General features: G+C 43.9%; 1 protein-coding gene across 3 annotated transcripts; it reads left to right on the plus strand.

Annotated features, from left to right (window-relative positions):
• The first annotated feature begins 8,401 nt into the window (after positions 1-8,401).
• Positions 8,402-99,925, plus strand: SPRED2 (sprouty related EVH1 domain containing 2). 3 transcript variants are annotated; one of them, XM_030557886.1, is made up of 6 exons: positions 8,402-8,551; positions 63,270-63,447; positions 64,423-64,591; positions 67,485-67,549; positions 95,814-95,963; positions 96,624-99,925. In XM_030557886.1, exons 1-6 carry the CDS (start codon positions 8,505-8,507, stop codon positions 97,275-97,277), a joined length of 1,263 nt encoding a protein of 420 aa, XP_030413746.1. In that variant the 5' UTR covers positions 8,402-8,504; the 3' UTR covers positions 97,278-99,925. The 3 variants fall into 3 exon arrangements, with proteins under 3 accessions (XP_030413746.1, XP_030413747.1, XP_030413748.1); XM_030557887.1 differs by having other exon boundaries at positions 96,627-99,925; XM_030557888.1 differs by lacking the exon at positions 8,402-8,551 and adding an exon at positions 49,631-49,812.
• The last annotated feature ends 44,254 nt before the right edge of the window (positions 99,926-144,179 follow it).

The raw sequence follows: 144,179 nt of genomic DNA on the forward strand, positions 1-144,179 counted from the left end.
ACCAGATATCATATCTGAGATCTAGGAGAAATTACTTTTATAATGAGTTTTGGTACAAAATCCATTTCTTAAGTCTAAGAGGAGTCTATATCTGACCATTATGTATTTATTGCAAACAAAAGAAGTACATTAAAAGAACATTAAAGTTGCAAAGTCAAGCATGGAAAAGTTAGGAAATGCCAGAATTAAGGCTGGCCCCACAATCTTAATTCAGACTCCTTGTGCATATGCATCATGAATTAGGCTACGCTTTAGTCATGGGTATTTTTAGTAAAAGTCATGGACAGATCACGGGTAATAAACAAAAAGTCATGGCCCAGTGACCTGTCCATGACTTTTACTAAAAATACCTGTGACTAACCTTACCCGCTGGGAGGGGGCGCTCCTGAAGACTGCTGCTGGGGGAGGAGCAGTGCAGGGTGACGCTTCTGCTGGGGGAGGGCAACCCGGGGCCCTACTGCCACTGAGGGCAACCCAGGGCCTCCTGCTGCTGGAGGGGAATTGGATGGGGCCCCCTGCCGCTTCTGGGGTGGGGTGTGGCCCATGGCCCTCTCCCTGCTGCCGCCAGTCCGGGTGAAGGGTAGCCCGTAGCTCTGCTGCCACTCTGAGTGAGGGGTGGACAGAGCCCTGCCACCACGGCCTCTGGTCTGGGCAGGGATGGCCCAGGGCCTCGCCACCGCTGGTCCTGGACCACTGCTCCAGGGCAGTGCCAGGGACCAGCCACCTGGGGCTGCCAGAGCAGCGGTCAGTGCAGCTGACCGCGGGGCTTCCCCAGCTGCTGGGATGGTCTTCGGGTCAGCACACCAGCGCTGCAAAATTCACGGAGGTCACGGAAAGTCATGGAAGCCGTAACCTCCGTGAATGATTCGCAGCCTTAATTATGATCAGGCTTAGCAGAATTCAATTTTTATATTTTGATAACTTCAGCAGATATCAAACTTTATTTTTAAGCATGTTTTTGTTTTTATCTATTTAAATTTTCACAGTTGCAGGAAATTATTGGGGTTCAAAGATTTACTTAATGCCATTAACATTCAAAAAGTTAAAGCTTTATGACCATTAATACATATCTTGTCAACACCACATGGCAATATATATTACATAAATAACTTTGTCAAACTCCAACAAATTCTCAAGTAGCATTTTTCTTACTTTGCCTACCTTTACATATCTATTATCAACAGAAATATTTGTCTTTGGTTTTTGTGTGTACAGTAAAATTGATATTTATTGACATTTACAGATATGTACAAGTCTAAGACTTCCATACCTAATTATGATATAGTCTTTAATTACGTGATCTCATACTATTTTCTCCACATAACCCCTGCCATGTCTTAGTTCCATCTTCTATACTCATTCTGGTCCTGCAGCAGTTACCAACAAATACTATTTTCAGTACTCTGCTGACATCATCATTTTGCTGTACAAAGACATTTTGGCATGAAAAGGTGTAATAGAATTTAATGGCCTTTGTAAACCCAGCAACATTTGAAACACGGGGAGGAAGTGCTTTACATATAGGACAAGGACCAAATCGTTAAGGAAAGTAAATTTGTTTTCCAGGATATTTACAAATGACAGAGAGTAAAAACAAAAGTCAGCACTACGGAAAAAAATAGTGACAAAGTAATTTTAACTTCAGTGTGGTGAACTGACAGAACAAAGTGAATGATTCTTACAGTATCTCTAAAGGACTGTTTGTTTCTTTTAAGGTATTAGACGCTATCATCTGATTCTTAGCTCACTTACACCACTGTAAACCAACTGAAATAAGTTGACTTAAACCAGCACAAAACTGGCGTAATCACGACTTGAAACAGACCTTGTAAATTTAATCAACTTCAGCCCGTGGAGTGCCTAACGAGCCAGGTTTTCAAAAAACGGCTTCCAATTGTGCATAGTTGTTGGCACAAATGACACCATTTAGATTTGCAAGCACAATCAGGTAGTTAGACATGTACGTGCCACGATTACCACTTACAATTACCTAAGACTGATCTGACGTACCTTTAAAATTAAGCTCAAGGTATCTGCTAAATAGGGGTATTTCCCATTTAGAATAAGAAGTAGACTCTGCAGATGAGGAGTTTCCACAGGACAGTAGCCAAAGAGACCGTCTTGGAAATAAAGCTTAGACAGGACAGAAATATTTTTTTCCCCAGTACTAATCAATTATGGTGGAATTTTGGTTTTTCATTATCACCTTTTGTAAGGGTCATTCAACTATACCAATTAAATCTTATTTTCCAAAAATCAGTTTCTACTGCAGCTCATGTGTTTGTCCCTCATGTATACTTATACTTACTGGGTTTTTGTTTGTTAGGGGCAAACACGAAAAGACTTTTTTTCTGTTTTTTTTTCAGAGCTAGGAAAGGATTTCACAATGTATTTGCAGATATTCAGTTGCACACAAAGAATGATACCATTTTTGTCAGTGCCTACAGAGACAAGAACAACATAGCAGACCTGCATAGATACTGTTAGGCTGGAGGGTGCTGGCTACCAGAAGATACATAGCCCAGACCTCACAGACCCTTTAATCCAGGACAAATGTACGGTAGAAAGCAAACAGGCTTCTTTGTGGAGTAAGAAAGCTGAATCAATAGCCATCATCCAAGAGACCAGACCACATGAAAAGCCAACCAGAAGCAGAGTTATGTGAGCAAGGAGTTCCCCGGGGGCTGATTGAAAACCCAGTGTCTGTGAGAAGCAGAAAGCTAGGAGAAAGCAAGTTGACAGTGAGAGAAGCATTGGTATCATGACCCTGAGACAGAGCTTCTTGGGGCACAGGACTGGCTGGAAAGCAGGCGTGAATTTCTGTGAAAGGAAACTGCCTCCTGTTGTTTGTTCCTACTGCAGTCAGTGAAACAGGGCTTTGTGTAGATTCAGCGTAAATAAACAGGATTTTAGAATAAAAAGGAATACCTAACCTGGCAAGGAACTGAATATTGGCTAATTGCTTGGGCCAAGAGGCAACAGTATTAAAATGCCTCATGGAAATGGCTCTCTGTTTCTAAGATGGGCAAATTGCTTCTTTGGCCATGACTTGAGAAGGATTTTATGGGAACACAGGACCCATTCTTTTGTCTCTCACCTCTACCGATAGCATGCAGCTCTCAACAACTCCTCTTCCACAGGAAAGGAAGGAAGAAGGTTGCCAGGTGAGAGTAGCTGGCGATTAGTCTGAGGATGGCGACTCATGGGAGGGACACAAAGAGTGGCACCAGCTAAAAGGGGGGGCACGTGACCTCCCCAAGTGACTCCTCCCTGCCCCGCCCCCAACCCTGGGCCTCCATGCTCTCTCCATCCCCTCCCCGACCCACGTTACCTGAGGGATAGCCTCTATCCTCTTGCTGCACCACGTACTGATTTCAGCGGATACAGATTTCTGAATTGCAGGGCTCCCCCAGGAACCACAGCAGCTAAAGGAGTAGAATGTGGGGCCACTCCTCTGGCGTGGCTGTACCACCCCCAACCCTGTCCTCCACTGGGGCTGTACAGTCCCCAGACAGGATACGCAGCTGCATGGAAGGGCTGGGGGCGGGGCTGGGGGGGCAGCGGCCCCACGTTCTGTTCTTTTCGACACTGTGGTTCCCTGCTGAATGTGCCCCCAGGTGTCTGGGGAGGGGCATGTAACCCTCCTTGCCCCTCCCACATGTCACCCACCTGTCAGTGAGTCAGGCCCACACTCCTCTCTCCCGTCCTTTTGGGTCTGGAAAAGCAGCTCCCCTTTACTTACAGCTTCTCTCTCTCAGACATGCATGACCTTGCAGGCCCCCAGGGCATTCAGCTGCAGCTCCTAGCAACAACAGGCATCACGCTTTCAATCTTCATAAAGCTGGTTCCTCAGGGATAGTGGAGTTGAGGCCTTGCCACATGCTAACAGCTGAAAATCTGCAAGTCAGCTTCCCAGTGCTCTGACAAGTCCTATTGCAGACATTCATCAGCCCCTTTCCTGTTAAGAAATCAGAGTATTGGTGTAAAACACAGCTAATAACTGGTTATTTCTTTAATTTAAAACCCCCCTGATGGGATGGTTAAACCTAGTCAATAATTTAAGGCTTGACTGGGAGGTTACCCCAGGTAAGGGGCAGCATGTATTTATGTTGCTCCAGGAGCAGACCAAGGACCAGACTATGATGAGAGAGTTACATATGAGCCCCTAGTTCCTCCCTTGCTGCAGGTAATTTGCCACCAACCATATCTATTCCTGTGGCTTCCCTCTTCGCTGGCTAGCTATGCTGGCTGGTGTGTTGAGGGGATGGGAGAGCAATACGGACCCTGCCCACTTATGTGGGAGGGGAAGTAGCAGCTCAGCAGTGGCTAGTCTACACAACAGTATAGCCTGTGATGCAGGCAGCCAGTGCAGGGGAGGAAGGAGGTGACTTAATCCCTTTAATCCCCTGCATGCAGGTACACAAGGTTAGCCAGTGTCTTGGTATTTAGTTCAAGCTCACTGAGACCCACACTATAATGGAACTTTTTAGTGCCTTGCATGCCTTGCAAGAACTTGTAGTGCAGATTGGAACAATAATATAACCCAGGGTGTCAGTGAACTGGGGAATAATACGTCCTTACTATGGGGCTGATCTTGCAGACACTTGCCAGGTATAATGCCTACTACCATGAGTAGACCCATTGAAACCAATAGGACTATTCATGGTAGTAAGCACCATGCATGGTAGCAAGTGTCTGCAGGAGTGGCCTCAGGTATTACACAATAATAAGCATTCATACTGTGCACTTTAAAGTACACAGTAGTCATGACTTACCGTATTTCCCTGTGTAAGAATCGTTTTAGAATACACTTTTGGGAAAGGTGCTTTATAATTATTATAAGTGTACAATAAAGTGAGTTACAAAAACATGTAACAGCAAAAGAAGAGAGAGACTGAACAGAAAGTGAAATTTTTCTTTGTTGCAGTCTGATTAGATGCGTGAACAAGTTTCTTGAATTAAAAGGTAAGCAAAACATGTTGCAATGCTCCTGGAGGAGCCATTATAGTATACTATGTCTGTGTATACCCCAGTTTTTACAGTACAGGCTTTTGTTTTAATCTATATGCCATGGGGTAAGTACTTTATTCTATAAAGTGCTTTGAGACCCTTGGAAATACAAAAACAATGAGGAGTCTGGAGGCACCTTAAAGACTAACAGCTTTATTTGGGCATAAATTTTCATGGATAAAAACCTCACTTCTTCAGATGCATGAAGGTGCCACCGGACTCCTCGTTGTTTTTGTAGATACAGACTAACACGGCTCTCTCTCTGATACTTGGAAATACAGTAGAACTTCAAGTTTACAACCAACAATCTTACAAACAACCAGTGATATGAACTATTTTTCCAAACAGGAAGAAACAAAATATAGAACAAACATGATGTTGATGAAGAACAAGTTAACATCCCTCACATTCTGATGTCTTCAAATGCATTGGAAATCGATTTGCAGTGGTTTATAAAACAGCAAGAAAGTGATGCACTTGAACTTATGCACCATGCCTACTGTAATTGTGAGATATTCAGTTTTATGAACTCCTCAATCCCCAATTGTTTGTAAAATAGAGGATCTGCTGTAATAAGGTGCTATATTTATATAGTGCTGAAAATATGGAATATAAATATATAACATTATTATTCATTATTTTACAATGCCCGTATCATCCAATGCAGCTTACAGACTTGTGTGAGAAGATAAGTGCCAAGCATTACTATTATTATAAAGCATGACGCTGCTTGGGGGAGAGCATGTTGAACTCTACCAAACCACCTGGCACCACAGTAAAGAGCTCTGCGTGAAGTGAAATGAAGGCAAACAGAAAACAAGACAAAAATCAATGAAAAATGCAAAAACAAATCAAATACATGAAACTAACATGAAGGGATTTGATTTACAACCCTAGAATCAAAGAAAGTGAAAAAAAAATCCCTTATCTCCCACACTACCATTTCCCAGTGTGTCCCAGCATGCGCACAGCCGCCTAGAGCTGTAGCACATGCTGCAGTCCCTGAGCACAAGGGGGTGAGCTGAGGACAGAATTGCTGCTCCAGCTCTGTTTGCATGAATGGCCTTTGCATTTGGTGGGCAGGAGCAAGGGCCTTCTCCATTCATATCTGGCAGCTACAAGTAGAGGCATTTTGGAAAGGAAAATAAAAGGTGCGCCTTTTAACTGCTTTGAAACTCATGGGTGTGGAAGAAATTCCTGCAAAGACCCTAAGGGTGTGTGTGTTTGTGTGTGGGGGCAGTTACAGATATTATCCCTTAAAATAAGAGTAAGGTCTGAGGCTCCAGAGAATGGGGTTGTAAGAGAGATGTGTCCTTAGGAGCTTGAATTATATGGGGTATCAGATGCATTATTGAAGGGTATGGGGTTATATGAAGGCAGATGCATTTTTGAAACAGACCTGTGGTTATATAGGGGCAGATGTATTCCTGGGGTCTTGGGTTTCACGAGGGATCAGATGCGTTATTGAGGGGGCCAGGGTTATATTGTGGGGTTGAGTTACATAGGGATCAGATGCATTATTGAGAAGGTTGGGCAGTTGTATTGTAGGGGTAGTTGCATTACTGAGGGGCCAGGGTTATATTGTGAGGTTGAGTTATATGGGGTATCAGATGCATCAAAAGGCTGGATTTATACAGAAGCAGATGCATTTTTGAGACAGATAGGATTGTATGGGAGGCAGAACCACTACTGAGTGGCTGGGGTAATAAGGGAGGATCCAATATATTACTGAGGGGCTGGGCTTATCTGGGGATCTGATGCAGTACTGAGGAGATGGGGCCATATGGGGGATCCAATGTATTACCAAGGTGATGGGGTTATTTGGGGATCTGATACATTACTAAGGGACTAGGGTTATGTAAAGGATCTCATGCTTTACTGAGGTGCCGGAATTCTATGGGGGACCCAGTGCAGAACAGGGGGCTGGGCTTATATGGGGGATCCCTTGCAGAGTGGGGAGGGTTCATCTGGGGAATCCCATACAGTCCTTAGAGCTGGAGTTGTCTGGAGGATCTCATGCAGCACAGAGCGGCCAGGCTGGGATAATCAGGGGGAGAGGGAGAGGGAGGTCCCATGCTACGTAGGGGGCTGGGGCTACAGGGGGATCCCATGGAGCACAGAGTGGCCCAGCTGGAGTTCATGAGCATCTCATGCAGCATGGAAGGGCCCAGCAGGGTTAATGAGAAATCCCATGCAGAAGAGAGGAACCCACCTGAGGTTACACACGGGATCCCATGCAGCACAGAGGGAGACCTGGGTGAGGTTACATGGGGGGAATCCCCTGCAGCATGGAGGGACCTAGGTGAGGTTACATGGGGAGATCCTGTGCAGTACAGAGGGGCCAGGCTGGGATGGGTCCCACGCTGTACAGGGGGCTGGAGATGCAGGGGGATTGCATGCAGCACAGAAGGGCCCAGCTAAGGTTATACAGGGGATCCCATGCAGCATTGAGGGACTCAGCTAAGGTTACACAGGGGATCCCGTGCAGCACAGAAGGACCCAGCTGAGGTTACATGGGGGGATCCACGCAGCCCAGAGGGCCCCTCTCCCCACCTGTTACACAGGGGGATCCCATGCAGCATGGAGGGACTCCGCTGCAGTTATCTGGGGGACCCCAGACAGTAGTGAGGGCTGGGGTTACACAGGGAATCCTATGCAGCAGGAGGTGACTGGCTGGCATGGGTGTGGGAGAAACCCACGCAGTGGCAGGGGCCCAGCCGGAGTTACACGGGTGGGGGAGGAGCCCACACAGCAGGAGGGGCCCAGTCCACATTACGCGGATGGGGGAGAAACCCACACAGTGGCAGGGGCCTGCTTAGCATTACACTAGTGGGGGAGGGACCCGGCCGGGGTTACACGGGTGGGGGGGGAAGCCCACGCAGCGGGAGGGGCAAGGCCGGGGTTACACGGGTGGGGGGGAGCCCACGCAGAAGGAGGGGCCAGGCCGGGGTTACACGGGTGGGGGGAGCCCACGCAGGAGGGGCCGGGCCCGGCCCGGGTTACGAGGGGGCAAAGGCAGCGTTCGGGGGTCTGGCGCAGCGCCGCCCCCTGCACGCCGAGCGCGGCTGGGCCCGGCCGGCCGGAGAAGGAGGAGGTAGGGGGAGGTCCTACTTCGCAGACGCGTCTCCTCCCCTCCTCGGCTCGCTCGGGCTCCGCCGTCCCCGCGCTCCAGCGGGACTGGAGGCTGCCGCGCGGCGGCGGCGGCTTTGGCAGCGGCGGGGCTGTCCGATCACGTCATCGCTTCCGCCCAGTTTCCTCCTGCCGTCGGCGGCGGCGCGCCTCGGACATGGAGTGACTGAGGCGGGGATGGGGCTCGCGCGGGGCCGCCGGCTGCACCCGGGCGCCGCTGCTGCTGCTGCTCCTCGTGCCGCCGCCCGCTGACCGGGCCAGCTCCCCCGCCCCGAGCCAGGCCCCCGCCCGCAGCCAGGCGGCCTCCCCCGCAATGTGAAGTCCAGGAAGATGCGGAGGCGCAGCCCGGCTGCCCGCGGCGGGGGATGAGCCTAGACGGGGAGAAAATGACCGAGGAAACCCACCCAGACGAGTAAGTGACGGGGGAGAAACACCTGGGGGAGGGCAAAGTTGTGGCACTTGTGCATGGAAGGGCTGCGGAGGGGGGGTACTCCGGGTCGGGCCAGCGGGGGCGGTGCATGCCTGCTGCTCCCTGCAGCCATGCCCAGCCCGCTCCCTTTGCTGGTTGCAGGGCCCCTGCTGTGTGCATTGGGTGCACGGTGCATGTCTTTGCAGCCTTTGTTGCTGGGGGGAGGGGACCGGAGAGGCCCAGTGTGTTGTCTGTGCCTCGGCTATACAAACGGTCCTACTAACCCTGCTCCCCTCGGGCTCTGCCCGACTGCTCCCCGCTCGCCCAGCCTGGCTCTCGGAAGCCCCCCGCCAGTGCCTCCAGCCTGGGCAGTCCCCTCCCCTCCCCCGGGGTGTGCGCGCTGTAGCTCTCATATCCGCCATTTCTTTTTTCTTGAATCGCCCTCATTTGCATACCACATTTTCATTCATAAAAAAAAAATACCCTGTCCGGGCAGGCGAGGGCCCGGCGCGGCGTACGGGGCTGGCCGCTGGTGGAACAGACCGGCGGGGCTGCCGCCGGGACCCAGCAGCAGCGTCGGCCTGGGGGAAGGTCCGCTGCAAACGGGGTGGCGGGGAGGTCCGGGGCGCCCGGCGGAGCGTGCCTGGCCTGCGGGCGGGGGCTGGGACTCTCGCGCGGAACCTGCTCTGGCGTGAAGGCGGCTGGGACTCGGCTCTGCCTCCCCCGCCGGGCAGGGGCAGAGCTCGCCTCTCCCTGCCCCGTGGGCCAGCTCAGCCAGTGGCGCGGCGGCGGCGGCTGTTTGTGAATAAGACGGTTCCCGTTATTGTCACATGATCCTGGCATTCATAAATCCGGTAACCTTCAGCCTGTCCCATTCACTCGCTCTGGCTGCGTGGTGCGCGGCTGCTGCCCGCAGGGTCTGGCGGGGAGAGACTCTGCCTGGCTGGGAAACTCTCCCTTTTGGGGGGAAAAAAAACCCACTCGTGGGCCCTAGACCACCTCCTGTTCCATGCGCTGCGCTGAAGGGGAAGGGGAAGTGACTCAGTTTTGCAGCACAGGCAAGGGGCGGTCGATGTCGAAGGTGTAATCTGGCAGACGTGGGGAAGATATTGTTACTGTTGCCCCTAATTTGGATGATCGTCAACGCACTCAGAAGAGCAGTTCCTGCCTTTTGGTTTGAGTGAAGATTTATGCAGGAACGCAGTATCCACACTTGACTAAGAGATCCCACTGCCTATATACCTATTGCAACTAATGAACCTTGCACATCCTATTCAAGGAATGGTAGTAAACATGAATAAAAGGTTAAATGTCAAACCATAAAATAACACTGGACCCTACTTAAAAGTAATTGGTGTGGGGAAATGCCTATTTAAAAGTGCATTATCCTCTGCTGGTTACAGTCTTTGTATGCATATTTAGTAATGAGTTCTTCAGACGCATGCCCTCACATTTTGTCCAGAAATCTTGATTTGACATGTTTGAAGAAAAAAGTAATTGTGGTATAACTTATTCAACTGTTCCATTGTGGCAATTATAATAATCATTCCGATTCTGTAGTCACTTACATGTATGTTTAAATAAACATAAAAGAACATTTTTTTTAGTGTTTGCAGGATCATGTCTTAGGTATGTAACCCTCCTCCAGTGAAATATGGTAGTAGTCATCAATACAATGCACAAGATATTTAATATACAACTCAGACTGTTAGCATGACTTTTCTATTTCAATAGCAATAGAATAGAAAGAGCTGAAATCCTCCAATACCGTAATGCTTTTTTCTTGTAAGTGATCTCCAGTTAAACCTGTCGGTGTTAACAGTATTTGCAAATAAATAGATTAATACTTCTACAAGATCATTTTGTGGCTAAAAGCTAGGGATACCATGTTTGCATTTTTTTCATAATTATTGAGAGGACTGGTCTCAAAAATAAATTAACAAAGATGTTATCACAATATTATGGAAACCTATTTAAGAGATGTACTCACCAAAACATTGGTCCAGGCTATCTTTTTCTGGGTTTGACAGACAGAAAAATGAGTCTCAACCTATAAAACAGGTATATTCTTCAGTATTTGGCATTAGACCCATACTTACAATGACTACTGCAGGTATTTTAAAACATTGTAAAAAATATACAGCTTTATTCCTATTTACAATAGAAATGGTGGTTCAGTGGTGTGTCCTGTGTTATCACTATAGCTAAAAACCAAACCCACACTAAATCAGGTTGTTGCAGAGTGATGAAGGAAATGGCTTTTAACTTCAACCCAGGTGTTAAGAGAGATTATATTTTTGGCATTTCTCAATGGAGAAGCCGTAAAATATCTGCATAGTTTATGAAATTGTGATAAATTATGTTGAAGTCTAGCAGACTATGACAATTCTTCCAAATAATAGTCCAGTTTATCATATGGATTTTCTCCACTAATAAAGCTAGGTTTAAAACAAACAAACTGTAGAGTGGTGGGGTTTTTTTTTTAGTAGTATTACAAAAAATGGTTGCCACACTTTCCAGTCTACTAGGCCATGTCTAAGCATAGTTAGTCTGTAGTGAAGAAATTAACTTTCTGGTTTAAAGTGGATTAAGGTGGTTAGTGATTATGTATTTATTTATGCTCTTTTATCTAGTTAAACAATATTTTACTTTTTATGGTATTAGATGACAGAATATTCTAAGTGCATTTGGAAGTTGGAGCCAGAATGGATGTTGATTTAAAACAGCGTATTAGAAAATTGAGAGCATTCTGTTCAGAAATCTGATGCTTTGATTTTCAGTGGTTCATTTTGATTTGTTTTAGAATCATTTTCCCCTTTAACTGTTCCACTGCTTATATTTTCATTTCTGTGATGCTTTTAAAAAGGAAACTAACTCATGACTTATTTTATTTTATTTTATTTTTCGGGGGGATGGGAAGGATGCCACACCAGTTTGCCCTGGGATCTTCACAGTTTAACCATGCAGAGCTGTCCCTGGCCATTACTTAAATGTGTGATTTACAAGAAAATCTCATGGGCGAGAGGAAGTGGTGCTAGTGACTCAGTGGGCAGCGCTCTTTAGTCTGGGTAACTATTGAACCAATTTCCCAGTATAGTGCTAATTGTCAGTGGCTGTTGGAGGTCCTGTCTTTCAGGTCAAATGTAAAACAGAGGTCCTGACCACTTACATCATTAAACATCCTGAGCAAGTATTTGTAAGAGTAATCATGTTTTTCTAGTGAAGCACGGATTGCTGCAGTACAATTCAGGCAGTTTACATTATGACTTGCTTCAATATTCTCTGTAATTTCCTTTATAAGTAATTCTTCACCTCCTATCCTGAATTGATGGATAGTGTTGCTGAAGTAGTGACTTGTATGTTGTTTTTCACTTCAGTAAAAAGAAGTAAGGACCAGTACGCTGATCCATTTCCTCAAGCTCTCCGAACAGTGGTAATAAGCTCTTCTATTTGGCCTTGATATCTGGCCCTGATTTGCTTATTATAGTTTCACTGAGTACCCGACAAGCATATCACCACAGTACTTCTAATCCATGTTGGTGTTAATGGGCTTGCGAATATTTAATAAAACTTAAACCTAATTAAGATGTCATGTTGAATGAGTTGAAGCTAAGAGACATTAAAAAAATATCAAATTCCATGTTCCTGTGGACCATTCCATTATAATTGTCTATGCTTAATCCAGCCATTGATCTTTATGAGGGACTCCCACTAAAGTCAGTTTTGTGCAAAAGCTGATGGCAGCTTTTAAATATCAGCAAGTACTATAATTGTCTATACAATTGAAGAATATAGGTTAGTTGATTCTATGTTCCATACAGATGTTAATGTATTATTACATGTTGCTGGTGATGTGTTTATGGGTTTCACTGGGAAGAATATAAGATTCCATCAGAATTTGCATGTACAAAAATCAGTTATATTTAATGCTACTTTCACTGAGCATGATGCATACCCCCAGTGCCAGAAGTCGTCACAGGAAGTAATTAAATGGAAAAGGTCAGAAAATGAGGATGTGTTTGTGTGTAGCATTGTTTGTTGTTCTGTGTCAAGATAATTAATTTAGCTTCAGGGCTTGTCTGTATGGGGACACTCAGGAAAGTTAAGGCAAATTAACTGAAAGTGTGAAGATATAGCACATTAAAGCCTTGTGTGGCTGATCTCATTCAGAAATAAACTGGCCTTAGCTCCTCCACCAGCCACCTGTAGCTTATTCATGGCATTAAGTTAGCTGGGAAGCAAATAGTTTGTGACTCTGATTAGAAGTGTCAAAGTTGCTTTATGAAAGTCTGTAGCAATTATGCTATGGGGTGCTGACCTTGCAGAAACTTGGTCCTAGAAACAGTAGAGCAGGGGTCAGCAACCTTTCAGAAGTGGTGTGCTGAGTCTTCATTTATTCACTCTTGTTTAATGTTTCGTGTGCCAGTAATACATTTTAACATTTTTAGAAGGTCTCTTTCTATAAGTCTATAATATATAACTAAACTGTGGTTGTATGTAAAGTACATAAAGTTTTTAAAATGTTTAAGAAGATTCATTTTAAATTAAATTAAAATGCAGAGCCCCCCGGACCCGTGGCCAGCACCTGGGCTCTGTGATTGCCACTGAAAATCAGCTGGCATGCATGCCATAGGTTGCCTACCCCTGCAATAGAGACACATCCCAAACTTTGCAAATATGACTAGCAATCCTCTTGAAATGTTTCAAATAACAGTTTAAAGTGGAATATTAACTTTGCATTGGCATGTTTTGCAGCTGGTTTTATTGTGTCGGATACACTGATCCCACCCACCACTGAAAATAAGAGCAATACATCATCACTGTGCTTACTGTGAATACTGAAAATATTCAAGCTTTAAGGTTGCCCTTTAGAATTAGACTTGTCTCACTTTCGGAGTAACTTTGTCTATTGCACGTTAATGACTGCTGTCTCCTAGATGTAATAAACAACTGATTGCCTTTTTTGTCGTGAGTATGAGCTGTACAGGAGGACACTGGCCATACTGTGTGTCATGACGTCATTGCTTGCGCTTGGGACAGGACATGCAGGCTTGCCAAAATTTAACCATTCACTTTTTGGCCTAAAAATGTAATATGATGATTTCTGAGATTTATACATTACTTTAAAAAATACTACAGATAACTAGCTAATGTATTCAATTACATTGAGAGCTAACTCTTTTCAAGGGAAGTTCTTAATGAGATGTGATAATTGAATCTAGCACCTTCTACTTCCTTATCCCAGGCCAGGGCTTTAAAGGGATTCATAGGTTTGTTTGTTTATGTATTTATACTACATCCTGAATGGTTTATGGGAATGGTATGTGGCACATGGTCAAGTGAGAAAAGCAAGACAAAGAGAAGTCAAGACAACAGGGAAGGAACAGAACTGGTAGAGGTGTACCATATTTCTCACCAGAGGTAGCACTTTACTCTTAATTACAGACAAGAACAGCAAGTTCAGGTATTGGGAAGCTAAAGTGATAAGGGGAATCAAATAATTTGCCGTCAGTTAGACAAAAAAGTCCATAGTCCATACATCCTTTTAAACGCTTTTTTGTTTTTTTCTGTGGGAAAGTGTGGTTCTCAAATTGGCAGCCCTGCAACTAGAGGTTGTTTGCTACTTATAAAACAGATGCAGCCCAGGCAGGGGCAATGGACTGCCCTGCAATGTGCCTCATTTCTGATCTGGCAAAACTGCCACTAAGGGCTGAAAGGTTTATTTCCTCTGCAGGTTTATTAAATCTTGACACTCCAAACAAGAGTATCCAATGTAGTGGGATGTTTTTAATGTAGCTCTCTGAGAGTTGGATTTAAATTATAAATTTGTTTGTTAGGCCAGCAAGCCACCATTGATAGCACTCACTTTTAGTCTCTCAGACTGAGCCATATTAGGACCAGTGACATTGAGGAAAAAAAGGAAACTGAAAGCCACCATAAATCCCTTGAGCCTTCCAATTCCTCTGCTTCCCAACACACACTGTCAAGTTTATAAATGAACTCTACTCATCATCTCGCACTGTGCTAGAGGAAAGGAAATGATCCTCCAGTTGGGTAAAACCTGGGAGAGGAGTCATCAGGCAGTGGAATACCTTTTATATCTTTAGAGGGACAAATCCAAAGCAAATGATATAAAACGGGCTCCAGCCTGTCATATTCTGGGTGCACTCAACTTCCACTGAAGTCAAGGAATTAAGAATACTTGCAGCCTTGCAAGGCTGTACCCTATATATCCTTGTATCTTGGGACTAAGTCTGCTCAAGAAGATATGTGCAGCTCCTGTTGACTTTGTGGATTGTGAATGTTTGTTAAAAGGCAGAATAATGCCTTCATATGAGAAACTGAGATTTACACGACTTCAAGTTTACATTGTGGGCACACAAATAGTTACAGAACTGATAAACAAAAGTATATAATCAGAAACTACAGGTGCAGGCAGAGTCTCTGATACGTAACCTGTTTGCTGAACAGACTAGTCAGTTTGTGTATTTAAACTGCCATGGTAGTGTAGACAGCAAGAAATGATGGTATGTAGGCTCTGATGTGAGAGTATAATTTCATAATTCTACTAAATGAAACATATAAGTGAATTACTAGCCTACCTGATTTTGCATCTTGTGCACAGAGAGCCAGAAATGCAATACTTAGGCCAGTTATCCATTTTGTTGAGGTGAATGGGTGGCTAATTCTCTTGGTTTTTTCTTTCCTCATTGCACTGCTGTCACATATTTAGCATTGAAATCTAGCAAATAGGAGTATAAGGAGAATCCCTGCACTTTATTTCCTTTGCCAAATAGACTGAAATGGACTGAAAATTTAATCACCAACAAATATACACTATGCACAGCAGGAACTGAAGAGGGGATATGGCAGCCTTTCCCCAGTCATAAAGCCTAGAGAGAAGAGGAGGAGCTCCCAGGAGCAGAACCAGCCGCTAGAAGTGAAGGCCCTCCTCAACCCTAGTAGGAGCTAGGGGTAGTGGGGCATCTTCCAAACTCTTAGTCTGTGATGTCAGCTTCACTGGTCCTGCTTTGAGCAGGGGGCTGGACTAGATGACCTCCTGAGGTCTCTTCCAGCCCTGATATTCTATGATTCTTACAACTTGATTTTGGGACACTTTTTTTTGCCAATGGTTTTGCCTCAGACTCCTCCTGCTTTTCTCCCTTAATACCTCTGCTTTCTTCCTTGTCCCTGCTTTCCATAAACTCTTCCTCCTTTCCTCTCTCCTCTTCTTCCTCTTCCTTATGCCTTTGCATTTGTTTGGCCTTACTAATTCTCACCCCCAACCCCATTTAAAAAGAAACACAGGGCTTGTGTACGTGGGGAAATTGACCAGCATAGCTATAGTGCAATAATTATAAGTTTTCTGCTGTCTATATACTGGTTTAACTCCCTGTGTGGATGCTGTATTCTCAAATGAAAGTGACTTTATTCCAGAATAATTCTTCCACTATAGCTACGCTGGAGTATTTCCCTATGCAGACAAGCCCTAAGGTTTGTGCCAGATATCACTTCAATAATTTAATTTCTGCATCCATTTACTCCCTATTCTTCATGTGTGTTATGTCTGTTAGAATGTAAGCTTTTTGGGGAAGGGGCTCTCTTTTCCTGAGAGTTTGAACAATGCCTAGTTCATTGGGACCCTGATCCTGACTGGAGTTTTGGGCACTACCACAATATAAATGATAATCAGTGATAGTCTGTCTTTCCAGCATGGGACTGTTATAATACAAAACAAATGACTGGCTAAAACTTACTAAGTATTGTTATTTTTCATAAGTTTCTATGTAATGTAACATAAATGCTTTTAGGATATGAAACTTAACCTTATTGAAAGTCTTAATTCTGTGCTGTATTTCCAAAAAACATCATTGTGCTTTTATTTCTAGAAATTTTCCTTAGATGAACATTTGAGCTCATGTATACTACCTGGGTAGCCCAAAGTCATCTACTCCGGTACCAGATGTTGTTGTTCACTGCTCTGAAAGAATTGCACGGTATTAAATGAAGTATCAGAGTACCGACTGTATTGCCCCTGCACCTATATACCCTTGCTACATTAAATTTTTAGTTTAGAGACAATATGTTTATTGGGAGAAAATTTTCTCCCAGTGAAGTTAAACAAAATGTGCGTCAGGCAGCAGTTTGAACATGTCATACACTCTCTGCAGAGAGATGATAAACTGCTCACTCTTCTCTTTAGGTGGAATTTTCAATCTCCTTTTCTGCTCACATTCTTCCTGTTTCATTTTTTGTTCTGAAGAATAATTTTTTTTAGCTCCCTTTTTTAGCCCCCTTCCCTTGCACTGTTTGTCTCTCACACTTGTCCTTTTCTCTCCTGTTTCTGTTCCACCACTTGCTGCTTTATCTCTCCTCCTCCCAAGGGAAAACCTGCCATCACTGCATTTCAGTTTTCTTGCCTCAGAATCTTCTGTTTCCAAAATCCTTTTCCCCTCCCGCCTTTTTTTAAAGGGATGTTGCCCAAAATTAATCTGCTTGCTCTTTTGACTAGCTGTAGAGGAAAAGAGTATCTCTTAATGAGCCTATTACATATGCCAGTCAAATACCTTTTTTGAATGCCAGATATTCAGTGCAGTAGAACTGGATGCTTACCTTAAAAGTAAATTACATCACAGAATAATATTATAAACTCACCTTCAGGGTTGTAAATACATGTCATTTTTTAACCAGGGTACCACCTATTGCTTGAGATTTAACCTTCTCTCAAACTGCCAAATTAGAATCCATGTTAGTCGTTGGCCTGTTTCATCTGTGTTCATATAACTTCCTTGTTGGACAAAACCAAAAACCTCATCCTTTCTCCAAGTGTAACTTTAAGGGGAATATATGCCAAAGATCCCCCATACTACACTCTGGGTAAACTCTGTCAAGGAGTCGACAGCCAGGGGAAGATGCTTTGTGGCCCAGTTACAAAGCCCTCTGTGACTAATTGATTGTTAGCCAGGAAAGAACTTTCCTCATCTTTGGCAAGCTGGGGATTCACAACTCGGTACCAAAACTACTGGGCTTCTTTATCTCCGACACTCATGTAAGCCAAGTAGCCATAGGGCAGTTTTGTCGTCAAACTAACTTATGAAGAAAGTGGGCTTAGGTCACCATTGATGGGCTATGCTTTTGACCTTAGAAGGTAAAAGCTACCTCAGTAAGAAGCAGCCTTCATTGTGCAGTAGCTGTGGCATAGCGGCTATGGAGGCAAATTTAAGCTGTGCAATGCCCTTAGTAAAGTATTAACTAAATCTAACCTATTTTATTTTAAGACTTTACATATATGTTAAAAGGACTTTCAAAACTATTTTTTAGAACTACCTCTTCCTGTATCTGTTTCTCTCTGGGAACAGTGTTCCTCTCTCAACAAGAGCAGACGTCTTTTTTGCAATATTTGGGCAAGGCAGGTAGAGTCCGCTGATACCAGATCCAGCCATTGATCTTTATGAGGGACTCCCACTAAAGTCAGTCTTGTGCAAAAGCTGATGGCAGCTTTTAAATATCAGTAAGTACTATGTGAAAGTAAAGGTTCCCATCCTGCAAGCTGCTTTGTACAGACAGACCCCTGCACTTGTGTGGAGCCCCATTGCTGGACCAGGGCCTAAATTTTTAAGAGCTGATTTCTGCTTAGCGCTTGAATGCATGTGAAGACTTAGAAACATTTAGATTTTAAAAGTCATATTATTCAGAATAAAAAAATATGCTGAAAGTTTCAAATTAGTCTAAGTTCTATTAGAAAACACTCAGGACTCTATTTTTTCTCATACATTTAAATGTATAGCATCACTTTAATAAAGTAGCTGAGCGAGATTAGTTTCCTGTTCAGTAATTTTATAATATTGAATAATTTAACTGCCAATGTACTACTTTAAACAGGTATGTCTAATAGTTACTATCATGGGGAAAATATTGGTTTCATTTTTATTAAAATTTCATTAAATTTTATTCATGAAAGTCTGATGATGGAGCTGAAGAGTCTCAAAAGCTAGAGGAAATCTCTTTTTGTGCTTCCCCAAACAGCTGACTACGTGTCCTCGGTCTTGGCCTACACCACCAGTCTGGTTCCTCCCTTGCCTTCAGTATTTGCAATTGTATTAAAATGTGGCTTTATTATCTGGATTAATGCACATTGAGGATTAGATTGATACCACTAAAATCACTTCACATGTGACCTAAAGGTTATTTTGAACTAGTGTCTCCAGACGAGACTATAGTTCACTGACTCCTATGGTATCTTTTTGCTTTTGTCCTTATGCAGTGGAAAAAGCAGTTCTGAAAAGATCTCCCAAACTCAAAAAGGCCACACGTTCACCCTTCTGCTAGACATTCCTCTTGTATGCATTTTTTTTTTCTTTTAAACACCACTCTGAAACAAACAGGCAGAGTGGTCTCCCTTGTGGAAAAATCAGTATTGACTTGTTTCTTGCAGGTGAAGTGCTGCCAAAGAGCATCTATAGAGTGATCCCTACTGGGTGACACCAAATGTTCTCTATGAGCGGTGTTTAATGCCCTATCACAGTGCTACCGTAGCTGACTATATTACATGCTATGTTCAGTGAAAGCCAGGATGCTAATTCACATATGTTTTCAGTATATTTTTTTCCATTAACATGTCTTAACAATTTGGTTCTCCCGCATTTTAACACGTGGAAAGTAATCTAGCTGTTGATGAGTAGAAAGGTATGCCCCAAAGCTGCTGTAAGGTTACTAATACTTCTAGTTACAACATATAAAGAGGAGTGTGTGTTGCCTCAACTTGAGACAAAAGTGAGTTAAGGTTGTGACTCCATCAGCTAATGCTCTGATATTCGGTTGCAGCAGGGGCAGGCCCTCAGTGTATTTCCTCTTGCACATCCTCTCCTTTGGCAACAGGACTGCTACCTACTGACTTTAGAGTGGGAATTGACAACCCGCAACACTGGAACTAAAGCTGGTAACTCTCATGATCTTTAAAATTGCTTTTTAAAGCACCAACTATACATTTTCCCCATGTTGTTAGCCAAGTAGTGCAGTGGAAGGATGCCAGGAGGCATCCAGAGAGTTAATGAGAGCATAAATTCAGACATTCCTGTGTGGCTTCTACATGGGCTGTTGCAAGCTATTTACAAATAGACTGACTTTTAAATGCTTGTATGAGGGTAAATAGACCATCTAATCCTTTGAGCCCTAGAAGTTTATGAAATCATTTATTTAATTTTAAGGACTCTGTTAAATATATAGAACTTTAAATGTTCAAAGTTTGGTGCCATCTTTCTAAGATAATTAACTTCACTGCCACAGCAGGCTTTCTGTTGTATTACCAACTCTGTCTCTTAGGTAGGGAAGCTAAGGTAGAGAGGCTAAGTGACTCGCCCAGGGCCGCACAGTGAGTCCATGGTAGTCCGATTCAGACCGTAGTAGTTTGACACCTAACATTTTAGTGGTGCATGCTGGTGCTTTTATACTTAAAAATTTGTAGTGGAAACTTCATCTCTTAGGATTTATAACTCTGCCATCATAACTCACTCCTGACTAAAACTTGGCGCAAAAGGTAGCAGGCTGATCGTACTCTCCCGCCCATCCTCCCCTTCTTTACATGCCATTAAAATGAGACTTATTTATTTGTTTTATCGGTGGCTGGAGGGAGGAGAGAGTAAAAGTAGTAAATTATGTTGGCAAGTGTCCTTTTTGTAAGGAGTCCTTTTGATACTCTTTTATATTCATATGTCTTTAATCAACTTTGTTTTTAAATGGAAGTTGTCAAATAATTAGTCCAAATAAAATCAATTAAACTTAGAAATAAGCAATACTGTCAGTCAAATTAGTTCAAACTTTAGGTTTTGTAAAAAGTAAGCTTTTACAAAAGTGGAGATTAGTAAAGCTTCCAGGGACATAAATCCTGTAGAAACAGTTATTTTAAAGAAATACACTTTTCCCCATCATGTTTCCAAACCAGAGATTGTGGCATTGTGTATGACAACCGGAAAGTTAAATTGATTAGAAACTGACTTCACAAAAGTGATGAAGACAAGTCTATTTTTATTGTGCCAGCTGATTGAAATGCAGAAAGTAAGCTAGTAGCATCAATGACAAAAAGTAATGTAGACTTTTAAATACTTTCCATTTTAATAATGGAAAGTGGTGGTGGTTGTAAAGACATTTTGTAAATCATGATTCTTATTTTCCTTGAAGACATACATGTAAATAAAGAAAGACAGCTCCTACTAATGCTTAATGCATATGAGTGACTTTCCTTAAACAAGTAGTTCCATATATCAGTAGAACTACTTAGTTATCTGCAGGATAGGACTCTGTATTACTGAGACCTGCAATATTGTATGTATGTTGCATCTTTTTAGGCGGAGTCTAACATACACACTGAGGACTGAATGCTGCAGGAGGTTATAGGAATATTCTCATTGTAAGCACTATGTCCACTAGTGAGGGTTTTGCAAGACTGGTTTCTTTTTAATATTTTTCCATGTACTTATATAAACTTTAATGGCTGTAAAGATCTTATCACAGAGGTGATGTGCCTTTTAAAAATACTTCCTAAAAACAAATTACACAGTAGGCCTCAACAGCTATTTTGGAGCCATTAGTCAAGTCAGTTCATGTTTTTACAAGTTCTTTGTGTAGTTATATAGTTTGCATCTTGCAGTTTAAATTTAATAAGTCATAAGGTTTCCGGAGATCATCACTCTCGTTCTTGTAGGTGGATTGCTTTTTCAAAAAGAGGGTTTAAAAATATAAAGGTAAGTAAGTGAGAGAGAAATCAACAAAAGCAAAAAATAGAAGGGTGAGACTCTGCCCTTGTGTCTGTTTTACAAACATTTTCACACAAGAAGCTGTCTTTTGTACCCCTCTTGCAGAGTGTTGGAGACCAGGCACCAGGCCCAGCCCAAATGTCTACACTGCTATTTTTGGCCCTGCAAGTCCAAGTCAGCTGACCCGGGCTCTGAAACTTGATGCCACATGTTTTTTATTGCAGTGTAGACATGCCCATAGTGTATGTGCGCCATGGGACCAAAATAAAGTTGCCTGGGCAACTTTAATTCTGACACTTCCAGACTTTTGAGTGGTTGGTTACTAATAACCTTAACCTTTTAAAATAGCTTTTTGGTATTCAATAATGTATACAGTTAATGAGGGGAAGGGAGAAGTGTCTCCATTAATGGGCCTGGTTCCAGTGGGGCACTTGATAGTTGTGGCGTCACTTGGAGCTGGAGCTAGTAGAACATAACTTTGGAGCACCTGTAAAAGAAATCAGTATGCCTGGGTTTTTCAAAGGTGTCTAAGGGAGTTAAGGTTAGGCAAGGGCCTGACTCCCTTAGGTGCCCCTGAAAATTCCGACCTGTATGCCTCGACCTTATTTGGAACAACCAGACTTAAACTTTGTTGCAGACCACCCTTAGGAACTGCCTAAAAACAAAATTCCAATGCCCCCCCCCGCCCCCCAATTGCCTGATAAAAGTACATATCAGAAAATAAGTACACCTTTTATATATCAAACTGAAATGTTCATAAACTAGCAGACCTGTCAAATACATTGTAACTATTTACTTTAAAAAAGTTAATGCAAAACATTATTTATTTAACCAGTTTCTAATTCATTTTTCAAAATAATAGTAGCATTAACCCAAGAAACTTTCCCAAGTTTATAACTGTAGTGAATTTAAAGATATGTTGTGTATTGATAACTTAAGATCCATAAAGTATTTTGTATTTGATACCTTGGCTAAGGCTTTTATCTCATGTGCTCTTCCCTTGCGCATGCGCACACTATATATGAGATGCTAAACTAATAATAATTTCAATAGCTCTGTAACAGTTTGCGATTATTCTCAGACTCCAGAATAAAGCTAGCCAAATATACCAAATTTCAGCACTTTAAAAGGGTAGTACAATTTCATACTGTCTTGTGTCCTAGTCAGAATAGTATCCAGATATTTAATAATAGCTTAGTGAAAAATAATTCTTGCGAGCTTGTCATTTTGGGAGTGTGTGCATGAGCACTCATATCACTAAGGAGGTACAGGCTACCTTTATCAAGTTATCAGAGGAACAGCTCATCCCAACATGCTGTGAGGTCAGAAAAGAACACGTGCCAATAAATATTTCATTGCTATATTTTTTTATGTACACTATCTTCAAAGAGAGAACTTCGGACATTTGATCTGGGCAAACAAAACGATGTCACAAATAGCAGTGAGCATGAGGAGTAACCTATTTCTTAGATGTTACTGCTACAAAATAATATCCGTGGTGTGCCTATGTCCTCTAATGATGTTGGTGATATAATTATTAACTAACTTTATTTTCCTGATTACACTGGTGCCTTTGAAGTATATTTAATATGGATATTAAAGTGTGGACAAAGAATAGTGTTACACCTGTAACCAATAGCTTCTTGATATCTGAATAAAATGCTTGAAGTAGAAACTGCGTGGATGTCCAGAGTAGCTGATAGAAAAATAGTCTGTGTGTTTCTCAAAGAGGAATAATTATCCTTAAATAATACTTTAATGGTTAGTTCTGGTCTCCACTAAAGAGTTAGGTCTACCCACCTACATTGCTCAGGGGTGTGAAAAATCCACCCCCCTGAGCACCTGTAGTTAAGCCGACCCAACCCTCAGGTAGACAGTGCTAGGATGATGGAAGAATTCTTTCATCTACCTAGCTACTGCTTCTCAGGGAGGTGGATTACCTATTCTGGTTTCATGCCTGCCAGCTCACCCTCCCACTTCATCAGTAGCCCACTGGGGACTCTGGGCGTCCAGTGTCTGCATCTTCAGGATAGTTTGCTGGGCAGACTGCCCTTGGACCAAATTTCAAATAGCAGAGTCTTTTGAAAGAAAGAGGTTACTTTTTTTCACGTATGTCTAGCCACAAGCCTTAAAATACAAATTTCACAAACATATCTTATGAGAGTAAAACCTTGCCGGAGGATTTAAGACAATCAAATGTCTTGCTTATCCGTTTGTCTTGCTTATCCGTTTGTCTGTTTGGCAAGCATGTTTCTTCATGAAAGGCTACAGCTGTAGGCAAGTGTACCCAGAATCCAACATAAATCCAGGGCACATAATAAACCAGCAGCCTGCTCATATTGCAAGTGAATTTGCTGGGAAACTAGTTTAGTGAAAATACGAAGAATAGCATTCTACCTTACACCTTAGTGCAATGACTGAAGATGAGGAGGGGAAGAAGCCCCTCAAGCCCTACTGATGCCCTCTTCAACCTGAGTGAAGGACCCCATACGTTTTCATTATTCATTTCAACAGAAAATGGACTTAGTCCTAGGCTCCTTTGAGTAATTTTCCTCTAACTTGCTGTGGTGTTAATGATTGTGATGAAGCAGAGAAACAGCCAGCCAGCACAGCAGGGGTTAAAGAAAGCCTTTGGGCCCAGCTAGCCCCACCCCACCATACCTGCAGCCAATGACAGGCCTAGAGGGGGAATAAAAGAAGGAAGCTCAGTTCAGGGCTGACTGGCAAAGAGGCAGGAGCTGGCTGTGTCCCTGCCTGAAGGGATAGCGCACAGGTGCCTGCCAGTCAAGGCAGCCCCCTGGAAGTAAGCACTAGTTTCCCAGCCAAAGGAGACTGCAGACAAATCCCCAGTGTGGGGAAACTGAGTGAGCAAACCACAGAGACATTGTGAGGCTTGCCCTCACCAGCTTGCAGCTGTCCTGCCCAAAGTAGCCTAGGACCGCAGCAAGGCACCATCCAGCCCCAGAGGGAATCCTGTGGGAAGCAAGCCAGCTGGTAGATTGGACTAGAGGGGCTACCCCCCAAACTGAACAGATTGGTAGGAAGTAGCCCAGGGTAGCAGATTCTGACTCCCTGCCAGGAGGGATACCAACCTCCCTCTTCAGGGGTTGACATACACAGGGCCCTGGGCTATGACCTGGTGGAGAGGGATGGCCTGGGTCCTGCTACCCTCACCCCAGCCTTAAAGGCTGAGGCCACTCAGCCAGCAGGAGGCTGAGAGCCAGGTGATCTAACCACTAGGCTGCCTGGCTATCCAAGCCCTGTTACAGTGATCAATATTGCATCTTTTATTGTCTGTTTCTTTGTAATGTGAACTAAAGCAGCATACTGCATGCTAGTTAAGAATGCCACTTTCAGTGACTGATTTATAATAACAATCAATATACAAGTTATTTCCAAGAACAATTTTGATAAGGGGTAAAAATTTAAAAAGTATATAAGTCCCATTTGCAAAAGTTTAATTGAAAGTCGTTAAGTTCCTTATGAGCTCAAATCTTGGTTCTCTTGTAGGATTCCAAATTTCCGAAGAATGAGTGAGCTTGTTGTTTAAAAAATTCACATGATGTATGAGAGAGCTAGATACTGGGTGTTTGATTTATTTGGAACAGTCCATGTGATCTTTCAGATTTTAGTTATCTTTGCCCATGTTTATGTGGTGTTTGCTTCAGGTAGAGAATTCCTTCATACTCCAAAATTTTCATTGGGATATTTTCATCTGATGCTACTTTGACTTTCTTGGAGGTCAAGAAGTCTCTCTCTTTGATCTGTGTAAAACAGTAACTCTTAGCTTCTGTAACCTGGCTGTGTGCAAGAGAGCCTTCTGCTGCTAACCAGAGTCATGCAGACTAGGGTAGAGTAGAGTAGCCAGATGTTTACTCCTGTCTTCAGTAAAGAGGATTCTCACTTAAAAGATATTGGATATTAGTTTGTTCCTTATTTAAAAAAAAAAATGGCTCAAACTCCTATACAGAAACCAAGCACTTGGCAGGCTTTGCTGTAGCTCAAACTGCCATTTAAATAAGTTTCAATATGTCCTTGTTCATACTCAACCAAGTCTCTTCCTTATTCCATGCCAGTAGTCTGGGTTGTTTTTTTCTTTGCAGTGATTGTGGCAGCTTGGTGTTGTGAAGCAGTTGCTCGAAACTGTGCTTATTATGCTCATGTACTCACCTGCAGAGATATTCAGGAACACCTGAAGGTGCACCCCTTGGATGTGGAGAAGACAGTTGTTTGGGGGATGACCGTATGACAGTGGCTGAGAGCTTGTCTCCAAAGAGGAGGCCTCCTTTATATGTTGTAAATGAAGGTTAAATGGAACAAAGTGTTAAGATTACTTTGAAAATGGCATTAAAACTCACCTTGAACATAGAAGAATGCTGGACCTTCTTCTCATGTAAAATATTATACATAAAATATTATAAGGCAAGCAGCATGGTTGCCACCAATCAAAACACAAGCCATACCCCCCCCCAAATCCTTATTGTGTAGAGAGCACTTTACTTCCAGATTTAGAATGAAGAATTCAGTTAGTTCAGTGCTTTGTACTGAACTGAAATGCCTGCAGTTATTGTTTGAATGAAAACTTTCCCCAGAACTGATGAACGTTCTATAGATACTAGTTTAATCATTGGCTTAGTCACTTTCTTTAAAGAATGACCTGGAATGTGCAGTGCATTTGAGTGACTGTTTCTTGCTTCATGTAGCATTACAGCCCCTGCAGCCAAGGTCCAACTAATTTTCATCATCTGAAAAGGGCAACATCTCTAAGAGTCAACTTTTTATGATGTGTGCATGTAACCACCAAAGGGGTTAAACTCGATCCTTGGCAATCCATTGCCTCAGCCTTATTTTGCTATTAATTAAAGTTCTAGGGATGCTGTAAAGCTTGGCGCACCCTTTGCACGGTATCCCTTACTGTGGCTCTAATCCAGGCCTGCGCAACATGCGGCCCGTGTGGGCTCGCTGTGCGGCCCACAGGGCATGAGTAGGTGGGCTCGCTGTGCGGCCCACAGGGGGGCTGAGTAGGCGAGTGGGCGAGCAGTGACGGGGGAACAAGTGAGCCGGTGGTGGTGGAGGGGGGCTGAGGAGGCGAGCTGCGAGTCGGTGACTGACCTGTTCTACTGATCTGGTCTGGCTCCCGTCCCCTCTCCGAGGGTTGCAGCTGCCTTCCATGCCTTCCTCCTTCACACCTCATTCATTCAACAGGGAAATCGATTACAATGTTGGGGGAAGATCTTATTCTACTTCTAGCAAAAAGACATTTTTCTTTTATCTTAATTATACTACCTTAGAGGCCCGCTATAATATATTACCAAGGTTCAATACCGCTGTTTTGGCGGGGCAATGCTGGGGAAGGAGGGTTTGTTTCCACTGAGTGGGCAGTGCTGGAGCGTGGGGAAGTATTTCAGTGGGGCTTGGTGGCGCTGGGGGCAGGGGTGTATTTCAGGGGGCCTTGGCGGCGCTGGAGGGGGCGGGGGGGTTCGGCCCTCAGATTTTTTTTGGAGTAATATGGCCCTTGCCGCTTTACGAGTTGTGCAGGCCTGCTGTAATCTGTACTTCTCTGTATGCAAATATGCAGATTCACAAGAATCCTGCTATCTCAGGGCTAGTCTACACTGGAGACAGTACAGTGGCACAGCTGCAGTGCTGTAGCACTTCAGTGTAGCCACTCATTACGGTGACGGGAAGGATTCTCCCATCAATGTAGTTAATCCATCTCACCAGCAGACGGTAGGTAGGTTGACAAGAATTCCTCCATGGACCTAGCACCGTCTACACTGGGGATTAGGTCGGCTTAACTATGTCACTCAGGGTGTGGAATTTTCATACCCTGAATGACACAGCTGGGTCAACTTAACTTTTGAGTGTTGACCTGGCCTCTGTATTGTGGCAAAATCTTGGAGCTCAGTTCTCCCACCCTTGCTTACAAGATGTGGTATCTTTCTGTGCGTATAGCATTATTGAAGTTAATAGCACCACTTGCCTAGCATGATGTGCTATGCAGTGTGAGTAAGCGGGGTAGAAGCTTGGTCTGACTTCAGGAGAAGTGTTCCAACGTATGCACAGTGGAATATTAGAAATCTGGACTCTTAATCTTAATGATCATAAAGGTTCATTATGTAATGCATACCAGTCATAATACGGGCTGACATCTGCCAAATGTGTCATTCAAGCTTGTTGTGGATTCATTGAAAGTATCTCTTTAAAACAGGAGGAGTTGTAATAATCACAATGGGAACCTTGCCGGTTTCAAATAATTAGTTGCCTCAGGCCAGATACAATAGCAACTGGAAATATTTACACACATCCATTCAGAGGAGTTGGTACAAGAGAGTGGCATGGTATTTTATGTCACGATACTGGATTCAAGTCCTGCCACTAGTGTTCTTCTCTCTGCCATTTGTGTACATAGCTGTATTGGTTGGATGCATTTGGTAGGCTTTTCTCTAGAGAGTTGAAGGCCTGGAATGGCAGAGATTGTAATCACATTATTTACAATAGTTCTTTTTCATCTTCCAACTGCTTTACAAACAGTCAAGCCTTCAATAACCCTGTAAGCTAGGGGATTCCCCTCTTTTACAAATGCAGAAAACTGAGGAAGAGGGACTGTTACCTTGTCCCAGCTTCGAAGGGAGTTGATATGAGAGCTATGATGAGAATTTAGAGGTTCCTAGCTCCTAGTCCTGTGCTCACTCGCCTACCTTAAGTTGTTGCTAATTATTCCCTCATTTTTAAGAGCACTACATTATCCCACAGATATTTAAAATAGTTCATCTGTGTCGTGGTTGTGTTACACACAGGTGAAAGTGGAGAAGGAAGGTTGTTCTGTTTAAAATGCCACTTCGTCCTTAAGTTTAGAGTTGCAAAAGCAATGAATAAGTCAGAGCAGGAATGACTGGAGATGTCAGTCTTTCTGTGAATTTCTTTCCTTTAGTTAAGCAGAGTAACTATCATCACAACTGGTATCTTTGAAAGTTAGCTTCTATTTAATAATTTAGTGAATGTTATAGCCACAAACCATAGACCTTGAATTTTGGTTTGGGGTTTGTTTGGTTTTTTTTTTGAGGAGGGAAGATGAGGGGAAATCTCAAAGGAGTAAACCCACTGTGACAGACCCAGACCAGTGGGGTACAGGAGTCTGATAGAGGGCAAATATACTGGTCACTGGATGAGTATTTTTCTGTTCCCTGAGTGACCAGAGCAGGGGCTGCACTAGAGTAATCAGGAACCTGCTAGAACCAATTAAAACAGGCAGGATAATTAAGACACCTGGAGCCAATTAAGAAACTGCTAGAATCAATTAGGACAGGCTAGCTAATCAGGGCACCTGAGTTTAAAAAGGCCCTCACTTCAGTTTGTAGTGTGCATGCGACAAGCTGGGAGCAAGAGGCACGAGGAGCTGAGAGTGAGGAGATATATTGCTGGAAGACTGAGGAGTACAAGCATTATTGGGCACCAGGAGAAAGGTCCTGTGGTGAGGATAAAGAAAGGTCCTGTCGTGAGGATAAAGGAGGCCATGGGGAAGTAGCCCAGGGAGTTGTAGCTGTCGTGCAACTATACTAGGAGGCACTCTAGACAGCTGTAGTCCACAGGGCCCTGGGCTGGAACCCGGAGTAGAGGGCTGGCCCAGATTCCCCACAAACCTCCCAACTTCTGACCAGATACAGAAGGAATTGACCTGTACTGTGGCTTCTACCAGAGGAGAAAGTCCCTGGGCTGTTTCCTGACCCACATGGTGAATCTGTGAGGCGAGCAAATCTGCCAATAAGTGCAGGATCCACCAAGGTAGAGGAGAAACTTTGTCACACCACACATATGTGCAAGACATTTTTGGATAAAATCAGTTCACACAGATACTTTGTAGGAATGTGGGTTTGTGATCCATTCAAGGATATCATCAAAATACTAGCCTTTACTAAACTCCTCATATGCATAATCAAGAAAAACCTTTGTTTTTTTGTGTGTAGTAACATCCCATTTTAGATTTGCTTTCACTTTGTTAAAGCCATTTGCCTGAAAGTTCCAAAAATGGTAAGTTCTGAATGACTCTCTTTTTCCTCCAGTCACAAAGCAAACAAACAAAAACCTGTGACTAGCTGTGTGTTTCTGTATGACCACAGTTTGGATGAAATCATTCAGTGGAGAGGTACTCTCTTGAGTCCCTTTTTGGTCCTGATCTCGAAGCCATTTTCTGTGTTCTTAACTTGAAGCCAACAATTTTGTTATGCAAAGGCATATTCCCAGTATTTTTGTCTGGCTGGGGAATGGCAGATCCAAATTTTCCTGTATAATAATAGGCTTCAGTTCCCAGCAAGCCCTTTGGCTACATTCAAGTTTTGGTACCTCAAAGAACCCATTCAGGTTTACAAACACAGAATGAGTTCCCATGACATGTCACTGCTTGATATTGTAAAGATATTGTTCTAATTTAGACTAGTAATGACTGATACGCATTTATCTAGATTCCAAATGTGTGCTTTGCAAGCAAAAGCTATAGGTATTTTGGTTGACTTTTTCTTTATTTCAGCTCTCTGTCATGTTGACCAAATGTTCCAAGCTGATATTTGAATCTAAGGTACAGTTTCCCTTGAAAAAGCCTAACACAGATGGGGTTGCCACAGTTGTACAATTAGTAATTTAGAGACATTCAGACACTCCAGGAATTATGTGAACTTTACATGAGGTTCATGTATGCAGCATTTTGCATAAACCTGTAAATGTATCACTTTTGTCATCTATCCACAGCATGCCACAGAAGATGCTAAAATGTGAATTGGGCATGTCACAACTTCAGATCATGCTGCAGATCCCTCTAAACATGAATTTGGACAGAATAATTTTGTTTGAACTCAGAGGTGTGCTGAATATGTTCCTTTTTTTCTAAAATTAAACACTAATCCTACCCGCCCCAAATTACTCCCACTCTTGGAGTTTCGTCCTCCTGAGAGACGTTCAGAACATATGTTGAGTTGGTGCCGTATTTCAGTTAACTATTAAGTTCTTCAGTGTGGTTTATTTTCTGATTTAAGCTTGAAAAGTCTACTTGCCTCAGATGAATAACTTGCCCTAACAAGCAGTGGGACTTGAACCAAAAAATTAAGCTGGCATTTGACATAAGATAAAATTTAACTTTACAGATGTGAACAATATGAACCAATGCAGTGTCTTCTTCAACCAGTGCTATTTGCATTGCTTGGCCAAACACCAGCAGAATGAAATAAGACTCTGAACCTTAGGGCAAGTTTAACTGCTACTGTTTTCCACAACCATGTGAGCAACGTGAAACTAAGAACCATGTCCATTTCATGCTGCTGTTTGGAAAAACTTAGAGCTGCATCAGAGCAAGGCACTGGAGGGATCATCCAAATAATAAAGGCTGGAGGAATTGTAAAATGGTGGAGATCCTGTCCGCTCCCCCACCCCCCTCAGCAGCTGCCAGGAGTAGCCCCAGGACTCTGGAAGGCAGGAGAAAGACAACAATCCCTTTCAATAGCTATAGAGGGTGGGTGGAACATGAAATTCTATGAGATACCTATGTGTCACATATGGGTAAGAAATAAGAAGCCCCCGGCAGAACACAGGCAACATTTTTGGTACCTTCCTTCTTAGCAGCATTTGCTGGTCAGGATGGAGATGGGTTTCTCATCAGTGAGCTTTTTTGTGGCCCCCAGCAACAAAGCCAACCTTTGTCTTTGGCGTCTCCCTAGTTGTAGATTTAGTCTTTGAGCTAGTAGGTGTCCAGCAAACTTTTCATGTCTTCTGCTTAGAACAGTGATCCTCAGACTGAGGCTCTTGAGCTGCAAGTGGCTCTTTAATGTGTCTCCTGCAGCTCTTTGCAGCACATGATATTGAAACACTCTGTGGTTTAATTATTCACCAATATAAGTTCTTCACCAATAAGGATGCTTTTATTATGATACTAACCAATTGTAGCTGATAAAATAATAATGGTTCTCAGTCATTTTGCCGTGAGAATAATGTATATAAATAGTAAATGAAAACAATGAATTCACACTGTGACTCTTTTGGGTAAAGTTAATTGCCAATTTGGCTCCTGAACCACTGAGGTTTCAGGCTATGTCTACACTATGAACCTTACAGATGCTCTTCTGCCAGCATAATTAAACCACCTCCAATGAGCAGCTAAGCAGGAGACCTCTCCACACCGGCACTTTTGTTGGTGAAACTTACATCAGTCCAAGGTGTGGATTTTTTCACACCCCTGACCGACAAAAATGTTACTGACAAAAGGGCTTGTGTAGACATGCCAACTTAAGTCAATGATACTGGGCTATGAATCTGAGTAGTTTCCCTGTAAGTATGTGCTGGTGTCAAATACTGATTGACTTAATTGTTTGGTTTTTCTTTGCCTCTTAGACTTAGGGGTTCTCAACCTTTTTCTTTCTGAGCCCCCTACCCCCCCCCCCCCCCCGCAACATGCTATAAAAACTCCATGGCCCACCTGTGCCACAGTAACTGTTTTTCTTCATATAAAAGCCAGGGCTGACATTAGGTGGTAGCAAGCAGGACAGTTGCCTGGGGCCCCATGCCACAGGGGGCCCCACGAAACTACATTGCTCAGGCTTCAGCTTCAGCCCCATGTGATGGAGCTTCAGCTCTCTATCCTGGGCCCCAGCAAGTCTAATGCTGCCCCTGCTTATTGGCCCCCCTGAAACCTAGTCGTGGACCCCTTAGGGCCCCAGACCTAAGTGGTTCTCAACCAGGGGCTTTTTAAAGGCAGGGAGAAAGGTGCACAATGAACTTTGAAGGCAATTGATTCCTTAGAAATCATTATCTAAAATGTTTACATAGAACGGATGAAGGAAAGAATGGTTTATCATGGCTTCATCGACATAGGGCAACCATACCTGTACAAAATCTAGAAGCCATGGGAATCTCCAGAGAAGCTGGTCTCTGATAAGCAAACTGGCAAGGTCTTTGACTAGCCTTTGCTCAGAACTCTCTTTGAGAACCATGATGAATGCAGCGTAAAAATGGATTTCCAGGACTTTCTGAATGTAGTTTTGGGATAGCACGCACAATTGAAAAATGACTGTGGTGCGGAAGGGTTGCCTCTGACAGTCTTTCCATAGCTATTCAGCAAGTTGCTAATAGCTTTTAATCTTTTAAATATAATAATAATTGGTGATATATCTATCTCCTAGAACTGGAAGGGACCTTGAAAGGTCATAAAAGTCCAGCCCCTTGCCTTCACTATCAGGACCAAGTACTGATTTTTGCCCCAGATCCCTAAGTGGCCCCCTCAAAGATTGAACTCACAACCCTGGGTTTAGCAGGCCAATGCTCAAACCACTGAGCTATCCCTCCCCAGGATTTGAGGGGCTAGTGTTGACTGTAGCCTGAAGTACCTGATGTACTAATTATTGGCAGGTGGGGGGAAGAAAATGGAGACTTGGCCCCCCAGTGCAGTGCACGCTAACTGGCATGCAATACGCTAACAAGACACAAGGTGGGAGCCCAACTAATTTAATACTAGTAACTTGTTTTGAAGAAGTACTGCACAGTTTCTTCCTTTGAAGCAGATTGGTAACCTGAATATTTTCCTTACCATCTCCTATAACAAATAAAGATGAGACCAGAAATATGTGGACTTCAGCTCTAAAGTTTTTTGCATGGAACAGGAAAAGGTTTACAATGAACTGTTAGTAAGCAGTTAAGTATTGTTCCCTCCTGCAAATCTCACATTTTAAAATTCTGCTGCCCATAGTAAACCACTCACTGAGGATTGTTTAATTTTAATAGTTTAAGTTTAGGTTGGATTTATTGCCTAGTCCCATCTACTTCATGGCATGAAACAAGCTCTCTTAGGGAAGATGGACGTTGAGAAGACTTTGACTTGTGTGAGAGCAGTACCAAGGAACTGACTTTTGGAGATCCTAGGCTAAGATTCTTTGCTTGTGGGACCAGCACAATACCCATGTTAATTCTCTTCTCCAACTGCAGGCTTGAGGGAGAAGGGAGTCTTAACTGTGGGGTGTACAGAGGGACCTTGGCAGTCCAATGAGTCTGACTGTAAGGGGGCTTCTGAATATTGAGTCGGAGGGACTGCAGCGAGTTGAGTAGTCAACAAAGCTTCAGGAACTTGGTTGCTGCTTATGAAGAACCACCTACAGAGCTGTGATAATGCTTTCCTCTTGAGCTGCTCCTGGCAGCAGGCTGTGAGTAGCCACTTCTCTGCAGTACTGGCGGATCTCCAGCAACAAGCCCACTCACTTGTTCCTTTCCCTGGTGGTTGCATTTGCTCGCTCGCTCTCTGCAAATGCTTCTGGAGGGAGGAGAATTGATAGTAGAGAAGCTAGTGAAAGCCGAAGAAGCTGCCGTGTATTGGTATAACACTCCCATTCTCATCCTGTTGGGAAGGGAAACGTTACAATGTATGTGTTGGCAATACACAAATTCCCCCGGAAAGGACTGTGAGTAGAGCATAGCATATCCAATATAATCCAGTAAAGCAGATTGATGCTGAATTAAAATTCTGAAAAACATGGTTTTAAAAAGTATATATTGGCTATTTAAAATATTTGCAAAACGTGTTTTTTGACATAGCATTAGCATTTAAACTGAGAACAAAATGAGAGGTTTTGTGCTCTAAAATACTGCTTGTTGGGAGAAGACACTGATACGATTTTAACATACACGGATTCTCTTCTATTGGGTTAACAGTGGTTAGGCTGGTACATATTCAAGTCAATAGTGGCTTATTTTTGTCCTTTGCAAGTGTATTAATTTCAGTGGTGCTCCCTGTACCACTGCAGTGTATCAAAGCTCTGAGGCCAGGCTACTGTTTCTATACTTGGAAAATATTAAATGCTGTTAGACCAGGGGTCGGTAGCACACGTACCAATGGTGGCACGTGAACTGATTTTTTTAATGGCACGTCAAGGTTCTGGCCGCTGGCCTTGCTCAGTCCACTGCCAGCCTGGGTGAAGGGAACCCCAGGCCAGTAGTGGGTTGAGCGGAGCCAGCGGCTGAGAGTCCAGCTGGCAGGAGCCGGCAGCCGGAACCCCAGACTGGCAGTGAGCTGAGCGGGATCCCGGCCCTGCTCAGCCCGTTGCCAGCCCAGGGTCCCAGCCGCCAGTCCCACTCAGCCTGCTGCTGGCCTGGATGGACGGAACCCCGGGCCAGCAGCGGGCTGAGCAGGGCTTGCGGCTGCTCAGCCTGCCGCTGCTCTGGGTTTCTGGCTGCTGGACCCTTGCCAGCCGGGGTCCTGGCCGCAAGGACCCTGGCTGGCAACGGGCCTGCAGCCGGAACCTAGAAGTGAAAGTAAGGCAGAGCGTGCACACTCGGAGCCGGCTGATGCTGGGGTACTCTACTGCGGCTGGAGGCACAGCTCATGGTGCGCTCCCAGCGGGGGTCCTGCTGGCTTCCGGAACTGTCCGGCAGGCTGGCACTGGCGGCCCCGTGCACTGGACTAAGCAGCAGGCAGTCAGGCAAGTGAAAGGGGCCAGCAGGAGGCGCGGTGGAGGTGTCCATGTCCCAGCATGTCCTGCTGCCCCTCTCTCGCTATTGTGGCTGGTCACCGGGGCACTCCAAGCATGTGCCGTGCCTGCGGCTTGAACAGCTGCGGTCCATGGTGGGGAAGGGGAAGGGAGCGGCAGGCCAGGGACCCATCCAGGTAACCCGGCTGCAAGCGGGACTGTCCCAGGCTAGCTCCAAGCCCCTGCTGCCCCAGAACGTCCCCCCTACACAGACACCCCAACTCCTTGCCCTGAGCCCCTAATGCCACTCAACCCTGACTCCTGCACCCCCCATGCTCCCAGCCCTGACTCCTGCATCATCCACATCCCCACTCTCTGCCCTGAGCCCCATGCACCCCAGCCCCCTGCCCTGAGTGCTCTCCACCACACCCACACATCCCCAGCCCCTGAGCTCCTCCCCCCGAGGAGGATTGCAATATGACAGTACTTGTAAGAAATTTAAGTTACTTTCACCCCTGCTGGAACCCCAGACCAGCAGCGGACTGAGTGGAGCCAGCGGTGGGCTGAGCAGCTCATCCCGCTGCAGGTCTGGGGTTCTGGCCCCGCTCAGCCTGCTGGCAGCCTGGGGTACTGGCAGCCAGCCCAGGGCTCTGCTCCTGGCCTCGACCCAGTGCTCTTCAGTCACCCCCTGCTGTAGCCCGCATTGGAAAACTCAGCAAGGAAAAGCGAGGGCGAGGATTACACTAAACTGATAAGATCTGCATTTTAATTTTATTTTAAATGAAGCTTCTTAAATATTTTAAAAACCTTATTTACTTTAAATACAATAGTTTAATGTTTTTAGAAGGTCTCTCTCTATAAATATGTATTATTATAAATAAATGTATTACCGGCATGCAAAACTTTTAAATTACAGTGAACTTGGCACACCGCTTCTGAAAGACTGCCTACCCCTGTGTTAGAGGATGCTCAGACTAGAATTAATGAAACCGTGTGAAAAGGGAAGGATTGCAGGGTACATCAGTGTAGGGAACATCAGTGTTTTGGTTTTTTTTTAATCTCTCCTATGTTTTGATTCATGACCAGCCTTTTCCTGAGCAAAAAGTAGTGCAGTTTCTCTGTTTGCCTATAAAATTCACTTCAATATTGACTACTAAGGGAAAATGAAGTTTGTAATGCCTAAGATTAGTGAAATATTTTTTTCTCTATTGTTTTCAGTTGGCTTACTTTGTGCATCAGACAGCACTTTGTGGGCAGTCACTTTCCACTGTTCCTCCCCCTGGCCAATTTATTCCTTGCTGAAAAGATCCTTATAAATATTTAAAAAAAAAAAGGGTGGGGGGGGGGCAGAAAAACCTTTACACATTTTAAAGGGATTTTAAGGCTATATTTAATGTTATTTATTTTAATGCCAGAAAAGGGAATTTCTTAACACTTTGATTATAACATAATCAACAAAATAAGGTCACACCTGTCCTTATAGGGTAGGTGTTTTCTGCTTTTTCTACATCTAATTTAAAACTAAAACAAAACTGTTTGTGCAGCTACGGAATGCTCTCCCAAGTCTAATTTCTCTGTTCTTCCTGCTGCTAGGAAAGAAAGCTCCCACTGGCTTATGACAGGGATAGGCTTCCTCTCCCCATCCATAACCACATGATCAGATGTGGCAGCATGTTGGGACTGAGGAGGGAAAGAGAAGCCAAAGAGATCCAGAGAGCTATACAGTATTTCACAGAGGGCAGCACTCCTGTGTTTTCCTCACAAGTGAGAGCTGGAGAGGAAATAAGTTGAGCAAATTACCTCAGGTCTCAGTTCAAGACACAGGGTGCAGTTTTCCTTGTCCTCAGGTACCTGGATTCTCAAGAGGAGAAGATGGAGGGCCTGGGGAGTAGAGGTCTGCTGGAGCCTGATTTTTAAGGCCTACCAGACCCAATCCCTCCCGTCCCCCTGAACCAGAGTCAGTGCTGCTGCCTCCTGCTTGTGGGGTCAATGCGACTGCAGCTATATGTGTTAACTGAAGTAAATGCGAGCGCACTGGGCAGGTCTGCTTCACTGCTTGTCAGTTTCTTGATCCCCTCAGTGACACTCACACTCTCTTCTCCTGGGGCTGTCTTGGGATATGAGTGGAGGATAAGGGGCAGAAATGAGGGATGGTGTCATCTCAGTCTGGCAAATGTCTGAGGGACAAGAGGGTTCCTCTTTCTCCACTGATGCATATCTTCATTTTCTGCTTCCTCCTTTTGTCAGCAGGTGCACGAGGTGGTTTTTTGCAGAGGCATGACAAAGATTGTGTTTGTACCTCCTTAATCTCAATTTTAAGGGTTGCCCCTTTTTTTTTAAACCTAAACTTAGCTAACAATGATGTTGGTGTGTAAGGCAGAACAGAGCACAGCTCGTAACTCTGTATTGGCTGGGCAAGTTCTAACCATAGTAAATATTTGACTGTCAGGAAAGCAAGCAATATTAAATATAAAATAAGTCATTTTTTATTTTAGCATATTAACCTGGTTAAGGTGCTTTTACATACTTTAAAAAGGAAGTTTTGGGAGAACAGCTATGTAAAATGAGTATTTTTAGAGTCATTTTTCAACTATAACCATAGCTGAAAACTTGCCCGGGATCTTCCCATACTCCAGAGAAAGTCAGGGTTGGTGAAAATTAACTGCATATTTGCAAAATCTCTTATCTGGTGACAAAGCAAGAAGGAGAACAAAGTTTCACTTTACACATGCATCAGGTCATAAAGCAAGTTGGCATAAGCAGAATTTTGTAAAATAATTTTGACCTGTAAACTGAAAACACTTGACAGTGAATAAATAGGGGGCACTTCATGTGCAGTAGGTATGGGATGGGATGGGATGGGATGTAGTTTCTTGACTATAGCTATACTCTGAAAGGGGCACACTTTGAAGTTTTACACTATGTTAAGCTAGTTAGCTGAATATTTATATTGGGTGAAACATTTGAAGTTATTTACTTTTCATACCTTTTAAGGTATATTACAGCCATATTTTTATTTCTGTGTTCAGTTTGGCTATTGTTAATCTATCTTAAATTGTGGCAATAACTTGTACAAATTGAGGTATGTAAATATAACTACTGTGGTGTGGTGCTTTATAGTTTGGGTACCAAACAGTTATTTAAGCTGTGTACACTAAACACTTGTTAATTTATATTCATAGTTTGGTTAGAGTGCAACTCCAACTGGAATACTGCAGGAAACGAATAGTTAATTTGGAGATATAGACTGTATTAAAGATGAAACCACAAAGCAGACACATTTGAATTATTTTCCAAAGTAAGAGAAGAATGCCCCAATTCAGACTGTTGAATGCTTTCAGTACAAACAAGTTGCAGCTGACCCTACAGTATTTAGGAACTTCCCCGGCTTTGAAATTCTCTGTCACTTCCTGCTTTGGTGAAGATGTTCTGGAATTCATTATTCTCTAACATCAGACACCAGGAGCCTCGCTATAACCCATGAAACTTGGGGTGCATTTTATCCACAAAATAAATCATTTTGCCATTCATTAATGACACTATCTTCATGAAACAGGGAGGTGGCATTGGGTATCAGAGAAGAGAACATTTTCTTTGAAAGTAAGATCAATTTTTTCTGTGCTTACTGTCCTGCATTGTCAGGGTTTTACTCATGGGCTTCACTCCTCTTTATTTTAGTTTTCACCTTAAGTTTATTCTTAAATTGAATGACTCAGATTTCTTGTGGCTCCCAGATTATACGAAGGTTCATTTGATACTTCAAAATGGCTACTGGAATAGAACAAATGGATGTGGGTTTAAGTTGTTTGGGGGGTTGTGATTGAAAACAACAGAAAAGTATACTGCACCAGAGGTCATCCAGAACTGCACTATTCCTCAGATGTACTATATAAGGACAATTTAATGGTTTCAAAATATTAGTAGAATAATTTATTTTGTATATAGTTTACTGTGTCTCTATTGGATTCTTGTAGAAGACAGTAAATATATGCTTCAGAAAAGGAAGAAAATGTTAGTGTTTGCAATCAAATATAATCTGTAAAAGCAGCAAAGAATCCTGTGGCACATTACAGACTAACAGACGTTTTGGAGCATGAGCTTTCGTGGGTGAATACCCACTTCATCAGATGCATGTCAGTTAGTCTGTAAGGTGCCACAGGATTCGTTGCTGCTTTTACAGATTCAGACTAACACGGCTACCCATCTGATAAATATAATCAGATTAGCCTTGTGTAAAGGAGACCAACCAGTTTTTGGCTTGCTTTATTTTTAATTGATTTTTATTCCTTTCTTTTAATACTATAAATCTTTCCATTGCAGAACTCTTCTGGGGATATGCCATCCAGAAAATGGCCTTTTGCCCTGATTTCAGATGGTGCCTAAGGAAGCACTATCCCAGTTATGCCAGTTTAAATCCATCTCTCTGGCAGCACTCTGCCACATTGTGAGACATTTTCTAAACCAAAATGGCTACTGGCTGAACCAGTAAGGCAATACCAAATAAGTTAATCTTCCAAATAAAGAATGTGTGTGAAATTAAATGTTTCTGTGTGTAGAATGAGTTAATCTTGAAGTCTTTATTTGTTCAGATGCAATAATTGTCTTAAATGGAAACCTTTACCTTAATTGCCAGTCATCACAAGCTGTGCAAAATCTGTGGCTGTAGTACCAAACTTGTGCTCTGACACTGCATCTTTAATACAGTATTTACCTGAGGAAAGCTGTCATCAGATTAGTAATGCAGCATATTATTTTAGAAAAAGCCAATGGAAAAGGAACCCTATTTTGTTGTATATCATCTATGCATCTTTAGCTACAGTGCCAACATTATGACTTGTAAAGGTTTCTAAACAAAGTGAATAGCAATATCTGTGGCTAGTGAAGTAAATAGCTTGAAGATCTGGAACGTGGCCTTTCTGGGCAAGTAATAGAGATCTTAGGTGGGCTTGTGTAAAGATGCTTTTGTTGCAGCTGTCCTCGTATAGAGTAATAGGACCTGGAGCTGGGAGGCTTTTGCCAATATCTTAAGCGTCACAAAAACAAATATTCTCTCAAAATAACATTTTAAAAAATAAACATCTACTTCCTATTTTCATAGTTGATTATTTCCTCAGTGTCATAGTTTTGTCTCCAGTATTGTAGATTAATAATCTTCAGAGAACCGGGACCTTCCTAGAAGTATTTCTTGTACGTGTTTATCTGTCTTTATCAAGTTAGTTTTTATTAGTTCTTTTTAAATTTTGCTCTGAATGATAGGAAATTGTCCATAGTAATGAAGCTTTTTGCTAGAAAAATCTCAGTGAAGCATTGTTGGGGGGTTAAAGTGCCTTTTGTAGGTTTTACTCATAGACTCTAGGACTGGAAGGGACCTCGAGAGGTCATCGAGTCCAGTCCCCTGCCCTCATAGCCAATGGCATCCTTTAGGGCATCTGCATGTAGCCTCAAATTCTAGAGGTCACTATCTTTGTGTTAGTTTTGGCTCGGCATTACTTTAGCTAAATTTAATATTCCGTAGTAAGTGCAGCTAGAATCCTTTTGTCTACGCACTGTCTGGTTCTGCAGAAGGGATACTGCTCAATCTAATGTGAGCTCAAAGACTGCAGTCGTTGGATGGAAGGGCCTACATAAGTGAGGTATTAACTTTTAATCAACAGTTTGTACTATTGTACTAAACCCAGACCCCTTGTTTTCTTGAACATCTTCAGTGGGGTGGGAGCAGTCATTCTCTTAACTATGCTATTAACTTGTTTCCTATCCAGCTAAACTAAGCTCAACTTTTGAATAGATGTCCTTTAGTCGCCCTAACATATATTTATGTAGGGGATGGGGATCAATTCCAGAATCCACTACAGACCCATTATGAAACTTTTGATTGAGTCTTAATGATCCAAACTGTGAATGTGGTTTCTGTGTTCTAACCCAGAATTGATGGGTATGAAAATCTTGATTGACTGGCTCCCTCTGCCTTGACTGATGGGTTTAAGGACAAGACATAATTTTGGATTAGTGTAACTAGACCACAGAAACAAATTATTATTTAAAACTTAACTTCTTTGGGAAGAGGAGCAGGCTTCAGACTGCTCCTCTCAGGAAAATCAGTTCTCAGCTCCACTGTTGAACAGCTAGATCACTGTGTAATCAAGGACTATAAAAATGTTCCCCATTTTATAGAGGAGGAAAACATGCTAACTAATGGGATGTAGTTCTGTTGAAAGGGCCTGTATGTGCTACAGAAAACACGGTGGTAGAAAACTTGGTTTTAAAATTGTTTCAGTTAGCATGTTGTTTACCTCCATTGTAGATCGGACATAATATGGTGTTTTTATAAGTGTTCTCCAGTCTTTCACAACACCTTATACTTCAGTGGCTACTGGACAGTGGAAGATGCTGTCAAACCAGGCGCACAGCCCAGCAGATTAAAGAAATTGGAATGGGTGTTCATGATTTAAAACTTAGTGTGATGGGCTAATTAACTTGAAGTATAGTGACTTCTCAGTCTTCGCTGGAGATCAGTATGTCACTCTTCATCTCTTTGAGATAAGTGAACAAGTTCCCAGAACGTTTCCTGCTGGACTTTCTGTGGATTGGCATCAGCTGTAGCCTTGCATGAAGCTCATCTATCCCATCTTTCTGAACAGTGTAAATGCCCTAGTGATTGAGCAAATGAAAAGCAGGAGTTAGTGACCAGTCTGAGAGAGTAGAAAGAGCTGCTGCCTCTGAATAAACAGATGGGCTAAAGCCCAACTTCGAATGCCTGGACTTAAGAACCCCCATAGAAATGGGAGAGGATTCCTGACGTGTTCATGTGGTTATGCAAATTCTATTTGGGGATGAGTAGCTGGCTTTCTGCCTAGACTTTCTGTTTGGAATTGAACTCTTGCATTAAGAACCAACTTCTTAAAATCGCTAAATCCATTAAAGCTGAGTTGATCTGTTAGGCCTCCAGTAACTTACACTTTTCTTGGCAACATGTTAAGTTTCTGTGGCATGTGCTGAATTACACCACTATCCTCAGTATCCCAATTGTAAAGACTTATCTCCTCCTCCACGCTGCATTTGCAGTGGAGAAAATGTGGGTTTGAAAGTTTGCATTGCCGTGATGCTGGCATTGATAAATGGGCAACTTAATCCAGATAAAAAAGGGAGCCTGTCTGGCTTCCTTTTTCTGCAGTCCTTTATAGAGCCTAATTTTTAATACTGCCACGCACCTCCAGATTTTCTAATTACATGGAAATCTGATGTGGACTTCAGACATAAGGAATAGATTTTTATTAGTTGCCTATGGTAGCTGAAGGTAAAAAGGCATAATCTTTGTGGTTTTCTTCTGCTCCTGTACAAAACAAAATTATTCTATTTTAGACATGTGACCTCTGAAGCAGCCCCTTAAATTTAATACTGGAAGCACCACTTGGTTAGATTCAAGGAGATGTAGATTTGGTGCTGGATGTTAACAGTATTGGCAAGTGAATTATGATGTCCAGTCCCTCTGTTAATTATTCTGAGAAGTATGTATTAATTATTTTAAGACAGCATATGTGTAATACCGTATAATTAGCAACAATATGTACATGTTCTCTCTGAAAATTCATTTCTAGTGGACACAGGGTGTTGGATAATCCCCTTGGCAGTTTGTGCTTGCTTAATCGTCTTGTTTCTGAGCCAAAACATCCTGTTCGAATACGGGCATGGACCTTCTATCTGTGTACGTGACCTCACCATGGCACCTGGGGAACACGTTGCCATTAGATCAGCCTTTTTAAAAGATTTTTTTTTTTATTTTCTGCATTTTAACAATGCTGATCTGTTCCTTTGATGCATGTTCATTATGCACAGTGAAGCACTGACCATTTTTATTCAACTTGGTGTGTAAATTCTGGTGTGATTTATTTTTGTGCTGTATCTCTATCCATTTTCCTGTTGGGAAATTGATCCGAAAGTGTGTCCATTTCAAAGTAGAAGCATCTACCTTTCAAGTGTAGGATTTTCTCTCTTGTCATTCCTCCAGCTCCAGAGACAATATAGACATAATGTAACTGGCTGAAGCCCCCATTTTTAGCTCATGTACAGGAGTCTCTTTTGCTCTTTCTGTAAAACATTAGGGAATTTTATGTCACCGTTATCTGAATTAAATCTCAGCTAAATCTGGATTTTGGCAAAATTTGGCAATATGGGGTCCAAATAGGCATCTGTTGTTCCACTAGCATCCACTAAATACATGTGGTTTGGATATACTCGCAATTAGGGCAAGTGAAATTCAGGTAGGAAAAATGAGCAAAATGAAAAAGTTCAACATTTTGTGAAATCGGTCAGCAAAATTCACACACACACTCTAGTCACCATCCTAGCAACTATTCTTTCTGGGTGAATGGGGTGACAAGTCAGAAGGTATCCCCACCCTGCTGCCATCCTTTGAGTTAGGTATATTTTAAAAATTTAAGAAGGGAGGGGGGAAATCTTGCTTTTAACAAGCAAATATTCATAAGGAAACTTATAAGTTGCCCTTGCTGGTGCTGTTCTCACAGGAAAATGGAAACCACAATGTTGACAAAGGGTGGACACAGAAAATGTCATTGTCTGTGTATATTTTGAAAAATGTTAAAGATTGGTGTCTTTAGAAGAAAAGCGTATGCTGTAAACTGATGCTTTCTTGGTACTAAGGGTCTTCAGGTTGGTGTGTATTATCGATTTAAAATATCCAGTTCAGAAACTGCTAATAAATACATGGAATCTGGCAAGACTCTAGCTTTTCTTTTTCAAAGAAAACAAGCAGAAAAATAAATCCATCTGATTTCTTGTTGAAATCTTACAGGATGCTTTAAAATATCCATCGCTGCAATAATTATTATGTACAAAATTGAAGAGAATGTAAATTCTATCTCTTTATCTAAAGGGTCCTAAATCTCATATGCAAACAAGTAACTGTAGCTGTCACAAATTGCTCAGAGCCATTGGCCTCAATAGTATTGAGCTGGATACTTTTAAACAAATACATTTTGTTGTCATGGTTGTCAAGCAAGTGGATTTTTCAGTTTGAAGCTGCAAGGAATATTACCTCTGCAACTTGTCATGTAGTCTGGACCCGTTTATTTTATAACGGGGTGTCCATCTACACTAGATCATGGAATTGTCAAGTGTACACAATACCCAAGTGTTTGAAGGAATGCCTGCGATCGTTACCAAATTCGTAGACTAGAAGTGGACAGGAAATGCTGGTACAAGCCCACAGTATATGACACTGTTTGCCTTTCAGTTCACACATTCTCCAGCATCTGTTGATGTATAGGGGGGTCACCTTTATACTGGTTGTTACCATTTAATAGTGATTGTATACTGGCATATGTAGCAGCCCAAATATATTTTCACATGAAATGAAACAATTTGTCAAGAGTCAAACTGGAGTTGAGCATACTGCTTTGATTTCCAAACAGTCGCGATTGCCCTTTTTTAAGGGGAGGCTTCTTGTGAGAACCATGTACAGTCTCCTATAAAGCTTCTAGGGATCATCTAAAGAGAGATGGTTACATTTGAAAGGCCAGAGCTTCTCTTGTTTAAAAACAGAATCTCTTCAAGGGTAGAAAAGAGAAACATTAAACTCTGAAAATAATAAAACACAGGGAAATCCAGAAGTTCTCAGACAGTTTCTCTTTTACTTCCTTAAAGGAGAGAAACTCGTTTCCTAAGAATTAGTAGTACTCTAGCTCTGAGTTAAGTGTTTTACTTCACCAGTAACATCATTGGCCTCAGTTTGTATCATTGTGCTGGTTTGAACTGAAGAGCCCATTTGATTTCTAATGTGAAATCCTTCAGAGCCTCAGGCAGGGAGGCACTCCAAAGACGGTTTTCAGAAGTACAATGACCTTTAGCTTCTTTCAGAATCCTGAGAAGTAGGAGACAAGACATGAAATCTTAACACCGTTGAAGTCCATGGGAATTTTTACCATGGGCTTCATTAAGGTCAGGATTTCACCCTACGATCCTCAAGGGCCGTTGTCCAAACTCTCTCAAGTTTATCAAATACCCAGTTTACCTTGACTTTGCTCATCTGGTTGTCTCATCCTAGTATTGCTGGTCTTTCACTGTGGCTATGTTTACACCTTTAGAGTTACAGGGTTCAGGAGCTCCCAGTCTTGGGGGAAAAAGAGGAGGAAAAGGGGAGACTGATTTCTACTGTCTCAGAAATTTTTCCCCAAAACACATGTACCTTTCAAATCTGTTAAACAGATGTAACCTGTGTTTTCTCACCACTGACAAGTGGCAGGAGGGGGTGGTGTGGTCTTCTAACATCCCCCAGTTTTGCTAGCAGGAAATCGCAACTAATTTTCAGTTTGGAAGAGCAACCAGTTTGGTTTGTTGGCATTCTAAAACACCTGAATTCCAGAATATACAGGAATTATAACATTGTGAGCATTCTGTAAGTGTCTGGAGATGAAAAACTATAGCCCTTTATAGATTTAGGAAAAAAAGGAAACACTTCCATTGTTAGGATGCCACACTACCACCTCTGTTTCCAATGATGACTAGATTGCTGTGCTGCTGCTGTCTGGAATTCCTCTTACGTTGAGCGGCAAGGTGGTGAGAGGAACATAAAGTGCTCTGACTGTGAGTGGGGGGTTAGTGATAGGGTAGTTTCGGCCCTGCTGTTATTGTCCAGGGACTTTATTATAAAAATATTAAAAAATTAAGTTTGTCAGGGAGTGGAGAACGGGAAGGAACAGGAAAAGGCCACTGCTGCTTGAGGTATCCTTGCAGGAAGGAGAGGGAAGGAATCCTTGATACCTTTTTCTTGGTCCAATGGTGAGTACAAAAAATAAATCTTTAACTTCCCTATAACAGCTTCTAGTTACAACTTAGATAATGTTTTCACCCCTCTGAGCCACGAGAGGCATTAAGACCCATCTGCGCTATGAAATGCTTACGCAATGATGTTTAACTTAGTGGGGGAACTGACTGTGTGTTATAAACATTGTCTGGCCCTGACTCTGTGGATAGAATCAAAACTGTGTTTAAAAAAAAAATTTTCACGCCTGATGTTTATAGACCACTTGTCTCTTATGAAATGCTTTGTCTACACTATGAAGCCTAGTTGCCTAATATATTTAGGGATATTACTTTGGAATAGCATGGTTGTAAAAGAAGAACCCTGAGAGAATTACCTCGTTATATTAGATCTACACATTTTTATAGACTTGCTTTTTTTCACCAGCAAATTAAATGTGCAGTATAGTGGGATCCTGCTATTGGTTGGGGTGTTTTCAACACTACCTGACTACAAATAAGTAGACTTTCAACTATTTTTGAGACAAGCACACTGTAAAATTTGACATGATTCTTAAGGGTGTAAGGCTGGAGCAGGAGTTGGCAACCTTTCAGAAGTGATGTGCCGAGTCTTCATTTATTCAGTCTAATTTAAGGTTTTGTGTGCCAATAATACATTTAAATGTTTTTAGAAGATCTTTGTCTAAGTCTATAATATATAACTAAACTATTGTTGTATGCAAAGTAAATAAGGTTTTAAAAATGTTTAAGAAGCTTCATTTACAATTAAATTAAAATGCAGAGCCTCACGGACCGGTGGCCAGGACCTGGGCAGTGTGAGTGCCACTGAAAATCAGCTTGCATACCGCCTTCGGCATATGTCCCATAGGTTGCCTACCCCTGGGCTAGAGCATTCTCTTCCCATCACTTCTCTGATCACATCTTTTGAGTGACTTGGACAAATGTGACTTGGACAAAGGCTAGATTGGAAATCTTTGTGGGCAAGGAAGGGCATATAGAAGTAATAGGCACCCATTAAATTCTGGATAGAAAATGTTCCAAGTGAAGACTTTAAAGGTTGTTTTACTACTCTTCTTTTAATGTGCACCTTTTAAAAAAAATAAATCTTAGACATACAGATAAAACACAGCACCACTGGACAAGTGGCCCATTGTTAATGTTTTGCTGTTAAATTTTAGTCCCGTTAATTTTTTTTTAAGTGGTTGACTTTCTTCTTCTTAATTGTAATTACTCCAATAGCCACAGGGAAAATAGTCTTCTCTTGCCCAGACCACTGCCTCAGCTCTTTGAACTGTGCTTGTTGTGGGCATATAGGCAGTGGAACACAGATGTAGTGCCTTGTTGGCTGTGCAATTCCAGTGTTTACCTTAGTCTTCTAGTAGCAAAACTATGCAGCAGGAATGTGTTCCACTCCGCATTAGAAAAAATGTCCTTATATCAGAACAGTCGCACTGCAGTCCAAGTCAGGAAGCATACTAAAATGTTAGAGGACAGTCAGTGTAGCACAAAACATGCATTTAGTCTCAAACAAACATTGGTGGGGGTTTTTTAAGGATTGTAGCACTGTTGCCAAACTGGGAATTGAAGTTTGGCTAGTATATCTTCAAACCTGGAGGGTGTTTGAAAGAGTGACAATCTAGGCTGATATTCCATTACAGGCTACATAATATTCTGTATTTTATCTCTGCTTTAGAAGAAGCTTTGAAAACCAGATGGTGCAGCAAAATTAGTTACCAAGTTTTGTTTCACTCTTTTGGCTTTCACACTTAGGTTTATCTGATCCTCAGATTAATAGATCTGATATTAGAGTTCAGTTTCTTTGAAACCATTCTTGAACGGAAAGTAAGTTTAGCCAATATTATAGTGTGTCTTTCAGGAGCAGCCCTGTAAGGAGACTGAATGATAGTCTTCCAGATCTCCCCTTATTCCAAGGAGGGACATACCCTGTCATAGCTCTATATTTGATTCAGGGTACATCCCTCTGGTGCAGCTGAACTGCCGAGTGCACTGGTGGGTCAGAGCCACCTTTTCAGGAATGGAGATAGTGGTTCTGCAGAGCCTACTTCTTCCCCAACCCCGACTGACTTGGGAAGCCGGAACAGGGAAGTAAAGCAGCAACTTACACCCCTGTACATATATGCAGAGCAGGCCACCATCTGGTTTTATATAAGGAAGTTGTAAATATTTGCATATCGAGATATACCATGTCACTGTTGATCTTTTATGAAGTCATACCTTAATTGTCCCCCTTTTTAGTGAAAACAATTACCCATCAAATTTAAGGGCCTTTCTATACTACAAACAGAAGAATTTGGGGTAGGGTACAACACAGTTATCAGTTGACCTAGTTACAACAAAGTTAAAATGTGTTGTTCATATTTTGTGCTATCCAAGGGTATGGCTACACTTGAAATTTCAAAGCACTGCCGCGGCAGCGCTTTGAAGTGTGAGTGTGGTCGGAGCGCCATCGCTGGGGGAGAGCTCCCCCAGCGCTGCACGTAAACCACATCCTCTACGGGTGTAGCTTGCAGCGCTGGGAGCTGTGCTTCCAGCGCTGCAGCATTGATTACACTGAGGCTTTACAGCGCTATATCTTGCAGCGCTCAGGGGGGTGTTTTTTCACACCCCTGAGCACAAAAGTTGCAGCGCTGTAAAGTGCCAGTGTAGCCAAGCCCCAAGTCTCTAGCAAGGCTTGGGAATATAAATAGTCTTGTGTATGCTACAAAATAAAGCAATGTTATAAATGGGTCATCCTGACATTTTCACTTGTCCTGCATACAGACTCCTATAGTTTAAAGTAAAATGTATTTTTCTATTCTAAACCCCTTTCATTTTCTCATAACTTTGTCACCTTTTGGACTAAACTCTTCCAGGCCTATTAAAGCTGGAAGCTTGTGCAATATCACTTCAGCCATTTTTGAGTTATGCGAACATCAAGGGGAAAATAACTTTGCTTTTGTTCTGATTACACACTTTGAGCTTGGATTACTCAAAAATGGCTAAAGCTGGAATCTTCAGACTTATCTGTCCGCAAGGAAAATAATTCATTCATAAATCAGGTCACTACTTTAAAGTTTATAAATATTTTTAGAGTTGGAATTTTCACAAGTGTTAAACATGGCAGGAAAAAAATGCTAAGGCTATGCTACGGCAGTTCTGCAGAAGCATTTTTGTTTTCAGAAACAAAATGGGGAAATTTAAATTCAAAGAAATGTGTGTAACTTTAAGGGTGAGTAAGCGCGAAAGCCCCAATTCACCAAAACCCTCAAACATGTTTTTAATTTTGAGCATGTACTTAAGTCTCATTGATTTCATGCTTAAAATTAAACGTGGTTAAGGGCTTTCTTGTAGTGTGACTTTAAAAGTTACATGTACTGTTTATTATATAATAGAGACTAACCTGAGTAATAGTACATTCCATTTTACATTTAATAAGAAAAACAGGAATAAGAAATGCTACATGTGATATGTGGCCAACATTGTGGTAGAAACTTTTTTGGGAATTTCCTGACTTCAGAACTTCGGTGTTAACTTTATGCTAATTCCAGTTTCTTTTATCATTTAACCATATGTGGTACTTGGAAATACATTGACCTTGTTTACACTGCAATTTGTAATCACGTTAGTGAACACTATTACAAATTGTATCATAGACAAGCCCACTGATAGGCACAGACTGCTGCTTACAGAAGTGTCAAGTAGTTTGAACTTTTAGGATTAACCTGATACAATATGAACATTATTCAGCATAAACAGCTAGCACAAAGTGCAATCTGGAGGCTGTAAAGAGATTATACCTGCTTTCAACTTTGAACCTGTTTGTAATTTGGGACAATTCACTGATACGATTCTGCGGATTCTGTGTAATTTCTGACTGATTTTAGCAGTGTGTTCGTGAGCTATTATGAAATTGCTGAATTACTAATTAATGGTAGCTACAGAATTTTCTTTAAAAAAAACAAACAAAAAAACCTAACGCTGAACTGGGGTGGCAAGGGGGCAGAGATCTTCAGTCAGTTCAATGTGCCTCACTTCTGAGAAGCAGGATGTTGAATATGAGTAATGATACAACAGGCCAATAATATGCAGAATAACCCTCTGATGACTCATCTAGTACAATGCAGTATATTTGTCAAGGAGACTGAATCATACATGGGGGGAAGCCACTTTTCAGGCAGCCAGCTGGTACTCAGGTCAGCAAAAGACGATCCATTTTATCAGAAGGTTTATAGTGGTAATAATGGTAAGACAGAGCACCCGGGGTATAAAATGTAGAAGAAATGGCATCTCCCAGCAGGTATATTTATTCTCTTGATACCTATGATTTCATTTTTACATTTCCTTTTTTTTTCTGCCTCTCCTTTCCTCCTCTGGTTCTCTTTTTAATTCTGTACATAATCTGTAAGTAAATACTGTGTGACTTCTTCTAGGGAACACATGTTTTCATTTATGCTTAGTATGTGAGTTTTTCATAAGTAATATCAATCTTTTGATCTTCATCCTTTCATAAAATTCTGAGAGGAAAATAGATGCTGCCTAGGAAACAACTTGTCTAGGTGGGTGCCCCCTCTTCATGGGCAGTAATTGATGTGAGGGAGAGAAGGAAGGCGCATTGAATTGTGCATGCTGTACAATGTTTATATAATTTAGGAGCATAATTTTTCTGATTTATTTATCTGGCAGGGGAAAATGCTTAAATTGTGAATGTGTTCATGGTATGTATCCTCTTTTATTTTTTGTGAATTAGCTTGGGCTGAATTACTGAAATAGCCTTAGTGTGTATGCAAAATATTCTTACAGATTAGTCTGTTATATTGTACTATATGTACTAAAGTGAAGATTTCTTATTGAAATAAAAGATGCATTCTGCCTTCACCAAAATGAAGCTGAATGAAAAAAATACATTTTACATGCACTAAAAGTATTGACTGTATTGCTGATTTGTATGTTTCAAACTGTGTGTCTACCCATTTATCAATCATCTAAAATTTTTAATGTATCAAATGTTTAAGGACTAATGGCTGTAGTTGGAGATAGACATGTTTTTGTGTAAGCTTTCCATGCAGGTTCACTAATATGGCTGCATCAGGACCAGGAGCTCTAGCCTTTGAAACTGAATTTTTTTGTGAATAAGAGGATGACTTGATGTCTGGTGTCCTGAATTTCTGTTTGTTTGCTGTTGTGATACCTATGTACATGATTGCAAGAAAAATCTGATTTGTAAAAGACAAGGATCCAGTAGCAATGGCGCAGGACTGGGAGTCAGGAGGTTAGAGTTCTCGACCCAGTTCTTCCATTGACTTGCCCAAGATCGTAGAGCAAGTTGCATTTCTTCTCTGTAGCTCCATTTCCTTATCTGTAAAACGGTGCCCGTCTTGAGATGAAAACCCTCAGAAGTGCTTGTTAGCATTATTTATTATTTTTGCTGATCATTACTCATTCAAATCATGTCATTCCTTGCTTTAGTTTAAGCAGAATAAATATCATGGGATTTTTATGATTGGTATGTATTACACAAATAATTTTGTGTAGTAAAGGATGAAAGTAGGTAGGGCTGGTTTAAAAAAAATGTAATTCATGATGCGATTCTTGAATTGCCTGTTTATTTGGCTGGTCATACTAAACGAGCACTCTTCATTTGTCTTGCATATGCTATGAAACAAATGCCATCTGTCATTCAATAACATGCTAATTACAACAGGGGATAATGGTAATGTGCAACAGAAATCTGTGGGGAATTTTGTTGAAATCTACAAGGATTTTCTGCCGAAATCGGCAGTGGTCTTGTATGAAATGCGGGACACCTCAGTTAGATTTTTCTCTTCTATTCTGCTTGTCATTGCCCTTGCATTTTAATGTGAGACAGGGTGCATCATTCAAAAACTATTTGTTTAAACTGAATTTCTTTTGCAGCTTGAATGTGTGTCCCAGAGTTTACGTACAACCGAAATGATTAATTGAATAGTTGGTCTATTCAAATTTAACAATTTGATATTTTAAGAGAAGTCTCTATGCAAATAAATAATCTAATAATCCATCATTACTGCCACAGCAAACACTGAAAAGTTTAAATGAGAATTGCTCTAAAACAGCTTTGAACAGTAGTTTGACTGGTATTATAAAATTGTAACTATGTTTTAAAATTGACCTTACGATACAGCTAAAATTTCCATATGGTTTTCTAGATCATCATTGAAGCAAACAATGAGCATCACAAATTTAGTAAAAGGAAACTTACTTAAATTTCTCCAACTTCATTTTGCTGTCTGTATTGTGTTACTCTAAACTGACAATGTGTGAGAGGAGAAATACTGCATTGAAAATGAGCCTCTTAATTGAGTTTGAAGATGTAAATGAACCTCCGTTTGCCACCATCCATGCCAGTATAGCTTTCACTGATGTTCACAGCTTTGTCCTTCTTACTCACCTACTCACAATGTTGCTACTAGGCCTTCTTCAGAGCTGCTTCTCTTCAATCAGACACTCAAGCACTGCAGCTCGGGTGACCAGGTGTCCAGTTTTTGCCCAGAACATCCTTGGTAACATCCACGTGGGAAGGTCAGCACCGGCGACTGGACTGTTAAAAGTCTGGTTGGCGGTGGTAAGGCAGGCTAGTCCCTACCTGTCCTGGCTGGCACTGCGTTGCTCCCCAGAAGATATGGGGACAGGGGTAAGGGGGCTGGCTTTCAGCAGCTACACTACTAAAAATGTTCCAGTGCCACTGGATGCCAGGACAGGCAGGCAGCCTGCCATAGCGCCCCTCCAGCCCCCTGCTGCACCACTGACAGGGAACTGCCCGAAGTAAGTCCAAGCCCCAACCCTGAGCACCTCCCCCTCAAACTCAGAGCACCTTCCTGCACGCCAAGCCCCTCAGCCCCTGCACCTTAAGACCCAGCCCAGAGCCTGGCCCACACCCTGAACCCCTCATACCTGGCCGAACCCCAGAGCCCTCACCCCATCCCGCACCCGCAACCCTCTGCCTCAACTCGCAGTCCCCTCCCGCACTCCAAATATCTCAGCCCTACCCCCCCAGCTTAGAGCTCCCTCCTGTACCCCCAGCAGAAGACTTCACCCCCTTCTGCACCTCAACTCCCTGCCCCAGCCTAGAGCCCCTCCTGCACACTAAACCTCTCATTTCTGCCTCACCCCGGAGCCTGCAGCCCCAGTAAGAGCCCTCACCCCCTCCCGCACCCCAGCCTAGTGAAAGTCAGTGAAGGTGGGGGAGAGCGAGCCACCAAGTGAGTAGGAATGTAGTGGGCGGGGGGTGGGGCCTCGTGGAAGGAGCATGGCCTTGGGGAAGGGGCAGGGCTAGTGTGTTCGGTTTTATGCGACTAGAAAGTTGGCAACCCTAACTGCAGCAGTTCCCTTGCTCACCTGTTCTACTAGTTCAGTCGCTTTTTCCTTTACTTCCCACCTGCATGTTTAATTTTAGCATATACATTGGTGGTATCATAGTATCCTAGAGCAAATGGCAGGAATTCACAATGACTGCTCTGCAAAGCATCTCAAATCTGTCTTCAGGAAGACTTAAAATAACTACAGTAGAACCTCAGAGTTACTTATGCCAGAGTTGCGAACTGACCAGTCAACCACGCTCCTCATTTGTAACTGGAAGTACGCAATCAGGTAGCAGAGATGGGAAAAAGAAGAGACAAACGCTGTACAGTACGGTGTTAAACAGAAACTACTAAAAAAATACAGGAAAGGCTAAAAAGATTTGACAAAGGAAACTGTTTCTTTGCTTGTTTCATTTAAATTAAGATGGTTAAAAGCAGTATGTTTCTTCTCCATAGTAAAGCTTCAAAGCTGTATTAAGTCAATGTTCAGTTGTAAGCTTTTGAAAGACCAACATAACATTTTGTTCAGAATTGTGAACATTTCAGAGATATAAACAACCTCCATTTCTGAGGTGTTTGTAACTCTGACGTTAGCAGGAGGCTAGCAGCATTATGAGTGCAGAGTTAAAGCTGTCGGGGTGACCTAAACTGTTGAATTTACACACTTTCCACTTTTCAAATGACTTCAAATGTTTGAAACCTTAACTTTGAATTTCCAGGCATTTAACTGATAAGGATATATTTCTTAATGCTCTTACTACCTGTTAACTTAGATCAAGCTTTCCTTCACTTCAAAAGAAAGGGTTGAGTGTCAAAGATCTGAATGACTACTTGCCTGCCTGAAGCTTTTGAAGCTATAAGCTAGAAGACTCTTTTCTGGAATTCCTCCGTAGGTTCTTCTGATTCAGATTCCAAAGTTGTCCTTCGGTGATGGTGAAAGACTTCTGGCTCTTGGACTTTACTTTCTTCTACAATACTTTTGTTCTTGCCCCATTGGCAAGACTCTGATGCCTCAAGAGATTAGGACTTTTTCTTCATTAGGACCAGAGCCAGTGGGCACATTCATCAGCTTACAGCTCCCCCGCTAGGAGGCAGGAGCCCAGTTATTGTCTTCCTATAGGTCATAGAATCGTGGGACTGGAAAGAATCTTAAGAGGTCATCTAGTCCAGTCCCCTGCACTCATGGCAGGACTAAGTATTATCTAGAACATATCTGACTGGTGTTAACCACCCTGACAGTTAAGAAGTTTTTCCTAATGTCCAACCTAAACCTTCCTTGTTGCAATTTAAGTCCATTGTTTCTTGTCCTATCCTCCAAGGGTAAGAAGAACAATTTTTCTCCCTCCTCTTTGTAACATCTGGCTCCTAAATGCCACTAGACCTCCACAGTCAGTTGTGAGGAAGTGGGAAATCTGCTCTGCAGTCAGTGTGGGAGAGTCCATCAGCTTAGTGCCCTAGAGTTGGATTTGTTCCAATTCCTCTGAGATAATTTAGCCACTCCTTCCCCCAGGGCCTTGTCTTATTAGAAAAAAAGGTGTATAGTTAGCATGCTAGCTAAATATATATACCTTTTTTCCAAGTGTAGACATGACCTGACAGACTGAGGTTGGAGCCCCCTAACACTGGCTGCATCTCCTTGTCTGCAGCTGCCTGTGCTGCAATCAGCAATGGGGAAGGAGGCAGAGGTAAACTCTACCCTGAAGGAAGTTCATGCAGCATTTATGTGTTTAGAAAAGGCAGTTAGACAAATATAACTTGTAGAGGGGAGTTGCCAGCTTCTAAAGGATATGCTTGAAATAAATCTTCCAGAAGAAAGCATTTTATATTTTAAAAGTATAATGGGTGACTAAAGGAAAATAAGTATTTTAAACTACAGCCAGACACTTTAGAAATTACAAACCTAATCATAGAATTATTTTTAAAGGGGAGCAGCATGAAGGAGTTGGGGAAGAACCGGAATTGGTGGAAACCATGATTTTATTTTATTAAATTTGATCCTTCTTTTAAAAGGACATTGACCTAATATTAGACCAACCTTACAACAGTAATCATTAGATAGGAAGCGTCCTGTCCCCTCTGTTGCTGAGAAACTTTTTATAAGCCATTCTTGATACACGGCATTTTATTGTACTGCAGAGGTAGCTAGCTAGGAGAGACCACACATTCAATTAACAATCCCCATTCACAGAACTGTCGGAACGGTAGTGATGGCATCTTTAACGCAGATGGCTGTCAGCAAGAAAGCTAGATTGAGACAGTGTTTGCTAAATGGAAAAAGGAGAAAACTGTAGGAAAAAAATGTCCACGTTTTTAAGTAAATGTTTCGTTCGGAGTTCTCTTTTTAAGACTCTCTTCTATGTAACAAAGAAATAGATTCTGTTCTGAGGTTTGTGTGTTATTGCAAGCAACCCATCCTCTTCCCCTCTACTCCTCATCTGTCTCTCTTCTGCCCTCCCTTTTAATTTTAGCTTTGCTCTTTACCAGCTGTGTCCATCAGCAGAGGAGGAAAATAATTCAGCAGGGTCTTGAAATTCTAATCTGTGTCAAACGAGGGAGGGTGTGGGAAAGAGCCATTGCAATAGCAGATTCATCAAACTGTGAAGGGAAACAGACCTACAGGTACTGGGTTGAGCAGCTGAGGGTGTAGAGAAGAGCTGCTTCACATAATAGCTAGCAAAATATCCATACTCCTTACCCTTTATTCTGCTTCCCCCAAATCCAAAAGGCGAGATAGAATCATAGACTTTAAGGTCAGAAGGGACCATTATGATCATCTAGTCCGACCTCCTGCACAACGCAGGTCACAGAATCTCATTCACCCACTTCTGCAACAAACCCCAACCTATATCTGAGTCATTGAAGTCCTCAGATCATGGTTTAAAGACTTCAAGGTGCCAGTCTTTCACTTTGCAGACAGAAGTGCAATTTAAAACCTTCACTAGTAAAGAAATTATTTGATATGATGAATTTTGGATACACAGTTGCAGAGAATGCCACTAAACCCCACTGTACACATTTAACAACTCAATTTTTGTCTTGATTTCTCCTTCTGGTATGGTTAGTGTGACGAACAAGGGAGTTCTATGACACCAACACATTAACACTTTATGAAGCAGTTGAGCGGAATCCTCAAAAATTGATAGTAAAATATCCTTTATTATTACAACTACTCTATACATTTGCCCCATCTTTTGGCTTTTTAGAAAAAGGTGTTGGACTATTGGTAAAATATTCATGATAGTGATTTGCTTATTACAATATCATTGTTTGTTTCTCAAAGGAAATTCTTACTAGTTTTCCTAATTTAAAAAAAAAATGCCCAGGAGCTATAACTTTAAATAGGTTGTGATTTTCTTTCCAATAAAAAACATGTAGCAAACCACAGGCTACCTTTAGCCCCAAAGTTCCATTATGGTTTTGGTTCTGGGTGGGGCTGACTAACAGCCTTGAAACACAGTGATAGAAAAGGTTGGCATCCTGCCACCCAGTTGGATAATCTGAGCAGATGTTTTCTTCCCAGGCTTCTAACACTATTTAAGACCAATTATTTCGGGTTAAAATAGCTAAATATTCCCATTAACTAATAATTAAGAATAGATTATGCAAACAGAATAGTATGTAGGCCATAAACAAACCCAAAAATTAAGGGCAGTCTTAAAGTTTTTAAAAGCCAATAAAATGGGAAGAATTGAAGCCACTTGGCGGTTCCTCTGGTAGTTTTACTCTAACGGTGAAAGACTGACCTTTAACTAATCTTAATGGCATTCAATATACTATAAATGGAAGTTAATCAAATATTGTACATGCTCTGAATAAATCTCCTTTAAAAAAAATGGCTGCAGCACGATAAAAGTAGATGGATATAGCAACAAGATCCTGAGTTTCCTGCTGCTCTGAACAAATAATGCTCACGTAGGATTTGTAAATTATTATTTAACTATGGCGAATGAGTTGCTTGAACTGGTCAAGGCCATAATGCAGTCACCTGAAATTATATTGCAAAGAAAATAAACAGTTTGCATGCAGAATTGTTTAGGTACTTGTATGACCCAACACTATATTAGCTAAACACCTCCCAGGTATTTATCTGTGCTGTTGTGGAATAGAAAAGCATTGCTTATTCCACTTTTACAGATGGAGACCTTCGGCACAGAGACATTAAGTGAAGTTTGACAGAACTAGAAGTTGACCCCAGGTATCCTGAGTCCTAGCGCAGTGCCTTAATAGTGGAACCAATAATTATTATTGTCCTAAGTCTTTTTTAATAGTTAATATAGCTGGAAATAGTGGCAGTGTTGTGTCTGGTGATACATGAGGGAGGAGAGCCTGTCCCTGCTCTAAAGAGTGTTCAATGTAAATTCCAACTGACTGTATTAGAAGAGCAATTTAGTATTCTTCCGGTCTCACAAACTAGAAGCTATTGTCTGGTAGTGTTGTTTTTGCTATGGCAAAGGGGGATAAAGATCTCATTTTCAGGGGGGAAATTAGATTTGTCTCCTGATCAAAAAGCCTGAATCTCCTGAAGTTACAGTTTTTAAAATGGAGAAGTCATGGCTTTTTCTATAGAACCTGCATTTATCTATACACTTCCCTGGACAACTGTAGAAAACAGGAATCTGGGGCTTATTTTTGAAATATATTTCTTTCATCGCATGTTGTTTCGTTATGTTAGGTTTCTTATCCATTGTAATCTTAAAAGTCTTTAAACAACCAATTTTTAGCTGCTGTAACATTAGTCAAGCCCCTTGTCATTCAAGCCAGTCTACCTGGCTGCTCTCTGTCATCTGCCATCAAGTGAAAATGCATGAATGTTCTCTTTCTTTAGCGGTTCCCACTTTATACCAGTGTTCTATTGAATTGTATTTGTTACCACCTAGCCTCAGTATTCAGTTTGTTTCTGTGTTCTTCACTCTACAGTTTGGTCTGACTTAATTTGTGTCTATGTCCCCATGGCAGTGTCCTTGGGATGACTTTTTGGCCTTATGCAATTTCCAGATATGGGGCCTGATCCAAAGTCTATTTGAGTCTCTTCATTGGCTTGAATAGACTTGGATCAAGCTTGTAAGACATTCCTGGCTGATGACATTGGGTACAATCCAACCAAACCGACTTCCACAAAATATGATTCAATGGTGGAACTGTCAGTGACAATTAACAAAGTGTCTGTCTTTTCCCACATTCAATGTCAGATTGGGACATCCAGTCAAGCAGCTGTTATACACTCGGATACAGTTGCAGGCCTTGATACTCAAGGTGTAAAAGAGCCATACGTCAGAATATCAGCATAGATGTCTTAATAAAAGCCGTATGATTCACTTAGTGCCCCCACGAAAATGTAAATACAAGGGGGAGGGTAATTTAAAAAAAAATTCAAACCCAGAGTTATATTAATATTTAAAACAGAAGAGCATGTGAAGCTTGTCAACGACGAGAGAATTGTCTGACATCATAGAAACATGCAACCTTTAAACCTTAGAAATCTAAAATATTGGTGATTGGAATCAGTATTAAGTCAAGTAAAATCTAAATTAACAAATTTTAGAAAGTTCCTAGCAGTGCTATTTCAGGAGAGTGAAAGGCTCTGAATTCTGCCTAGAAAGTTAGTACTAGTTTGTATAGAAAATGTTAGTCTGGGCTATAATACATTCAAGAAGTTTAAAAAAAGAATAAAAAAAATAAGGGAAACAGGCCATTTGTTCTATTGAAGAGTATTTTGAAGATTGTGTTCATGTCTCTTTCTTAAAATAAAGGTTGAAATTCCATGAATACTTCCCAGTAACACTAAAGGATGTAATATAGAAGCAGTTAAGCCCAAAATAGAAGGAATGCAACCTTAGAAAAACTAGAGGGGAAGAAAGACAAATAGTTAATCTTTGGTAATCAATGCATAGAGATAATCTTCAGAAACGGTATGAAAAACAAAGCACAGGAGAAGAGAGTTCAAACATCATCATGGCGAGTGCTTTCTTGAAGCAAGTCAATTTTTGTTTGAAAAGAACGTAGCATATGTAAATTGGCCACTTCGTATCCAGAGTGGAAGAAATAAATTATTTAAAAGTTATTGTGAATCAAATTTAGAAATTATTTTTAGTAGAAGCCAATGGCTGCATAACACATTTTACAGGGAAAATATTAATGTCTGGATCAATCAGACTCTGGACATGCTCATCTGACTTTCTCCTATAGAAGGCTACAGTATCTTGAGAGCTGGGAGCAAGATTTCTGAAGACATCCCTAGCTACTTAATCTCAGTTCTACTGATGCTTTGCATATCTCATCCAGAGCTATGGGCAGCAATATAGGCATACACGACTTTATTAAAAGCAGATGTCCAAGCAAAGCCGTTTATGACAGCATCAGAATATATTGGAAAACGTCATGAAAGCCAATGGAAAAGTAGTTCCAGAGGCCCACGGCAAACAGAAGGTAAAACTCTGCCTTGTACAAGGCTGTGTACAGGGGAATAAAAGCCATACTAAACCATCAGACAGTCCTTATGAAGCTGTTTTGCATGCAAATCCAGTAAGAGAACCAGAAGTCTAGGAGATAAATCAGATCAAAAGGGAACCATTCTGGAGAGACTTCTCTAGAACTCTCCATCACCACAAAACAGACTACATGATTCCTAATATACCCAGCTAGAAGCAGAGGCTCCAGTGTCTGACAGACTCCTATGTTTTGCCAAACTTGATAGATCTTCCATTTTCCTTGGGATACTCTCAGTTTTTGGGTGACTTCTGAAGATTTTCCGAGTGGGTGGTTGGATCTCCTAGGAAAAGAGGAGTTCTGAAATGAATTCTGCAGGGCAATAACACAGGCATCGGTCCATACCTTTATCTCTATCATAAGGTAAACCGTTAGGCCTCTATGAAGGCTTTTGTTCGGAGACAGATTCTGCATGATACAACCAGGTAGATCTCAGATCTCTGCCTTTCTGCTCTGGGTACTACTTTTGACATTACAAGTGACCAAACTGAACTTGGAGGTGCAGGACGAAAAATAATTTTACCTATTGCCGTTTCTTTTCTCTTATTTCCTACTAGTCTATGTGTGTGCATCCTGTGGCTGAAATACAGAACAGTGCTAGTTGGGGTGTCTTTTAGGTACACTCCTGTCTTGGAATTTGCTTTTAGCGTATCTGTGACTGGGCAAAACACCGTCACAAGATAGAAAGGGGTTAAGAGCCAATTAGTATGGTTATGGAATGGCTGCTATATGAGGAGAGATTAATAAGACTAGGACTTTTCAACTTGGAAAAGAGACGACTAAGGGGGGATACAATAGAGGTCTATAAAATCATGACTAGTATTGAGAAAGTAAATAAGGAAGTGTTAATTTACTCTTTCTCATAACACAAAAACTAAGGGTCACCAAATGAAATGAATAGGCAGCAGGTTTAAAGCAAACAAAAAGAAGTATTTCTTCACACAGTGCACAGTCAACCTGTGGAACTCCTTGTCAGAAGATGTTGTGAAGACCAAGACTATAACAGGGTTCAAAAAAGAACTAGATAAGTTCACGGAGGGAGCTCCATCAATGGCTGTTAGCCAGGATGGGCAGGGATGGTGTCCCTAGCCTCTGTGGGCTAAAAGCTGGGAATGAGCAACAGGGAATGGATCACTTGATAATTACATGTTCTGTTCATTCCCTCTGGGGCACCTGGCAATGGCCACTGTCAGAAGACAGGATACTGGGCTAAAGGGACCTTTGGTCTGACCCAATATGGCCATTTTATGTTCTTACGTTTGAGTTATGTGTGTCGCTCCTGTGCTGTAATTAGTTGCTTCTCCACTAGAGAGGTGGGCCTAAGAGGCATCAGGTGATGGACACTTAGGATTCATCATCTGAAGGGACTTGGTTGCCTTTTAAGAGGCCTGAGTCTGCAGGAGAACAGATCCCTCAGGGAGATTCTGTCTGAGGGGGCATTGCTCAAATACTAGCACTGGAAGAAGTCTGGAGTTACGAGAAGGGAGATTGAAGACTGAGCCTAGATGAAGAAGGGTTGATTTTTTTTGGAAAGACTTTAGGTAGTAGTTTGAACTTTTGTTACTGCTGAGTTGCATACAAGCAGACAGAGTACAGGAGATCCCACCCTGTCGCTAGGGGTCACATTGGTGGTGAGTGTGCACCATAACAGTGCCAAAGGACTGCAAAGTGAGCCAGGTGGTTGATCTGTAATAAGCCTTATTATTACTTATTAATAAGTCCTCCTTTTGACTTTTATTTTAAATAAGCCATTGCATTAATTTCACTTTAATGTTTAGAGAAAGTCTTTATTTTACCAAAGTTTCTCATGCTATTTCTCGTCTGTTCCCCAGTGGCCAGACTGACTTAGTTGTGTATGTAAAATCCATAGGATGCAAATAAGCATGAAGTATGGGTGTTTGGTTTCTGGTCAATGGTAATTTTGGACTACATGCCAAGCTTATTTTTAAACATATTTTTGAAGTTATTTAAAGTGGAAAATAAATCGTTAAAGGGAGAGGAAAACATGAAATAAACAGGATATTTATTTTTAACAAACGTTTTCCGAGTCATGTCGCTAGGCTGGAAGCAAGACCACTGTTAGTGACTTACTAGATATTAAAGCCTGGTTGCATTTGAGAAATGCAAGTTATACGTCAAACAGCAACCACTTTTAATGAAATATTAACTGTGTGTTGGTAAATTTTTAAAAAAAAAAGATTTACCATGTGTATAAGGACGAATGGTGCTGCCTCTCTATTAACCTTAGCCGGATCTTGTCAAGTTTAAAGAGATGCTATCAGTTTGGTCAGATGCCAAGAACTTTTGCAAAAAATAAATTTCAAGCTTCATCCCTCAGATTGAGGTCTAGCCTATTTTAAAAGGCATCCTTTGGGAACGCTGCATGGGTTTACCATCCTTTTTATGGACAGTATGTTTTGGGGGCTGAACAGGTTGTGTCATTTACTAATACAAGCTTTTGGGCCTGTTTGATTTGACAGTGTGTTGAAAACTTACTAGATCAAGCAATTAGTTTCCTCTTCTTCTGTATTTTCCTACCCTGGTGTAGTGGGTCAATTAATTTACAAGCATGCTCTGTATTAATATTCCCCAGTAAAAAAAAGTGAGATGAGTACAGATCCACACAGGTCACTGTAATGTGCTACACCGTCTCCGCATAAGGTGATCAGATGTCTGTGGTAGCATTGGAACCAACTGTGATTATAATTGTGCCTGTTGACTGTTAATGTGCATGGTGACTCTTCAGTTTCAGCTCGGGACCTGACAGCCACTAGAACTATCCTTCGGCTTAATCAGTACAGCTGACCACATGCTAGACATAGAGGGTTTTTTTACTCAGATTGTTGGTAGGTGGGGTAGTAATTACACTTTTGTGCAGGACTGAAATCTGCCACCTTCTGTTTGGACTCTCCTCTTCCATGATGTGTGAAAGTCTTGTTTTGATTGCCAGCTGAGACTGGAGAAACTAATGCATTTATGGGTGTATCTCGAAGTGAATGCTCTTCTTCAGGTGACAAGACCACTCTCCTTTTTCTTTCAGTAACATTTTTAAATGGTGAGACAAGGCTAGCAGTGTCAGAAATTCTTGCATTTCCTTGATTTCACTCTTGTTTCATGCGTTGGTATACTATGGAAATTGTGCTAGTTGCATTGGTTGATCTGCTTCTAGTAAGGGATCGGCACTGATTCTCTTAGCTCTGTGAGCTGCTTCCAGCACTGCCCATGAGATCTTGATGGAACACCATGTTCTTTATGGGGTAGGTGGAGCTGCCTTAGAGTTCTTGTGTGATCCTAAAGATTAATGTTGGGCAAATTGTTCCTGTGCCCAGAGGGCATGCTTACGTGGAATATTGCAAGGTTCATTCTTTCTCTCAGGGAGCATGTTATGCTGGCTGAAGATGAGTTTCCAAATGTAATTTAATGTGTTCAGGGTGGGAGGTAGCACTACATGTTTTGGACGCTGGTACCTGACAGGTTCCCACTTTCCAGTGTGATACTTCAGCAGTTGTGATCATGGGGGACACTGGAGCTAGCATCCTTCCCCTTGTTCAAGAGGGGACTGCTGGCAGGATGCTTTTCTGCGAGGGGTATTCAGCCCTAGAATGTGCTTCTTTGTAGTCCAAGACTGGTCTCCCATTCGGGATCTTTTCCTGATGGACTGGAGTAAAAGGCTTCAGGCTTGATTGTGATGTGGTGTGTTTCATTTGTGTGTTGAGCTCCTGGAATTAGACTGGGCAATTACTGCTGTTTGTATAGTGACTGTGGCAGTAAAGAACATCTGCTATAAACACTTATCTATCCTCAGATAAAACTTTAAATTGTTGCGCAAATACCTGGAGTCTAGATCTGTACTTTCTAAATATTGCAATAAATTAAACTCTTGTAAGATTATATGTGATCTCACACAGTTATTTTGTTGTTGTCGTTACAGTGACAGCTATATTGTGCGAGTCAAAGCTGTGGTTATGACCCGAGATGACTCCAGTGGGGGATGGTTACCGCAAGAAGGAGGCGGTCTCAGTAAAGTTGGCGTCTGCAAGGTCATGTACCCAGAGGGCAATGGAAGAAGTGGATTTCTAATCCATGGGGAAAGGCAAAAAGACAAACTGGTAATAGAGCTTAATTCAACTTTTGTCTGTTTTCTTAGGAAAGCTACCCAAAATCAACATATTCTTATAGGAGTTTCAAAACCAAACAAAAAAAATCTTGAAAGTAGTGTTGGATTGTGCAAAATAAACCCATCCTAATTCAAATGAACAATAAATTATCATGACCTGTTTTTTAGGTTGTCATGTTATCTCCTTGAGATAGCAATTGCGTGTTGAATAGCAATATGTAAAGGCCACCTTTAATTCCTAAAACATGAAACTGACACATTTATTTTTCTAAGACCTAATAAGAATACGTGAGAAGTGAACTGAAGTGTAAAGAATTCATGAAGCTGGTCACGTTGTACTGAGTAATGCAGCACAAGCCTTTAAAACAGCAATGAATTATTTATGCTGCATGCTATTCAAGGTTTGGACTAGTAGAGTAAGAATGTGAGGACAAGTTGTCTTTTTATGAATTGACAAGCTCAGTTCCTTCCAATAGCTATTTATTTAGAAGACTTCTTTTATTGCACAAAATAAAATGAATAAAACTTATATTCAAATATAAATTGGAAGTTTAAAAAAAAACCTGTTGTTTTTAGTTCCCTGTTGGTTAGTTTTCCTTGTTGGTTTTAGGATACGTAATTATAAGATGGAAAAGCTTAAAAATCCACTTCTTGCAAATTGGTTTGGTACATGCTTATAATAAATATTTGAAAATAAGCTAGTTGAATAAAAGTGGATAGTTTGGTGTAGTTTTAAGATTCTTATTGTCAAGAGACCTGGGATTTTTAAAGCTTTTGTTTCATTTACAACGGCTTTTGACATGATTTTATATTGAATCATATTCTCGCACCAGAGTAACAGATTCATAACTTGCTTATTTTGTGTTGGGGAGATTGTGGGGCAGGAGATTCTGGTCTGTACTAAAATAGAGACAGCCACGCCTTTCAAGTGTAAATGTAACCTTACTTTTGTGCTGAAAATTTTTAGGTGGTATTGGAATGCTTTGTTAAAAAGGACTTGGTCTACACTAAAGCAAATCCTACATTTCACCACTGGAAGGTTGACAACAGGAAGTTTGGGCTCACTTTTCAAAGTCCTGCCGATGCACGAGCATTTGATAGAGGAGTGCGGAAAGCAATTGAAGACCTCAATGAAGGTACTGAAGCTTCTATCAGCATTCTGCTTGTTTCTTTGCAGAGGAGAGGTTCCAGAGACAGGACTCTCTCAAGCTAACTTGAATGCATTTCTTACTGCGGTCAGCCAATTAGCCTTTAAAATAAAGTTTAGTTCTTGTTCAGTAGAGAATTAGATTAGTAGCCTCTTCGGGAGGGAAGGATTTAACTCGGGCATTTCTTCAGAGTTTCCAATCCCTATGTAGCCTAATCCATCAAGACCTAAGATAAAAAGATGCATTACTTATAGCTGTGGATCTAACTATAGCTAGCAAAAGAACAAAGTATTTCGCATCTTGTCTTTTAGGTCCCTTTTCTGTACATGCAGCTAATGCTGCACTGGTAATTATTTCATTATATGTTGTTGTGCTTTGTTAAATTATAGTATGAATTCCTATGTGGACTTGAATAAATCATAAGGATTTTTTCTTTGACAAAATTAATTATGTTAAGTCTCCACTTAATTGGAGAACTAGTGCTTGAAGGCTTCATTTTTTTATCCGTTCAAAATTTGTATTTTATTTTAAAAGATTTGTCCATACTTGGATGTTGTTCTAAACTTTTCTTTTTCGCATTATATTGCCATCAAACGAGAATCAAAATGTGTCTTCAGTTCAGAACTATCCTTTATTTTGTTCTCATTTCAGTGAAAAATAATTAATTAATTATTTGATAAATGGCTTTTCATAAATAGGTAGTTGTGCTACGAGACCTATCTTTTTTCTGAATGACTGGAATAAATATATAAATATTAACAGAATATTAAGTTTAGGATGTTTGTGCTAAAAATCTAGTTTCTTACATTTTTGGATCTTTAATTTTTGAACATTTTTAGCTGTCCCAACGCAAATACATGGCACTCCTCGTCCATGCCTTTTAAGGTCTTACACATCTCCACCCCAGTCTACATCTCTGTCATTATGCCCAAGTGTTTTTCGTGTGTATCCTTTTTTCACTCTGTTCCTTTTCCATTCTTCTCTGCCATTCCTTATGCCTGCAATTCCTGCCCTCATCATTCAATTCCCTCCATTACAGCAGACATTTCAGTGATGATCTACTGAGAGATGAGATCAAATCCTCACTGGTCATTCATGCATTATGTGCTTGACCCTGTGCCATGGAAATCAACGGGAGTAGAATTAGGCCCTATGCTTCTGAACTGTATTCCTTTTCTTGTTTGTCTCATATAAACTGTAAGCTCTTTGAGGCGTTAAATGTGACATCTTCTATAATATAATTCACCCTGAATCTCAATTATATTAATAATGTATATACTCTGTATTTAAGGGAAATTGTGATAAAATGGTATTTGAGAACATTTGTACGTGGCAGCAACTCGTAACTGAAGATGTATTGAATTTGAGTAGAATTCAAGATTGAAGTATACATTTAAAGCTGTGTGGCTATTTTTTAGCTACTGTTCAAAATCAGTGCATCTATTTATCACATTAACAGAACAAACTGATGCTGATGGGTGTACTCTTACTTAACTTCCAAATAGGGCTATCCAAATTAAAACCAATATCCAGTTCTCATGTATATACATTGAAGTTCTGGATTTGAGTCACTGTGACTCAATACTGTCTATGCAATCTGGTCAAATTAACACAACCAAGCATATACATTGAAGCTTCACTGCATTCAGATATTCTTAGAAGCAAAACTTAATCCTTAGCTTGTTTCTTGAAGTATCAGAACTACAGAAATTCTGTTTGGTGTTAGAGACATCACACAGCTCTGGAGACATGGGGGCTGGGCTTCCAACCTGAATATATATGCACATTTCTCATGAGGTGAAAATTTTACCCTTAACTCTGCATGTCTTCATGAATACTCAACTCAGGTTAGTCTGCCACAGATAAGATTAACGTTTAAAATCTTTCTGAGTTAATGTAACTCATTGTCTGCCCCAGTACAAACAATTTAATTTAAAAAAAATTGCTAAAAGCTCAGCACTCATAAGCAATAACAAAAATGTGTGATGTGGGAGGGAGAGAATTTTGATACAATAAAGTTTGGTGATTACTCTGGTTTAATATTAAAAATCCACATACAGAGTTCCACAGCCTCCCTCCTCCCCCCTCCAAATGTAGAGAATACTGGAGTGTCCCTTTTTAAATGCATGAAATGTTTAAATGAGATGAAGGAAGGATTCTTGGATGAAATTTGCAAATTTTGTGTTAAACCCTAATAGTTACCACAAGGTTAATCAGAACCTCCTCAAATTAATTTATTCTTCTACCTGTTTTGTTCTTTCTTCTGTCAACTCTTACATATTTTGTTTACAGCAGGGAGGTGAGAAGGAAAGAGATGGCTCTCTGACAAATACCTTTTAAAACAAAAATTCTTCAGAGTAGGTCATTATTTTCTGAACGCTAAAGACTGACTCCCTTTCTGGTTGAGCTTTTCTGTATGTTTTGTTTGTTTTAATAAAAATAAGTTTTCTGACTTCAGAGGTCCTTAGCTTGATGTAATTCAAGGTAGCTCCACTGATTTACATTAGTGAAGGATCTGGCCCTGGATGTTCGTTCATTATACTTTCATCACGTTTTGAAAATGAAAACACTATATAATTGTCAGTGCTTATCATTATTCTACCGTGATCTAATAGTACAGGCAGTCATACAATATCAGTTCAAGGAACTCTTTCTGGTTGTCACCTTTCTAATCTACTTAACAAGAGACATTTTTCTTTTTTCTTGTTAATTTGTTACCACTTTACACTGACACAACAAATTTATGAAGTGAGAGTTTACCTGGGGAATGTAATTGTCCATGATGATCCCAGTGGTCAAAATCCAAATAAAATCCACCAACTTTTAATTTAAAAAAATCTGATGTTTAGAAATGTCATATATTTTAATGATGTTTTTCTAGGATCTACTACTTCCTCTTCAACGATCCACAATGAGGCTGAGATTGGTGATGATGATGTCTTCACAGTAAGTAAAGTTAGTTTGAAATTGTTCTCTTTTGCACTGTAGTTCACTTGATCAGCCTTTTCATCATCATGATTTTCTTTAGTGTCTGTAAGTGATATTTCTCTGTTCATCTTCTGCCTTCCGTGGCCCAAAAGAAGATTCTGCCTTCTGAAGTCCTCCAACTGTCATCACTGTAGTATCACAATGTAGAGCAAATGTTCATAGTGTCACAGAGCTAAGTAGATAATGCCAAAAATAAAATATACGTTTCATTTAATTTTCAAATGACGTGGCTTTGGTGGAGTTCACACATCTTTTGTGTTATCTATCTGCTAGTTTTAGAGACATTGAGTGTTACTGGCATGTTTATGGAAATCAAGTTTGTCATGTTTGTGGTTATTCATGAAAACTGAATTTTAAATTTGCTTGTGCAAGCATTAACATAAGAAGTCCATCCAAGCTTATTCAAATTGGGGAGCAAACCAGATCTTGTGACTTACCTGACCAATAGCAACTATATAACAGTAGAAAATCAGCCATTCATTATTATTTGATGTTTATAATTTATTTCTCATTTTATTTTGTAGTAGCATCTAAAATGTGTCTGGAGCTTTCCTAAAAGGCAGTGTCCCTGTCCCATCCATAAGCTAAAAAGGTTGAATGAATATATCGGATGAAATTTCAGTCTGGTCATGGATATTATTCCATGGACAGAAGAAGACTAAATTAATCAGATTATTTGCTCAGCTCCAGTAATGTGCATCCCCACCTTTCTTGTAAATGAACTGTTTGTTGAAAAACACTGGAGAAAGCAGAGGGCTAAAGGTGGATATCTTCAGAATCCAAAGTAGAAGTCATAAATATACTTTATTACTGCGTTTCATTGCTGTGAAAGTGTGAAAATATTTCATTTATTTCTCATTTCAAAAATGTGCTTTTCCTATGTATCTAGGATAATGGAGGGAGGAAACGGAGCAGGAAGCATTCAGTTAAATCCTGTGAATGTCAGGCGAGGGGGTAGGGTGGGGGAGGGGAGAGCCCAAAGCTGAAAGGTAGCTCAGGATGAATTTAACTGAGCTTCCATTAGATCAGCATGATGTGGGTCTGGACTGGTTTCCTGTAGTGTTTTGACCAGATCCTCTTGACAGTTGGCATGTTGTTCACATCTGTTCTTTTGTCACAGTTCTAAGAGACAAACAACAGCAGGCAGGGTTAAAAGGTGACTTCCTGTGCTCCAGAGCAAAACTATCATTAGCAGCTGCTTCCCAGCTACCTGCCAGAAGTGATTTATAGAATCCGAGATGGGAGAGGGTGAGGCCTCATTGGAGCCAAAGTGCTTTACTCTTTTGTAGTATTTATCCAAAAGTTACAAGATCCTTGATAACAATGGTCTGGTGCCATTTGAAATGCATATGTATCTTCAGGCTTGTGTATTGCTTTTGAGCATTTGTTGTAAAGTGAAGGTACTCAACTTGTCATGCGTGCAGGTCAGCTTTGTTAGCCGTGGTAGAGATGTTGAAGCTGCCAAATGAACATTCCATTTACATTTCTCTTTAAGTGCTTTAAAAGGAATTATAGAAAATAGTTAAGTATCAGAGGGGTAACCATGTTAGTCTGGATCTGTAAAAGCAGCAAAGAGTCCCTGTGGCACCTTATAGAATAACAGATGTTTTGGAGCATGAGCTTTCGTGGGTGAATACAACGCATCCGACGAAGTGGGTATTCACCCTTGAAAGCTCATGCTCCAAAACGTCTGTTAGTCTATGAGTTGCCACAGGACTCTTTGCTGCTTTTAAGGATAGTTAAGTTCTTCCTAAAATCAGTCCAATTTGTCAAGGGACCAGATGGATCCATGTGAGTAACCGATGCCTGAAAATCCCATGGTTTTGTCCATAATATTTAGGTTTGGGCCCATGTATAGATTCTAGGTGAATAGAAAGTTGGGGTGCTTTGGTTTTTGCATAGGAACAAATGTTGGAAGTACTGTAGTTTTAATGCTTGTGTTAGGAAAGCTGGATAAACTGTGCATCAGCTATTTTAAATATACCGTCAATCCTACATTCAGTGTTCAAAACCAGAACTGAAAAATAAACTAATTTTTCTTCCCACTTGACCCCCAATGAGGTATACATATATAAGGTGTCTGTACACATATTATTTTACTACAGTGATGGGTTGTTCGGGTGCACCTTCCAACTTAGTTGGCAGGACCCAAGATTCACCTCTTTCATATAATTACGCTTGAAACATTGAAGCTACGTGGTGTACTTCGGGCTACGTTTATGGATAATGTTAGCATGCAAGTAGTCAAAACTTAGTTGGGATCAGCATCCACTTAAGATGAATGGTGGAAGTTTATGCCTCAGGTTCTTCAGTTTCAATCTGTCTGGCAGCTCTCTCAAGAAGATAATGTGTTGATTTATGTACTAAAAGTAAGGTTGCTAGGTCTTTGTGTTTCCAAGGATCAGGGCCATTTTTCACTAGCTGTAGGCGGCTATGCTTTATAGCTGTTGATAGTCTCCAGAAGGCTGTTTTTGTGCCGCTCAGTTGACCATAACGTTGACTCTCATGTAATCCATAGTACAGTAAAAGCTGTTTTATCCAGCATGTTGGGGGAATGGGAGGTGCCGGTAAGTGAAACATGCCGGTTAACTAAGAGGGAGGGAGTTTGGGTGTGAGAAGGGGCTCAGGGCAGCATGTTGGGGCACAGGAGAGGATGCAGGGTGTTGGATCTGGGGGGCGCTCACTTTGAGTGGCTCCCCGCAAGCAGCGACCTGTCCCGGCCACTCCTAGGTGAAGGCACAGCAGGGAGCTCCGCACACTGCCTCTACCCACAGGTGCCACCCCTGCCACTTCCATTGGCCGTGGTTCCCAGCCAATGGGAGCTGCAGAGCTAGTGCTTGGGATGGGGCAGGGGAAGTGTGTGGAGCCACCTGCCTAGGAGTAGCTGGTACATGTCGCCGCTTGTGGGGACCCACCCCAGGTGAGCTCCCCTCCTGGATCTGACACCCTGCACCGGACTATAAACCAGAATTTCAATGAAGATCAGAAATGCAGGTTTACAGAGCTTTCCAGTTGGTGAAGTGCCGCATAAAACAGCTTTTACTGTACTTGTGAAGCAGGAAAGCATTTGTATCAGATTGGCTACTCTGCCACCATTTAAGCCATCCATTCACAGTTTATGATATTGCTCCAATAGTCAGTGAGTGTTGGTGTCAAGATGTCCTCTTTGGTTGCCCAAGTTAGTAAAAGATCTCAAACTTGAACTTTCCCTTTCCAGTACCTTTAAGCGGTTTTGAACTGTTAATTTATAGCTCATTTCATCAAGGAGCTGGGATTTATGATGGTAGAGTGAAGGGACCTTGTCAGGCCACAAAATTTGTGTTTTGGTTAGGAAATTTTTTATTATTATTTATTTATTTTTATTTGCTTACTGTTTAGTCCTTTAAATCTGAAAGAGAATGAAGAAAAATTACCTTTGTTGTGTGCACTAGTAGGGTGTCGTCAACATTCTCTTACGTGACTCTTAAACTTCCATGCACCCATTTTCCCAACCAATGCAGAAGTATTCTCAACAGTAGTGCTGCTGCCATTTGAGTTTCGTTTCCACTGTGCTTCAAGATAAAGATGCATTACTTCTCCTCTTAGTCTACTTATAAATTTTATAAAACCATAACAACCTAAAAAACATACCTATGGTGAGATTTTCAAAAGTGCCCAGGTGATGTAAGAGCACAGTCACTTAAGCACTTTTGAAAATCCCAGCCATAATCTGTTCAGTCTAAGGATCTATATATACTGGGGATATTTGTATCAATATAGCTATACGCAAGCAAAAGCCCAGTCTAGATGCAGTACTCTGGTGTAAAACAGAGTTGCACCAGTGTGGCTTACTCCAGTTTGAGGTGTGTCGACACTGACAGTTTAAATTACCAGTGTAATTATATCAGTGCAAAATCCTTAGTATAGATAGGCATCAAAGCCTGATCCTTTCAGTGGATACCACAGGATATAGTGCTTTTGTATGCTTAGTTCTGTTGACTTCAGTGGGACTACTGTAGTGGTAAATAATATGCCTGGAAGTAAGTGGGGATGAGGGAATTAGGCCTATAATTATTTGATAAATTTTCCCTCCCGCATTGAAAGCCAAAGCCATACCTAAGCAGAAAACAAACCACCCTGAAAGACTACATAAACAAATGACTGGCTTGCAGGTAAAATGCTTGCTTTAAAGATGAAACCTTCATTTAGATTCAACAGTATATAGTACTATTACTTTAATTCCAGTCCTTCACTGGAATCCATAAATGTTTTTTCCATATGTTTGCAAATAAATTTCACGTGTCCCTGTATATTATAAATTTTCCCCTGAAGAGATGCAATCTGAGTAAGGCTAGCCATCCATTCTGTTTCCATTGGGGGAACACTGTCTTTCCAAGGATCTGGGATTATTCTGTTTGCCTCCACTAATCCAGTCTGCACGCATACTGCCTTCCTCAATTAAATGTGCTTCAATTTGAAAGTATCACTTATACTTCAGAACACAATGTATTCTGTGCTTCTGCAGCCACAGAATTTACAGCTGAATCCTCCACCTCTTGCTGGAGAATTATTTTTCAAAATCTAAGCTTTCACTTTTAAAAATTAAAATGGGGGGAAAAAAGGGTTTTCTCCCATATGATTAACAACTGAAAAACAAGAACTTAGTCCACTGGACGATGGAGTGGTGTCTTCCTGAGTCTGCAGAGTGCATGAAGCAATAGCTCTGAGCAGTGTAAACAGCCCACCGAAATAAATAGTGGCTGTTAATTCTGAAACCTGTTGACAACCTTAGCAGAAACATTGGTCAGATCTGTGCATCATATAAATCCAAATAGCCATCTTGCGTGCCAGAAGTGGACCCAGTGGCAGAAAAACTCTCTAGCTTTCCCTTTAATAACTTCCTCAGTATAGTTCTGTTTTGTAAATACAAAAATCTTTCTCTCTGTTCTCCCCTCTCCCACATTCAGTTATTAATATGCCGATGTAAAATAGATACTTTGGTATCAAATTCTAACACATGCTACAGTACTGAGTATTTTCATATGTAATCAAAACCTCTCCGTTTAAATGAAACTGCCGAAGAATCTCCAATCTGCTACACCAGAGTGCTTCAGAATCCATAATATAGAGAGGAAGGATGGTGGTTCCACTCAGGGCCCTACCAAATTCATGGCCATGAAAAACGTGTCACGGATCATGAAATCTGGTCTTTTGGGTGCTTCTTACAGATTTCACTGGGGAGACCGGCGTTTCTCAAATTGGGGGTCCTGACCCAAAAGGGAGTTGAAGGACAGTCACAAGGTTATTTAAGGGGGGTCGCAGTATTGTCACCCTTACTTCTGTGCTGCCTTTAGAGCTGGGTGGCTGGAGAACGGCAGCTGCACAGAAGTGGAGGTGGCAATACCATACCATGTCATCCTTACTTTTGCCCTGCTGCTGGCTGCAGATCTGCCTTCAGAGCTGGGCTCGTGGCCAGTAGCCACTGCTTTCCAGCTGCCCAACACTGAAGGCAGCGCCACTGCCAGCAGCTCACAGAAGTAAGAGTAACAATACTTCAAAAAACCACCCCCCTTACAATAACCCCGCCCACACACACACACACACACACACACACACACAACTCCTTTTGGGTCAGGACTCCTACAATTACAACACCATGAAATTTCAGGTTTAAATAGCTGAGATCATGAAATTTACTATTTTAAAAATCCTATGACCGTGAAATTGACCAAAATGGACGGGGAATTTGATAAAGCCCTAGTTATACTGCTAGCCTAGAACTCTGAACAGCTGGGTTTGATTCCCTGCTCCCACACAGACTGTTGTGGGATTGTAGGCATGTCTTTGTGCCTTAGTTCTCCATCTGTAAAATGGGGATCAGAGTATTCCCCTGGCTCACGGGGGAGTTGTGAGATAAACACATTTTAAGACACTGAGGTGCTCAGATACTATGGTAAAGGAGTGAGCTGGGGAACATACAAATACTTCAGATAGAATCCTTGTTCTAGAACATAGATCCAGCCTGCTCTGGAATACGTTGGATCTTGCACTTAGTATACTGAACATTCGGTTGAGATAGCCCTAAAGTAGAATGATCCTTTTTTCTCTTGCATTTTTTCAATATGCATGTATAATCACAAATTCCCATAGCCCGTGGATAAAATTGAGAGGTTATTGGGTGTTTCTCATGTGGTTTGGCTGCCGCTAACAACTGTTTAGGTCTCAGACCCAATTACCTGCCATGTTATTACAGATTATGTCAAATGTTAACACTGCAGCCTTTTTTTTTATCTTATTGTTTTATAATTTAAAAAAGAGATCTTGTCCCACTGCCTTCCCATGAAACCTTTCCCCTACTTTCATCTCCCATGTAGGTGTCAAGTGCGCTGAGGCATCAGTATTAAAATTCATAAGATTTATGTAAGTTGAATATGCACTAAATCTGATTTTTCTTGCTAGCATGTCAGTTCACACTCAGCTAGTTCCTGTAAAGAACCACTGCCATTTTTTTTTAAGAGATAATACTTAGAAACTCATTCAAGAATTTGTTACTGGCCACAGGATATTTTTTTAGGTTATATTTAAATTTGGAATATATATATATTTTTTTTGTCTGAAAACAATGTAGTCTGTTCTGGGGAAAGGGACTCTCTGTGGACAATGTTGAAGGGTGGAGCCAGGCCCTGAGTGTTAGGATTCTTCCATCCGCACCAACTCCTGCATTGGTTTGGACAGGAGCTTAATCAGTAGCAGCAGGTTGTGGCTTCCCTTCACAGGGCTATGAGATAGTGGCAGAAAGGAAAAGTGCTTCTTTACTGGGCAGTGCATAGGACAAGACGACTAGATAGGTTCCACCGCCCACCTTGACTCTTCTATAGGCTGGGCAGAGTTCAGGGAAAAGCCACGGCAGTGAAATCAGGCAATATGTTGCCTATATTCTTCCTGCTGCTCAGCAACCAACTGTAGCTGCTGCTCCAAGTTCCGGTTGCTGTTCTGTACATATGACCGTGGGCTCAGCACTCCCACCCACATCCTCTGAGGTCTGCTTTTGGGCTCGCATGCAAACCACAGCTGTTCCGTTTGGGTCGAAAATACCAGCTGAGAAAAGTGAACCTGATCCCCTCCCCAAATCCTCCTTCAAAAACAAAAAACCCTTTGCTTTATCAAAAGAACAAAAATGAAAGACTTAGAAGTAGATACGATTTTTTTCAGTACTTAGGTGTTTTGCATTAAACAAAATGTATTACTGAGTATTAGAACCCAGGACTCAAATGCCAAACTTACACTAGCCAAATGTTCCTGTATCTTAGTACAACTCTCATCCTTCCTGCCTCATCACTTCTTCCAGATCTGTTTTTATTTGTTCCAACAGACTGACCACTGAGGTTTACATCCTCATAATGAGTCTCATGCACATGTATTATCCTCAGTTCAGTGATAATTCTTTTCCTTCCATTGATCCTAAGATGTCTTGTGTTTTGACATTGCTTCCTGGAATTGCCTCTAATGCAGTGGTTCCCAAACTGGGGTTCGTGAAATGTTACAGGGAGTTCGCTGGAAAAAAATTTCTAATGGCGGACAGAGCTGTGCCTGGGGACCCCACGGGCAGAATGGGCCCAGCAGCCCGGAGCCCCTGGACTTCCAAGAGCTAAGCAGATCAAAGCAAACATATCTATCACACTGAGGAGATTTGAACTTCAAGACTCCTTATAAGAAATGGAAAGGGAGGTGGATATTTTTTTTGATGATTTTAAAATTAAATAGGCAGCTAATATTGTTTTAAAAATTATTATGAAGAACAAGTTTAAGCTTTGTTGTAATGTGTGTCGTTCGCCTGGACTGCTCAAGACCTGAATGCTTGTGTAGGAGGAACTCTTTCAGTTGGCTTCTTAAATACCTTCATGCTGTTTCACATCTGATGCTCCTTGATGAAACATAGGAGCCTTGTCTTCTTCTTCGAGTGATTGCTCATATCCATTCCATTTAGGTGTGTGCGCCGCGCGTGCACATTAGTCGGAAAACTTTTACCCTAGCAACTCAGTGGGCCGGCAGGTCGCCCCCTAGAGTGGCGCCACCATGGCATTTGATATATACTCCTGCCGGCCCACCCGCTCCTCAGTTCCTTCTTACCGCCCGTGTCGGTCGTTGGAACAGTGGAGCGCGGCTTAGCTGACCTCCACTTCCCTAGCTACTCGTATTTCTCGTATATAGTTATGCAGTTATAACCCTTTTATATATATATATTGTATAGTTATACGTGTTTTCTTTGCTAACATGGTTAGTTTAGTTAGCGGGGTTCAGGAAGTAGCCCCTTCCATGATCCCGGTGCCGGAGCCCATGCATGGCTCACCGGGTTTTAAAATGGGCCCGGCCTGCCAGAAGCCGCGGCCGAAGGGAGATCTACACGACTCCTGTTTGAAGTGCATCAGGGAATCACACTTGACAGCTAAGTGCCCCATTTGCAAGGCTTTTAAGCCTAGAACAAAAAGGTGCGGGACTTTCACTTACCCCTCCGAGCGATGTTCAAGCGGTGGACAGAAGCGCCTCCTCGGCACCGGACCCCGCCGGTACTACCAAGGCCTTTCGGCACCGATGTCGACTCGGCACCGCTCCCTTCTTCTGAGGTCGAGAAAGCCTACGATTCCTGCTGGTGCCTGATGGCTCCCCGGCACGCGCCGTGGTTGAGCCCCCTGCTCCTGCTGCTTCCGTGCCACCTGCATCGCAGCCAGAGAGCTCGTCTAAGTTGGATTACCCGGCACCGACACCTGCAGAGGCACCGATGACATCGGCACCGTCGATTCCAGTCCCCCAGGGCCACTGAATCCGGTGCCTGGCAGCTCCCCGGCACGCGCCGTGGTAGAGCTTACTGCTCCTGCTGCTTCCGTGCCAACTGCACCGCAGCCAGAGAGCTCGTCTAAGACGGATCGCCCGGCACCGACAATGTCGGCACCGTCGATCCCGGTCCCACGAGGGCCGTAGAATCCGGTGCCTGACGGCTCCCCGGCACGCGCCGTGGTTGAGCTACTGCTCCTGCTGCTTCCGTGCCAGCGACACTGCAGCCAGAGGGCTCGTCTAAGTCGGATCGCCCGGCACCGACACCTGGTACGGCACCGATGACGTCGGCACCGTCGATCCCGGTCCCACAAGGGCCGTAGAATCCGGTGCCTGACGGCTCCCCGGCACGCGCCGTGGTTGAGCTACTGCTCCTACTGCTTCCGTGCCAGCGACACTGCAGCCAGAGGGCTCGTCTAAGTCGGATCGCCCGGCACCGACACCTGCTGCGGCACCGACGACGTCGGCACCGTTGATCCCGGTCCCACAAGGGCCGTAGAATCCGGTGCCTGACGGCTCCCCGGCACGCGCCGTGGTTGAGCTACTGCTCCTGCTGCTTCCGTGCCAATGGCACCGCAGCCAGAGAGCTCGTCTAAGTCAGATCGCCCGGCACCGATACCTGGTACGGCACTGACGACGTCGGCACCGTCGATCCCGGTCCCACAAGGGCCGTAGAATCCGGTGCCTGACGGCTCCCCGGCACGCGCCGTGGTTGAGCGACTGCTCCTGCTGCTTCCGTGCCAACGGCACCGCAGCCAGAGGGCTAGTCTAAGTCGGGTTGCCCGGCACCGACGCCTCTGAGGCACCGACAACGTCGGCACCGTCGATTCCAGTCCCACAAGGGCTATCGAATCCGGTGCCCGACGGCTCCCCGGCACGCGCCGTGGTTGAGCTTATTGCTCCTGCTGCTTCCGTGCTGACGGCACCGCAGCCAGACAGCTTATCTAACTCGGACCGCCCGGCACCGACACCTACCGAAGCTCTGACGACCTCGGTACCGTTGATCCCGGTCCCACGAGGGCCGTTGAATCCGGTGCCTGACAGCTCCCCAGTATGCACTGTGGTTGAGCCTGCTGTTCCCTCCACGCCGGAGACGTTACCAACGGCGAGGGCTCTCAGTGCCATGACAGAGTCGATGCTGCCTGACCCCGACACCGCCGGTGCGGGTAATACAGTCTCTTCAGGTGACCGTCCTCTGTCAGCACAGCAGAGCGGCACCGTTCATGATCACGGTCCCGCAGACACTCCAAGTCCTGTCGGCACGCCGGACACCACTGGCAGTCCCGGTGCTGTTTTCCTCATCGGTACTGGTCGCACTCGCTGCACCGGTCGGTATCCCGTTCGCCGACCCGCTATCGGCACCGTTCCGACTCCCGGCACCGCGGCAGGTGCCTTGACTCCTGTAACCTCTCCCCGAGCCTCGAGATCTCGGTCGACCTCCCGGCACCGTTCTGGTTGCGGGTCTGGATCTCGTTCCAGGTACCGATACGCCTCCCGGTGCCGGTCCCCGGTGCCGAGTTGGGCAAGGTCCGAATGAGTCAGAGATTCTGCCTGTGCCTTCTTTTAGTACCTCCATGGCCGTCCGGACACGCATCCGTGTCATCCCATATGCGCAGATTTTATGTTCAGGACCATGATTCTGATATGATGGCCAGCGGGCGCCAGCCCCGAAGCCGAAAGAGGCTTGGCGAATGAACCTGCTTGGCCGCCAGGTGTACTCTGCAGAGGCCCTGCAGCTCTGGGTAGCAAAGCAACAAGCCCTGCTTAGCTGCGATAATTATAGCACCTGGGTGAAGGAGTTTCTCCCTCAAAACTCCCACCAGGAGTTCGCTGCCGTCTTGGAGGACGGGGGAAAGAAGGTTCCCAGAGCGTCCCTCCAGGCCTCGTTGGACGCAGCAGACTCTGCGGCCAGGACTCTGGCCTTGGGTGTCGCCATGAGGTGCATTTCATGGCTTCAGGTTTCATACCTCCGGCCGGAGCTGCAGTATGCCATTCAGGATTTACCCTTTGCTGGTAAAGGCCTCTTCGCGGCAGAGACAGCCCCAGGCTGCGAAGCCTGATGGACAATAGGGTCCTAATGCGCTCTCTCAGCATGCATACGCCAGCGACCAAACGCAGGCCTTTCTGGCCCCAGCCGCCATACTCTGTACCTAGCCAGAGGCAGAACTCTGGCAAACGGCAAGGCCAAGGTGGTCGCAGACGAACGTCAGGACCCCTAAAGAGCCAAAGTCAAGGTCCCTCGCAATTACCACTGGGACCGAAGACGAACCTTCCAAGGTTCGCCTGAGGGCGGTGTACCAGTCACAGGCCGGGATCCCGCTTTCTCCTGGCGTGGCCCCAGTTACTTTCAGATCGCTGGGTCCTGCGCACGATGGAGCATAGGTACCACCTTTAATTTGCTCCAGCCCTGTCCCCCTTCAGCGGACGAAAGGGGCAAGGGGTTTTACTCCCGTTATGCCCTAGTCCCCCACTCGAACGCAGGTCCCAGACCTTCCTGGTCCTGCACGGACTCAACCGGTTTAGGATAAGGTTGAAGTTCTGCATGGTATCCCTGGGAACCATTATTCCATCCTTGCCTCCTGGGGGCTACTATGCCGCCCTGGATATGAGGGACGCGTGCTTTCGCAATGCCATCTTCCCTCCGCACAGGAGATGCCTCCGCTTTATAGCCAACTGTCAATACTCCTGGTTTACGGCCATAGTCGCCGCCTACCGTCGCTGATGTCGGATATGCGTTTTTCCGTATCTGGACGATTCGCTTATCCGAGGAGACTCTGAGACACAAACCACTCAGCGCGTGGGCATCGTCACGGTCTTATTCACAGGTCAAGGCCCGATGATTACTATAGAGCAATCCACTCTGGTTCCCACGCAGAGGTTGGGCTTCCTAGGGGCTATCCTGGTCTCCTACCTAGCCGGAGCCTGCTTATCACAACTGCGGTTTTAGGCGATGGCAACAATCACTGAGGTCTGAAGGCTTTCCCAACGACCTCGGCTCGTTCTTGTCTCAGTCTCCTGGGTCCATGGTTGCCCGCAAGTTTGTAACCAAACACGCCAAGCTCCGCCTCCGTCCTCTCCAAGTCCGGCCCACCTCGGCGTACCGCCCGAACAGGGAGCCAATGGTCATGGTAGTCACCGTTTCCTCGAACACCTTAGGCTCCCTAGAGTGGTGGCTAACTCCCTCCTTGGTGTGGACAGGGATGTGGTTTCATCCGCCCCAGTCCTCACTGCCCTTGACGATGGACGCATCATCTCTCTGCTCGAGTGCTCATGGTCACCTCCGAGCTTAAGGCCTTTGGTCTTCTAGGGAGCTGGCATTCCTCATCAATGCCCCAAAAATGAGAGTAGTCCGCCTGGCGTGCCAGGGGTTCCAGCTGCAGCTGCGAGGCCGTTGTATCTCGGTGTTTACAGCCAACACAAGGGCCATGTGCTTCATAAATATCCAGGGAGGGACATAGTCCTCCCCCCTTTTTTGTCAGGAGGCCATCCATTTCCGGGTCTTTTGCATGGCACACTCGATGGACCTGGCGACGTCCTTTCTCCCACGCTCACCGCGAGAGCAGGAAATGCCAGGTGTTCTGCTCCTTCCAGGGTCTCTCCTCGGAATCGATCTTGGACGCGTTCCTGATGCCGTGGAAAGGCCGACTGCATTATGCCGTCCCACTGTTCCCACTGGTTCATCAGGTCCTGCTCAAACTCCGCAGGGGCAGAGCGCGCATCATCATGATCACTACAGAGTGGTCCAGGCAGCACTGATATACCACGTTGCTCGGCCTGTTAGTAACAGACCCAGTTACCCTTCCACCCCACCCAGACCTCATCATTCACGGCAACGACAGGCTTCGTCACTCGGACCTGCAGCCTCTTCGCCTCACGGTGGCTTCTGCGTACCTGAGTCGGGGGTGACAGGCAGCCTTCCACCTGCTCAACGTACCGGGCCAGGTGGAAGCGTTTCTTCTACAGCTGCAATACGCTCGATCTTGCTTCTGCTGAGGTCTCGATCCCCCTCTATTTGGCCTGCCTCTGGCCTTCAGCGGCAGGACCTGGCGGTATCATCGCTGAGGATACGCTCAGCAGCCATCTCTACCTTCCAGCAGGCTAAGGTGGACGTTCCGTGTACTCACGCTCTATGGGTTCGAGGCCCCTCAAGGGCTTGGAGCGCTTGCACCCTCGGGTGCGCCGCCCAGCCCCAACCTGGGACCTCAACCTAGTCTTGGCCAGACGGGTCTCCGAGCTCAGAGCTCTTACGGTGGTTCCGCCGTACATTAGGTTTCACAAAGACAAGGTGCAGTTATGACCGCACCCGGCTTTCCTCCCTAAGGTGGTTTCGGCCTTTCATGTTACCCACAGCTCAACGCAATGGGCACAACCATTGCACTCCTTGGACATCTGTGGAGTGCTCGCATTATATTGTGCTGACAGAACCATTTCCTAAGGTGCCCCAGCTCTGTCCCGGTAGCGGGCCACAGGGAGGGCTTGCTTGTTTTCCTCTCAGAGGATCTCATCTTGGGTGATGGCGGACATCCCCACTTGTTATGATTTGGCTCATATTCCCCAAGCCACATCACCGTGCATTCTACCAGGGCTCAGGCTTCATCTGCCGCCTTGCTGGCTCGTGTTTCTACCCACGAGATCTGTCGCGAAGCTCCATTGGTCCTCGGTCCATACCTTTGCTTCGCAGTATGCCCTGGTTCAACAGTCAAGAGAGGCTGTAGCCTCTGGCTCAGCAGTTTTCATTCTGCCACATTTCACTCCGACCCCACCGCCTTTGTAAGGCTTGGGATTCACCTAACTGGAATGGATATGAGCAATCACTCGAAGAAGAAAAGACGGTTACTCACCTTTGTAACTGTTGTTCTTCGAGATGTGTTGCTCATATCCATTCCACACCCGCCCTCCTTCCCCACTGTCGGAGTAGCCGGCAAGAAGGAACTGAGGAGCGGGTGGGCCGGCAGGAGTATATATCAAGCGCCATGGTGGCGCCACTCTAGGGGGCGACCTGCCGGCCCACTGAGTTGCTATGGTAAAAGTTTTCCGACTAATGTGCACGCGCGGCGCACACACCTAACTGGAATGGATATGAGCAACACATCTCGAAGAACAACAGTTACAAAGGTGAGTAACCGTCTTTTATAACAGGCTTATTCAAAGTGATATAAGCTACGAAAGTGAGATATTGGAAGAGTGGTGCCGTTTTCATAATGTAATAAAAATACTGTAATGATTAATAATTATTAATAAATAGTGTGTAATAAGATTGTCATAAAAACAAATTTTATATTTCCAAGATCACTGCTTTTATAATGTATATTCAAGTAAAGGCGAGAACCCCTGGAAATATTCATTTTTAGGAGGGGGTTCGCGAGACTTGACATTTTAGTGAAAGGGGTTCACAGCCTGTTAAAATTTGGGAACCACTGCTCTAATGAAATCCTCTTGAATTGTATACCCTGTGGCAAAGAGATACGAGAGAATATTAAGATGTGTGGGTGGATGAATAAGTGTTGAATATATAGAACTTACGACTTGATATTTCTTGTTCTTTTCTATCTTGGGGGTTATAATGGATTAGACGTTGAATATGACCCAATAATATGATGCTTTTGCATAAAAAGCTAATATACCGGAGTGTATTATCAACAGGAGTATCATATGTAAGGCACGGGAGATAATTGTTCTGCACTGCTCAGAGAGTAGAGGAAACGATATATATAAAAATAAATTTTAAAAGCATGTTTAGCCTTGAGAAAAGAAGACTGAGAGGACCTGCTAACAATTATCAAATATATTAAGGGCTGTAATAAAGAGACCAGTGTTCAATTGTTCTCCATGTCCATTGAGAAAGGACTAGAAATAATCGTTTTTGGTCTGCAGCAAGGGAAATTTAGATTAGGCATTAGAGGAAAATCTTTTTAAGCATGGTTAAGTACTGAAATAGGTTACTAAGGGAGGTTGTGGCTTTTAAGACCACCTTAGACAAACACGTGTTAGGGATGGTCTAAGTCAGGGGTTGGCAACCTTTCAGAAGTGGTGTGCCGCGTCTTCATTTATTCACTCTGATTTAAGGTTTCACGTGCCAGTAATACATTTTAATGTTTTTAGAAGGTCTCTTTCTATAAGTCTATAATATATAACTAAACTATTGTATGTAAAGTAAGGTTTTTTAAATGTTTAAGAAGCTTCATTTAAAATTTAAATTAAAATGCAGAGCCCCCCCGGACCGATGGCCATGACCCAGGTAGTGTGTGTGCCACTGAAAATCAGCTCACATGCCGCCTTTGGTTGCCTACCCCTGGTCTAGGTATACTGGGCCCTATCTCACCAGGGGGGAGGTGGACTATATGACCTTTTAAGGTTCCTTCTAGCTCTACATTTGTATGATTCTTTTCTTTTCTCAGATTAATTATGCTACTAATTAGTCCTGGGCAATCAACAGGGAACCTCCACTAGTTGGAAAGATTTTTCTGTAGGAAGTTACTTCAAAAATTAAATCCCTTGCTAAGTGTGAGACCTTCTCTCATTCACGTCCATGTCATGTTAAGGCATGGTTCTGCCTTTGACTACAGTATTTTTTTTTTTTAGTAGATAAGTTGCAAAAAGCTACATTTAAAATTAAACTTGCTGCCAATACAAGCAAGTTATGCTTTCTCCTGAAGCATTTGATACTGGGCTAGACAGATGATTGGTATGAGCTGAGATGTCAATTCCTATGTTCCTAAACTGATTAAACTACAAGAATAATCATATAGTTCCGGCTATAAAATATCTATATCCCATTGCAGTTTGTAGATTAGAGAGGATCAGTCATAAAACCTACTGTGGTGAAAGCTGCATAGATATGCAGTGCATAAAACTGATTTATTCTAACATATTTAACTGATTTTTTTCTCCCAATTTATTTACATGTAGCAAGTTTAACCCTTGGGAAAGATGGTTGCAAGGTAGTCACATTTTAAAAAGCCTCTAAGACTTAATTACTTTAAAAAAAACAAACTTTTTTTAGCAACCAAATTAATATCACTGGAGAGTGAAGTTGGATTTTGTTCTGAGAGTATAGGAAAATGGAATTGGTAACACTAAAGTGTTCTGAACCACACATCCTCTGTTATAAGTTTAAGGCCTTAAAACAATAACTTCCATCCCTTTTCACCAAATCACCCTGCCATTTCTCTGTGAATTTCACCACACAGTTCTGAAAATGTTTTAGGGAACAGATGAAGTGAAAAGTATTCTCCAAACGTCTCAAAGTGCTTGACAAAGCACTTAGGCGTGGTCTACAGTGGTGGGGGAGAATTGATCCAAGTTACAGAAGTCGATGTACTTGGATCTACCCACTGCAGTGAGTTGACTGCTGATGCTCCCCTGTCAACTCCACCTGCGCTTCTAGTGCCGGTGGAGTACAGGAGTCGACAGGAGAGCACTCGGGGGTCAATTTATCGCATCTAGACTAGACACGATAAATCAACCCCCGCTGAACTGATCGCTATCCAGCGGATAGTATAGACTTACCCTTACTTTAAATACCTGGGTAGTGTCATATCCAGTGATGGATCACTGGATAATGAGATCAACGCATGAATATCCAAAGCAAGCCAGGCACTTTGGCTGTCTGCGTGTCTAAGCTTTAAACCACCACAACATCTGGATGTCAGCAAAACTGCTTGTTTACAGAGCTGTTGTTCTTTCATCTCTTTTGTACGGGTGCGAAACATGGACACTGTATAGGCGTCACATCAAGCAGCTCGAAGCATTCCACATGCACTGCCTCCGCAACATCATGAAGATCCGCTGGCAAGACAAAGTGCCCAATCTTGAGGTCCTCGAGAGAGCCCAGATGACAAGCATCGAAATGATGATCATGAAGTCACGGCTACGTTGGACCGGTCATGTCAGCCGCATGGATGCCAACAGAATCCTCCGCCAGCTTCTGTACAGTGAGCTCTCCCAGGGCATCCGCCATATAGATCATCCACAGAAACGTTACAAGGACACCATCAAAACCAATCTGCAATACAGCAGTATCAAACCTAGGGACCTTGAGGACGCTGCCAGTGACAGAACACAGTGGCGTGCAACAGTCAGGAATACCTGCATCGCCTTTGACTACCGGCGTCTACAAGAGGCATGCAAACGTCACAGAGCATCAGCAGCGCACAACCCACTGACCGCGAACTTCCCGTGCACCATCTGCAGCAAAATGTGCACCTCTAGAATTGGCTTGTATAGCCATCAGAGGGCACACCATGAGACCAACAATAGATGATCTGCACAGATTTGTCATCATCGGATCGATGGACTACCAAGACCCTTACATACCAGTGCTTCAGTGACTTTATATAGGCAGAATGGTCTCTGCAGTACCATACTGTTGAACATAAACAACTAAAAAAATAAAGGGAAAGCAGCATTTTTCTTCTGATAGTAAAGTTTCAAAGCTGTATTAAACCAGCGTTCAGTTGTAAGCTTTTGAAAGAATAACCAAAATATTTTGTTCAGAGTTACGAACAATCTCCATTCCCCGTAACTCTGAGGTTCTACTGTATGTGTGAAGAGGCGCAGATAGCAGAATGCATTACTAGAAGGAGTTAGTAGACTGTAGATATTTATGGATTTGCTTACAAATAAAGCATTGAAAACAAATGCTAACATGCAGTTTTTCCATCATTCATAATAGTTGTTAGTTGTGCTAAACTACTTTTCCTTTACCTAAAAGAAGCAACTTCTGTTGCGTCTAGTTCTCTTCTCTAAAAACAGTTTTATAGTGCATTTCCTAGCTCTCTGTCTTCCCCTACGCACATGCAGTCAGGTTTGCAGTAGGACAGTGACATATCCTGTAGGAAATTGAAAAGTGATCTCTTGCAGTGATGTAAGTTTCCTTATAGTTGTATCTTGCCAAAACATTTAAGCATTATAACAAGATGTTCCAGTTAAACATCATTTTATATTGTTTGCCTTTTTTTTATTTAACTGCCAGTGTGGGAATTTGAGGGCAGTTTTTTAATGAGGAACACCCTGCCAGCCCCATGAGCCTACCACCTCAGGTTAACTGGCTGTGGCAACACTATTTAGTATGCTGATTGTTTTGGTTTTGTGTAGTACATTTAATTGCTTTATTATATATACAGTAATTGTAATTGGAAGCAATCAAGTATTCTTCAGAATACCAGGAACCACCACATGAGTAATGCTCCTATATCTGAGATTTCTAACCTGATAAAATTAATAAAAGAAAAATGCATCTTCCTTCAGATCATAAAGTACATAGTTCGGCCTGTGCTGTGAATGCTGCCGGAGCTCAAAATGAATTGAACAGTTGCCATTTTCAAAGTTGTAGTCTCTCACCTAGGTGAATAAATCTCTGTTATGAATGAATATATTGTAGCAAAGTCACACTTTCATACATCAGTTGCTTGAAAGTGTCTTGATTTCTCTAGTTTGGAAAAATAATTTGGAAGTGCAAATGTCTGTACTGAAATGACCCTACTTAAATCTGAGATCTAGCTTCAAAACACTTTTGTGATAGTTTTAACACCTCTCTCCATGCAAACCAGGCAGTGGGAATGGGTATTTCCAGCTTGTCTTAGTTTTGTTTTTCTTTTGCCACAGTTGTGGTTTTTAACACCCTTTCACTCAACCACTGACAGTTGAAAAGGGCATGCGCTCACACTTGATTTTTCACAAGGTGATCCTGAATGATGCTTGTTGAATGTGTGGCTTTGATTTTGATCACTACAGTAGCTAAAACTTTATGAAGATGTACAGACTCTGACGCCCCAAGCCTCCAGTTACACTGACAGGCAAGTTCTGAGGTGGATAGAAACATGGTTGGAGACAGGGCCGGCTTCAGGCACCAGCTGGAGCAGGTGCTTGGGGCGGTCAATACCATCCGCTATTGGGGCGGCATGTCCAGGTCTTTGGCAGTAATTCGGTGGCGGGTCCCTCAGTCCCTCTTGGAGTGAAGGACTTGCCGCCAAAGAGTGGAGCGGCACGATCACGCTGCCACAGCTTTTCCCCTCCACCCCCCGGTTGGAGCAGCAGAAAACCTGGAGCCGGCCCTGGTTGGAGAAAGGGGCAACTTAGCTGTCTCCAACCACTTTCAGTTCATTTTGTGCTGCATAAGCATTACACATGAACTTGGCGGACTGGAGAATTTGACTTTGTAACTCTGTCCAATCTGTCTCTGCTATTTAAAATTACCCAGGGGACCTGTGCACTATATAGACAGAAAGAGTATAGTTAAGAGTGGCAGTCCAAATCTCTTTGCGCTTGTTGGTTTGTTTAAATAATTGTGGGTCTGATTTCAAGCATGGAGTTTTTGGAGTGGAGAAGAGGAGGTTGTGTGGAAGCTTTCTATTTTTATAGTAGGTATGAGAGAGTGAAGCGGACATCATGTATCTTCTCCCCCGCCATTACTGCACAGTTGGATCAGCAGAGGAGCTTGGGCTGATGGCGGAGCTGGGCGCAGAACTGGGGATGGGGGAGGAGCTGGGGCTAGAGGCGGAGCTGGACTGGGGGCAGAGAGGGAATGAGGGCAGAGCTGGGCTAGGGGCAAAGCAGAGGGCGGAGTGGAGCTGTGGCTGGGACCAGAGCTGGGCTGGGCTAGGGGCAGAGTGAAGCTGAATGGCACTCCCTCTTCGCCCCTAGTGGGGGGCTGGCCCAGGCTCCACCATGCACCCTCGCCCAAACGTCCCTCTCTGCCCCCCTAGGGGGTGAACCTCACAGTTTGGGGACCACTGCTCTAGTGTATTAAAACATGTTGGCCAACACGTTTCTGAAATCCGTCTTTTTATCCTAGTTTAGACAAACCCTTTGTGTGTTGTTGCTAAAACGTATGTGGGTCACACCTGATTAAAGTAACAAATCTCATTGTTTTGTTTTGTTTGGGTGGGAGGGTGTGGAGGAGGAGAGAACTTTATTTGTCAGATACTTTGTATATAATTAAGTCACTAGAATAGGTTACCTATGGAGCTTCCACAGCCTCCCTCACTGGACGTTTTTAAGAACAGGTTAGACCAACATCAGTCAGGGATGGACTTGGTTCTGTAATCTTCTGTGGACCGTGGGTCAGCAGTTATAGCCTTTTGCCCCTCCTTAAATCCTGCTGAGTTTATTCAGAAGAGTATATATGATTGGTATGCATCCTGAAATAAATATATTAGATGAGTGAGAGTAGAGTAACAGCAACGTAGCCAAACTGCTGGCAGTAGCAGGAAAGATAGTAGTTCTGCATGTAAGATAGGTTTTATCTGATTCTGCCCTCTGGTCAGGATTCTTTTTAATCTATGGACACAGCTCTTTACACTAATATCTAAACTGTAAAATGCATACACATTTTTTGTTTTGTTTTCTCTTTTGGTTCCTAAGATACTTGAAAATTTCACTACGTAGTAAAGGCTGAAAACTTCTGTTTTATATTACATATAACTAAGGTAGATTTGTAAATGGTGATCCATTCTGATATGTTCAAACAGACGTCATTCGTTTCCTTGGCTCTGGGGCATGTATGTTAGAATTAAGAGAGCTAGCAATCGGTGCAGAGGAGCAGTCAGACATTTCTGCTGCTTGCTCGTCATTCAGTTCTGCCTTCTGCTCCTGAAGGTGACACACTGAGCTGGCCAAACTTAGCATGTAAACATGGTTTGAAAGAGAGGCAGCCTTGGCAGCCTGACAAGGAGATGATTGACAACTTCCTGTTACCACAGTAAAAAGGATTAGGGAATTGCTATTCAATGTATAACACAACAATGTTAGTGAAGCCTGAGGAGAATGCTGGAGGGAAGTGGAATCTGGAATTAGTGGATGAAGCTGTGCCTGGCCATGGCATCCTGGCCTCTGTAATTTAAAGTGGGGGGAGGGGAATTTGCCTCCTGGTGCTAGCTTGGACCATCTGTCTTAGTGATGACAGGAAGAGGGTTGATTCAGAACCACAGGGCAAATGACTATCTTACCACCACTCTTCAGGAGAGAGGTTATAATTTCCACATGCTATTTAAACACAGACAAATCTGTTTTGATTCCTATTGTCTCTTGTAACTTGATGAAAACATGCAGAGACTTTAGTCTGCTTGGAAATGTACACATGAGAGTTGTTAAACCAACCATAATTTAGTTTTATTCTCTTAAATGTTGCAGAAGGTCCTCAAAGGAGGACGAAAATCTCTTTGCAACATTTTACTAAAACTGAACAATGAATGTGTTTTGATGTCAGCAACCAAACAAAAAAAAATTTAAAAACCTAGGGCAATTTCTTTTCGTGGCAAACACTTCCATTCAATCCTCAGTGAACCACACCAAAAGAAGAGGAGGAAGTGGAAGAGGGTTACTGTAATCTTTCATAGTAATCAACTTTTTCTATAGACGTTTTGCTAATAGATGGAGGGGAAGAATATGTAAATATTAATAACAACAATTGGAGATATACCTATCTCCTAGAACTGGAAGGGACCTTGAAAGGTCACAAAGTCCAGCCCCCGCCTTCACTAGCAGGACCAAGTACTGATTTTTGCCCCACATCCCTAAGTGGCCCCCTCAAGCATTGAACTCACAACCGTAGGTTTAGCAGAGCAATGCTCAAGCCACTAAGCTATCCCTCCCCCGATTGGGAATATTTGAGTGTGCGGAACTGAAAATTTAACTCTGCATAGTGTAGAAATCCATTGTAAATGACTGCATCTAATAACCCTCCTCCCTCATTTGCTTGGTTCATGAGATTTGTCAAGATCCTGATTTCCCTGCATCTTGTAAATGTTTCATGAAAATCAAATCAGAAGTAATTATAAGTAGACAGTTACTTCATCCTCCTTTGCTTATTTCTGCAAAAAGATAAGTTAGTAATAAATAAATACTACTGCCTTTATAAACAAAGCTTGACATATTTGCAGGGCATGCAGTGAGAGTATTTAAAAAGTTTGCTTCAGCTGTTGAGTTCTATTTTGGTGATGGATTCCAGCTAAAATAATGTGGATAGTTATAATTAAATAAATGACCCCCTTATTGACTTAAAATATCAGTTCAGTCTACTGAACTGTGTGCAGCTGAATGCATGGGGTTTATTTAAAGTTATAAAGAGCAACCGCTTTAATGTGGGGGTGGATGCTCAATTTTTTAGCTCAGCTAACTTAGTTTTGTTGAGGTTTTTTAATTCCAGTTTTTCTTGGAATGACAGTTGCCACCAAATAGCAAGTTTTGTAGAATTATCTCTTGTGTTATATGCTTCTACCAGCAGACGGACACAGAACAAAGTTACTCATTCTTTGTACATGTGTGCACGCCCACTGGTGTTCTTTTCCCAATTAGTTCCTCTTGCCTTGGTAGTGTTTATACAGATTTCTGAAAGATAAGCCTAAATAACACTGGTTGGTCACCTGAATAGGCCTGGCCTACCATGAGCTCTGAAAGGGGTGTCTTTGCTAATCTTGAAGCAAATCTCTGTAAATGGGAATGTGCAGATTCGGCACTTGATTCTACAGACTGTCATAAGCTATCACCAGAATGCTCTTTTGAGGCCTGGAAAAATTAACTGCTGAAAGCACTTGCTTGTGCACTTACTAATATACTAATGATGCAGTGTAGTTACCATGCAGTAAGTACCCCCTCCTCACAAGGGCAGACTCTCCATCTTTACACAGATCTTTAAACAACCACCAAAGATTTTGAAGAGGGAAAGGGTGTGATTTTTAAGGTACATGACAATGTCCATGTTCCCAGTGAAATTATCTAGTTAATCTCACTATTGAGAAATCTATTAAGATAGAGGCAAGGCACAAAGAGACGGAAACAGGAGATGCCTAAATAACGAGAGAATCTCCGGAGTCTCATAAACAGAACTGGTAGGTTGAAAGAACATTCTTTTATGTCTAGGTTGTCGTACCACATTCATCACTGTAACATGCGATAGCTTTAGCCACTGCTGTCAGCATACCTCTGAACAGCATCCCATATAACTTTTTTCACTGCTCCTTTTATATCAACTTCTTGAAAGTTAGAAAGTGAGACCTTTCCTTACCAAATGTGTCCAGGATATGAGAACATACAACATAAAAGATGATTATAGATCGTATTAGAATGGTGGCTTTAACCTGCAAATTTCTTACTTTAAAATTTTTTTGTTAAATTTGTCTGGTGTGAAAACTCTGTTCTATCCTCTGCTTTTAAGAGACACGTGTGACACCTTGGATCATTGACAATTAGTCAAGTGTATTTAAAGAACACAGAAAAAAGCTCAGAGCTTTTACCCTATGCACATTTGACACCATATACCATTCTAATTAAACTGCTCACATTCTGGATTCTCATATATACTAAGCCCCCTTCTACCACACTGATAGTGTGAGGGAGCCTTAATCAAGCCTTGTACAACATAAGAGAGAACTTGATAATGCTAGAAGCAGACTAAGATGCAGTTTAATCAGAAGATATTGTGCACAGAATCCATGTAAACTTTGCATTAAATTATGCTGATTTAACACAGCAGTCATGGAAGTAATTTTGTCACTATATGTTACCACTCCAATAGTCAAAAAGGTATTCTTGCAAAACTTATATTTTGCTATTTGTATAAATAGTGACTAGGAAACTGTCCAATCATTTAAGAAATTGTAGTCCTATTCCTGTTTTAGAAAATCGTAACCCATGCTTACTGTAACCACCGTTATCTATGTACACTCAAATCTTCTCTGAACTCCATGGAAAGATAATCTCACATTTGCTTCAGGTTTCTGTATATTACTGCAGTTGTGTAGTGATATGTTCTAAATGTACAAGCTTTTTCTTAAATCTGTCCTTATGCAGCATCACTTTCAGGATTATGCAGTAACCACTTACCTTACAAGTTCTTGGCAAAAATGTGTTCTTTGACTAGTTTTATTTTATTTTTTGTCACTTAAATTTGCCTGTGTTCACAAATGCCTGTGCAGTTGCCTGAAATCATTTTACAATTTTTTTCTTTTTTTTTTGTAATCTCTTACAGCCCAAATTCTCAAAGGATTTTCAACCTAGACTTTTTACAAGCACAAAAAATACAATGTTAGATGTGACTTGAAAATCTGATCCTGCAAAATATTTCTTGGTGGGTAGGGGGGTTATTTCTCTAAAATCTCATTGATGAGGGAGGAACTGGTGTGGTGTGATACAGGAAGCAAATATTTTCTACTCCCCTCACTTCCACCAAAATCAGAAGTGCAAAGACACTTGTCTTTCCCTGAGAGCTTCGTCCAAAACTGGGAGCTTGCTCTTATAAGATTTAACTGAAGGAATCTTGGCAGGATGACATCTCATGATTTCATTGGAAAGATGGTTGCACCCCAATTATGCCACTGAAATCGTGCACAAACTACACATATTAAAATAGTGTAAACCAAAGGGATTGTCTGCAGAGAAACTGCAGACACAAACTTAACCCAATAGTTGTTCAGTCATTTATTTTATGTGCCAAGGTATTGTGATTTTTCTGTCATGGTGTTGCCATTTCAATTTCTCCTCCCCCCCCAGCCCCCCCATGATCCAACTGGATAAAGCGAGTCCTATAAGAAGAAATAGCTTGTGCTACTCCCCTCAAATTAGTGCATCTGACAATAGTAAATACATAAAGGGGTAGATTCCACATAGGAGATCCTCACAGATGTGTAGGCAGTTAGAGGAAGCTGTCAATCAAGAGATGTTGGCATCTCCTGATCCATTAGATCTTTGTCCCCTCCTGGCCAGCCTTACTGCTTAAACAGCCTCTCCCTTGGAGGGCAGGATACATTGTCCTAATGATTGATCACCAACTATTGCTCCTGTTTGGGAATGAAGAACAGTTGGCTCTGCAGCTCTCCACAGGCCTCAAAATTACTTTCTCTAGAGGATGTTAGCCATGCAGTTATCCTTATTCACCCTGCCGTGCACCCATCTTTGTGTGTGTTATCCTGCAGTGACAGTCTTTCCTGACACTTTAAGGCACCTGCATCAATACAAGTTAACTACCTTGACCAAAGAGTGGGCGTAGGGGGGGAAGGGAGAGAAAAGACTCATTTTCCTTAGCCCTGTCTTTTCTGTCAGAGTCTCTGTCTGTCTGTCTGTGTCTCTTCCCCCCCCCCCCGCCTCTCTCTCATGCGCGCGCACACACACACAAAATGGAGCCTCAGAGAGTGGCTCCTCCCCTAAACACCACTGCTGCTGGTGAGAGGAGAAGGCCCCCTATCCCTGTGGACAGTGCCGGCTCCAGGGTTTTTGCCACCCCAAGCAGCAAAGAAAAAGAAAAAAAAGCCGCGATCTGCGGTGCTGCCGCTGCCGCTTCAGTCTTCCGCAGCAATTCAGCGACTGGTCCTTGCTCTGAGAGGGAGTGAGGGACTTACCACCGAAGAGCTGGACATGCCGCCCCTCTCCATTGGCCGCCCTAAGCACCTGCTTGCTAGGCTGGTGCCTGGAGCCGGCCCTGCCTGTGGATACTTGGAGGTTGGTGGGAAGAGGAATAACTTGTTTAAGAAAAGGAATGGTTAGTTTTGCTCCTCTTTCCCAACTTGAAAAGGGAGGCTGGGGGAAAGATGTTGGAGTGTCTCAATGCATCTTCCTGCTGTCTGAGAATTGTGGTGGCTGGTGGGGCTCTGGGACACTTCAGCAACAAGAATGAGATGGGCAGGGAGAAGGGGATGTTCTGTCTCTACCCACGTTCCCAGCCAAACATGGGTGATTCAGCAGATGGGACTGCATAGCACAGGGAAGTGAGCAAAGCAGTGTGAAGCAACACAGAGAATTGGTCAGCTAGTGATGTTTTATGCTTTAAAAAAAAAAAAAGACAAGCTAATGTAATATAGATTCAGATTATGTTTAGGCTATTATTCTTTTATCTCCTGACTAACTTTAAAAGCATGATTACTTTTATTTTGTGGAATCATAAAATCTAGAAAGGTTTATTGCATCATTCAAGAATCATTTTTGACACTACACATTTGTAGTGCCCTATTCAGTCTGCTTTTAAAAATCCCAAGTGATAAGGCTTTCATTATTTCCCTTGAGCAGCTGACTTCTGACACTGCCTTATATTGCATTGCTTCATGTTTTCAGCATGAGTCTTTCAAATTTCTTTATATATTCATCCTGTATATTGCATCACAGATGGCGAAACTATTCTGAAAAGCCAGCAGAGGCAAAGTGACCAGTCCAATTTTGTCCCCGTAGGGGAGTAGTCGTTTCACATCTTGTTCATGATGGGCGCTTATCTCAGGATATTACTCAGACACCTGATTAGCCATTCTTGAGCAACAAAGACATTTAGTGGGAAATGAACTGTAGTAAATGATTAACACACTACTCTTTACTAATGACATATATTGACTGGGCTTTTAAAATTTTAAATGACTGAGTCATTTTAAAAAGGAATGTCTCAAATTCTGAGAAAGAAATGTAAGTTAAGCTTTTTTTTTAAAAGAAACCTATTGAAGAGTTATAATAGAGATCTTTTCACACAGAAACTGGATAATTTGTATTTTCTTCCCCAGCAACTGTATCTGACACATTACACACACACACCTTTTATAAATGTGTGTAACTCAGATTTTCACTTGTCCTAGTATTTAATAATAGTGCTTGGGGACTTCAGCATTCATGTGGATAACAAGCCTGAAACAACCTGGGATTTCTTGGTCACCAATGAGTGTCATGGGACTGTGCCATGGGATTAGCAGTTAGCTTCTTCAGCAGTCCTAGTGTTTGAGATGAGTGGAGGTGGGGGAGTACTGAAATGTATACCCATGTTGTGGACAGAGTGTTGCCTCCTTCCATTTCAGGTTTGACGGTCTACCTTCGTGAACTAATGGAACTGAACTGGTTCTAGATGGCTCTGAGGAAGAATATTGTTCCTCCTACAGACCTCTCTAGCGATGGTTTGGAATGGTGTAGCACACTTTTGCGCCACCTTCAGTGAAATGGCCCCAGAGGCACACATGTCTCTAAATGCATCCCCAAGAAGTGTACTGATGGCATGCAGTGACTGAAATGAGAGGGAAGACTGCTAGCGCAAAGTCAGCAGAAATCCCAGCTCATACATCAGTTGCAGCATAAAATGCTTTTTAAAATCATATGCCATGGCATTATGGGAGGCAAAAAATGGTGATGGGCTGTATAGTAATAAACAACTTCATATTCTCGTTGGCCATGAATTGTTATCCTGCAGGGATTTTTCTCTGACACTTCAAGACACCTGCATCGATACAACTCCGGACCTGTGCAACAGTACAGTGTTTCTCATTGGTATCTAGGCAATGTTTGTGACTTCTCTTGCCATCCATTCCTTCCACTCTCCCGATGCTTCTTGGCAGGGGTGCAGACGGGTGCAATGAAGTGTACTGGCACTTCTGCCTGTTTCAGTGCTGATACAATGAAGGATTTCATGCAAGTGGGGAGAACTTGTAGAATTGTTAAATAAATCACTCTCTGGATTATATATGGTACAAAGTTGGACCAGTTTCTGAAACAGATTCAGTGGATGGTCTGAATCGATATGGTGTGCATATTGTTTTCATATCAGAGTCAGAATTCTTAATCAAGATTGCAAATAAGGTTATTTGTTTTATCCTCAAATCTATGATCAAATGGAGATTCTGGTTAAGGCCCCTTGGAATTTCTCTTGCAGGAGAAATAATCTTAATATGAACCTGCAGGTCTTGATCTTGATGGCAGTACATGACGTGTCACCCATTTGTTGAGATACTCCTTGCAACATAGTGATGAAGTAGTATCAGACCCAAAAACGTCAGGACTCTAGGCAAGATCTGGGCTAGAAGGACACTGGACGTATCTTTTGAAAATTAAAGAATATCCATTGAATTTTGAGATTGGTGAGAACTTTAAAAAAAATAGCTTAAAAAAGTTAATCATTCTATGTAAGTAGTTTGTGACCCATTAGAGTTAGGCAAATTCTTAGAGAACTGCAAAGAAGGTTCCACTTGACTTTTTTTTTTTTTAAACCTACAAAAGGCCATTACTAAATCTTCTGCAGCCTGACTATCTAGTCTGTGTGCATAAATCAGTTAGTTGCACCTAACATTGTCTGAATGCATCCTATTTAAATTCCTTTAAATGATGCAATCAGCTAATTTTTGCCATCGGAAAGAGTTATAGCATGAATATCCTGCTTTCTAATGTACGTTACAACAAATAACATGCCCAGGCAAATAGAAATTGTGTTCTCTCACCAAGCACTCATAGGCTATGGCATACTGTATTTTCTGTCTGTGGTAGCAACTTCTATGACCTACATATAGATCCATCTGCTTTTTTTCTAGAATTTAGGGGCAGATTACATGTATAATGGTGTTTGCTTTTGTGTGTTGCCAATATTGCAGATGTCTGAGTGGCCGCATGTGCGTCAAAACTATATGCAGTAATATATGGATGTATGAATTAATTATCTTTTCCTTCTATTTTAAAATAGAATGCTACAGACAGCTCTTCTAATTCTTCTCAAAAAAGGGAACAGCCGCTGCGGATACTAGCCTCTCCCACATCCTGCGAACATCGCAGAATTTGCACTCATGGTCACATTCACGACCAGTATAGCTCTGACCACTACCAACTAGAACAAGTGAGCTTCTTATTAATTGCTGCTTACTTATAGGGATACCTTGAGAAAGTTCAAGCATCACGTTCTTAAATACTCTAATATTAATAGACTTACGAATTTTGTTTTTAGAAGTTTTCAGTGGAAAAGGAGGTTGGGTTTTTTTAAAATTGGAATTTGAATATTCACCTATGCTGGCTGCAACAGACAACTGCAGCATTGAGCTGGCATGTGGATTTTTAACCTGGGGCTCTGTACCTGTGGTGGTTACAAATATGTGGGGGGCGGGGGGAGAGACAGGGGGCATAGTGAGCAACATGCCTTTCCTTATGTCTAAATGGGATGCAGGTTCTGAAACTATTTTCTCTTGCAACGTAGAGTCACAGCATGTAAAAGGTTGTTCCAACCATGTTAATGCAGAAAGTGAGGCACAATATAAAGTGCAAGTGGTTAATCTATTTTGTTAATCAAAGCTTAGTAGCATACAAAAAAGAAAAGAAAATTAAGTTAATTTTATTATTTTAATAATGTGCATGATCAAGAGAAATTTTAAAAAAACTAAGAAAACACTGGTTAAAATTTCTTTCCCAAATGCACTGATGATGCTTAGTAACACTTGATCAAAAATGTCAAAAGCCTCTGCCAGTCATTGATAGAAAAATAAACTGTTTGCCTTTTCTCCAGCAGTCAGTACAAAGGTCCTATCGACATGTCAGCTTTCCAGATGATGATGAGGAGATAGTGCGCATTAACCCTCGGGAAAAGATTTGGATGACAGGTTATGAGGACTACCGCCATGCCCCGTCGCGAGGGAAGTACATCGACACCGACGATGTGGACTCGTACGTACGTTTTTCCAAAAGTGATGCCTCAAAACATGATTACAATTATCCTTACGTAGACAGCTCAGACTTTGACCTGGGTGAAGATATAAAAGGTGCTGTGATAAAGACTCAGCCTGTGAAGTTCAAACCAAGACGGAAGGAAGATGGCGAGAGATCGCGATGCGTGTATTGCAGGGACATATTCAATCATGAGGAAAACAGGCGAGGTCAGTGTCAGGATGCACCAGACCGCGTCAGAAGTTGCATCCGTCGAGTTAGCTGTATGTGGTGTGCGGACAGCATGCTCTATCACTGTATGTCTGATCCAGAAGGAGACTATACAGACCCTTGTTCATGTGACACCAGTGATGAAAAGTTTTGCCTCCGGTGGATGGCCCTTATCGCCTTGTCCTTCTTTGCCCCATGTATGTGCTGTTACTTGCCCCTTCGGGCATGTTACCACTGTGGGGTTATGTGCAGGTGCTGTGGTGGGAAACACAAAGCAGCTGGATGACTACACACAAGTTTAAATTGTGTTATGCTTTCCCTGTAGTTAAGGAGCACGTTGGTTTGGAGCATTCAAATCCTTTATATTTTGATGCAGCCTGTGTGCCCAACACAGTCCAGAAACCACTTGGATCATTTATGTTTGGTTTTTCAGGGGCCACTCTGCATTGATTTGCTCTTCAAGTGTTCTAACAAACTAACCTACAGCATAGACTTTTGTATTATTAATCTGTAATCAAACAGAATGTCGTGTACATGTTTATATTTTTTCAGTTAAAAGGACTCTGAGATATGAACTGTGGATGGTGGTGGATTTTAGAACATCTCTAATGTGGATCAGTCTTGCCGTAGCTTGCCTTGAGCAGTACCATCTACACCTAGCAAGCATTGGCACTCTGAGAATGTAGTGTAATGGAACGAAATCCCACCCAGAAAGTATTGTAACCTGCGATCAGTTATTGTATGTATAGAAGGTGTTCTAGTAACAAAATTGTACCACAACACAGTATTGCTGTCACTGTTTGTTTTTTCAAGCCAAATATTAATGTAAGCTGCAGTTTCTCTTTAGAGTCCATAATCATTTCTTTTGGCAAACAGATTATTTCTCTGAAGTTAAATTTCAAATATTAAGTGAATATGGGAAATGAGCCTTAATTTCAGAATCTGATAGGCCTCCAAACTGCATTCATTTCAGATCAATACTTGAAAGGGAAATTTTAAATTTAAGCTTTTTTTTCTTAAATAGTTTTGCAAATAAAACTTTAGTTTTGGAATTCTACATAATGGAAAGGAACTTTTCATTACCCTGCTATATCTTTATTTGATAATAAAACACTAATATTCTTGTCGTTGTTATGCAAAGAATTATTAACAAGATAGCCAGCGCAACCACAAAAGTAGTAGCATAATCCATTGTGGTTTTGAGAAACATTGAACAAGTGGTGGATTATGCAGAAAAAAAAAATTTTAGGTTACATTTTTTTCTATAGAATAAATACACGTGCACGAGAATTTTACATCCACAATGAAATCCATATGTTAGAGTAACTCGGAATACGTATTTAAAATAAAAAGCCTACATGTAATAACCACTCCGGTTTCCTGACTAAGGACCTGACCCTGCAGATGCTTATGCATGTGCTACTTTTATACGTGTGAGTGATCCCATTGACTTTAGAAGCACTTACTCACATATGTGAAGTTCATCATATGAGTAAGCGTTTGCAGGGTTGGAGCCTAAGTGTCTCCTATACCTTTCTCCTCCCAGCTCACCACCCAGATATTGAAAGTGGATCCAGAGGGTTGTGTTATGCATACAGCAAGATGAGAATACTTTAAAAAAAAATTTTACTGTCATGTCTTGTGTACAAGGCTTGTAATTAGCTGGGAAAAGAGTATTTTTCTAATATATTACAAGGAATAGCCAAATAATTTTTATTAAAAAAAATGATTTAGATCAGTTAGAGCTAACTAGCATAGTACAATCTGAATATTTTGAGGCAGCTAGGGATTGGCTTGTCAAAGCTGGCACTGCTGTTTCTGCCATAATTTTTTTCTGCAGTAAATTGCCAGTGGGTGCATGCTCCTTCCCTCCCTCTTATTGCACATTGACATCAGTCTTAAAGGAAAGGAACTCTTTATTTCTGCCAAATAGATTTAAGAGATGCTTGCCATTCTTTCGAGTTGGAATGTTCCAACAGTTCCTCTGAGAGTTAATCACAGCTTTTTGTAAACTATCCGTTAATTATGCAACGTGCTTCTAGACTGTAGAGTTTGGTAAACTTAATTTGCAGCAATTGCTGGGTTTAGGGTAAAAAAAATTGAATGATAATAGAAAGGGATCGATTTTTGCTCTTGGTGTAACGTGTCTGGGTTCACTGAGTGAAATACAAATTTTTCGTGCCTGATCGGAAATGACAAATCTCTCAGTGGTGTCTAGTAAACATCAAGCCAGCCTCAAAAAGATGTGATGGAACAATCTTTTTTTTGCAAGTTTGTTTCATGTAAACCAACATCTGTAAGGTCTTGCCTCTACAAAGCACAACACTATGAAGAGATCTTACAGTTTTTTGTCAAGTCTCTATTAAGTGCCCCTATTTATTTAAGTAAATCAGACATACTCCAAGCCTTTATGTATGTCGTCTTTTTTAAAATCCCTCTTCCCAACCCCTCTTGGTTTTTGTAATACTTGTCGATCTTGCTACACATTTTCTTTGGATTGTGAAGGCAATGGTGTAAGGGCACAATGGTAGAAAATGGAGGCTTTATTTGTAAATATTTCTCATTGGTCTCCACACTGCAGCTGAACGGTGTGTAGTGTTTTCCCAGTCAGCTTTGCAATACTGACATCAATCATTTGAGAGACATTCTCCAGATTTTATTTTTGTATCTGTGGTAACAAAACATTAACCAAATTTTATTTCAGTTGTGAAGAGGTTTTTTTCAAGCTATTGCTCACATTAACAAATGAAAGTGCCTGAAGCCTACATCCATAATGTATCTGTATACTAAAAGTTAAAACCCTGTTGTATTGATTTTTTTATAAGCCTTTTTACCTCTGTGTAAAAAATATATATACAAGTGTATGATGTACATTTTAGTTAACTTCTTTTTTTATTGTTTCTAATATGTATGATCAGCGTAGTCCATGTAAATATAAATACATCATATCAAAACGATGCTGCTTATATTATTTGCAAATTTGGAGCTGAGACAGGGATAGCGTTGTTACTAATGCGGGTTACACAAAAGAGAAAATTGATCATGGAAGGAGAGGGGATAAAGGAAGAATTTTATTTTTTTAAGCCTGGTGAGCACATGATGTCAATTCCTCCAGTTACCATGGGATTTTTGAGGTCAATGGGGATTTTTTCCTCTTGGGCATCTGATGCTCTATTATAACTGAGTTCTTCCTCATTTTCCAAGTATGGAGTTTCCTCTCCCGCTAGTCTAGCGTGACAATGTACTGCCAGTGGGTGGAGCTGTTCAGAGACTTGGCTGTCTCCCAGTGTCTCATCTCCACTCAAAGAAGCAGGAGATTCCCCTAGGACTCTCCTCTTTGTGTCTCCAGGCTTCCCATTGTGTTTGGTTTTGCTTTTTCTGTAGCAGGTCCAATTAAGATCATAGGAAGCATGGTACACCAAGGTGAAGCATGGCAGCCTTGGCTGACTCCCAACAGCAGCAGGGTGGCAGGCAAGCTTTGAACTGTTTGAGGTGGAAATTCAGATGCAGGATCTGGTGTCTTGGAAGCAACAAGCTAGAGATCCTTGGCTGGGTTTGGGGCTATTTGCTGTTCTGACTGAGGTGAAATACTGCATCCAGGAGTGTCACTAAGAAGCTGGTAAGTTAGAAGGTTATGGAAAACCCACAGCACAGGAACACACCCCTATCACCACCACCACCATCCTTTTCAGACTGCCTCAGTAGCCAGATTTTTACCCCAATAATTCCAGGAAGGGGCTTTGTCCAGTCCTGGCTGATCTCTCCAATATCCTGGGACGGACATGACTACACCACCACTATATATGCCAAAATAGCTGGAATCTGCAGGTAGAAGATTTTCTCTTTCTAGTTTCCCTTCATGTGTTCCAGTTTGGCCTAGATAGACATCCTGTTGAGCCTGACATCTTTCATCTAAGCAAGACTTTAAAGCTCATAGGGCGTTACTGCATGAGTAAGGGGCTTCTGAACAGGGCTCACATAGAATAGAATCATAGAACTGGAAGGGACCTTGAGAGATCATCTAGTCCAGTCCGCTGCACTTGTTGCAGGACTAAGGATTATCGAGACCATCACTGACACGTGTTTGTCCAACCTGCACTTAAAAATCCCCAGTGATGGAGATTCCACAACCTCCCGGGCAATTTATTCAAGTGCTTAACCACTCTGATGGGAAGTTTTTCCTAATGTCCAACCTAAATTGCCCTTGCTGCAATTTAAGCCCACTGCTTTTTGTCCTATCCTCAGAGGTTAAGAAAAACAATTTTTTTTCCTCCTCCTGGTAAAAACCTTTTATATACTTGAAAATTGTTATCATGTCCCCCTTCAGTCTTCTCTTCTCCAGCCTCAACAAACCCAATTTTTTCAATCTTCCCTCATAGGGAGCATAGGTCATGTTTTCTACACCTTTAATTATTTTTGTTGCTCTTCTCTGGACTTTCTCCAATTTGTCCACATCTTTCCTGAAATGTGGAACCCAGAACTGGACACAATACTCTAGTTGAGGCCTAATCAGCATGGAGTAGAGCAGAAGAATTAGTTCTTGTGTCTTGCTTACAATACTCCTGCTAATGCATCCCACAATGATGTTTGCTTTTTTTTTTTTTTTTTTTTTTTTTTGCAAGTGTTACACTGTTGACTCATATTTAACTTGTGATCCACTATGACCCCCAGATCCCTTTCCGCAGTACTCCTTCCTAGGCAGTCATTTCCCATTTTGTATGTGTGCGACTGATGGTTCCTTCCTAAGTGGAGTACTTTGCATTTGTCCGTATTGAATTTCATCCTGTTTACGACCATTTCTCATTTGTCCAGATCACTTTGAATTTTAATCCTATCCTCCAAAACACTTGCAACCCCTCTCAGCTTGGTATCATCCGCAAACTTTAAAGTGTACTCTCTATGCCATTATCTAAATCATTGATGAAGATATTGAACAGAACCGGACCCAGAATCGATCCCTGTGGGACCCCACTCTTTATGCCCTTCCAACATGCCTGTGAACCACTGATAACTACTCTCTGGGAATGATTTTCCAACCAGTTATGCACCCACCTTATAGTAGCGCCATCTATGCTGTATTTCCCTAGTTTGTTTATGACAAGGTCATGTGAGAAACTATCAAAAGCCTTACTGAATTCAAGATATAATATATCTACCACTTCCTCCCATCCACAAGGCTATCAAAGAAAGCTATCAGATTTCTTTGACAAACTTCAGCCAACTCCCTCAAATCATCCCTTGATTCCCTTGTCTTTCTGAAGGGCAGTCCACAGACTGGACAACAGCAAGAGCTGTAGCTGTGAAAACAGTGATCTTTACAGCTGTGAGGCTGGGATGCCCAATAGATTGGGGCCTCTGCCATTTCTGAGGTGGTCAGTTCATGCCTTCTGTAAGATGCCTTAGTGTACTATAACCCAAAAAAGCACCCCAAAAGGGGATATGAGACAAAAAAAAAAAAAGAGCAGAAAGGGAGTAAAAAACACCTTGGTTTCCACTATTTTTTCGCTTAGAACAAAGCTTTCGTCCTTAGCTTTCAAGCCTTCCAAATCAAATTAAAAACTACCTCAGAGAATCTCTCCATAAACTTTCAAATTCCTCTCTTTCCTTGGGAAAAGTAAACAGGCAATTGCAGACTTTATTTTACCAGAAACAAATACTCCTTTTCCTGAGCACTATTTGTGTGTGAGAGAGTGCAGGGAGAGGGGGTTCATTCAAAACACTGACTAGCTGGGAGAGAACAGACAAGTTCTACCCAGTACTGTTTCTCTCCAGGCTGAATGACAATGTGCAACGCCCATTTCCGCATGAAGTTAGGACCATTCTGTTACACTTCTCTTCAGGATTGGAGCCCATCCTCATGTGCCAATTTGCCAGTGCCACCAGTGCTACGTGCACTTTGCCTTTGGCTTCTCTTCCCTCCTTGACTTACCAGTCTACCAATATATCTGATGTCCAGTCGATGACTGAAAGCTCATAGACTTGATGGCCCACTGATACAAAATATTACCTGTATATACTGACTGGGCCTTCCAACTATTTAAGTCCCTTGCCTTCATCTGTCTTCAGAGGTGTTCCCTAGTGTCCTCTCAATCAGGATCTGGCCTGCCTCTGGACATTCTATTAGACATTCCTGGTTCTAGTACAGTTGCCTAAGGAAATATTTCACAGTTGGTATTTCTTCTGGGAGCTCCCCAAGTACTCCACTTACTTTGAGATGGTGAGTGGATTAAAATCTGTTCTGTGTTGGTGATGTACTACTGTATTCTACACACGTTCCTGATTGTTCATGGAATTTCTAGAATTAGGAACTAGATTCTCTTCTGCATCACTGAGGGAGCTTTAATGGGCCCTATTCAGTTCACGGTAAATGATTGTACCAAGAAACTCATCAGAACAACTTCCTTCAGTAGCAAGCAGCTAAGTGGCTTGTCCCTCTCAAGATTTCCTCTGAATTTGGTTGTCATTCACAAAAGAAGCAACAAATAGTGTCCATTCAGGGCGTACTGGCCCTTTGAGGCTGGAGTACACATTAAAAATCCTGAATGAAGCAAGGGAAATTTTTGTGCTCATAGAGCAGGACGTTTTGTTGATTTATTACTTTGTTCGTTTACAGTAGTGCCCACTGTATGCTGGGTGCTCACCAAGCCCTCACTAAGGATAGTAAGAGCAGCCTGTAGGTCACCTGACTAAGCAGATGCCAGTTGAATATATGAGAATAGAAACATAGAATAGCTAGTCTTTTTCATTCCTGGATCTCAAAGTGCTCTACAGATGAGATCAGTATAATTATCGCTATTTTAGTGATGGAAAAACTGAGGGACAGGAAGGGAAGTGACTTGCCTAAGGTCACCCAGCGAAGCAGCAGCTGTGAATTGAACCTACCTTTCCTGAGTCCTAATCCAGTGCCCAAGCCACTATGCCATACTGCCTAAAACTATTGAGTCCTCAAGCAGTTATCCGTTATGGTGGCCCAGGCACCCATAGTCTCTGACTCCTAAATATCTTAGCTAAGCATCTTTGAAGCTCCTGATCTGGAGGTAATTTCTATTCCAGGATTCTCTCTACAGCGCTTGAGTTTCTTCTCAAAACTTCTCCATTTACAGGAGAATATTCAGGATAGTTTGTGGACTTCCTGCTCAGATCTGGAAACTGTCACCAAATCTGGGCATTTCAAGACTCATTGTGTCTCAACCAGAGAGATATTGGCGTTGCTCTTAGAAAGGCTCTTTATTGGGGCGGAGTCTTGTTGCCTACTCCACTTCTTACCCTTTTGTGGAGCATCCAAGACACTGTCAGGAGAGTGGTAGAATGATGTGATGCTTTAGGTAATCTCTGGACCTTTTTTTTTAATACATGGAGGGATTTTCCCTGTACTTTCTATTAAAAAACTGTCCCCATTAGCAATTGCATTGGCCAGGAGAGGAACTAAGTTTGAGGTCTTACCCATCTGCAGTCCTTATATGCACCTTGCATATGGTGGGGTGAGGGAAAAGGAAAAGCAAAAGTTAACAATAAAAGCTCATCTGCAGATAAAAACTGGTTTTCCTCTTGGCTCAGTTTGTTATTGATGATTGTTTTGGAGATTGGTTTTAGTGCTGGCTACTGCCCAGTTGTAATAGATCACAGAGCACCCAGTGCTCACAAGAGAGAAAAGTCAATTTGACTTAGGGTAAATTTTTCTTTCTCTGAAGTGGACACTTTGTTACTCTGAGAGACATGACCCAGGGCATCCTCTAATTGGCATTAAATTCTAATTGGAGGAGAAATATTTAAATTCTTCCTTTTCCCTTTAGAAAGAAGGAAAGATGGATACATCTTGGGATTCTTCTTCAAGCGATGGTCCTTATATGTATTCCAAAAAGTGCATCATGCACTGGAGCTGTATGTTTTTCCTCAGCAGTGGCCGTTGACCCACACAGTCATCATATATCACCATGTGTTCCATGAGAGGTTATAGGAGGCCATGTGGGGCAACGCTCCCCCAGCTCCCTCTTACCACATGGTGGGAGTTGGAATCCTCTCTTCGCACTTGTCACCTGTATGAGAATGACAGTCCTTTGTAAATAGATAGTTCTGCTGCTTCTTACTTTTGTAAATAAGTTAGTTTGTGTATATAGTAGCCCCGCATGCCGCCCCAGCCCCTTCAGGGGATTATACCCCATGTCCCAGGGTTCAAGAACTGCGCCTCATGCTCTCACTCATTTTTTCATGAGCACATGCGCTGTCTCTACTGCCTATGCAAGACACACCTTGTCTCCTGCTGCAATATCTTCAAGTCCTTCCAGTCAAGGCCCCTTGATGCTCAACTTCTGCACCTCTGCAAGTTCCTTGTGGCCTCATGCAGAGTCTGATCCCGGACCATCAGTGCCTTCTCTCAGCCCTGCAGACACCTACACCAGTTGAGCTGCTCCTCAGCAGCAACCCACCTCCACCGGTCATCTCTGTCAACAAAGAGAAATCTGTGCTTCTAGTACAGACAATCCACTTCATCAGAGCGCACCAGGACTCTGTCACAGTGGGAGCCTTCCTCCCGGCAGACCACTCTCACGTCCCTCATGAAGCCCCTGTGCCACAACCTGGGCACCATGGTGCACCGTTGTCTCTGTCTCCTCGGCCACATGGCGATGCTGCCTGCATGCCTCCATATGTACTGCCTACAGCTGTGGCTCCTCTCAGTCTGCAGGCTCCACATCACTCACCCTCATCCTTGATTATCCCCAGCTGGATCCAATCCTCTATTACCTCTATCCCCACGGCTGCCCTCACCACAGGCGCCTCCCTGGCAAAGTGTGGAGCACACTTGGCCAGCCATGCCGCACAGAGGAAGTGGACTTCCAGAGAGGTGCGCATGCATGTGAACACACTGGAGCTGCACGTGGTCTGCTGGGCCTGCCACATATTCCTGTCTCTGCTCTGCGACCAACACAGCCAGATCTTCTTGGGTAACACCACCGCCATGGCATACGTAAACAAGGAGGGCGGTACCAGATCTCTGTCACTCTGCACAGAGGCTATCTGCCTCTGGAACTGGTGTCTCCACCACAGCGTCATACCCCATGTGGTGTACCTCCCAGGGGCGCAGAACTTCCTGGCCGACGCACTCAGCAGAACCTGGTACCTCCAACCACGAGTAGGAACTCCACAATCCCACTCTCTGCTCCATCTGCCACGCTTGGGGCACGCCCCTTGGGGACCACTTTGCCACCCATGCAATCCTCAAGTTCCCCCTCTACTACACTAGGGTTCAGAACTCCAAGGGCGACCCCCTCCTTCTTCCATGGTGCAATGGCCTTTTAGTATGCTTTTCCTCCAGTTCCTCTCCTTCCCCAGGTCCTCCACAAGATCTGCGGATACCAAGTCAAGGTCATCCTGATATAGCCTCACGCTGGCCCCGGCAGTTTTGGTTTCCCAATGTACTCAGATTGTTGGTCCACGAACAGATCAGCTTCCCCAACCTGCTGGACCTTTCTCACCCAGGATAATGGCAGGGTTCACCACCCCAACCCAACTGACGGGCTGCTTTTTGGGATAGGGCTCACGTGTAGACAATGCCAGTACATCACCTGTTCACCATATCCTTATACACAATAGGTGGCAGTCTATGAGGGCAACACCGCCACCTCCCCCTCCATGCCATCTCCGTGCCTGTCATCATAAACTACCTCCTGGAGCTCAAGAACTCAGGCTTCACACTCAGCTCGATTTGCATCCACCTTGTGGCACTCAGCACCTTCCTCCCTCCTATGAACAGTTGATCGGTGTTTACCCACCCTACCACTTCCTGGTTTTTGAGGGGCCTGATGAGCTGCTTCCCACCCCAAGCCCTCCCAGGACCTCAATCTCGTGCTGTCTGCCTTCACCTGGTCTCCATTCAAACCGCTGGCCACATACTCCCTTGCCCACCTATCCATAAAGGTCCTCTTCCTGGTGGCCATCACTTCTTCCCAGCAAATTGGCAGCCATGATGGCAGATCCCCCTATATATAGTCTTTCATAAAGACAAGATCTCCCAGTGCTTTCACCCTAAGTTCCTCCCAAACGTTGTCTCCAAGTTTCATCTCAACCAGTCCATCCACCTCATGGTCTTTCATCCTAAACCGCACACCACTCCCACAGACAGGATGCTGAACTGCCTGGACATCCGCAGGGCACTGGCCTTCTACTTGGACAGGACTCATGCATTTTGCTCTCTCCCCCCCCCACCCCCAACTGCATTACAGAATGCTACATGCACTCCAATGTGACACTGCCCGGCAGGATCACGGGACACTGCACGCGGGTGCACGCAATCATCTCTGCCTCCCTGACCGACATCCTCTGGCATGAGATCTGCCGTGCAGCAATGTGGCACTCCATTCTCACCTTCACAACTCACTACACCATCGACCAATGGGCAGCCGCTGATAGGACTGTGGGCCGGGCTATCCTGCAGCAGGCCTTACCCATCGCATCCTCACACCCATCTCTGAGCTGATCATTGCTCCATACTCACTCACGTTTGGAATACATATAGGGACCATCACTCAAAGAAGAGGAACCTGTAACTGGAGGTTCTTTGAGATGTGTGGACCCTATTTGTATTCCAATACCCGTACACCTTCCCTTCTGCTGCGGGCTCTCTCTGCAGCAGTAAGAGGGGGACTGAGGGTGTGTTGCCCCACCTGGCCTCCTGTGACCTCGCATGGAGCACACGGTGATGTAAGACGACCATGTGGGTCAACAGACACTGCTGCAGAAAAGCGCCTGGCTCCGGGACATGATGCGCATGCGCACCTGTATTTGGAATACAATAGGGACCACATATCTTGAAGAATCTCCAGTTATAGGTAAGTAACCTCCTTTTCCTCATTTTGGGATCTTGCTTTGCCATGCATTTTTGTTTTTAAACAATTAATAAACTAGCAGATAGAAGATCATGCCTGAATCTTGCCTGGAGATGACTATGATCTTTCATAATGTTTGTTAATCAGAATGTACAGAAACTTTTGCCAGTATAGCCATCTTGGTTAGGGGTGTGATTTTTTTTAATGACATTTCTATACTGAGAAAAGCCCTTGTGTAGATACAGTTATGCTGCATAGTTTATTTCATTCAGTGAAACCAGTATAAGCCAGAACCAGCAAAAGAGTGCTGTGTCTACACCAAGAAAGGTTGGGGAAAAAAAAGAGAGCGGTGCCTCTATGCTTGGAAAAAGAAGAGGAATACCCAGATGTAATGGATCACAGAGCACCAAGTACTAACTTCAGAGACAGAAAAATTATAGGTAAGTGAATAAATTGTACCTTTTGCCATTGAATTCAATGGGAGCAAAGTTAGGCTTTTGAAAATCCCAGCTGTTTTTTCCATAAACTAATATCAAAGTGACATACAAGAGTGATAATTTAATTATTTGCATTATTTAATTAATTGCCATTTGTTTTTTATGCTTGAAAAGTAACAGAACTGTGGTCAATATTGTGAACATAAGAACACAAGAATGGCCATACTGGGTCAGACCAAAGATCCATCCAGCCCAGTATCCTGTCTAATGACAGTGACCAATGCCAGGTGCCTCAGAGGGAGTGAACCTAACAGGTAATGATCACGTGATCTCTCTCCTGCCATCCATCTCCATCTTCTGACAAACAGAGGCTAAGGACACTATTCCTTACCTATCCTGGTTCATAGCCATTCATGGACTTAACCTCCATGAATTTATCTAACTCTCTTTTAAACCCTGTTATAGTCCTAGCCTTCACAACCTCCTCAGGCAAGGAGTTCCACAGGTTGACTGTGCACTATGTGAAGAACTTCCTTTTATTTGTTTTAAACCTGCTGCCCATTAATTTCATTTGGTGGCCCCTAGTTCTTTTATTCTGGGAACAAGTAAATAACTTTTCCTTATTCACTTTCTCCACACCACTCATGATTTTGTATACCTCTATCATATCCCCGCTTAGTCTCCTCTTTTCCAAACTGAAAAGTCCTAGCCTCTTTAATCTCTCTTTATATGGGACCTGTTCCAAACCCCTAATCATTTTAGTTGCCCTTCTCTGAACCTTTTCTAATGCCAGTATATCTTTTTTGAGATGAGGAGACCACATCTGTAAGCAGTATTCGAGAGAGAGGCTTACCACTGGTTTATATAAGGGCAATAAGATATTCTCCATCTTATTCTCTATCCCTTTTTAATGATTCCTAACATCCTGTTTGTTTTTTTGACTGCTGCTGCACACTGCATGGCAGCTTCAGAGAACTATCCATGATGACTCCAAGTTCCCTTTCCTGATTAGTTGTAGCTAAATTAGCCCCCATCATATTGTATATATGGTTGGGGTTATTTTTCCCCGATGTGCATTACTTTACATTTTCTGCATTAAATTTCATTTGCCATTTTGTTGCCCAATCACTTAGTTTTGTGAGATCTTTTTGAAGTTCTTCACAGTCTGCTTTGGTCTTAACTATCTTGAGCAGTTTAGTATTGTCAGGGTTCCCTCCCCACTCTGAACTCTAGGGTACACATGTGGGGACCCACATGAAAGACTCCCTAAACTTTTTTTAACCTAAGATGGTAGAAATCTCCCCAAGGCACAAATCCTTCCTTGTAGCTTGGATTAGGTAACGCTGCCACCACCAAGTGATTTAAACAAACATTTAGGGAGGGCCACTTAGAGCCCCACCTTCCCCAAATATCCCCCCAAGCCCCAACACCCCTTTTCCTGGGGAGGCTTGAGAATGTATCCTCACCAATTGGTACAGATGAACATAGACCCAAACCCTTGGATCTTAAAAAAAAATCTGAAAAATCAATCAGGTTCTTAAAAGAAGAATTTTAATTCAAGAAAAAAGGTGAAAAGAGTACCTCTGTACCCCTAAACACTGAGGATGGAAAGGAGCTAAGGATAACCTAGGCATGGTCCAATATCTAAATAAGTACTTTGCCTCAGTCTTTAATAAGGCTAATGAGGAGCTTAGGGATAATGGAAGGATGACAAACGGGAGTGAGGATATGGAGGTGGATATTACCACATCTGAGGTAGAAGCCAAACTTGAACAGCTTAATGGGACAAAATTGGAGGGCCTAGACAATCTTCATCCAAGAATATTAAAGGAACTGGCGCATGAAATTGCAAGCCCGTTAGCAAGAATTTTTAATGAATCGGTAAACTCAGGGGTTGTACCGTATGACTGGAGAATTGCTAACGTAGTTCCTATCTTTAAGAAAGGGAAAAAAAGTGATCCGAGTAACTATAGGCCTGTTAGTTTGACATCTGTAGTATGTAAGGTCTTGGAAAAAATTTTGAAGGAGAAAGTAGTTAAGGACATTGAGGTCAATGGTAATTGGGACAAATTACAACATGGTTTTACTAAGGGTAGATCGTGCCAAACCAACCTGATCTCCTTCTTTGAGAAGGTGACAGATTATTTAGACAAAGGAAATGCAGTAGACCTAATTTACCTCGATTTCAGTAAGGCATTTGACACGGTTCCACATGGGGAATTATTAGTTAAATTGGAAAAGATGGGGATCAATATGAAAATTGAAAGGTGGATAAGGAATTGGTTAAAAGGGAGACTCCAATGGGTCATACTGAAGGGTGAACTGTCAGGCTGGAAAGAGGTTACTAGTGGAGTTCCTCAAGGATTGGTTTTGGGACCAATCTTATTTAACCTTTTTATTACTGACCTTGGCACAAAAAGCAGGAATGTGCTAATAAAGTTTGCGGATGACACGAAGCTGGGGGGTATTGGATGTTGGATGGGATGGGATGTTGGATGGGATGGGATCTGAGTTACTGCAGAGAATTCTTTCCTGAGTGCTGGCTGGTGAGTCTTGCCCACATGCTCAGGGTTTAGCTGATCGCCATATTTGGGGTCAGGAAGGAATTTTCCTCCGGGGCAGATTGGCAGAGGCCCTGGAGGTTTTTCGCCTTCCTCTGCAGCATGGGGCATGGGTCACTTGCTGGTGGATTCTCTGCAGCTTGAGGTCTTCAAACCACAATTTGAAGACTTCAATAACTCGGACATAGGTTAGGGGTTTGTTATAGAAGTGGATGGATAGGGTTCTGTGGCCTGCTTTGTGCAGGAAGTCAGACTAGATGATCACATTGGTCCCTTCTGACCCTAAAGTCTATGAGTCTATTAGAATGGAAAATAATCTCACAGACAATCAGATTCAAAACACAGAGGGTTTCCTTCTGGGCAAAACTTTAAAGTTACAAAAAGAAAACCAGGAATACCCTTCCTCTCAGCACAGAGGAAATTCACAAGCCAAAATAAAAGTAAATCTAGCGCGTTTCCTTGCTAAATACTTACTAACCCCATAGCAGTTGGATTACTTGCTGCTTTGATCTTGCTCCGGCCAAAGCCACATGGAACAGACGGAACAAAAGACCTTCCCACCCGCCATTTAAAAATATCTTGTACCTTTATTGGTCCTTTGGGTCAGGTGCCAGCCAGGTACTTGAGCTTCTTAACCCCTTACAGGTAAGATGAGTAGGTGCCTCTGGCCAGGAGGGATTTTATAATACTGTATACAGGAAGGTTGTTACCCATCCCTTTATATTTATGACAAGTATCATCTGCAAACTTTGCCACCTCACTGTTTACCCCTTTCTCCAGATCATTTATGATTAAGTTGAATAGGATTGGTCCTAGGACTGACCCTTGAGGAACACCACTAGTTATCCCTCTCCATTCTGAAAATTTACCATTTATTCCTACCCTTTGTTCCCTGTTTTTTAACCAGTTCTCAATCCATGAAAGGATCTTCCCACTTATCCCATGACAACTTAATTTAAGTAAGAGTCTTTGGTGAGGGACCTTGTCAAAGGCTTTCTGGAAATCTAAGTACACTATGTCCACTGGATCCCCCTTGTCCACATGTATGTTGACCCCTTTTAATAGGGTGTGCAGTGGGACATGCTCCTAACTAAGATTTTCCTTTTAAAGCATTTCAAATAGCCCTTTCTGAACAAAGGCATGCTACCTAAGTCTGCATCTATCCCCCAAGCAGAGTAACCTTTTAGATGTATAACCTAAATGGCCTAACTTACAGCATTTGTCGCAGCTTTTCAAAGATTCTAGGTCTGATTTTGTTAACATTTTTCTGTCCCAGCCCACACAAACTCTGCAGACCACCTGAGTAGTATTTGCAATGTGAGTCAGGACTTGTGTTTAGCAGTCTATCATTGCATAGACAATCATGTGGTCTGCATTGCCGTTAACCCCACAAACAGGGGATCTATGCTTCCTGGACCGAAGACATAGTTACTCTTAAAAGGCTGCAACTCACAGTTTGGCACATTCTGTCACTGTAATTTTGGCATGAACTCTTCAGCTCCATTTCCTGGGCCTTTTGGCAGTGTGTTTTCAGGTGGCCTCATGACATGAGATTTCTTTCATCCTTCCTTGCCTTCGCCTTTATAGGGCCGTATATATCCTCTCTTAGTCTCTGTTGTTCTCTTCCATAACGTCAACCTATGACTCAAAGAAGTAACTCACTTTCTGAAGATTTACTACTGGAGTAACTGAAATGTTCCAGTCTGTTAAAAAGGCATCACCAAACAGCTGGAACATGCATCCATCATCAAGGCACTAACGTGTCTGCTCAGTATTCTGTATATGTGAATCTTCCTAAATCTGGAGATACCCCTCCACTCTAGGAATTCCTTCCAGCCGTAAACATTCCCCACACATTTTTATGTTAAGGAGCTACCACCTCGACAAGTCATAGGCAGGAAGAGTGTGATCATATTGTATACATTTAGAAATACAAGCTTCCAAGTCTAAGCCCAGACCAACAATTGAAAGTGCCCCTTTGTCCATGTTTCCACTTTTTGTAGGATTCCTTTCCAATCGTCAGGTTATTAAAGAATTCCTGATGGAGCATTTTTGGCCTCTTACTATTCTCCCTATCTTTCCTTTACATTGGATAGTTTGCTGTTGTGCCTTTTATATTGTCTCTGAGAAACTGCTAGCTCTCTTGAACTCCTTTTTCCCTTAGATTTTCTTTCCATAGGTCCATACCTACCACTTCTGATTTTGTAAGTAGTCTTCTTTTTTTAATTTTTCCATCCTCCTCCTCCTGCTACTCTCACTTCCTCCTTTCCTTAGAATAATAAAATCTATCATTTCATGATGATCACTTTCAACGTAATTGCTTCCAGCCTTCAGACCCAATTCCTTCCTGTTAGTCAGAATCAAGTCTAAAATGTCTGTCCCCCTGGTTACTTCCTTCGCCTTCTGAAACATGAAGTTCTGCCCAATATCTTCCAAGAACCTATGGGACATGTTGTGTTCTGTTGTATTACTTTTCCAACAGACGTCTGGTTAGTTAAAGCCCCCATTAATACCAGGTCTCGTCTTTTGGATATTTCTGTTTTGTTCTAGAAATGCCTCATTCACCTTCTCTTCCTCCTGATTTGATGGTCGATAGTAGACTCTCTACCATGTTTTTTTCTTTTGCCTTTTTATCTTCACCCAGACACTTCCAACTTGTCTGCTTCTCTCCTCCTCGACCTCAGTACAAGTATATATATTCTTGATGTATAATGCAACACCTCCTCCCTTTTTTCCCTGACTGTCCTCCCTGAAAAAGCCTTCAGTATCAATATTCCAGTCATGAGATTTATCCCACCAAGTTCAATTATGCCAATTAAATCATAATTTAGCTTAGGTACAAAGTTATCACTATTAAGCTAAGTTCAGTATGACTATACAATAAGTAACTATTCCTGTCCCAAAAGAGGTGAGGCTAAAAGGTAATTTAATCACAGTAGGGTGTGCATAGTACACTGAGTTGCAATTGTCGAGTTCATCACTCTCCAATCAAAATATCATACATTGCAGTTTGGTTTTAGGGGCTGCTTTATCTGTATATGATGCAAAATAATTTACAGGTTTATTATGCATACTTACTAGCTATTTTTATCATTAGACATTCAACAGGAATCTTTAAGTGACATTGAATGGGAAAAGAAGTCTCCAAGGATGTGCTGGTTCAGCTGTAAATAGGTCCTTGTTGTGTAACAATCGACACTCTAACACACCTTGTGTTCTGCACCCTTGGGTTTTTTATATCTGGTTCATTCATGAACCTGTCTCAGCTGATGAACTCAGGATTCAGTTTAAACCGTCCACAAGTTCTGCCTTTAGAATAAACGAGGACGCATGAGGGGTTCAGTTTAAGAGTTTAAAATGAAGTGGGAGACTGAAATAAAAAATATGAAGGGCCTGACCCCGGCTCCCCTTTAGATCAATGGGCTAATAGCACCATTTCCCTGCCTAGCATGAGAGAGAGTGTTTTTTAAACAATCCAGCTAGCGCTATATATTACCTTATGTTTAGTTTATAGCATGATTCTTGCCTACATTTATTGTTCCTCATATGTTGCATTTGTGCTTGTCAGGGCCAGTGCAAGGATGTTTCACGCCCTAGGCAAAACTTCCACCTTGCGCCTCCTCCCGCCACACCCACGCCCTGAGGCCCCCCCTCTCCATGGTAGCTCCCCCCCCAGCCCTGAGGCACCTCCCTTGTGGCAGCTCCCCACCCTGCACCCTCCTCCCTGAAGCACCCCCCCACCCCAGCTCGCCCCTGCTCACCTCTGCTACGAGCACGAGCACCTCAAGCACGCTGTGGCTACTTCACTTCTCCCACCTCCCAGGCTTGTGGCGCCTAAGCTGATCGGCGCCACAAGCCTGGGAGGCAGGAGAAGTGAAGCAGCTCACCCCTGCCCCGCCTCCTTCCCGAGCACGCTGTGGCTGCTTCACTTCTCCTCCCACTTCGCCCCCCCCTTACTTGCTGCAGGCGGTCCTCCTCGTGCTCCCCTGCCCCAGTTCCCTCCGCCTAAATGCCGGCAGTGACCGGGATGGCCGAAGATCCAGCCGCCACGGTCGCTGCCGAAGAAAATGGCGCCCCCCAAATCCTAGTGCCCTAGGCGACTGCCTAGGTCGCCTAAATGGTGCTTGTGTAAGCAGTTCTATACCATGCTGTGATGGGGTGCCTACCCCTCACTGGCCCTGAGAGGGTTAAAAGCAGCCTAAGGAGGCTGAGCGGCAGGCAGTGGCTGCAGGGGAAACAGCCAATTAGGGCAGTGGCTGCAGACAATTAGGACGGCTGCCGGACCAGCCAATCAGGGCCCAGCTGGCCAATATAAAAAGAAGCTGCAGACCAGAGTGAGGTGGTCTGTGCAGGGACCCCTAGGGAGAAGACTGGCTTCCTAGAGGGCTCCTGACAGGCTGCCAGGACTAACAGGCTCAAGGACTTGGGAAGCGGGCAAAGGAGCTGGCTCCAGAGGCAGGAGCAGAAAGAACTGAGGCTGCAGGGAAGTGGCCCAGGGACTAGAGACAGCGAACTGGAAGGAAGAGGCAGCATGAAGCTGCTATTTGCAGGGGCTCTGGGTTGGGGCCTGGAGTAGTGGGCAGGCCTTCCCTCCACCCTCTAGCCGCTGTAGGAGCAGCCCAGCTGTGAACTTCCAAATCGCTGTGAGGAGTGGCTGGACTCTTGATGAAGGAGTCCCCTGGAGGGTGACATGGCTGGGGAGCTGTGCCATGAACCAGATGCCGAGCAGAAAGGAGCCGTAACAGCTCTGCTGGCAGAGGCGAGGACGGGAGAGCCACCACCACACTAGGGCGCACCCGCCGGAACTGAGCTAATTCCTAAAACTCCCAGCAGGAGGCACCAGTGTGGTGAGTGACCCTGTGACACATGCCAACTTGTAACCACATTTGCAAATGATGAGCAGGCAAAATGTGTACAAGATTTCTGATTTGCCATATCTCTGGGTAAGGGAAGAGTGAATTAAAAGGAAAGTCACACTGTTTTTATTACATTTAAGTATAATCTTCTCTTGTATCAGAAAGAATGTAGCTAAACATTTAAAAAACAAAGCATATTTAATGTCTGGAAGCAGTTGTATTGTGCAATAGAGAGCAGATTGGAACATCCCTTATTTCCTTTCCTCTGCACTCTCCTAGCTGCTGGGAAGTTGCAAGGAATGGGCTAGGAGAGTATCATAATAGCCAGGCCCACTCAGGAAGCTAGCAAACACCTCCCCCAGTCCTTCCCCCATGAAAGCCGTACCAAAGCCAGAGGGAGATGCGGAGCTGCTGCAAACTTCAGGATCAGTGAGGTAAGACAATGACATGGGTGTTTTGACTCAAGGAAGTGGCAAGGGAGATCACTAGGCAAGGAATTTTTAATCTAAATACAGGCTACAGGGGAAATGTTTGGATTGGGTGTGGGGAAGAGCATCAGATTGTTACCTGGATAGGAGTGCAGGAAGAAGGGAAATCAGCCATGAGACAGCTGGAACAGCCAGAGGTAGGTAGCTGTTTAATACATGTCTCTCCATCTATACAACCCTAATACACACAAGGGAGGTTTCTTGTAGGTCAGATTCTTAATGTTGCCTGATCATTATGTATTTTAGTTGAATGATTTCCGCGCCGCACTGTTACCGTCAGAGGCAGAACCCTTGAGCCAGGAGATACAAAGCTCATGGCTGCTTTTAGAACCTGGTAAATAATAAAAACAGGTTTGTAACCAACTAATTGATGTGAGTGAGGGAATAAGCCTTCCCCAAATCATCCCCGTCTACACACACCCATTGCTCTTTCAGTGTAACTATCCCCTGGCACATTTGCTTTGCCACTGACTAGCATGGTTATGGCTGTTCCCACCTCTTGCAACTTTCCAGGAGCCCAGGCTGCTTTCCTCCTTCTCATCACAGGGGCCCGGAGCTCTGAAATATTAGCTGCTACTTAATACTAAATATACTATCGGTTCCAGCCAAGACTGGGGCTTTATTGTGGTAAGCTCAAATAGTAAGAGACAGTCCCTGACTGCCTATCTAAATAGACAAGGCAGATAACGGAAGTGTTGTTTATCCTCATTTCACAGATGGGGAACTGAAACATAGAGTTTAAGTGACGTAGCTAAGGTCATACAGGAAAGCTGTGATAGAGCTAAGAATTTAACAAAAGTAGCCCTTATTTCAGACTAGGCCTTAACACAAGATCATCTTTCCTTTCTCGCTAGCAGGCCTTCTGCTTGTGAAGTTTTGGGTTACACAACCAACTTTCTAGATAGAGCATGAAACAAACCAATTGTCTTAATTAGTGTAGAACACGTAAATCGGGGTCTTGGGCTAATTCCAGCTGGAATGTGAATTGCCAGCCAGCTGTCATGACAGTTGAAGCTTACCCGTGAGCTAGCCATTAGCATATCCATTGTTGTGTATGTTTCTAATGTTTATTATGGATAAAACTTAGCTTCATAAATGACCCTTTTTTACAAACCAAGTGGCCGACTGATTGCAGAACTAACACCAGAGACAATTCAATGCCTTCAGCACGTGATGCTTAAAGGAATGAACATCTTTCTAATACCTCATCCTAGCCCAGGATAATGTGCCGTTAGCTGTTTTCTTAACATTTTGAATGATGAGATTAAATTCTTCAACGGCTTGATGGCACAAGTGGAAATAAATATAAAAATGCTTGGCACTTGACCAGAGACTAGATATTTACAATGGTGGAAACTATGCATGTATTTTTGGTGCGGCGCACTTGAATCTCTCCAAATATTTTTAGCGTGCCTCCCTGCATTCATGCACAGCCAGTCGGTGTCATTCATCTGATTCTGCCATTTCTTGCCTGTAAACAAGAGTTGACAGACTTGGGTCTGATTTCTGTTTGGTCCCTTAGTGCAGCCCGCTGTCTATGCAGGGTCAGACAAGATGACAACATAAGTACTTTTGACTGGCGTAACTTTTTTAAGCACTATAAAAGTGCCTGCCTGTGTGACTGATAACTGTATACTGATATATCAATAAACAAACTCTGGAGAGAAATCAGCCACTCCAAAGTCAACAAACACTGAGTTAAACTCAGTCTGAATTCTCTGCCTTCTGCAATATAATATACTCTTAAAATGTGGTTTATCCTTAGACTATCATCATATTTGTCAAGTACACAGTGTATTATAAACTGGAATTTCTGTTTCAACATCTACATTTGTTAAGTTATGATAGTATTCACAGTTGACCAAAATATATTCTAAGGCAAGGGATGGTTTTAATATTGAGCTTTCAATCTCAGTGATGCATTTCCTGACATTGGAGTTCTTCATTTCTCTACCAATGCTGTGTTAATGTCAGCTTATTTTGTTGAGATTTTGGATGGAATTTTCCTGTTCAGTTTTCTAAGAGGAGAAGAGGACAGGGACGATTGCCAATGGAATTTTCAGTTTTGTGACCTTGAAGTATCAAGTTTGACAACTTTCCAAACCCAAGTCACCCTTACGTTTGAGACCTCCTGTCATAAACAGATAGCTAAGGGTTAATGTCTCTTTCACCTGAAGCACCTGACCAGAGGACCAATCAGGAAACCGGATTTTTTCAACTCTGGGTGGAGGGAAGTTTGTGTCTGGGTCTTTGTTTTCTGGCTGCCTGCTTTCTCTGAGCTTTGGAGAAGTAGTTTCTACTTTCTAGTCTTCTGTTTCTAAGTGTAAGGACAAAGAGATCAGATAGTAAGTTATATGGTTTCTTTTCTTTGGTATTTGCATGAATATAAGTGCTGGAGTGCTTTGATTTGTATTCTTTTTGAATAAGGCTGTTTGTTCAATATTTTTTTAAGCAATTGACTCTGTATTTTGTCACCTTAATACAGAGAGACCATTTGTATGTATTTTTTTCTTTCTTTTTTATATAAAGCTTTCTTTTAAGACCTGTTGGAGTTTTTTTTTATTTCAGGGAAATTGAGTCAGTACTCACCAGGGAATTGGTGGGAGGAAGAAATCAGGGGAGATCTGTGTGTGTTGAATTTGCTAGCCTGATTTTGCATTTCCTCTGGGTAAAGAGGAAAGTGCTTTTTGTTTCCAGGACTGGGAAAGGAGAGGGGGAGTCACTCTGTTTGGATTCACAGAGCTTGTGTCTGTGTATCTCTCCAGGAGCACCTGGAGGGGGGAAGGGAAAAAGGATTATTTCCCTTTGTTGTGAGACTCAAGGGATTTGGGTCTTGGGGTCCCCAGGGAAGGTTTTTCAGGGGGACCAGAGTGCCCCAAAACACTCTAATTTTTTGGGTGGTGGCAGCAAGTACCAGGTCCAAGCTGGTAACTAAGCTTGGAGGTTTTCATGCTAACCCCCATATTTTGGACGCTAAGGTCCAAATCTGGGACTAAGGTTATGATATGAGTGGCAGCGGTTGGGAGATAGACAGAATCCAGAAGCCAGTAGGAATATTATATTTTTCTTTTCTCTGCTAAGGGCTTTTTAGCAGAGAGAAACAGTTTGGTTTTAAAAGGGAACCAGAGAGAATTTTTTTTTCTGCTCTCTCTGGCAGTTTGTAGCTTGCATCTTAAGCAAGAAACCATTAAGGTGCTATTAAGAGTCTTTTGTCACACAATAGCACTCCCATTGAGAGTCACACCAGCACTACATACATGCAAATAAAGTGGTTTTTCAGGTTTACTTAACATTGAAGATTAGCTAAAGGCACTGTTGCTAGGCAGACTTCGAGGCAACAGAGAACCTGCAGTTCAGAAGATAAACACCGGAGGGCACCCCAACCCAAGAAAACAGGAATCATGACTTCTAAGGCAAAAATTGAGACCGAAGAGCAAATCAAAGAAGCTGAACACAGGTGACAACTGGAAATAAAACAAAAAGAGATGGAGATGAAAGAAAGAGAAGAACAAATCAAACAGGCAGCACACAAAAGAAAACTAGAAGAAGAAGAGGTGGCCTACCGAAGGAAACAAGCAGAAGATGAGTTGGCCCACAGAAGGAAGCAAGAAGAAGAAGAGGCGGCCCACCGCCGAGACATGGAAAAACAACAAAAAGAAATGGAAAAACAACAAAAAGAGAATGAAGAGAAGGAAAAACAGAGAAAACATGAACTGGACTTGGCAAAAGCTGGGCTGCATGTGCCAGCCAACCCTAACAACCCGGTGCCAATTATTGCTCCACAGCACAGGAAATTTCCCACCTACAAGGCAGGGGATGACACCGAGGCCTTCTTGGAAAATTTTGAAAGAGCCTGTCTTGGGTACAGCATCCCCGAAGACCAGTACATGGTAGAATTAAGGTCACAGCTCAGTGGACCTTTAGCAGAGGTGGCAGCTGAAATGCCTAAGCAGCAAATGAATGACTATAAACTTTTTCAAACCAAGGCCAGATACAGAATGGGGATAACCCCAGATCATGCCCGTCAGCACTTCAGAACCCAAAAGTGGAAACCAGAGGTGTCATTTCCCAAACACGCCCACTACATTGCAAAAAACTATGAGGCCTGGATAACAGGAAACAACGTTCAAACCTTGGAAGAACTGCACCTCCTCATACAAGTGGAGCAGTTCTTGGATGGTGTTCCTGAAGACATCACACGGTACATACAAGATGGAAAACCCAAAGATCTCGCTGAGGCGGGGGAGATTGTAGCCAAATGGATGGAACTGGCAGAAAGCAAGAAAGCTACTGTCAAGGGGAATGATTACCCCAGGGGGCACACCGACCATAAACCCTACAACCAAGGACAGCCAAAGACCCCACATACCACCCAAGTAAAGCCACAGACACCCTACCCTTCCACCTCACCAATCTCCAGTAACTCACCTCGGCCCAGTGACCCATCCGATGGAAGATGCTTTAAGTGTAATGAACTGGGACATATCAAGGCCAACTGTCCAAAGAACACCATGCGAGTGCAATTCATTACACCACCATCACACCAAAGATCCCCAGGCCCAGATGCCTCTCAAATACCCTTGGAGCGAAGGGAAAATTTGAGAGTGGGCGGAAAGAAGGTTACTGCGTGGAGAGACATGGGGGCACAAGTGTCAGCTATCCACCAATCCTTCGTTGACCCCAAATTCATCAACCCAAAGGCCAAAGTTACAATTTACCCCTTCATGTCACAAGCTGTAGACTTGCCTACAGCTCAACTGCCTGTCCAGTACAAAGGCTGGTCAGGAATGTGGACTTTTGCAGTCTATGACAATTATCCTATCCCCATGCTACTGGGGGAAGACTTGGCCAACCAGGTGAGGCGGGCCAAGAGAGTGGGAATGGTTACCCGTAGCCAAACCAGGCAAGCTTCCAGACCCATTCCTGTTCCTGAGCCGTCCACAGAGGCCCCGTCTGTGTTACCAGAGACCCAGACAGAGGTAGTGGACCCGGATTCCATGCCTACCACTGAAACAGCACAGCATCTCCAGGCCCGGAACTGGAACAGCAACCAGCACCAGCAAGTGCAACCACATCTTCAAACTCAACGCCAGAGGGCGCCAGCGAGCCAGAACTGGCCGAAGCAAAAGACAGCCATACCCAAAAGGCTCAGCCAGAGCCTGAAATACCCTCAGGTGCACCAGCGGAGAGCGGTTCACCAGCAACGGAAACAACCCCATCACCTATATCGCTTCCAGAGGGACCAAGCCCAAGTCCACAGTCTGAGGAAGAACTAGTGACCCCAGCCTCAAGGGAACAGTTCCAGGCTGAGCAGGAAGCGGATGACAGCCTTCAGAAAGCTTGGGCGGCGGCACGGAGCACCCCACCGCCTCTCAGCTCTTCTAATCGATCCCAGTTTGTTATAGACCAAGGACTTTTATACAAGGAAATTCTTTGTGGTGGACACCGGGAAGAATGGCAGCCGCAAAAACAGTTGGTGGTTCCAACTAACTACCGGGGGAAGCTCTTAAGCTTAGCCCATGATCACCCCAGTGGCCATGCTGGGGTGAACAGAACCAAGGACCGGTTGGGGAAGTCCTTCCACTGGGAGGGGATGGGCAAGGATGTTGCTAAGTATGTCCGGTCTTGTGAGGTATGCCAAAGAGTGGGAAAGCCTCAAGACCAGGTCAAGGCCCCTCTCCAGCCACTCCCCATAATTGAGGTCCCATTTCAGCGAGTAGCTGTGGATATTCTGGGCCCTTTCCCAAAAAAGACGCCCAGAGGAAAGCAGTACATACTGACTTTAGTGGACTTTGCTACCCGATGGCCAGAAGCAGTCGCTCTAGGCAACGCCAGGGCTAACACTGTGTGCCTGGCCCTAACAGACATCTTTGCCAGGGTAGGTTGGCCCTCTGACATCCTTACAGATTCAGGGTCTAATTTCCTGGCAGGGACCATGGAAAAACTGTGGGAAACTCATGGGGTGAATCACTTGGTTGCCACCCCGTACCACCATCAAAGCAATGGCCTGGTGGAAAGGTTCAATGGAACTTTGGGGGCCATGATACGAAAATTCATCAGCGACTTCTCCAATAATTGGGACCTAGTGTTGCAGCAGTTGCTGTTTGCCTACAGGGCTGTACCACATCCCAGTTTAGGGTTTTCACCATTTGAACTTGTGTATGGTCACGAGGTTAAGGGTCCATTACAGTTGGTGAAGCAGCAATGGGAGGGGTTTACGCCTTCTCCAGGAACTAACATTCTGGACTTTGTAAGCAACCTACAAAGCACCCTCCAACACTCTTTAGCCCTTGCTAGAGAGAACCTAAAGGATGCTCAGGAAGAGCAAAAGGCCTCGTATGACAGACATGCCAGAGAACATTCTTTCAAGGTAGGAGACCAGGTTATGGTCTTGAAGGCGCAACAGGCCCATAAGATGGAAGCATCATGGGAAAGGCCATTCACGGTCCAAGAGCGCCTGGGAACTGTAAACTACCTCATAGCATTTCCCAATTCCTCACTAAAGCCTAAAGTGTACCATGTTAATTCTCTCAAGCCTTTCTATTCCAGAGACTTACAGGTTTGTCAGTTTACAGTCCAGGGAGATGATGCTGAGTGGCCTGACGGTGTCTACTATGACGGGAAAAAAGACGGTGGCGTGGAAGAGGTGAACCTCTCAACCACCCTGGAACGTCTGCAGCGGCGACAAATCAAGGAGCTGTGCACTAGCTTCGCCCCATTGTTCTCAGCCACCCCAGGACGGACTGAACGGGCATACCACTCCATTGATACAGGTAATGCTCACCCAATCAGAACCCCACCCTACCGGGTGTCTCCTCATGCCCAAGCTGCTATAGAACGGGAGATCCAAAACATGCTACAGATGGGTATAATCCGCCCATCTACCAGTGCATGGGCATCTCCAGTGGTTCTGGTACCCAAACCAGATGGGGAAATACGCTTTTGCGTGGACTACCGTAAGCTAAATGCTGTAACTCGTCGGACAACTATCCAATGCCACGTACTGATGAGCTATTGGAGAAGTTGGGACGTTCCCAGTTCATCTCTACAATAGACTTAACCAAGGGGTACTGGCAAGTACCGCTAGATGAACCTGCCAAGGAGAGGTCAGCATTCGTCACCCATGCGGGGGTGTATGAATTCAATGTCCTTCCTTTCGGCCTTTGAAATGCACCCGCCACCTTCCAGAGGCTGGTAGATGGTCTACTAGCTGGACTGGGAGAATTTGCAGTTGCCTACCTCGATGATGTGGCCATTTTTTCAGACTCCTGGCCCGAACACCTACTACACCTGGAAAAGGTCTTTGAGCGCATCAGGCAGGCAGGACTAACTGTTAAGGCCAAAAAGTGTCAAATAGGCCAAAACAGAGTGACTTACCTGGAGTACCAGGTGGGTCGAGGAACCATAAACCCCCTACAGGCCAAGGTGGATGCTATCCAAAAGTGGCCTGTCCCACGGTCCAAGAAGCAGGTCCAATCCTTCTTAGGCTTGGCCGGATACTACAGGCGATTTGTACCACACTACAGCCAAATCGCTGCCCCATTGACCGACCTGACCAAAAAGACCCAGCCAAATGCCGTTAAGTGGACTGATGAGTGTCAAAAGGCCTTTACCCAGCTTAAGGCGATGCTCATGTCTGACCCTGTGCTCAGGGCCCCGGACTTTGACAAGCCATTCCTAGTAACCACAGATGCATCTGAGCGTGGTATAGGAGCAGTGCTCATGCAGGAAGCAACAGATCACAACTTCCATCCTATCGTGTTTCTCAGTAAGAAACTGTCTGAGAGGGAAAGTCACTGGTCAGTCAGTGAAAAGCAATGCTATGCCATTGTGTACGCCCTGGAAAAGCTACGCCCATATGTTTGGGGACGGCGGTTCCAACTACAAACTGACCATGCTGCACTAAAGTGGCTTCATACTGCCAAGGGGAACAACAAGAAACTTCTTCGTTGGAGTTTAGCTCTCCAAGATTTTGATTTTGAAATTCAACACATCACAGGAGCTTCTAACAAAGTTGCTGATGCACTCTCCCGTGACAGTTTCCCAGAATTCAGTAGTTAAAAAGTGTTCATAAAATGTACAAGTCTGTTAGTTATATACTTAGTAGTATATGTAAAGGTGCATGTTTTGTAGTAATCTGTTTATTTTAAAGTTCTAGAAGGAAATCGCCGCCAGTGAGCTTCCCCACTGTCTGCAATTTGGGGGGCGTGTCATAAACAGATAGCTAAGGGTTAATGTCTCTTTCACCTGAATCACCTGACCAGAGGACCAATCAGGAAACCGGATTTTTTCAACTCTGGGTGGAGGGAAGTTTGTGTCTGGGTCTTTGTTTTCTGGCTGCCTGCTTTCTCTGAGCTTTGGAGAAGTAGTTTCTACTTTCTAGTCTTCTGTTTCTAAGTGTAAGGACAAAGAGATCAGATAGTAAGTTATATGGTTTCTTTTCTTTGGTATTTGCATGAATATAAGTGCTGGAGTGCTTTGATTTGTATTCTTTTTGAATAAGGCTGTTTATTCAATATTTTTTTAAGCAATTGACCCTGTATTTTGTCACCTTAATACAGAGAGACCATTTGTATGTATTTTTTTCTTTCTTTTTTATATAAAGCTTTCTTTTAAGACCTGTTGGAGTTTTTTTTTTACTTCAGGGAAATTGAGTCTGTACTCACCAGGGAATTGGTGGGAGGAAGAAATCAGGGGAGATCTGTGTGTGTTGAATTTGCTAGCCTGATTTTGCATTTCCTCTGGGTAAAGAGGAAAGTGCTTTTGTTTCCAGGACTGGGAAAGGAGAGGGGGAGTCACTCTGTTTGGATTCACAGAGCTTGTGTCTGTGTATCTCTCCAGGAGCACTTGGAGGGGGGAAGGGAAAAAGGATTATTTCCCTTTGTTGTGAGACTCAAGGGATTTGGGTCTTGGGGTCCCCAGGGAAGGTTTTTCAGGGGGACCAGAGTGCCCCAAAACACTCTAATTTTTTGGGTGGTGGCAGCAAGTACCAGGTCCAAGCTGGTAACTAAGCTTGGAGGTTTTCATGCTAACCCCCATATTTTGGACGCTAAGGTCCAAATCTGGGACTAAGGTTATGACACCTCCTAAATTCAGATCACCTTTAGCTCTGGAATGATTCAAACTCTGGATGCATTAAAAATTCAAGTTTACATAGCAAAATTCTTCTGCCCTCATGTGACATTTCTGACTTTAAACACACAACTTTAAACCTATAGTCTTTACTGATTTTTCTTCAGACGTGATTTATTAAGAACTATGAAACAAGCCAAGTTAGAAAGTCCAAACTTCAACCATGTTTTGCAGATGTTCTGTTCAAAACATAGGGAATATTGTATTTTTAATGCACACATCTCAGAAACAGCACCATTGGTTTTGTTCCAAATTTTCAAAAAAATATGATTGGGAAATTTTAAAATGAAAGGAATTAAGGGTGACCAGACAGTAAATGTGAAAAAGCAGGACTGATGTGGGAGGTAATAGGTGCCTATATAAGAAAAAGACCCAAAAATTGGGACTGTCTCTATAAAATCAGGACATCTGGTCACCCTAAAAGAAATTGTGTTCAAAAGTTATGAACTGAAACAGGTGGATTAGAATGGAAACTGGAAGTCAGCCTGAGCTGTAGTGTGTGCTGCCCCAGCTATAAAATATACATAAAAGCTGAGGCCAAGTTTTAAAAAACAATGTCCTAAGTCCATATTTAGGCAACGGACTAAAGATCTTAATATTCAATATTAATATTCAGGTTCTATAATGTCCATATCCAGCCCTCCTCTCCCCAGCAGGGGCTGATGTTCTAAGAGGAACGTTTAGAGATTAGCATTTGCTAAGGTTAAGGCTGCAAAAAGGAAAAGGTGTGTGTGTGTGGAGAGGGAATTGCTATGGAGGCAGAATCTTGAAATTATCAAAATGAGCTGAAACCCCAAGACATGGTGAATCTTTTAAAAAATAAATAAATGAACTCCAGCTGCATGGCAGTCCCTAGTGGCTTGACAACAATGAAAGAGGCTTCCCTGCATTAGCCCCTGGATTGGGACTTACCAGAGGAACCCTCTGTTTGCTTAGGGTGTGCTTCAATGAATGAATGTGTTGAGGAAAACCCCAGAACCCCAACTCCAGAAAAGGGAAGCCTTCCAAAGGGGAAAAGGAAAACGCATTTATTCATCGATACTGTGAAGCAAACATCTGTCACCCAGCTGGAAGGTATATCAGCCTAGTTCTCTCTCGCTTGTTAGCTCAATGCTGAATGGCAACTATGCTTGTTTACAAGTGCACATTAATAAGCAACAACACAGCTATTAAGCTGCAATGATACCAGAAAGTTGGTATATCTTGGGTGTATTGGTCCTGTGCATTTAACCAGCTGAGATGAAGGGATTTCCTGAGTGATCTTTTGGCAAGGAATTATAAACGTGCCAGATTAACGCCACTGGAAAATGGCTTCCACCATCCACGGCAAGGGTAGCAGTCACATACCATCTGTCATAGCTATAAAGGGAAGGGAACAGCCCTCCTGTGGTACAATGCTATAAAATCCCTCCTGGCCAGAGACACCAAAATCCTTTTACCTATAAAGGGTTAAGAAGCTCAGGTAACCTGGCTGACACCTGACACCAAAGACCAATAAGGGGACAAGATACTTTCAAATCTTGGTGGAGGGAAGGCTTTTGTTTGTGCTCTTTGTTTTGGGGGTGGTTCGCTCTTGGGACTGAGAGAGACAGGACATCAATGCATGCTCTCCAAATCTTTCTAAACAATTCTCTCATATTTCAAACTTGTAAGTAACAGCCAGGCAAGGTGTGTTAGTTTTATTTTTGTTTTCTCAACTTGTAAATGTTCCTTTTTGCTGAGAGGATTTACCTCTGTTTGCTGTAACTTTGAACCTAAGGCTAGAGGGGGGTTCCTCTGGGCTCTATGAATCTGATTACCCTGTAAAGTTATTTTCCATCCTGATTTTACAGAGATGATTTTTACCTTTCTTTAATTAAAAGCCTTCTTTTTAAGAACCTGATTGATTTTTTCCTTGTTTTAAGATCCAAGGGGACTGGATCTGGACTCACCAGGAATTGGTGGGTGAAAGGACGAGGGGATGGTTAAATTCTCCTTGTGTTAAGATCCAAGGGGTTAGATCGGTGTTCACCAGGAACTTGGTGAAGAAGTCTCTCAAGACTATCCAGGGAAGGGAGTTAGTGTTTGGGAGTGGTGGCAGCAAAACCAGATCTGAGCTGGTAGTTAAGCTTAGAGGTGTTCATGCAGGTCCCCACATCTGTACCCTAAAGTTCAGAGTGGGGAAGGAACCTTGACACCGTCCCACTCCCCTTCCCTGTCTGGCCGAATGTGCTCCAGAGTAGGGTGTGTGAATGCACACCCTGAGTGCTAATTGGAGTGGAGTGCTTTGTGATGCAGACAGCTGTCCCACCTGTGCATCTAACAGGGTCAAACCCTATGGGGAAGGGACCCTAGAGGTCTGGGAGACTGAGGGATACATGGACAAAGCAAAAAAAAACAAACCTGGCCAGGCGTCTCAGAGCCTGAGTCAACTGAGTCAGGCTTGCAGTGTAGATGTTCCTGTTCAGACAGGAGGCTGGGCTCTGAAACCTTGCTAGGGTGAGGGTCTCGGAGCCTGGCCTCCAGCCTGAGCCCAAATGTCTACACTGCTATTTTTAGCCCCGCAGTACAAGCCTTACAAGCCCAAGTCAGTTGATCTGGGCTGTGAGACTCCACAGGATGGGTGGTTGTATTTTTTTTTTTGCTGTGTAGATATTCCCTGGGGAGGATTGGCAGATTGCTGTGGAGAAGACAGAGAAGAAAATGCAGGATCTCAGGAAGTTAGTGGCAAAACTATGTCAATTTAATTTAAAACTTAAATAGACCATAAAGATACAAATAATTTACTGAGCAGGCATTTTCACAGGCTTTGAATGAGTTTTGTTTTCCCAATGCAGGTGGGAGAGGATCAGCGAAAAACAGTGCATAGACAAAGCTGGAGCTGCCGTTCCCCATTTATCCCTAGGACCAAATCCTAACCCAAGTGCAATCACTGGCAAAACTCCCATTAACTTCTGTGAGGCAGGATTTCACTCCTGGGATTTGGTTTGGATGTCAGGCTCCTTGCTTTCTCTGTGGTCTCCAGGCCCTTCTCCCAAAGAGGTGCATTCACTGGGAACTCCATGAGGTGAACCTCCCACAGTTTCCTACGCCTTATGTTCTTCCCCGCTTCCGATGGGATGTTACCATGACCCACAAAAAGGAATTTCCATTGCCCATAACACATCAGCTTTAAAGATTTGTGTTTGAAATAAGAGCCACCTTCTGCAGCTGTGGGGTCATAACTCTGTGGGTGATACCAGTATGCTGCCACGAGAACATCACACAACCAGCTGCAGGAAGAGAATGTACTGGGAACAAGGCGGCCCTCGTGTTTAAGCATAATATGTTTGCAAGCTAAAATTGCAAAGAAAAGTGTGGAAAATTCAAGGAAAAAAAACTCTAGGTCACTTGAAAACCATGCTGTCAACTGATAACCACATCTGTCTGCAAAGGATGTACCTGTCATTGTTACTCGAGAGACAATGTAAAACAAAACAAAAGAGATTAGAATTTTGTTGATATTTATCCAATTTGTTCACACTGCATTTGACAGCACTTTGCGTATAGATGGTTTCACCATTTCCTTTGTTAATATGGTCAGTTTTCCGTGTCCTCTGAGACTTTCAACCAGGAAAGAGAGAAACACTGTAAAACAAAAAGAAGCCACACAAATTGGCAGGAGCAATCAGAGAAGGCACAGGCCCCCAAACCACTTTAATTTTTTTTTTTTTAAATCTGGTTAGTTTTCGCGTTGATGCTGTCTCTTTAAAACACAAAAGTCTAAACACATGAGGGTTGCTATGTGATGGCAAGCACTGAAATGAGCTTCCCTGAAAGGAGCTTGTTAATAAAATAAATGTAACCCCCTTTAGATCTGAAAAGGTGCCATCAATGCTGACGTTATTGCAAGTTCCTGAAGGAAGTGGTTGTAAAGCTGTGGCATGAGGAGTAGAGAATCCAGATGCTGAGCAGAGACAGTTTTTGAACTCATAGAAAATATGATACCTTTATAGTGGAGCAACTGCCATTTGTGACCATCTGAGCTTTGAAATAAATCTTCAAGCAGTCTCAGCCTACAAGCCCCAGCTTCCTAATGGAAGGACTGTGATTTACAGATGTGACTGGCAGTGCTGAAAGTAACAGGGAGAGGGGTAGTGAGAGAATAGTGCAGTGATCTGTACAGTGCTATGAAAAGGTGGACTTGCTCTGTTACACTGCAGCTATCCTGGGGAATAAAGCTAGACCCTTATGAATATGTAGGTTCTTTGTGATAGAGAAGAGATAGGCCTCTGTCGTAAAGAATATAAAGGAGATTCCTACAGATGTTATCTTCCCACTATTTAGATAGAACATGTTATTGAAAATGTCACTGAAATCCTCCCTAGAAGGGAGGTGTGCTGGGAATGTAGTAGCGTATATTTTAGCTAGCTGTGCCAAACATTCAATAGTGTGGGACATAGAAACTGCCCTGCTGGAACAGACCAATGGCCTATTAGGCTGGGCTCTTGTCTCCAGCTGTAACTAATAACTTTGGAAGGAAGATGTAAAAAACTCCTTATTAGAATGACCTGTCCATAGAGGATATTTCTTAGCAAGCCCAGGCAGTTAGTGGTTGATTTTTGCTCTGAAGCACAAAGCTTTATATGCCTCATAGTTGTGTACCCTATCTACTGTAACAGTGATAAAGAGGTTTTATTCATTGAGCATAAAACATTTATAATGTATGTAATTCCTCCACACCACAGCAAAGCAGCCCTTTGCCCAGGGACACCAGCAGTGTTAGAACAATTTGTATAGTGGGGTGCTGAGAGCCATGGAACGCAACTGTAAATTATATAATGGAAACCACTTCAAGCCAGGGGGTGCTGTTGCACTTCCAGCACCCCTAATTCCAGCATCCTGGTGGAACACCTTTTGTGGTGGTTTCCCCAATGCTGGGTTATCCTCTGATAGGAAAAGACGGTTACTCACCTTTGTAACTGTTGTTCTTCGAGATGTGTTGCTCATATCCATTCCAGTTAGGTGTACGCGCCGCGCGTGCACATTCGTCGGAAAACTTTTACCCTAGCAACTCAGTGGGCCGGCAGGTCGCCCCCTAGAGTGGCGCCACCATGGCGCTCCATATATACTCCTGCCGGCCCACCCGCTCCTCAGTTCCTTCTTGCCGGCTACTCCGACAGTGGGGAAGGAGGGCGGGTGCGGAATGGATATGAGCAACACATCTCGAAGAACAACAGTTACAAAGGTGAGTAACCGTCTTTTCTTCTTCGAGTGATTGCTCATATCCATTCCAGTTAGGTGAATCCCGAGCCTTACAAAGGCGGTGGGGTCGGAGTGAAATGTGGCAGAATAAAACTGCCGAGCCAGAGGCTACAGCCTCTCTTGACTGCTGAACCAGGGCATACTGCGAAGCAAAGGTAAGGACCGAGGACCAATGGAGCTTCGCGACAGGTCTCGTGGGTAGAAACACGAGCCAGCAAGGCGGCAGATGAAGCCTGAGCCCTGGTAGAATGCACGGTGGTGTGGCTTGGGGAAATATGAGCCAAATCAGAACAAGTGGGGATGTCCGCCATCACCCAAGATGAGATCCTCTGAGAGGAAAACAAGCAAGCCCTCCCTTTGGCCCGCTACCGGGGCAGAGCTGGGGCACCTTAGGAAATGATTCTGTCAGCACAACATAATGCGAGCACTCCACAGATGTCCAAGGAGTGCAACGGTTATGCCCATTGCGTTGAGCTGTGGGTAACATGAAAGGCCAAAACACCTTAGGGAGGAAAGCCGGGTGCGGTCACAACTGCACCTTGTCTCTGTGGAACCTTCGTAAGAGCTCTGATCTCAGAGACCCGTCTGGCCAAGACTAGGTTGAGGCCCCAGGGCGGGGCTGGGCGGCACACCCGAGGGTGCAAGCGCTCCAAGCCCTTGAGGGACCTCGAACCCATAGAGCGTGGGACACTGAACGTCCATCTTAGCCTGCTGGAAGGTAGGGACGGCTGCTGAGAGTATCCTCAGCGATGATACCGCCAGATCCTGCCGCTGAAGGCCAGAGGCAGGCCAAATAGAGGGGATCGAGACCTCAGCAGGAGCAAGATCGAGCGTACTGCAGCTGTAAAGGAAACGCTTCCACCTGGCTCGGTACGTTGACCAGGTGGAAGGCTGCCTGTCACCCCAACTCAGGTACGCAGGAGCCACCGTGAGGCGAAGAGGCTGCAGGTCCGAGTGACGAAGCCTGTCATTGCCCTGAGTGATGAGGTCTGGGCTGACAGGCCGAGCAACGTGGTATGTCAGTGCTGCCTGGACCACTCTGGAGTGATCATGATGACGCACGCTCCGCCCCTGCGGAATTTGAGCAGGACGTAACGAACCAGTGGGAATAGCGGGAAGGCATAATGCAGTTGGCCGTTCCACGGTATCAGGAATGCGTCCAAGATCGATTCCGAGGAGAGACCTTGGAAGGAGCAGAACACCTGGCATTTCCTGCACTCGCGGTGAGCGAACAGGTCTGTGTGAGGAACCATTTCCACTTCCGGAAAGCGGGACGCCTCACATGGGGCAGAGTGATGACTCGTAAGACAGGAAAGACCTGCTGAGTCAAAGAGATAAGACGTTCCGAACGCCTGGGAGAAAGGACGTCGCCAGCTCCATCGAGCGGGCCATGCAAAAGACCCGGAAATGGATGGCCTCCTGACAAAAAAGGGGGGAGGACTATGTCCCCCCTGAATGCTTATGAAGCACCTGGCCATTGTGTTGGCTGTAAACACCGAGATTCAACGGCCTCGCAGCTGCCGCTGGAACCCCTGGCATGCCAGGCGGACTACTCTGATTTTTGGGGCATTAATGAGGAATGCCAGCTCCCTAGAAGACCGAAGGCCTTAAGCTCGGAGGTGACCATGAGCACTCGAGCAGAGAGATGATGCGTCCGCCGTCAGGGGCAGTGAGGGCTGGGGCGGATGAAACCGCATCCTGTCCACACCAAGGAGGGAGTTAGCCACCACTCTAGGGAGCCTAAGGCGTTCGAGGGAACGGTGACTACCATGACCATTGGCTCCCTGTCCAAGCGGTACGCCGAGGTGGGCCGGACTTGGAGAGGACGGAGGCAGAGCTTGGCGTGTTTGGTTACAAACTTGCGGGCAACCATGGACCCAGGAGACTGAGACAAGAACGAGCTGAGGTCGTTGGGAAAGCCTTCAGACCTCAGATGATTGATGCCATCGCCTAAAACCGCAGTTGCGATAAGCAGGCTCCGGCTAGGTAGGAGACCAAGATAGCCCCTAGGAAGCCCAACCTCTGCGTGGGAACCAGAGTGGATTGCTCTATAGTAATCATCAGGCCTTGATCTGTGAATAAGACCGTGACGATGCCCACGGCTGAGTGGGTTGTGTGTCAGAGTCTCCTCGGATAAGCGAATCGTCCCAATACGGAAAAACGCATATCCGACATAGCTACGGTAGGCGGCGACTATGGCCGTAAACCGGGAGTATTCACCGCTGGCTATAAAGCGGAGGCATCTCCCGTGCGGAGGGAAGATGGCATTGCGAAAGTACGCGTCCTTCCTATCCAGGGCGGCATAGTAGCCCCCAGGAGGCAAGGATGGAATAATGGTTCCCAGGGATACCATGCAGAACTTCAACCTTATCCCAAACCGGTTGAGTCCATGCAGGACCAGGGAGGTCTGAGACCTGTGTTCGAGTGGGGAACTAGGGCATAACGGGAGTAAAACCCCTAGCCCCTTTCGTCCGCTGAAGGGGGACAGGGCTGGAGCAATTTAAAGGTGGTACCTATGCTCCATCGTGCGCAGGACCCAGCGATCTAAAAGTAACTGGGGCCATGCCAGGAGAAAGCGGGATCAGGATCCCGTCCTGCGACTGGTACACCGCCCTCCGGCGAACCTTGGAAGGTCCGTCTTTGGTCCCAGTGGTAATTGCGAGGGACCTCGACTTTGGCTTTTTAGGGGGCCTGACGTTTGTCTGCGACCACCTTGGCCTTGCCGTTTTCCAGAGTTCTGCCTCTGGCTAGGCACAGAGTATGGCGGCTGGGGCCATAAAGGCCTGCGTTTGGTCGCAAGCGTATACACGCTGAGACGCATTAGGACCCTATTGTCCAGCAGGCTTCGCAGTCTGGGGCTGTCTCTGCCGCGAAGATGCCTTTACCAACAAAGGGTAAATTCTTTCCCCCGTCCTCCAAGACGGCAGCGAACTCTAGGTGGGAGGTTCGAGGGAGAAACTCCTCCACCCAGGTGCTATAATTATCGCAGCTAAGCAAGGCTTGTTGCTTTGCTACCCAGAGGCGCAGGGCCCCTGCAGAGTACACCTTGCATTCGCCAAGGCTCTTTCTGCTTCGGGGCTGGCGCCCGCTGGCCATGATATCAGGATCGTGGTCCTGAGCATAAAATCTGCGCATATGGGATGACACGGATGCGTGTCCGGATGGCCATGGAGGTACTAAAAGAAGGCACGGGCCGAGTCTCTGACTCACTCGGACCTTGCCCAACTCGGCACCGGGGACCGGCATCGGGAGGCGTATCGGTACCTGGAACGAGATCCAGACCCTCAACCAGAACGGTGTCGGGAGGTCGACCGAGATCTCGAGGCTCGGAGAAGAGCTACAGGAGTCAAGGTACCTGCCCCGGTGCCAGATGTTGGAACGGTGCCGATAGCGGGTCGGCGAACGGGATACCGACCGGTGCAGCGAGTGTGACCAGTACCGAGGAAAACAGTACCGGGACTGCCAGTGGTGTCCGGCGTGCCGACAGGACTTGGAGTGTCTGCGGGACCGTGATCATGGACGGTGCCGCTCTGCTGTACTGACAGGGGACAGTCCCCTAAAGAGACTGTATTACCCGTACCGGCGGTGCCCGGGTCAGGCAGCACTGACTCTGTCATGGCACTGAGAGCCCTCGCCGTTGGTAACATCTCCGGCGTGCAGGGAACAGCAGGCTCAACCACAGTGCGTACTGGGGAGCTGTCAGGCACCGGATTCGACGGCCCTCGTGGGGCCGGGATCCACGGTACCGAGGTCATCAGAGCTTCGGTAGGTGCCGGTGCCGGGCGAACCGAGTTAGATAAGCTGTCTGGCTGCGGTGCCGTCAGCACTGAAGCAGCGGGAGTAATACGCTCAACCACGGCGCGTGCCGGGGAGCCGTCGGGCACCGGATTCGATAGCCCTTGTGGGACTGGAATCGACGGTGCCGATAGAAGCAGCCGGAACAGGAGCTCAACCACGGCGCGTGCCTGGGAGCCGTCAGGCACCGGATTCTACGGCCCTTGCGGGACCGGGATCGACGGTGCCGACGTCATCGGTGCCGCAGCAGGTGTCGGTGCCGGGCGATCCGACTTAGACTAGCTCTCTGACCGCGGTGCCGTTGGCACGGAAGCAGCCGGAGCATTAGCTCGACCACGGCGCGTGCCGGGGAGCCGTCAGGCACCGGATACTACGGCCCTTGCGGGACCGGGATCGACGGTGCCGACGTCATCGGTGCCGCAGCAGGTGTCGGTGCCGGGCGATCCGACGTAGACGAGCTCTCTGGCTGCGGTGCCGTTGGCACGGAAGCAGCAGGAGCAATACGCTCAACCACGGCGCGTGCCGGGGAGCCGTCAGGCACCGGATTCTACGGCCCGTGTGGGACCGGGATCGGCGGTGCCGACGCCATCGGTGCCGCAGCAGGTGTCGGTGCCGGGCGATCCGACGTAGACGAGCCCTCTGGCTGCGGTGCCGCTGGCACGGAAGCAGCAGGAGCAATACGCTCAACCACGGCGCGTGCCGGGGAGCCGTCAGGCACCGGATTCTACGGCCCGTGTGGGACCGGGATCGACGGTGCCGACGCCATCGGTGCCGCAGCAGGTGTCGGTGCCGGGCGATCCGACGTAGACGAGCCCTCTGGCTGCGGTGCCGCTGGCACGGAAGCAGCAGGAGCAATACGCTCAACCACGGCGCGTGCCGGGGAGCCGTCAGGCACCGGATTCTACGGCCCTTGTGGGACCGGGATCGACGGTGATGACGTCATCGGTGCCGTAGCAGGTGTCAGCGCCGGGCGATCCGACTAGACGAGCTCTCTGGCTGCGGTGCCGCTGGCACGGAAGCAGCAGGAGCAATACGCTCAACCACGGCGCGTGCCGGGGAGCCGTCAGGCACCGGATTCTACGGCCCTTATGGGACCGGGATCGACGGTGACGACGTCATCGGTGTCGTAGCAGGTGTCAGCGCCGGGCGATCCAAGTAGACGAGCTCTCTGGCTGCGGTGCCGCTGGCACGGAAGCAGCAGGAGCAATACGCTCAACCACGGCGCGTGCCGGGGAGCCGTCAGGCACCGGATTCTACGGCCCTCGTGGGACCGGGATCGACGGTGCCGACGTCGTCGGTGCCGGGCGAGCCCTCTTAGACGAGCTGTCTAGCTGTGGTGCAGCTGGCACAGAAGCAGCAGGAGCAGTAAGCTCTACCACGGCGCGAGCCGGGGAGCTGCCAGGCAGCGGATTCCCTGGTCCTGGGGGACTGGAATCGACGGAGCCGAAGTCATCGGTGCCTCTGCAGGTGACGGTGCCGGATAACGCAACTGAGGCGAGCTCTCTGGCTGCGATGCAGGTGGCACGGAAGTAGCGGGAGCAGGGGGCTCAACCACGGCGCGTGCCGGGGAGCCGCCAGGCACCAGCAGGAATCGTAGACTCTCTCGACCTCGGAAGAAGGGAGCGGTGCCGAGTCGACATCGGTGCCGGCGACGGTCGGTGCCGAAAGGCCTTGGTGGTACCGGCGGGGTCCGGTGCCGAGGAGGCGCTTCTGCCCGCCGCTTGAACATCGCTCCGCGCCCAAGGTGGAGGGGCAAGTGAAAGTCCCGCACCTTTTTGTTCTCGGCTTAAAAGCCTTGCAAATGGGGCACTTATCTGTCAAGTGTGATTCCCTGAGGCACTTCAAACAGGAGTCATGTAGATCTCTCTTCGGCCGCGGCTTCTGGCAAGCCGGGCCCCTTTTTAAAACCCGGTGAGCCATGCATGGCTCCGGCACTGGGCTCATGGAAGGGGCTACTTCATGAACCCCGCTAACTAAACTAACCATGTTAGCAAAGAAAACACGTATAACCATACAAATATATATATAAAAGTGTTATAACTGCATAATTATATACGAGAAAACGAGTAGCTAGGGAAGTGGAGGTCAGCTAAGCCGCGCTCCACTGTTCCAACGACCGACACGGGCGGTAAGAAGGAACTGAGGAGCGGGTGGGCCGGCAGGAGTATATATGGAGCGCCATGGTGGCGCCACTCTAGGGGGCGACCTGCCGGCCCACTGAGTTGCTAGGGTAAAAGTTTTCCGACGAATGTGCACGCGCGGCGCGTACACCTAACTGGAATGGATATGAGCAATCACTCGAAGAAGAACCTTTTTTCTTCTTAAGTGTTTGCACATGTCCATTCAAATGTAGGCATGTGCGCACCCCAAGGACATTCCCCAGAAATTTTTTTCCTCAGTCGGCTCTGTCACCCTCTGGTGCTGCACACTCATAGTGTCGGTATAAAGGGCCCTGCCGACCCTCTGCCCCCTCAGTTCCCTCTTATTGCCAAGGATGGTCATTACAACTCTGCTTACCTTGCTTTTGCAAGTCTTTCTCAGTGGACTTTGTTTCTTCTAAATTGCAGATAGTTGTTGTTTGTAGTTATGAAGTATTAGTAGTCAGTGTGGTGAGTGTTCTCTGTGATCAGCCAAGTTCCCTCTGCTCTCGGCACTGGGGCATGCCTCGGTTGCTGGGCTTCAAGTCTTGTGCCTCCTGCAGCAAGGCCATGCACCTGAGCAACCCATGCTCCAGTTGTCATAAGTGCTTGGGGGAAGCTCACATCAGGGACTGCTGCAAAATTTGCAGGGACTTCAGGCCCTGTTCTAAAAAGGATCAGGAGGCTAAGCTGAATTCCTTTGGAGCCAGGCCATTCAAACTTGTCTCCGAGCATCTCGGTGTCCATGAGAAGTGCTCTTCCAACCCTCCAGGAATCTCAGCACTGCTCTCCATCTCCAGCGCTGAGGAAGAAGCAAAAGAAGCTGCCAGCTGAGAAAGGACATTCCCCAACCCTGAGAAGGAGCAAGCCATGTATTCCAGAGCAAGGTGCAATCTTTATCGGGCCACTCTGCAGTTCCTGCAGCTAAGACAGCGTCTCTGTCTCCAGCCCATTTGCTGGACGTCCCGTCAGCACAGTACTAGTGGTATGGCAATACCTTCAAACCTGGAGTCCTTTGCTGTGGCAAGAGACTTCCTCTCACTCTTGGTACCAGCGTTAACAGCAGTGCAAGAGTTGGTGGTGTCAGTGCTGATGGACAGAAGAGAGCACGAAGCTGCAGCCTACCATTTGGCACTGAGGCCCTTGGTGCTAAGAGGAAACTGGCCATGATGGCCCAGTCCCATTCTTCCTCTCCCCAGCACCAGTCAGGGCCACTCCTCCATGGTCACTGGGCACAGACTCCTCATCTTTAGAGTCTGAGGTGGCATTGTACTCCTCTCATAACAGGAGCTGATCCCATCACACCTCAAGTCAGGGCTATCTGGCGCTGGACCTGGGCCAGGAAGGGCTGTCGATCTCCTGACCTCCAGGGCATTGGCCGGTACCCATGCAATGGCCATTCTGGAACCCATTGGGTTTCCCTAAATGCAGGGGCCGCAGTTGAGGTGCTCGGTGGCTGTTCAGTGGCCTCTGAGGAAAGAGTTGCTCCCCTTCAGGCAGTGCCTGATCCAGACTACAGTACTGAGGCTGGGGATGAGCACCAGGAACCAATGCCATGGGATCTGGCTGGTGCCGAAAATGAGGAGGAAGGCCCTCTGCTGGTGTTGGCCTCCTCCTCCTCTTCTCCTGATGAGGCCATGGCCACCCTCCCTCAATGATTGTAAGGCCCACCAGGAACTGTTGAAGAGGATGGCCCAAAACCTAGGCATACAAGTGGAAGAGGTTAAGGAGTCCTATGACTCCTTGGTGGACATTTTGATTGTGACAGGCCCGTCAAGACTGGCTCTCCCTCTCAATGAGGTCATCATGGTCCCAATTAAAGCCCTATGGTAATCCTCAGCCTCCCATGACCAAGAAGGTCAAGAAATACTTGGTCCTGGCTCAAAGGTATGAATTCCTGTATATCTACTCTGGTCCGGGATCCCTCGTGGTGTCTGCAGCCAATGAGCATGAGTGGCATGGTTTGCAAGGGGTGACCCCCACAAAGCTAAGGATGCAAAAAAGTTGGACCTGTTCGGAGGAAAGGTCTGCTCAGCTGCAGGCCTTCAGCTCAAGATCACTAACCAACAAGCGCTCCTGAGCAGATACAACTTTAACAGTGGGATTCCTTGTTAAATTTTAAGGACTCGTTGCCCCAAGATGCCAAACAGGAGTTTTTCTCATTGGTTGAGGAAGAGAAGTCCTTGACAAGGGCTTACCTGCAAGCAGCCCTAGACGCAGCGGATTTGGCTGCCAAGTCCATGGCTTCCTCAGTCCTCCTGCAAGAGGAGGACTCTCCTGGACCTTCCCTTTGAGGGAACTTCGCTCTTCTCAGAGCAGACAGACACCCAAGCTCCATGGCCTCTAGGATTCTGGAGCTACTTTGAAGTCTCTGGGCTTATACAACCTGGCGACTTCAAGAAAGCACTCAAGCCCCAGCAATCCTCCCAGTTCTTCCCTCTGCCAGCCTGGCAGGACTCTCAGAGGATGAAAATCAGGGGCTTCAGACATAGACCTCCACTCCCGTCCTTCTTGACATCAGTGCCGGCCCCTCTCAGACATTCACAGGGCTTTATGCAGGCCTGTTGATGTGGCACTTGAGGATGCTGTACCAGTCACATAGACTTTAGATGCAGTTTACCTCTTGTTTGTGAACCGCTTGTCCCTCTTTCTCTGGGCATGCTCCTGTATTATTACAGAGCTTTGGGTACTAAGCATGTGGGATATACTTTCCAATTCAGTTCTACCTGCCCTGCTCCGCTCCTGCTCCCCATCCCTCTTCAGAGACCACTTTCATGAGCAACTTCTGGCACAGGAGCTGCAGTCACTCCTACACATGGGAGCTGTGGAAGAGGCTCCACAGAATTTAAGGGGTCAGGAGTCCTACTCCCATGATTTCCTAATCCTAAAAGCCAAGGGAGGTCTCAGACCTATCCTGAATCTGTGCCAGTTCAACAGTTACTTCAAGAAGCTAAAGTTCTGCATGGTCTTGTTTGGCTTCTCTCATCCCCTTCCTAGATCCAGGGGACTGGTACATCACCTTCAGATTCACATTTCGATTTTTCAGGAACACAGAAGGTTCCTCAAATTCATCTTATATCACATGCACGATCTATTCGCGGATTGCCTGTTCAGCCTGTCAGCAGCTCTGCAAGTGTTTACAAAGTGCATCACAGTTGTAGTGGCCTTCTTGAGAAGGCAAGGGGTGCAGGTGTACCCTTACCCTGACAACTGTCTGGTCAGATTCCAGACCGGGGCTCAAATGGAGTCCAGAGTCCACTTCACCCAGTTGACCTTCTCAGACCTGGGCCTGTTTATAAATACTCAGAAATCCACCAACTTAAATGCATACCCCAAATTAAAAACACAGTAAAAGAACCAAAAAAGAGCCACTGTGGCTTAACAACCATGTAAAAGAGCAGTGAGAGATAAAAAGGCATCTTTTAAAAAGTGGAAGTCAAATCCTAGTGAGGTAAATAGAAAGGAGCATAAACACTGCCAAATTAAGTGTAAAAATGTAATAAGAAATGCCAAAAATGAGTTTGAAGAACAGCTAGCCAAAAACTCAAAAGATAATAACAAAATGTTTTTTAAGTACATCAGAAGTGGGAAGCCTGCTAAACAACTGATGGGGCCCCTGGACGATTGAGATACAAAAGGAGTGCTTAAAGATGATAAAGTAATTGCGGAGAAACTAAATGAATTATTTGCATCAGGCTTCGTGGCTGAGGATGTTAGGGAGATTCCTAAACCTGAGCTGTCCTTTGTAGGTGACAAATCTTGGGAATTGTCACAGATTGAAGTGTCTCTAGAGGAAGTTTTGGAATTAATTGATAAACTTAACAGTAACGAGTCACCAGATGGCATTCACCCAAGAGTTCTGAAAGAACTCAAATGTGAAATTGTGGAACTATTAACTATGGTTTATAACCTGTCCTTTAAATCAGCTTCTGTACCCAATGACTGGAAGATAGCTAATGTAACGCCAATATTTTAAAAGGGCTCTAGAGGTGATCCCGGCAATCACAGACCAGTAAGTCTAATGTCAGTACCGGGAAAATTAGTTGAAACAATAGTAAAGAATAAAATTGTTGGACACATAGAAGAACATAAATTGTTGGGCAAAAGTCAACATGGTTTCTGTAAAGTGAAATCATGTCTCACTAATCTATTAGAGTTCTTTGAGGGGGTCAACAAACCTGTGGACAAGGGGGATCCAATGGACATAGTGTACTTAGATTTCCAGAAAGCCTTTGACAAGGTCCCTCTCCAAAGGCTCTTATGTAAATTAAGTTGTCATGGGAAGGATCCTTTCATGGATTGAGAACTGGTTAAAAGACAGGGAACAAAAGGTAGGAATAAATTGTAAATTTTCAGAATGGAAAGGGGTAACTAGTGATGTTTCCCAAGGGTCAGTCCTAGGACCAATCCTATTCCACTTATTCATAAATGATCTGGGGAAAGGGGTAAACAGTGAGGTGGCAAAGTTTGCAGATGATACTAAACTGCTCAAGATAGTTAAGACCAAAGCAGACTGTGAAGAACTTCAAAAAGATCTCACAAAACTAAGTGATTGGGCAACAAAATGGCAGCTGAAATTTAATGTGGATAAATGTAAAGTAATGCACATTGGAAAAAATAACTCCAACTATACATACAATATGATGGGGGCTAATTTAGCTACAACTAATCAGGAAAGGGATCTTGGAGTCATCATGGATAGTTCTCTGAAGCTGGCAGTCAAAAAAAGCAAACAGGCTGTTAGGAATCATTCAAAAAGGGTTAGAGAATAAGATGAAGAATATCTTATTGCCCTTATATAAATCCATGTATGCCTACATCTTGAATACTGCACACACATGTGGTCTCCTCATCTCAAAAAAGATATACTGCCATTAAAAAAGATTCAGAGAAGGGCAACTAAAATGATTAGGGGTTTGGAACGGGTCCCATATGAGGAGACATTAAAGAGGCTAGGACTTTTCAACTTAGAAAAGAGGAGACTAAGGGGGTAATAGAGGTATATAAAATCATGTGTGTGTAGAGAAAGTGATTAAGGAAAAGTTATTTACTTGTTCCCAGAATATAAGAACTAGGGACCACCAAATGATATTAATGGACAGCAGGTTTAAAACAAATAAAAGGAAGTTCTTCACACAGTGCATAGTCAACCTGTGGAACTCCCTGCCTGAGGAGGCTGTGAAGACTAGGACTATAACAGGGTTTAAAAGAGAGCTAGATAAATTCATGGAGGTTAAGTCCATGAATGGCTATTAGCCAGGATGGGTAAGGAATGGTGTCCCTAGCCTCTGTTTGTCAGAGGGTGGAGATGGATGGCAGGAGAGAGATCACTTGATCATTACCTGTTAGGTTCACTCCCTCTGAGGCACCTGGCATTGGTCACTGTCATTAGACAGGATACTGGGCTGGATGGATCTTTGGTCTGACCCAGTATGGCCATTCTTCTGTTCATCCTTACCCCAGTACAGAGGACAGAGTTTATCAGAGAGGTGCTTGACTCTGTCCAGGCCAGAGCCTTGCTCCCAGAAGGGTGGTTTCAAGCAATTATGGCAGTCATAGTGCACCTCAGGGATCACCCAATTACGATGGCCTGGAATTGCCTAAGGCTTTTGGGTCACATATACTTATGTAGTGGAGTATGTGAGACTACGCCACAGACCTCTCCAGGTGCAGCTGGCTTCGATGTGCTCACCAAACTGCCACCATCTGGCTATGGTCCTCACGGTTCTTCCTTTGGTTCTCGCCTCCCTTGGTTGGTGGCTGGACCCACAGGTGGTTTGCATGAGCATTCTGCTCTCACAGCCCCAACCATCACTGTCCTTGGTCACAACCATGCCAGCACTGGGCTGGGGAGCTCACTTGGATCACTTCAGAACTCAAGGCCTTTGGTCCCTGGTGGAGCTCTCTGCTCATCAACGTCAGGGAGCTCAGGGCAGTCCGCCTGCCTCATGTAACAGGCAAAGATGTGTCGATTCTCAAGACAACATGACACCCATGTTCTATATAAACATGCAGGGAGGAGCTCTCTCTTTCCCTCGTGTCAGGAGTCAGTTTGGTTGTGGGAATTTTGCTTAGCCCATTCGATTTATCTCGAGGTCTCCTACCTACCAGGAGCACAAAACAAACTGGCAGATCACCTCAGCAGATCCTTCTCCAATCACCCTGAGTGGTCCCTTCACCCAGATATCACGAAGGTTGTTTTCCAGCAGAGGGGGACTCCCCAAGTGATTCCCGTTGATGACAAGGCACAACAGGAAGTGTCACCAGTCCTGTTCCCTTCTGAGTCACAGCCCTAGGTCCCCCTCAGACATTTTCTTCCTTCCATATTTTATGCCTTCCCTCCTATTCCGCTCATACACAAGGTTCTGCTGAAGATCATCCCAATAGCTCTGGCTTGGCCCTGCCAGCACTGGTTTGCCACTCTGCTGGAGCTCTCAGTGGCATCACCGATCCCACTACATCTTCATCCAGACCTGATCTCTCAGGACTACAGTTGTCTGCTCCAACCAAACTTGGGTCCCTCCACCTGACAGCCTGGAAGCTCCATGGCTAAACCCTGCAGAACTAGCCTGCTCGGAGCAAGTCCGTGAGGTTCTCCAAGGAAGCAGAAAGCCTTCCACCAGGGCCACATACCAGTTGAAATGGGAGCAGTTCTCTATCTGGTCTTCACAGAGAGGTGTCTCACCTACATGATGGTTGTTGCCATTCATTATAGAGTACCTACTGCACGTAAAACTGCAGGGTTTAACTGTTGCATCTGTTAGAGTCTACCTGGCAGAGATCTTGGCTTTTCACGCTTGGGTGAATGGCCAGTCCATTTTTTCAAACAATATTTCTAACTATTTCCTTAGAGGTCTTAACACGTTGTACCCCCTGGTACGACAGCCAGTCCCCCCTGGTCATATCAAAGCTTACAGGCCTCCTGTTTGAGCTAATGGTGACATGCTCTCCGCTATACCTCTCCTGGAAGGTGACCTTCTTAGTGGCTATTACTTTGGCCAGATGAATTTGTGCCCTCACTTTGGAGCCACCCTACACTGTTTTCTTTAAGGATTAAGTGCAGGTGCATCCACACCCTGCTTTCCTTCCAAAAGTGGTCTCTCAGTTTCATAGCTAACAAGCAATCATCCTGCTGGTTTTCTCTCCAAAGCCACGTGCAAATAGGAAGGAGCAGAGACTCCACTCATTAAACGTTAGGTGTGCACTAGCCGTCTACAGAGAAACAACTAAATTGTTCTGGAAATCCACCCAGCTGTTTGTAGGAGTTGCAGATAGGATGAAGGATCTCCCCTTCTCAGCTCAGAGAATCTCATCGTGTATCCACATATGCTACGAGCTGGCGGGTGTTCCACTTCCACCTGTCCTAACTGCCCACTCCACAAGGGCACATGCATCTTCAGCAGCGTTTCTGGCACAGTTCCCTATTAAGAGCATTTGTGGAGAAGTGACTTGTTTGTCGGTGCACAGATTTTCTTCTCATTATGCCATCACTCAGCAGGCTAGGGATGATGACAGATTTAGTCAAGCTGTGTTGCACTCACCATGTCCATGAACTCCAAACTCACTACCAATACAACGACTTGGGAGTCACCTACCTTGGAGTGGGCATGTGCAAGCACTCAATGAGTCAAAAACAGTTACTAACTTTTCTGTAACTGTAGTTCTTTGAGTTGTGTTGCACATGTCCATTCCAAGACCTGCCCTCCTACCCCTCTTAGCAGAGTTGGCCAGAAAG

Source organism: Gopherus evgoodei, chromosome 3 (assembly GCF_007399415.2).
Source record: "Gopherus evgoodei ecotype Sinaloan lineage chromosome 3, rGopEvg1_v1.p, whole genome shotgun sequence".
Lineage (NCBI taxonomy): Eukaryota > Metazoa > Chordata > Testudines > Testudinidae > Gopherus > Gopherus evgoodei.

Excerpts from the sequence above, each read along its gene's own strand:
- SPRED2 (XM_030557886.1), top strand. The coding sequence starts at position 8,505 with ATGAGCCTAGACGGGGAGAAAATGACCGAGGAAACCCACCCAGACGA. Across the intron at positions 64,592-67,484 it reads AATTGAAGACCTCAATGAAG|GATCTACTACTTCCTCTTCA; the intron begins GTACTGAAGCTT and ends ATGTTTTTCTAG. Across the intron at positions 67,550-95,813 it reads GTGATGATGATGTCTTCACA|AATGCTACAGACAGCTCTTC; the intron begins GTAAGTAAAGTT and ends ATTTTAAAATAG.